We start from the raw sequence: 110,647 nt of genomic DNA on the forward strand, positions 1-110,647 counted from the left end.
AATATACCAATGGGGCGGAATACCGGTGGCGAGATGTTAACTACCTCGCCTGGTATACAGGAGGTCGTGAGTTCGATTCCCCACCGTGACGCCTGCTGCTGTATATTTGGAGTTTGCGTGTTCTCCCCGTGGCCACGTGGATTTTTTCCCGCGTCCTCCGGTTAATTACCTCCACATTTATAATGAACATCACGCGTTAAGAGGATTTGGCTGCGATACATTTCCAGGCAATAAGCCACGTGGTTGAGCTATTATTTGGGGTCAGGTGGCTTCTGAAAAAGAGCCACATAGCTCAGTTGGCTTCACCTGGTTAAAATAAAAGTAGTTTAATAATATTTTACCGCCTTAAAATGATTCTTGAGACTCGGTCAGACTTTCCTTGAAATACAGTTTTACTATGTCCACTTTTCCTTGTTTAGACAAATTGTCCGAGGGAATCCACACAATCCAACACGATGGCCGTGACGTGGCTGTTTACCCGATAACTAAATTGAGTATTGATTCGACGAAATCGAATTGGATATCGGATACAACGCAAATCGTCTCCGAGCATTTCACTGTCTCTGAAAACGAGCTATATAGTTCAGTGGGCCTTACCTGTTCAAATAGAAATAGTTTAGTTTAGACCCCAAGCTGGACTCGTCCTTAAAATAAGCACCAGGTGCGATGTGTAAGGATCAGTATTGGGGAGACAAAGGCGGCCGGGCGTGGTGTTATGGTCACTCAACCAGCTCGTGTGCCGTGCCGGCCTGCATTGGGTGGTCGCTAGCAGCATTTGCCCCAACAGCCTGGATCAGACGACCCGGGGGATCTGTGTTCCTGTGTGTTCCACCGGTCTCGTTTGCGAACGCATTTCTTTGCAGTCAAATTGACAAATTTCATGAGTAACTCTAACCTTGTGAACTCCCATAAGAGTAGGGTACAACACAAACAACCAATTTAGAAAAGCAACAACCCTGTCTACAACAGCAACAACAAGAAACAAGTTGTATAAAACGGAGAGTTATTTGTAGATAAAGCTGCTACTCGACGTAGCACTCAGGAATATTTCAGCAGAGAGATTTCCGCGCTCAACAATGATCACCCGAGGCAATGCTAAAAGTCGAGGGCTCTCACGTTGCTGCCTCAATCGATGTGAAAATGACTTCGGTCATCTTGGGGGAATCGCACAGTTTGAGTTGGCGGTTTGCTGATCGTCAATCGATGTCGGCAGGAAAAACCTCGGTGACCTGGGAACCGAAGTGCGTTTCCCTTACACCGCACGCGGCAAATCCCGCACCTGCTCCACAACACAATCACAACAGCGACAGCAAAGATCGTCCGGTGCTCGACCATACTTCATCCACGGGTGTTGGCCACGCTCAACCCTGCTGCCGATTTCCCTAGATCCGACTTGGCCCGAGGAATGAACCTTGGGTGGAGCGGTGGCACAGCGATAAGCCGTCACTGCACGAGCTGCAATCAACTTTGGTGACCCGAGTTTGTAAACTATGAAACTATATTTTTTATTTTATTTTACCAGGTAAGGTCCATTAAGCTATACATAGCGCTCTTCAGTAGCGACCTGGCCATAAATGATATCCAAATTAAGTGGCTTATCACGTGGACATTAATACCAGCCAAATATTCGAAACGTATTTTTCTAACTTTAGAGGGGAAAACGGGAGGACCCGGAAAAAAAATTCACGCGACCACGGGCAGAGAGAGACACCGCAAACTCCAAATATACAGCAGGCGTCAGGGTCGGGATCGAATCGACGACCTCCTGTACACCAGGCGAGGTAGTGGACATCTCGCTACCTTGGCGTCGAGTTTGATTTTGGGCCACGTCTAACATCAATGGCGAGTGATGTCAGAAGCGGTCTTGTCCTCCCCTCCACCACCCAGTTCCCACCACCCGGCCCCCTTCGCCAACCCGCGCCGACGAGCGTGGTGGAGTATGGTCACGCATTGCCTGCGTGCGACTGACACACAGCTCAGACAGGCAGGCCGTCATCCAGCAGTGGATTAGTAAAATGGCTCGTAGTTTGTAATAACTACTGCCTGTTTACGTTGTTAAACTTCGTTATAGAAGCATTTAAAATTTAAGGTAGGTCACGCCGCAGTGCAACGCGGCACACACGCGACGTCTGTTTTTTTGTATTAACTCTGTCATTAAATAAAAGTCTTTACGCTCGTTTTGGACAACCTGGTGTAACACAGCTCCGGTGTGTAGCGACAAGATCGGAGCCGTTCGCTTTGAAGGAAGCCGCCAGGTGACCTGCTGATATTCCCGGGAGATAGGTACGGCGTGGAAAAAGTTAAACATACGTCGTACACATTACGTACGGATGTATCTGCGTGTCCATCTGCCTGTCCGTGTGTCCTTCCATCTGCGTGTATGTCCTATCCGGTCCATGGTGTGTCCGTCCTCATGTTGGTCCGTCTAAGTGTTGTCGATTCGTCCGCCTACCCGGCCCCTTGTCCCTTCGTCTTAAGACTCTGCTCACGTCCTGACGAAAACTACAAAATCCCTTAAACCAGCTCACCAGCTCACCAACACAATACAAAACTCATCACCCAGCTCACCAACACAATACAAAACTCACCACTCAGCTCACCAACACAATACAAAACTCACCACTCAACTCACCAACACAACACAAAACTCACCGCTCAGCTCACCAACACAATACAAAGCTCACCACTCAGCTCAGCAACACAATACAAAACTTCCCACTCAGCTCACCAACACAATACAAAACTAACCACTCAGCTCACCAACACAATACAAAGCTCACCACTCAGCTCACCAACACAATACAAAGCTCACCACTCAGCTCACCAACACAATACAAAGCTCACCACTCAGCTCAGCAACACAATACAAAGCTCACCACTCAGCTCACCAACACAATACAAAACTCACCACTCAGCTCACCAACACAATACAAAACTGACCACTCAGCTCACCAACACAATACAAAACTCACCACTCAGCTCACCAACACAATACAAAACTAACCGCTCAGCTCACCAACACAATACAAAACTCACCACTCAGCTCACCAACACAATACAAAACTCACCACTCAGCTCACCAACACAATACAAAACTGACCACTCAGCTCACTAACACAATATATAACTCACCGCTCAGCTCACCAACACAATACAAAACTCACCACTCAGCTCACCAACACAATACAAAACTCACCACTCAGCTCACCAACACAATACAAAACTGACCACTCAGCTCACTAACACAATATATAACTCACCGCTCAGCTCACCAACACAATACAAAACTAACCGCTCAGCTCACCAACACAATACAAAACTCACCACTCAGCTCACCAACACAATACAAAACTCACCACTCAGCTCACCAACACAATACAAAACTCACCGCTCAGCTCACCAACCCAATACAAAACTCACCACTCAGCTCACCAACACAATACAAAACTCACCGCTCAGCTCACCAACACTCAAGTCAGCACACGACTCTCGACGCCGGTCGGGTCGTGAAGTGGGGGGGGGGGGTATTATTTGACCATACTTCACCACTCTGACCAGCGCGCGTTGGTGACGGCGCGGAGCATAGACGCGCGAGCATAGAAAACACAGTACAACAAACCACGAGGCTGCGGTCTGCTACCAAACCACGTGGCCCCGAAGTGGCCGATAACAACCCGTTATGCATGGCGGCCTCCCATCAAAACTTGACGCAGGCTCAGCCCCGCTTAGCTTGGCGAGAACTGCCGAGATCGGGCGCGTTCCCCTGCGAGTGCTGCGCACAACTAAAACATCTCCCCGCAAGGTGGGCTCTGCCTGGACATCAACCGGATACCGCTGCCTGGCCACAGCAATGTCGAAAGCAAGCCACCCCCCTGCCCCCCATTCCCTCGCGACAACCCCCCCCCCACGACTCCCCCACGCCCCCCACCGCCACAACCGCACGGCGCTCACTCAATTCAATTACCGGCTCACTGCCACTATCTGCGATGATAAGGGAACGATCCTAATGTATACAGCCGACTTCCGACAGAGATAAGCGAAGCCCGCAGCGACGACGAAGACGAAGATAATTCATAAAGCCGTGGCCACGGGGCACTTTAAACAACGCCGCAGAGAAATCCCCGCGCGCGATCCGAGTGGCGAGGGGTTGGTTGGTTGGTCGGTTGGTTGCGCGGTGTGGGAAGTTGTGAGAACTCCGCCGAGTAACTGCGAGTTGCAGCCGGGTGTGGACCGAGACGCTTCGTCGTTTGGTACTCACAGAGACAGATGCTGCTGCTGCTGCTGCCCGCTGCTGCTGCCCGCTGCTGTGTCAGCTGCTTCCTGCTCGTCCTGCCCGGTCGCTCCCTCCCTCGCTCCCTCGCTTGCTCTCCTGTCGCGCTCACGCCGCGTTCCGATTCTTGAGTCAAATTCATCAGCTCGCTCTCTGGCTTTATAATGTCATCCCTCAACCCTCCCCTGCCAACTCCACCCACGTCCCCCCGCCCCTCCCCTCCCCCCATGCTGCACCTTCACCCTCCCAGCAGTCTCCCTCACCACCCCCCCCCCAATTTTTGCTCACTCTTAATGGACTTTTGCAGCCAATAATAATCGTATTATTCCCACCACCTCGTTGTTCAGCGGAGAATATATGCAATATACAGCCCTTACCCCTCCCACACCACCATCATCATCATCACATCACCCCTCGTCTCTCACCACCAGACCTCTGCCTCAATTCTCTACCTCCGGCATTGGCACGCGAGTTTGTCGAAGGAGACCTATCGATGAGGATTTGTGCAGTGCTGTTCCACCTCTGCCTGTGTGCGTGGTGCGTGGTGCTTGCTTGCGTTGTAAGGGAGTGGAGTTCGCGTGGACAAATCGGCCACGCGTCTCAGCGGCGGCAGAGCGAGCGCCTCGCGATCGGGAGGTCAACTTAGCATCATCATCCTGTCCGGACCGATAAATGGAGAATCAACGTTGTGAAGTCAACAGCGGGGTTTCGCATGGATATACCAATCCTCGCCGAAGGAATGTGGATTGTTCACCCCTGGCTTCCGGCTGTAAAAATTACATGAGCACCACCTCGATGATCTTATGCGCAATAAGTCTCGTGTGTGATGAGCGCGCGTGTGTGTATGCTCATTGTGTATGTGTGTTGACTGTGGTGTGTGTGTAGCGGTTAGCGCGCTGCGAAATGAACCTCGAGACCCGAGTTCGATTCCCGCTCACGGCCAACGCCAGTGACGATTATTTGCACCGGTCCTGGGCCTCCCCCAGGTCGGCTCAACCTCAAATGAGTACCTAGTGCCATTAGGGGACAAAGGCGGCCGGGCGTGGTGCGGGCCACCCACCCCCTCGTGTGCCATGCCGGCCTTCATAGGTGCTCGCTAACAGCACTTGCCCCAACAGTCTCTTAAGGCTACACGGGGGCATCTTTGTACTTGTTTTTTTTATCCGCGTTTAATGGGTATGTGTGTCGTTGTGCGTGGTGGTCACGTGGCGGTGTATGTATGTGTGCGCATCTCACGCGTGCGGGTAATTATCATTGTCATTATAGCCTGCTGATAATATAGTTACGATCCATTGATTGACATCATCGCAATGACCATCATCATCCTCATTGCCATCATCACTGGCGATGAATCATCATCTGTTAATTGAATCGTTATCATTACAAAGTATGAATTCAGTTATCGTCAGCTAATGTTAATTCCGTCATAATCGATTATTAAGTCAAATAGCCCACACAATTGCTCACTTCGCCAATTTGCAATTTTCCAACATCCTGTCCCCGGGTTGTGCTACCGACGTCGCCCCTCCGATTCCCCGCACCTCCGATGGGCACGGTTGGCCACGTACGGCGCGAAGGAAGTTCAACACGCGCACACCCCCCGCGTGAGAGAAGAGTTTCCGCCCTGCGGAAGCGGATGTCACAGAGCTATCTCTTCAATTGCTGGGTGACAGTCAAATCGACATTCAAAACATGTTTTACAGCTGGAAATAAGCGATTAAGTGCAGAGCCAAATGTTCACCTGTGCAGTGATTGGTGACCAAGCTTAATTACGGGGGAGGTGAAAACCGGAATTGATCCCAGGATCTCAGCGTTTAATTCAACCACAATCATCAGCATCATCATCATTATGATCTATTGATCATGTAATCAGCATCCTCCACGTTGGTTCCGGGTCTCAAGTATTGTTCTGGTCAGTGTAAGAGTTATCATGTGGGAAGAGGTTCGTGGGATCTTGGTTGAGTGTCTTCACACACAAAGCACAACAACAAGTGGCGATGACGTCACCACAGCGCTTGTACCAGGGTATGTGCACTTTGATGCCATGTGAAGTGTCCAAGGCTCGCTGACAGGTCACGGGACAAACCCAGGTGGTTTGAGTTGACTGACTGAAATTATTGGCAGATGCATCACCCGTGCCCCCGACTTTGGAAACTTGATGCGTTTTTCTTCCCCGGTGCTCCGCTCGTTGTTGTTGGAGGGCGACTGCCTCCAACTGCCCAGTGGCGTCCTTCACGAGCCTCCTCTGCAGAGGCCGATCTTGACACCGCTGGTACCGGTCATCGGCAAGTCCACTCAGCTACACATCCTCCTGTACCACATCACTCCATCTCTTCTCTAGCCCGTGCCGCGCCCGTTCAGCCCACTCTATCCTCCCAAAGAGAAGCTGCTTGGGCATGCGATGGCTGGGCATGCGGGAGACAACGCAGCCTCCCCTGCCGAAGGAGCTCACTGATGGAGCTGTGTCCCCATCTTTCAAGAATCTGCGAGCACACACGCACTGACACATGCACACAAGAAAATATTCAAACACATACATAAACAACACCTGAGACAAAGCAGATCACCCTTATAGCCTTACCAGACTGTTGGGGCAAGTGCTGATAGCGAGGAACTATGAAGGCCGGAACGGCACACAGGGGGGTGGGGTGGCCAGCAATCTCTCCGGCCGCCTTTGTCTCACTAGTGGCGATGTTTTTACGAACCGCACCAGGTACTCATTTGAGGCTGAGTCGACCTAGGGGAGGCCCAGGACGGGTTCAGATCATCGTCACCGGTATTGGCCGTGAGTGGGAATCAAACTCGTGCCGCTCGGTTCGTAGCGCGGCGCGCAAACCGCTACACTGCCGCTCCCCGCACAGGCACACACAGAGGCAAGCCTACACACACACGCACACACGGGCGATAAACTAACTACTGCTCATGAACATTAAAACAACAATTAAGCGCAATTCTCATTATTGCATTACAGTAATAGCCATGCGCGTTATTTGTTTAGCGATAATTATCCTCTATTGTATAATTCAGTGCCTGTGCGCTCAGCGCACCAACTGTGTGCGCTCAGAGGCCCCGCTCCCCGCGCCGCAGCTTTGTGGGCGAGCGACCGAGCGAGCGCTCTGCCAAAGGACACCCCCTCAATGTTGTCAATGGGAAATTCAAGATGCGAGCTGCAGAGACACATAGAGGCCCGTAGAGATACATAGAGGCCCATAGAGACGCATAGAGACTCATAGAGACACATAGAGGCCCGTAGAGATACATAAAGACACATAGAGACACATAGAGACTCATAGAGATACATAGAGGCCCATAGAGACACATTGAAGACAAGTTACAGTCGTGCCATTGCGGCCATGAAAATCAAACTATGGACCATATAATAGACACATAGAGATATATAGACACATTGAGACTCATAGAGATACATAAAGACACGTAGAGACACGTAGAGATATAGAGCGACATGTAAATACATAGAGACACATAGAGACACATAGAGACTCATAGAGACGCATAGAGATACATACAGACACGTAGAGACACATAGAGATTCATAGACATACATAAAGACACGTGGAGACACATCGAGATATAGAGCGACATGTAAATACATAAAGACGCATAGAGACACATAAAGACGCATAGAGACACATAAAGACTCATAGAGACTCATAGAGATACATAGAGACACGTAGAGACACATAGAGATGCATTAACGACAACCCGTAGTCGTGCAATAGTGGGCATTCAACCTCCTTCAGCGGAGGAGGAGCAGCAGCACCACACGAACTCTCTCTCTCTTTCTGCTGAAACCCTCTCGTCGTGACCAGCAGCAGACCTCGACGCTGACATTTAACTCCTGAACGTATTGACATCCATTCGCCAGAATATAATAGAATATCGAAAACATTCGTGAAGCAACTGTAATGTAATCGAGGACCCAGACCATGAGCTATGTCTCTCTACACTCGAGCGCCCAGTTGAATCGCGCTATCGGTGTCATGGAACGAGGATGAAGAGTCCATTCGGAACTCTCTTGCAGAGCATTGGAACCACCTCTGTGGAAGGGATTCTAAATTTTATATTTATATTTTTTCGTGGTTATTTTTTCGCACGAGCACAAATGCGGCCGCAGCACGTGTGTGCCTTGAACTTCTTTTGCACCGTACGTAGTCAACCGTGATAATCGCCGATTCACTCCGTGCAGTCACTCGGACACTGGAAGTCAATCGCCTTCTCGTCACCCTTCTACCGCTACGACATTTACTACTGCCATGGTTCCCGTTCTCGTGAACTAGCGAAGGTCACGCAGCCGCTAGAGGCCGCTAAATGCACCAGCATGAAAACAAATATTCCATTCTTCAATCTAATCCTCGCAAGCGTTGAAAGAAATCAAACAGATCTAGCGACGCGATAAAACGCATGCACGTGGAAAGGTCTGTTTGTGAGCACCTATTGCGGTCGGCAACCGATGTGGCTGAATTGGCCTTTACCAGGAATTATATCAGCTGAGGAATTGACCAAAGTCTCAGTGCAGCATGATGGTCCGATAGAGGAGTCTTGACCTCATAACGTGAGCCGGGCGCCGAGGCGTTCGTATGTGACTCGGCTCCATGAAGACGGTGTTTGCTGATTGCGCACAGATTTAGAAAGCTCCCTCGCCCCGCTGGGCTACGAGGGTGGTCAGGAGATGGCAGCACGGCAAGTAGGTTCGTGAACTGGTCTGTATAGCAGGCGGGTGAATGTTATAACCCTCGCATGTGTGGCGAGATGTCTCCGGGTACTCTCGTTTGCATCCCGTGGGAAGCCAAACACACAAACGGCTGGCAGTGGTCAATGCCATCGCAATGTAGCAGGACCCTCCTGACAATGAATCTCCAGGCTCGATTATGCTTTCTTGGATGAGTCAATGAATTACACTGTGCCTGACGGTCCTAACAGCGGCATCAAAACGATAACTAAACTATAGTTTATTTTACCAGGTCAGGCTCACTGAGCTATTGAGCTCTTTTTTCAGAAGCGACCTGGCAGAAAAATTATAGTCCAATGAAGTGGCTTATCGTGTGGCAATTTATAGCAGCCAAATACTCGAAACGCGTGTTTCTAAATGTGGAGGGTAAACCGGAGGACCTGGAGAAAAATCCACGCATCCACGGGGAGAGAGACGCAAACTACAAATATACGGCAGGCGTCAGGGCTGGCATCAAACCCACGACCGCCTGTATACCAGTCGAGGTAGTAAAGTGTATTAGGCACTCCTAATACACTTTACTATGCAGGGTGTCCATCCAAATAGCCGAACCCATGAACACTGGACACTTACACACTTACACACACTTACACACACACTTACACACACACTTACACACACTTACACACTTACATACTTACACACTTACACACACTCACACACACTCACACACACTCACACACACTTACACACACTCACACTTACACACTTACACACACTTACACACACTCACACTTACACACACTTACACACACTTACACACACTTACACACACTCACACACACTCACACATCAGCACTGAAACACCAGCAGTGACTGCCATCTGTTGGCCGCTTGTGCAAGGTGCGTCCGGAGGTGGGGGGAAGTGCTGTTAGCGAGCTTCTATTAAGGTCGTCGTGGCTAATCTGTGCGTGGACAGTGGTGGTGGTGGCGGCGGTGGTGGCGGTGGTGGTGGTGGTGTCAGCTTTGGAACTAGAGTATTGGATCAGGGCAGTTTGTTTTCTTGTCTATTATAATTCATTGCACTAATTTGGTCTCCTCGTTTCAGACTGAGCCGACCTAGGCGAGGATAAATGTGACACAAGCTCCCCGGTGAACTAGAATTAAATGCGCTTATTTTAATTAATTATAATCGCTGGTGTGGCCGGGTGGCTCAGAGGTGAGATCTCGCTTCGCCAGGACCCCTGAGAGCCTGGGTTCGTATCCAGGTCGGAGCCGCCAGTGTTTGAAACCAGCCTCTCAAGCGTAGCCAGTTGATGTCCTCAAGCCTCGCTCGCCAAATAACTGCACAATCATTTTGGTTCTGCACCGGATTTGGCAGCAATTCCAGCTCCGATCATTATCGGTTGATTGCCACGAGACGAAAGTTGATCTCGGTGGCAGGATGGATGGGCAGGTGCTGCCTCCTACTGTGGCTTTATCAGACTGACATTTGCCAAATTAGAACTACCTTAAAATGAACAAAATATGTATTAGGCGACGTTTCGGGCAATGTCCCTGCTTCATAGCAGAGGTAACTTGAATTTATCTCAGAAGTAGTTCTGTGAAATCCGCTTCCGTGGGTCGTTCTCACAACACGGGATGACAGTGGCTTCGACGAGAGAAGATTGAGACCAGATGGCACAATCGGCGTGAATTTCGTGGGAACATTTTTTATTTTAGACGAACGAATTGAAACAAACGAACGTCGCCACCAAGAGTCGTGTGGATTCATGGCGTCCGTGGCGAATAATGGCATCGCTGTTAATCTCGAGCGTAATTACTCAGACGCGATATCGACTTTCTCGACTTCGCGAGGGCGCGTCGTTAATGTTTAATATTTGTCCGCCCCTAATTAATGCAATTGCCGTAAGAAGCAATTACGCGGGGAACAATTCACACTGATTGCTTAATTAGGGCGCCCGGGCGAGTTGCGGGCCGCAGTCGATTCGTCAGAGTCGGACCGAGGTTGCGTCAACACAATTGAGTTGTCCGTGTGTCATCGCTGTCAACCCCTTATCAGCTGTGCCCTACTTTATTACAGACCAATTCAGATCTTATTGGTCACCCCGTGCCGCTTATAAATCGTAACGTTCATCCTACAAAATCCCATCACAAGAGAGAAACACAAACAAATAGACGATTATCTGAGTCTCCGCTAGGTCTACTCAGCCTCAAATGAGTACCTGGTGCGGTGTGTAAGCATCGCCACTGGGAAGACAAAGGCGATCGGGCGTTGCGCAGGCCACTCACCCCCTCGTGTGCCGTGCCGGCCTTCATAGGTGCTGCTCGCTAACAGCACTTGCCCCAACAGTTTGTTAAGGCTATACGGGGGATCTTTGTTTGTTTGTAGCGGTTATCACGCTGGTTACGAACCCGGCTACCCGAGTTCGATTCCCGCTCACGGCCAACACCGGTGACGATTATCTGAACCGGTCCTGGGCCTCCCCCTAGGTCGACTCAGCCTCAAATGAGTTACCTGTTCCGGTGTGCTCCACACGAGGCAGCGTTACGGGTGAGGCTCTATCACGGCGGGCGTCTTAGCCGCACTCATCGTGCACTCGAGGGGGGCATCATGTCGACGTGACAACGCGGAGTTTCCAACATTCGTCTCACTCTGCCACTTTTGCCGCTCATACGGGGACCTCTTTGTCACTCGGCCGACACGTACGACGATGTTTCGCGTTGCCAATTGGATGACGCCCAGGCGTTCGTGTTACCGCGTGTGAGTGTTTTTTTTAAAGTCCTATTCGGTCCTCGGCAAGGTAAGGATTCCCCACATTTGCCCCACGTCGACTAAACAAGGCAAGGTGGGGGGGGGGCCCTGGGGGGTTGAAGGGCGGGGAGGGGCGACTGGGCGCCTTGTCCTCAAGAGCAAGGGCCGCCCAGAGGTGTTTACTTGGAGGCTCGAGGCAGAATGTCGCGTGGGTCTCCTTATTCCGCCATCCTCGGGGCCGTTACGGGGACCTCTTGTGTGTGAAGCCCCGGGGCAAGTTGCCACCCTTTGCGCTCCCAACCCCCCACCCACACCTCCTCTGGGCGGCCACGCTCAGAGGCACGCGCAGCTGAGCCCCGTGATGCCCTCGTCTCGTCCGAGCACCGTTCTCCCCGTCCGTCTCGTAGTAGGGGGCGCCCATCGGAGCCAGCGCGTCCGCTACGCAGCACGGCGACTGCACGGGACCCGCGCTCGTCCCGTGGAGTCGCAGGTGGGGACGGCAGCCCGAGCCGCCGCGGAGGGCCGCCGCCTTCGGGGAAACGTGCACGGCGCACGGCACCGGCACCGCGCACGGCACCGGCACCACGCACGGCACCGGCACCGCGCACGGCACCGGCACCGCGCACGGCACCGGCACCGGCACCGTACACGGCCGCGTGGTTGGTGGCGCGGTGCGGCCCCGGCTGGCAGGGGAGAGGCGCAAAGCCCCGTGGCACCGCTAGGCGATGTAGCCGCGGGGAGCGACGATCTCAGTCGCTCCAGCCGAGCTCCTCCAAGTTCACGGAGAACGGCGGAGGGCGAGGACACGGGGGCGATGGAGGAGCTGCTGGTGGTGGATGTGGTGGTGGTAGTGGTGGTGGTGGATGTAGTGGTGGTTGTAGTGGTGGTTGTGGATGTAGTGGTTGTGGTGGATGTGGTGGTGGTTGTGGTTGTAGTGGTGGTGGTGGTGGATGTGGTGGTGGTTGTGGTTGTAGTGGTGGTGGTGGATGTGGTGGATGTAGTGGTGTTTGTAGAGGTGGTTGTAGTGGTAGTGATGGTGGTGGATGTGGTGGTGGTTGTGGTTGTAGTGGTGGTGGTGGATGTAGTGGTGGTTGTAGTAGTGGTTGTAGTGGTAGTGATGGTGGTGGATGTGGTGGTGGTGGTTGTAGTGGTGGTGGTGGATGTGCTGGTTGGAGGGAGCGAGGGTGGCGAGAGGGAGTCACGTTGAGACGAGCCAAGTGGGGTCCTGGGTCGCATCGTCGTGATTGATCATCGACTATTATCGATCCACTGGTGCAGTGGTTCTTCACCTTTACCTGCAGCGTTGCACCCCTTTCGTTCTCAATCGTAAAAACGAAGTATAACGTTAATACACACATAGGTTTAATGAAACAAAGTAGCTGTAATTACGTGTCCGTGCTACATTTGTTGCGACGATTTACCTTCTAAAAACATCTGACCATGTCTCGCATCCCCAGGGGGGTGCGCGCACCCCAGGCGAAGAGCGACTGCACGAGAGGATTCATAAGAACGATGCCAAGTTGTAACGCGTCGCCGCCGCACAGAGTTCGATCTCTCTCTCTCTCATCTCTCTCTCGAGATAAAGACGGACTCAAAAGCGCACAGAAGAGCCGCAGACGATCGGGGAAGGCCGGAGCAGCAGCAGCAGCAGAAGCCACGCGCCGAGCCAGCGCCAAATTTCCCTTAAAGCTCTGCGGCCCTCTATATATGAAGGTGTTATCGGAACATTAATGAGCGTTTAAAACGTGGGTGGTGACTGGGGCACCCGGAGAACACCCGCGCGTGCGGGGAGTGCAACATCACCCATTGCAGACGGAACGGTTGGAAATCCACATTTGCCGTACCGCCTTCTCCTGTGGCAAGCCAGGGTACGTGGCACATCCTCCATGTCCACGGAGCAGGAAGAGAGGAGTCTCGCAACATGAAGTCCTTCACGCGCCGTCGCCACCTATCACCGGTCCAGTTGCTTGCTGCGATCCATCTCACCGCTGCACGCGAGCTCATGGTCTAAGCTCGACTCAGCGCGGGTGATTGTCCGGCAGGCGTTACGTCACCACCAGTTTGTGGGTCCTGCTCCCAAGCCCTTTGACCCGAATGTTGAATAAGCGATTCATTCATTCCTAGATTTATTGTTCAAGCATTGTACTTGCACTGCCTGCTTAAGCGTGCGACCCATTTGTTCGTCGTTTCGGCAAGTTTAATTCATTATTCCATTTATTTATTCGTTGTCAAGCACGTATTGATGAATTCGTTCTTGCATCAGTTCATGGTTCCATTCATTGCCTAAATTCACGTTTCATTCATTTCCTCGTACTTCCAGTAATTCATTTACCCATCGTGTTGTCCATTACTTACTCACACACTGTTGCACTCGTTAATTTCATTTAATAACTCGTTTCATTCATTTTAAGCCATTCGATCACAAACAATTTTTTTACTAATTAATTACGTTTTTCATTCGTGGTTCAATGCATTTATTTATTCAAAACATCATTCATTAATTGTTCGTTTCATTCAATGGAAGGTTCATTCATTTAATCAGTTTTTTTCCAGGGGTGTCTTCAATAATTAACTTTATAATTGATTCATTGCAAGTTTAATAACAGCAATGGCAAGGTCAAAAGGTCATCGCCGCCGATGCTGTTGAGACCATCACACATCTACGCCATTGCTATTCTGCCAGATCTCACTGCTGTTAAAAAGTCGGCACCATCCTTCACAGTCCACTCTTTAACAGACTCATCATCAATCCAGCAGTGGATCGATCACAGCTGGTGATGGACGCGAACAGCGACACCGGGGGGAGCGGGTAGCTTGGGAAGGACACGAGGGAGGGTTGTGTTGTGAATTTGCGCAAATGTGCCGGCGTGGCTGAACGAATGGCACGAGAAGTTTTGCGTCCATTTCGGTTCGTCATCATCGTCGCAGCACCTGTACATTGTTACATACGAGAAGTGACGTAATGCAATGATCCATTATACTTTATTTTTTCTTTAAATACACACAAACCACAACATCCAGAAAACATTTCCGCATTTTTTGGCAAAGCCAATACTGTCAGAGCAAGATAGCCACCGATGGCCGTGTAAAATGTTTACCGCCTCGTATATAAATGTCTCGTATAAAATGACACCCGTAATAAAAAAAAAACTCTCGTAAGACACATCAAGTGTTCGTGACATTTCGCTTCACAATTGGACAAGCACTGAGACCACCAATGATCAATAATGCGATCAAATTCATGTTGACAGATCTTTACGAGTGAAAGGATATCGGGTTAGGATGGAACAACTTCATGAGATTAGCAGATTTACGGCTCCATAATAGCACCAACGGTGGAGCAGTGGCACAGTGGTTGGCGCACTGCACTATGACCTCGGCAGCTTGATTTCAATTCCCAGTCACGGTTAACATCAGCGGCGAGTGACGTCTGAACCAGTCATGGGTCACTCTCTCCCATCCACCACCGTGTACTGTTGAAGTACGGCACGGTTAGACAGCCCGCATGACTGAAAGTTTCCTAGGGAGGCCTTCATCCAGCGGTGGATTGCCAAAGGATTGTGAAATATTATTAGCACCAAGCGCACGCAATGTTTGCTCCAAATTCTACACGCAACCATATTCCCTGCAAATAAATTACCGGAGAGGAAAACTCAAGTAATGCAACGGTTCTATTAGCGACACCTGTGATTAGCAGTCATTGGCCATCAGCTGGCTACAGGTCACAGCAATGGTGACGAACAGACAGATTGATACGATTCATCGTTTAAAAATCGGTTCGTAATGCTCATGATAAAAGGTGATAGGAAAAAGTTCGGCCCTGTGATTGCCTTCTCCCTCCACAGCTGGCAGCACGGCCTCAACCAGAGTGAGCTCTAGAGAGCCCCTCGAGAGGGTGTTTGGCCTACTCTTCCACATTGGCCAGAGGTCTTGGAAGCGATGGAAGTAACCACAATTTAGTCCATCGCACGCGAACTGCGACTAAGTGTGGCGCACCCATTCCTATGATACACCCATCTACTCAGATGTGTAAGAGTATATAAAGTACAATTCATACAAATTGTATGCAACCGGTGCATATTACACACACACAGGATAACTAAGCAAATGAGACATGCAAATAACGGAAGGAGACACGTCAAAAAACGAGACGAGCAAAATAATTGATTCCTCAACCAAACCGCGACCCCCAAATTGCAACGAATCGCAAGGAATCGTGGGAAGCGGAGGAGGGTTGGTGAATGAGAATGTGCCCTTGGTGAGTTAGTGTTACAGTAAACGTGTTCAGGTGAGACAATTAAACTACAAACACACAAACAATGAACTACAAACACACAATGTGTCGTCAGGGCCATTGCTGTTTGACGGCACGATGCAAGATGGCACCATCGGAATTAATTTGGTGAAAAAGACCTTTTAAAAACATTTTATTTTTCTAACAACGGATGCACGCTTCATAATCTTGTCATAATAATATTCCTTAACTCACAACGGCACAGGCCAGCGTCCTCACACAAACTTGAAAACCAACGCGTTCGTTTAACGCGAGCGCGACGTGCAACACGACAGCTGCGCAATCGTGAAGACGGGAAGACGGCGGATTGGTAAACGTAGCGTCCATCCCACGCTCATCCTGATAGTGGGAAACCCGCCCGACGAGTCACGGACAGCATGACGCGGCTGGTGATGCTGATGACGTCATCGAGCCCCAACCTCCATTGCCTCCGGTTCCGTGGCACGCCCTCCGATCAGCACTGTCGGCTAGGTGCGGTGCGTAAGAAGTTCATCGTAGAACTGAGGGTGAGTCGAGTCATGTAACTAAGAATGGAATACTTAAACAGCGTCGCGATGACAACAAAGTCGCCACGGGTTGCCAGTTCGATAACTTGACTAATCGGACGGCACATAAAACACAGTTGGAAAAATAAGCCTCACCACTGTTCCCACATGTGCCGCTGGACAGGAAGTGATGGGCGGGGTTTGGTGACGTCATCGGCATGATCAGCCGCGTCACGCTTGGGCACGGCCGGCCAGTCGGTCGGTTTGCATTTCTGAAAGCGTGCTTTGACCCCCACCACCCCCCCCCCCCCGTGACGAACAGACACATGGACGGACGTGCTAGCGGTAGTCGGCGCGAAGGTGCCACATCCCCAGGCCCGTGGAGTCGCGCTCGAACGTGCACAGGCTGCGCAGGAGCTCGCGGAAGACAGGCGAGTGCTCGGGCGGCACGCGCTGCTCGAACGTGTGCAGCAGCTCCTGGGTGCTCGCCCGGCCGTCCTCGGCGCCGCCAAACGCCACGAACGTGCGCAGGTCCGACAGCAGCTCGGAGAACTCGCTCGGTGGCAGCGAGGAGGAGGGCGCCTGTGGCAGATGAGCGGGGTAAGAGGAAGGGGGAGGGGATCAGGTGATACGGGCGATTGACAATCGTAATTTGTGCAGTGTGCAACGGACTCAATACAACTTAATCCAGTACAGAAATAAAACTGGGGAAACCCGGACTAAGGGTGCTGCGAGCGACATAAACGAGCGGCAAGCATTCGTCACCTGGCTCTGCTCATCCTCTCCGTCCTCCGTGGACTCGAGTGCCCGCGCCAGCAGCAGATGGTTCCGCGTGCGCATGCGAGCCAGCACCGTCGTGGACACGGGGTGCAGGTTGGACTCCAGGTTGCCCAGGCTGCTGGGGGCATCACTCGCGTTGCTCCAGCCAATGATGCCACCGCCACTACTGCTGGTGCCGCCACCGCCACCACTGCTGGTGCCGCCACCGCTACCGCTTGCAGCTCCTTCATCCTTTGTTCGTTCCGGCTTCTTACCGAACCTTGGAGTCTGCGAGCTCGTGGGCACCGGGGAGTCCTTGGCTACAGCTTGCACATCCTGGTAGTTCACGTGCATGATAAAGGAATAACAAGTCATCCGAGCAAACACGCGCAAGATGGTTCTCCCATATAATACTTGCTTTATTGCGACTTCACGAGTCCTGAACTGCGATTCCGCCATCTCAAGATCCGGCTCCGAGGCGTAAGCTGCCCAGCGTGCTAAGGAGAGAGAGCTACGGCTCTGGTAGGCCTCTACGATGATTGTAACCTCTAACCTTCCGATTTGGAAGTTGGGAAACGACGCTTTAACACACCACACAAATGGGCAACCAAAATAAACTTGACTCCCGTGAGACTGCGTGTGGGTAGACGCGACTGTAGATGAAGAAGCAAGTGAGCGGCAATCGTTCGGCCCAGGAAATCAATCTCGCAAGATAGGACTGTGTAAACTATAGGGTTATGTAGCCCAGCAAACAGCCGATGACACCTGTTATTATTCCTGATGATCGCCTACCCAAGCACTACCACAGCTCACCCCTGCTTAGATTCCAGAGAACTGACGGGATTTCAGATTGTTAGCGGGTGGGGGCAGTGCGGCAAAAAGCATTGTTTTACAGTATGACTATGCTCCAACGTCTACGCTTACCACCTTCACCGCGCTGCTCAGTGCGGGTTTGGTGAGGTAAAATAACTGCGTAAAGAGGCGCCCTCATTCTGACAAAAGGGGCAACTTCACGCAAGAGCCACTCACCCTGCACTTCTGCGATTGTGGTTTAGCGGCCTGGGCTGCCACCAACGGCAGGGGCTTCTTCCTCTGCCCAAACCTTGAGATGCGATAACAAAACAAACACCGAGAGACGATGTCAATAACCGGCCGAGCAACATCCGCACGACACAACAATGCGCCGAGCGCCGATATGAAGCTGTTCAACAGTTGTCGAGGTCACCCAGGACTCCGATGACTTCCGCCGATTAAACATCGCGTGGGTCAGGGCAAGTTGGCGCACGAAGCCATCGGGGGCGGCGCGTCATTGACCGACCTCGCTTGGGGCCGCGGCGGCGGCGGCGCCGTGCTTGCCGATCGGTAGTGCCGGCGCGACTGGCGGAGCGCATGCATCGCATCGCGAGCCACCCGCGTCGCCTCCGCTTCCACCAGCGCGAAGTCCGGCCGTGACGAGTTCATGATCGCGTCGTGCTGCATCGCGCTGTGGATTCCTGCGCGGGGGGGCGGGGGTACGACCGAGCACGAGCGTCAAGACTCGACGCTCCCAGGTGGCCGGGCGGCTCGGTGGTCAGGCAGACCGCGCTGGCGTTGCTAAGATCCTGGGGGTTCAAATCCGAGGTTTCAGCTGCCCAACCGCGTTTAAACCGGGTTCTTAAATGAAACGAGTTACGAGGAGCGCATCTTCGACACGCCCAGCGCAAACAGTGTTCGTCGCACGTGCAGTACCTGTGCACATGCGTGGCAACCAAAACCCGTGGAGAAAAGGCGACGGTGCGAGTTCTAACTTCGTGGAGAAGGACACGGGCGTGTGGCGGCCATACCCGACTTCTTGAAGAGCTTCTCCAGAACGTAGTCGTCGGTCTTCCTGCGGTCCTCTCGCTCCTCCTTGTCTCCGCCTGCTGCCGAGGCCCCCTTGAACTCCGCATGCCTCACCAGGTGAGGAATTCGCTCCCCCTCAAAGCGAACGCCCTTCCGCTTCTTCTTCGACCTCCCGTCGCCCTCGTCCCCGTGAGCGTGTCGCCCGCGCCCGCTTTCCGCGCCCTCCACGTGCTTCTGCTTCTCCCTGCGCTTGCGGTGAGCGGTGACGTCACCGCCAGCGCCGCTACCGCCACCGCCGCCAGCCGTGGAGTCGCTACCGCCGGAAGCAAGGCGCGCCGCCAATCGTCGCGCCATTTCCCGCCATGCCTTCATCTTGTCCTCCGACACCACCGAGGAATCTTCTTTGGCATCTCCTCCCGGAGGCGTCTCGCTCGTCGTCGCATCGCCGCGCTCGGCGGATCTCCCTTGCGGCGCTAGCTGCGCCGCACCCGCGGGACCGGCCTCTCCACCCCCGCCGTCTCCGCCTCCGTTCCTAGACGGCAAAGGAGTCTCCCCCAATCCTGGGCTCGGCTTCGCTCGGTCGGCTTTGTCGGAATCTTTGAGGCCAACGCCGTTTGTCGCGTCCGCGTCGATGACGCGGTCTCGGGGAGGGGGCGCCGCCTCGCGAGGGTTCGATCGCCGGGGAGCGGCGGAGGCTGACGAGGAGGAGCCTGGAGGACGCCGCTGGGCGGAGCGGTGCGGTTTGTCCGGTCTGGGCAAGGCGGCGTGCGGGCCGTGACGCTCGCCGGAGGAAGCGTGCGGCGGGCGATGCGGTTTGATCGGGACTCGCACGTCCGAGCCGGTGCCTGCGGCGCAGAAACGGAACATGACGTCGCGGCGCCAGCTCGGCTGCCCACAGCTCGCGCAGCGACGTGCCCAGCGCGCCGGGTCGGTGGCGCGTTGGGCGCATGACCCAATTTGTTTTTGTTATTTTTGTAACTGCGAGTAACATTTAATTTCAACTTGTGATAACGGGCACGGCGACTTTGCCGCACGACTTAAGTTCGCGTCGCAGAACAAACAAGTGAGGCTGAATCTCGGCGGCCTGGTGGCGCAGAGGTCACAGCGCTAAGCTGGTACCGTTGAGAGCCTGGGTTTTAAAGCCAGGCAACTGCCTCGTGATTCAACTGGGTTATCAAGTGTAGTGAGTTGCTGATGGTTTCATCCCGGTTACCAATGACAGCTAAACTATTCAAATAAAAAAACATTGGGTTTACTGCCATACAATAAATGTTATTTTGTAGCAGCAGGGCAGATGTGAAAGTTCTGCCCCCACTGCGGATCAGAGATCACTTGAAGAGAACTTGGACGTAGCTCTGTGATATTTGTTTCCGCAGGCCGTAACATAACATGAGGGGGTTGCACTGTTCTTCGAGAACGACATGACATTGAATTACAAATAGGAAATACAAACAAAAAACACAATTAATTATAATTAACTAATTGAACCACAATCGCAAAAGTCACCACGATGCACTTAATCCCGAGGGAAGCGTTATGCAGCCTAATCACCGCCTCTATCCAAACGCGGAATGACGATCACATTGCTCACGCGGGCGATGACAACAACCCATCGCTAAACGACGTCGTCGTCACGGACACGGACCTGCAAAGAGGGCACTGGTCTCGGTGCTCTGCGACGAGTCGGGGTCGGTGAGAGCGAAGAGCTCGAAGAGGTCATTGGCTTTGAAGAATCGCTGCTGCCTGGGGTCCTTGAGCACGCGGTTCGTCAAGAACTGCTTGAAGATTTGCCTGATGGTCGTCGGGAGCAAAAAAACACAAAGCGTGCGTGTTGAGCGTGGGGGTGTATGTTTGCGTGTGCATCCCGTGTGCGTGTGACCGAGTGTGTGGTGACAACCATTCCCTCGTGCGCTATCCCAGCCTTAATGGGTGCTCGTTAAGAGCACTTGACCCAGCAGTCTGTTGTAGGCTATGCAGGCGACCTTTGTCTTGTTTGCGTATGTTCATGTGTATTTTTTGCCTTCGTATATGCTTTTGCATGTGTATGTGTGTGTTCTCTGCACTCGCACACATTGTGCGCGTCAACAATTGCATTATCATAATACAATCCTCCATAGATTCAACAGTCCACTTGCTGTACTGGCATCTCCTGATCATATTTCAGCCCGGCAAGTGCGGGAGTTTACAAATCCATACGTGATCTACCGACCTTTGCATCCAAAACAATGGATTGCAGGCGTGGGCGACCAACTGAAGGGGGCTTGAGCTCACTAAATCGCAAAGATGAGTTCAATACTGGACCGAGTTAGCGACCAGGAAATGACCACGTAACTGCTATAGCGGCTGCACCTGTGGTAGATCTTTTCCTCGATGGTGCCAGCCGACACGAGGCGGTAGATGGTGACCTGACGCAACTGCCCGATGCGCCAGGCTCTCTCGCGGGCCTGCAGATAAACAACAAAGACAAAGATCCCCCCTTAAGCCTTAACAGTAGGGTAAAAAGCAGCCAATTGTTGCTGCGTAGATTCAAATCGAATGATTCGCAGGGTGATTCTTTCAAATGTGGAAGATTTTCAATTAATGACGCCGGGAAACACAACGGCCCTACTCTTGAGAATGTTAACGTTCCACTGTGAGGCCCATGGGGGGCATGGTGATGGTTATTACACGGCCACAGCAGTAATCGGAGCGGCCACTGGATTCGAAACGTGAGCCTCCCCCACACCATGATAATGTTTTTCCCCTTTTTTCTGGCAAAAAAACAGGTGCTAAGATGTTAAAACACCAAACTGAAACCTTTAACAAGGAATCATGTCAGCAGCATTAACCACAATGTTTGTGGTCAGAATGCAAACAAAAAACACACTCTGATAATATATGCATTGTCCTTGAAACTGATTGGTCCACACCAGAGACAGCTTTCTTTTGAGCCTCGTCTCAAACGGTGTGAGACCAGAGGACGCCAAAAGGCGTGCTCTGGTCTAACACACACACCAGGAGTATAAGTAATACACAAGTTCAAGTATGAATATAATCTTACATGATCTTACAAAATATTAAGTTTTTTGATTTTAAACCTCTAATTGTGGAATGCTTTGATCTCGTCTGCCCGCCGATTTGCCTCTTGTAAACGAGCTTCTTAGCTCAATGGGCTTTACTCGGGAAGTAAACTTGAGAATCCGACCAAGCAGCAGCGTGGCTAAAGAGTGGAGGGGGGGGTTGTGGTGACGAGGGAGCGCACGCACCTGAGTGTCGGTGCTCGGGTTCCAGTCGGGGTCGAAGATGATGACGCGGTTCGCCCCCGTCAGGTTCACGCCGATGCCCCCGACGTGCGTCGTCAGCAGGAACATGAACATTGACTCGTCCTGCAAGATTCAATAAAAAAATATATATGTCACATAAAATGCGTTTTTTTTTTTAACGCTTTCCAAAACAGAACTTTGTTTAAAAAATTATTCAATCTTTTATTTAGCAGCATGGAAGGCGGCAATCAACGTTGCCTGGTTTTCTTTTGGGAATAAGGACTTTATTGTAACGCAACCCCGTATTCAAATTGCGATCGTAAGGGATCATCTTACCAGAGTTAATGTCCCCCCGCTCCCCATTAGCCACAGACAGATAACGTGAATGCATAGACGCCTTAGAACCTGAGAAAACGTTCAAACCCCGTGAAACAAAAGGAACACACATACACGCGTGAGCCAAAAAACGCAAACATGAAGCAAATCGCAAAAGACCAAGCATGGTCCCGAGGCCCAAACACGGGCTTGAGCGTCAAACGCGGGGGCGTGATGCTTCGACGGAAGGCTGGCAGGTGCGACGGTGACGGGCACCTTGTTGAACTTGTCGATGAGCGGCTGGCGAGTGGCGATGCTCGTGGTGCCATCCATTTTCATGTAGGAGTAGCCCTCGCCCTGCACAAACTTCTCCAGTATGTCCAGCATCTGTCAGTCGGGGACGGTGACAACAGTCATCGTTTCACGACGTGTACACGTATGTATGTTGAACTTCTTTCGCGCCGTACGTAGCCAACCGTGATAATCGGAGGTGCGAGGGTAAGGACAACTAAACACAAAACGCAGTTCTGTATGTATGGAGAACTTGACACACAAATGGCTCAATCTACATGGCGCAGGCTAAGTTATTACCCTACCACTGCTGCAACAGAATTTGTAACCTGGGGGTTCCAAATATCACAGAGTATTCTGACACTTGGGTGCAAAAATGCTACGGGGCTCTCACACCGGCTCCAAACCGGCCCACGGCGACGCCGCCGGTACCTGCCGACTCTGCGTGAAGAGCAGCACGCGGTGGCCCTGCCGGCGCCACATCCGCAGCAGAGCCTCCACCACGAGCAGCTTCCCCGAGCGTCGCCAGTAGCCGAATCCAGCGCCGCGCGTGACGGCGGCGGCAAAGGAGGTGGGGTCCGCACCTCCTCCGCCGACGCTGGCGATGGTGGCGACGGAGGGCGCCAGCTCGTCGTCCTCCGCGTTCAGGCCGCCTGTCAGCAGGTCCGGATGGTTGCAGATCTTGCGCAGCGTTATGAGCGCCGAGAAGACCTGGAGAGGGGTGGTGGAGAGGTAAGTGGGGGTCGACGCTCGTGGAAGCCTTTAACAGGTACGCGCGTAGGTATGCACGCACGCACACGCCACGTGTGTGATGATTCGCACACCGAATCCTGGGCGATTTGATGAATTGTGATCGTTCGATGTATGGGCGGTGTGGCGAGGCGAGGGAACGGGTTGACTCAAGTGTAGTATGGTGCCGTGCAGTGCGGTGCAGTGCGGTGCAGTGCGGTGCAGTGCATTGCAGAGTGCCACACCTGTCTCTCCCTGCTAAGGACCTGCTGGACTTCGCGCGAGTCCAGGAATTTCTGGTAAACGGCGCGCTGCTCATCCGTCAGCCGGCAGAATAAAACCTGCAAAACAACAACAGCAGTGGTGAACGATTATGCAACAGCTCGCTCATACACACACAGGCTGCTCTAGATACACATGTGCGCTCTGCTCTTAGGGCCATTCTACATATAAATACAATGACAAAACAAGGGGAGCATGCCCCAGAGGATGTTCACCACGGAGGTAGTGGTGACATCAGCTAAGCATGACATCATTCAGGTTAAAGCTGTTGTGATATTACATTACCATGGGAATGAGCGAAGGCGCACAGAGGCATTTACGTAGCAGTGGACAGTTCATAGCTGTGACCGCTGATAATGATATTTTAAGAGAGCCTTCACCTGCTCGTTCTTATCAGGAAGCGCCAGGTTGACTTTCACGTCGGCCTTCATACGGCGGAGGAGGAAGGGCTTGACGGTGTCTCTCAGCACGCAAGCACACTTGTACGCTGTCTGCACCTGACGGGTGGACGCAGAAAAACCTCGCCGTAAATCGCGACTGCCACGAACACCGACGACAAGAGAGCACTAATAACACATGGGTAAAATCACAACAATAACAACAATTGACAGCACTTTCGTCATTCCACTCCTGCCACTGTGTGCACCAGCCCCATCATCGCCCAGTGCTGAGCTCTGGGTGGGGCAGCCAAACGCCACTGTCTGCCCCCCAGTCTGCCAGGTTGGTGGGGGGGGGGTGTGGAAGGGGGGCAAACGGGTGGGTGACAATTTCCCCTGGCACCCCCCCTCCCCTACAAGGTGGTGAGGAAGCTTCTCCCTACCAAACGGAACTTTCAAACAAGTTTGTTCCGCAGTTTAGACGCACAACCACCTCGCTCGCTTCTGTCACTGCAACAGGCCCTTGCCGAGTGACAGAAGTGACAGAGCGTTGTTGCCGGGTGGAATATATTCCCGTCCAGTACCCGATCGGTGCGGATAAGAAGCATGCAGCGAAGGACACGAATCATCTGCGGGCCGTTTTGAAGAGGTAAACCTTGTGTGGCCACGGGCCGTATGAAATGAAGTCACAGAGCATATGTGGCCCACGGGCCGTAGGCTCCGTACCTCGAAGAAGGTGGGACAAGAGCAGACAATTGTCGATACGCACGCCGTTGGGAGAGGGGTGGGGGAGGTGCGCAACCAGGGGGTAGGGGCGGGGAAGGTGCGTGACCCGGGGCACGTGGGACGAACCTGCACGTCGGAGGCGTTGGAGTAGCCGCCCTGCGTGATGGGCACCGAGAACTGCTCCATGAACACGGGCAGCGTGCCCAGCTTACCCGGGAAGACAAAGTCGAAGAGCGACCACAGCTCCTTCAGGTTGTTCTGCACCGGAGAGCCCGACAGGATGATGCGGTGCGGCGTGCGGAACTGTGCAAGAAATAATAACGCAGTATTATTACATTTTTTAAAGTTAATAATGCTCAAGTTTTTTTTTTCAATCTATCATCGGATGTTTTGGACGCGTGGGTTATTTCCCGATACTTGACCACGTTGGTCAGTGCGGGTTGGTGAATTAAGGCCCCGGATCATTTCAAATTTCACTCGCCACCGAGTTTTTCCACACCGCCGGTTTCTTCGTGCAGTTTGCGAACCTCTGCACTCCCCAACTAAGCAGAAAAAATTCTCCCTCCCAGCTTTGCGGCGAAATATCACAAATCTGGATCGCAAGTCAATAAAAACACGATTCTTTCTTTTCTGGTTTTCATCATCTCATTTTTGTTCCTTCTACGTTTTCGTTGTCGCCTTGTTTGTACGAGCGGGGCAGCCCGACAACGGGGGGTGGGGGGGGGCGGAAAACCCCCACCTGTTTGCACGCGACGGTGACGGCGGCGTCCGGGTTGCGGATCTTGTGCCCCTCGTCGAGGATGACGTAGTGCCACGGGTGAGCGCCCAGCGTGTCCTGCATGAGCCGCACGCACGAGTACGACGTGACGAGGACTCCACCGCCACTCGCGAGGTCGTTCACCAGACGCTCCTGTCACAAACAACGTCACCGGGGGACACGCGTCAAGGCTCGGAGACAGCGGCGGAGCGGTGTATGGCGCGAGGCCCAGAGAAAATAATTAAATCTCTCTTCTTCTTGTCGTATGGCTAACGTAGATGCAGAGCAACGACGACAAATTCTCAGTCAGGTGGTCAGGCCAGATAACCGCGTCAGGAGCAGCGAAGCGTATCGCCGTGATTTCTCCTTCGTATTTGTGGTTCGGGCATTGCGTCGTTAAGTTGTTGTGCTGTCTGTTCTGGATGACCACAAACGCACACTCGTCTTCATAACCTGGTGCCTGGTCCCTCTCTGGCCGGTAGACCGGACGCAGTTGTTTCATTGGCACTCAACGAACAATCTTTGTAGAGCACAGAGAACATTTCGGAACTAGTTACGTATCGACATCTCCTGGGGTCTGTATGTAACACAATGAACTTGCGAAAGCAACTTTCATTGCGGTCTGACCAAGTCAGTCAAGTCAATATGAATCAAGACGAACAAAATCGCAATCGCCACCGAGAAGTGGCGACGCCAATTAATCGTGTCGACCTGCGACACGAGGTAGTCCACCGTAATTCAAGTGCAGATTCTAAGAGCTCGGTGGGCAACTGCGGTCACTCACGTGGAACGTGATGAGTGACGGCACTGGTGAAATGACACTAACAAACCGGCAAAAAATATATATACGGACTCTCGTAGGCACACGCGCATATACGCACGCACCAACTATTATACGCGTTAAACTAATCTCATTCTGCTCACTGGAATTCATTTTATCTGCATTTCTGCACGGGTGCCAAAAAAAACCCCACTTGCGTTTATTGTCATACTAAAGGATCATTACCAGATGTTTAATTACAGGAACTCATTTGCGCTCATTCTGCAGGTTGTTAAAACAAACACGATAACTCTGCGCATATAATAAAATCCAAATTCAAATGCATGTTATGTTTTTTATCCACCCCCCCCCTCACCCCCCACCGCGTAAGTCATTTAACGATGGATTGATACAACAAATGCGGCGGTAATCCTTGTTCTTGTTTATCTACAAACTGCAGGGTCAATGGCGGGTGGCCGTTCGTTTCGCCGCGGAAGACCGACGGAGTTCGTTAAGCCGTGGCGCCGCTCCGCACGCCGGGGCTAATTCGACCGCGCCGCTAACCCGTCAGATAACGGGCATCAATTCCCGACCAAAATTCATTTCTCCTCCGGCAAAATTAGATTCTCCTTAAAAGTAGGAAAAATAATAACGACGACGATGATAATAATAATGGCAATCTAACCGCATTTACATGCCTTCCCATTGTCGGGCGCAGGAAAAGTCTTGCGGCTTATCCTCCAAACGCGGCTTAGCCCGCACTCATTTATAAACTGACGAATGTCATTATTTCCGCTAATAGGGCTGCCAATAAGCCAGCACCTCTGCCCAAAGAATTAATTTTTGTTCCTGCCCGAGCAGATTATTGAGCCATTGTAAAAACAGGATGCAGCCCCAAAATAGGGGGGTGGGGAGCGAGGGGTGGGGGTTATTTAAATAACCTAATAATCTTGGCCGAGTGCCGTTTCCTCCGCACTTGCAGCGGCCGCTGGAAGTTTAACGAGGCCCACGGAGCCCTCGCCCACAATGGGAGCCCCTAATTTGGAATGCGTTTTTACATCCCCGCTCACGTGAGCAGCGCGACATGGACAAGTCCATTAAGAGCACAATGGCGATGATTAGCATTCGCGTGAATTGGCGGCAGCGAAATGTTGTTTGCGAGGCTTGGTAAACAAAATAAAAAATTGCCACCGCGTAGCGCATGAAGTTCAGGTGCGCGTACTGCCATTTTGTCATCGCACTGCTGGATTGAAGTCTCCCTGCACGCCGTGGGGATATCTGACCATACTTCACCACGCCGGTCAGTGAGTGAGTGTTGGTGAAGGCAGGAAACACGGACGTGGAAGCGGCACAACATAATATACATATTATGCATGCCGCGCGCAACACCGGGGGTGGCCGTTTCCAAAGGAGTGCTCGAGTAAGTTGAATAACTAAGGGCGCCACGGTGGCGAGATGTTAACCACCTCGCCTGGTAAACAGGAGGTCGCGAGTTCCATCCCAACCCCGACGCCTGCTGTATATTTGAAAATCTGCATGTCTCTCTCCCCATGGTCGCGTGGATTTTTCTCTGGGTCCTCCGGTTTTCCCCTCCACATTAAGAAACATGCGTTTAGAGTATTTGGCTGCTATACATTTGCACAAGATAAGCCATTTAGTTGAGCTATCATTTGTGGCCGGGTCACTTCTGAAAAAGAGCTACATAGCTCAGTGGGACCTAATTTAGTAAAATAGTTTAAAAACTAACCACGAAAGAAAAGCAGTCACTCCATCGACTAAAAATCCGGCCCTCCTCACCTTCTTCTTCCCCGAATAGGAGCCGGACTCGTGCAACACGGCCACACGGAACTGCGGCCACCACGTGTGGAACTCACGCACCCACTGCTGCATCACCGTGGTGGGACACACCACCAGCGACGGGCCCAGCCCCTCGTACCTACACGCAGGGCAGGGCGGCGGCAGGGGAACACGCGCACGTTGGCACGCACTCACGGCATTAAAGATACGCGAGTTACTTATGACATTTACATTTAATGCAAAATAGTGCACACGGTTTGAAATAAACGCGCACGTTAAGAGCCGTACAATCTGTGCGTGCGCGCATGCTGCTTAGAATCGTCGTGATTAGCACGCTGCGCTACATTTAGGGCCACGGCAGACACCATTGGGGACTGGTATCATAACGGGTACTGGGACTTGGGAGATCGTAGTCTTTGTGTGTGTGCTTGTGTGTGTGCTTGTGTGTGTGCATGTGTGTTCGCATGCACGTTTGAACGTATGTGCGTGTGAGAAAACGCTCCAGGCTGTGCAGGCTAAACCAAACAAACGCTCCAGGCTGTGCAGGCTAAACCAGGAATGGTTGTCGTTGCTCACTGCGGCTCTTGAAACCCCACCCAGGCTGACTCACCGGTATCCAAGACCTCGGGTTCTCAGTTTGCTGTGGCTGAGCCCGGCCAGGAAGGCGATGATCTGCACCGTTTTGCCGAGTCCCATCTCGTCCCCGAGAACACCGCCCGCCTGCTTCACGTGCAGCTCCCACAGCCACTGCACGCCCGTCTGCTGGTACCTGCGAGAGCACACGGGGTCGTGCGTCACTGAGCACCGCTCATGAGGCCCGGGGTCACGTCGGGCGTCGGCAAAGGTTATTGGGACAAGAAGGCCTCCCTTAGATACCTTGCAAAGTGGACATGACGATTATCGTGGGCCTGATCACGTACGGGTATATCAGTATCGCCACAACGTGGCAACCCTACCTCCCCCATGGGTGGGGAATTATGCATTCGCCTGATTGGGAAACGCGGTGAAGTCCAATCGTTACTCTCATCAGCGATCATTGCCCCACACGTGCAATCGGTATCTATCTGGCAACCCCAGACGCCATCAATGGGCCTCTCTAAACTGAACACGCGCAGTTCTAAACATGTATGTTGCTTTTCAAATTCCCTATGGAACAAGCAGAACAAAAAGAACAGCAAGAAAAACAACAACAACAACAAGAATCAAAAGAAGAATGAGAAGAGGTGACCGTACTGTTGACGAGTCCGGAATCGGCTATACAACACTGGGGAGGGTGGCGTCTCCGCATGGCACTCGGTGGCGATGCTCACTTGTACAGCTTCTGCCAGAGGCTGGCGGGCACCTTGAAGCCGCCCTCAAACTCCACGTCACTCTCCTCAGACTCGGTCGCGGAAAGTCCCTCCTCGAGGCGCTTCTTCTTGGCGAGCAAGCGGCCACGGTGCCAGCGTCTGCCGAGAGAACGCACCGCGGACCACCGCAGTGACTGCACCGCATACCACAACGACAAGCCCCACGCGGCAGTTGCTCTCGCCACGTACTCGTCGTGCAAGTCTCTTGAGGCTGTGGTCCTGATTAAAAAAGCGAGTCGTGACGAATTATACAGGCAAGTAGCGCAGTAGGAAAGACGCAAAGTAAAGTGTACGCACAGCCAGGCAAGCCACTCAGTTGTTGTTCTCATCCCATTCTAGCGGAGTGTCCTGCCCCAGCCCCCTAAGGACATCCGCCGTGGAGATGGAACGGCTCGTGTGCAGGATCTGGGTGGATTGTTGTATCACCCCATGTACAGGAGAACGGCCCACGGAAGCAGCTTTTCAGAACCACATCTGTGGTGCCTTCAGGTAACTATGGGGGTCCCTTATCCCAGATGCCCCACCTACACAGAAATGTTTGTGGCAAGGCAATGGATGATTATGACTTTGACGATTCATTGGGTGATGACGACGGTGGATAATAATTGATGCAACAGATCTAAATGATAGATAAATACTGATGATGCAATGGATGACGGATTGATGCAGAGCAAATGAGCGCTACCCCTGCCCGCCTCACCGTACGCGCTGCTTGTACTGTTCTATGTCGCCGTCGTCTGGGTGACGTTGGAAGCGCTTGCTCTGAAGCTTGGGGTACTTCTCGTCGTCGCTCTCGTCTGCCAGTGACCCGTGTCCAACTCGTCCCTTTTTTCCTCTGGGTCGTCTCACCAACACCACCGACGACAGCGCAAACGTAATTTTTTTGTTGTTGCTCAATGACGCATGCATCAACTCACACGTGCAATATTCACAGTTTATGGATGTTGAATGAAAATTCTAAGTTCATGGTACATTTAAGTTAACGTTACTTGCAAGGTAATTGAGAGAAAACTGGACAAATTCCAGCGACAAGAACGAGACAAAAAGTGTATGGAATTTTCGAGTAAAATCTCGACTCCAAATCACGACTCTGAATCATGACAATACTATAAACCGCTTGGGGGGGGGGAGGGGGGTGATTCGTGATGTGCCAGGTTTGTAATTCTAACCGTCACTTATGTGTCAGTGTGCAGCACTGCTGTTACGTCTTCACCTGCTCCTTTTCTTGGCCTTATTTTCAGACTGCAGAGAATCTTCCTCTTCTTCTTCCTCATCGTCATCATCACCGTCATCTTCCTCCCCAGCCAACCAGTCTGGGTCCAACAAAGTGTCCTTGGTTGCAGAGACAGAAGCGTTGCTGTCCGAGTTTGCCCCACTCCCCTCAACACAATCTCCTGCAACCAGACCGACCATTTTCCATTGCTCTTCTGCTAGATCAACGCTTCACAAATGTATATATTCACATTGTTTCAGTTGCACAGTATTGTTACAAGCATTTTCCTTGCAGGACTTTCAAATACCTTTGGTGAGCAACCACGTGTTTATTTAACACATACACACACACCTTACCGTTCCTTATCCATTAATGGTAATGCGCAAAAAAATATGCATGCTGACCGTGTAAAGAGGCCCTTGCAGTGACAAGGTGAATGAGCACGCAACATTTTTTAAGATTAGTGCAGCTGAGTAAGATGCTTGCAGTGATGGCTAAATATAGTTTATGGGCCGTTTCAAAGTGGCAAGACTCAAGTGGTCATGGGCCACATGAAATCAAGCTGCAGGCTGGGCTGTGGATTACCCAACCCTCTATGAAGCACACAATGTACAAAAAAAAACATCATTGTGAACAATTTGATGCTCGTCAATTTTACGTCAAGAATCGCCGTCAACACTCGGGCCTGCTGCATGCCTCACCTGTGCCCAAGGCGCATGCCGCGCCGCCATTCTCCCCGGCCTCGAGCTGTCCCGACATCCTCCTCATCCTCCTCCTGATCCTCCGGCTCCTCCTCTCGTCGTCGTCATCCACACACCCATCTCCGCCTTCGGCCTTTCTCTTCACGCCCGGCTCACCGTCGCCAGCCGCCGTCTGTCCGGCCCTCCCGCCGGCACTCTTCCCGCGCGAGGGACCCGGGTCGTCGAGCGCTCGCGACGCTTTCCGCCGTCGCTTCCGCGCCTCCGCGACACGGCTCTTCCGCGTCTCCCGCAACTGGTCCTGCTCCGCCATGTAGGCCTCGAAGCCCGACATGGCGTCGCCGCTCAGCGCCAGCCTGCGCGGTTTGTCCGGCGCCGGAGGGGGTGCAGCTGCCAATGACGTCACCGCGCTCCCGTCGCTGTTCACCGCAGAGACGCGCGTGCCGAAGGGGGTCATCTGCCCCGTGCGCACCAGCATGTCCCACTCGCTCTCCTGCACGGGCATCAGGTGGCTGCCCAGGGATAATGGTGCCGAGGGTTCGTCTGTGCACGGGAGTGGGTGGATTGTTAAAGAGCGTTGGCGTTCGCTGGCGGTTTACAGGCAGCTTGCGGCGGTGAGAAACTGTAATATATTTGCGTCGATGAAACTAACATGCTCGTATATTTTTTACCACTGAAAGATATCACTGTTAAAGAAAAACTAGACGTGATAAGAGTTGAATTAATAAAAGTGTGTTTGGAAAGGACACGAAAGCAACAGGGATGAGGAAGGCCGATGAATGAGACTGGCATTAAAATAGCCACTAATGGGAAAAATACGCCAAAAAAGATGACCAATGTGGATATGAAAAATACGTGATATGAGGAACACTCTTGAAATTGAACATTAACCCAAGGTACAAGGATTCTGCGCTACACACCGCATCACTTTGTAGTTTTTACACTGGTTGGTAAATTTCAGTGTGCTTCATATATATATAGTTATAGGGGGGGAGGGTGGGCAGTGTCCAGATTAATAAATAAATGAGGGTGGGTTCCCATTTAGTTTCAGTTTCTTTGCTTTGCAACACAGATCATACCCCGTTCAGTCAGTTGCCTGGCTATTTTACAAGGGAGATCTGTGGTGCGGAAGCGCAGAGTAAATAGCCCTTCAGGATTTTACCGCGTGTCATTTTGCCCGTTATCCAGCACAATGGGCGTTAAACATCGGACGGGACGCTGAACGATACGCGGCAAAAACCCCGAAACTACACCGAGGAGTCAACTTGATAACAAGTGTGAATCAATCGCGCGCGAATACGAACCTTCTTCGACCTCCTCCATTCCAAGCTCGGCCTCCACTTGCCGAACGACGTCACTGCCCAGCATGGCCTGGAGCTTCTTCTGCTTGGCATTCAGCTTCTTTATTTGGTTCTCCTGTGAAGAACACCTCATCTCAACAAGTAGCTCCGCGCTGGCACGAGCGAAGCCAGGGGAAGGAACATTTCTATCCGTTGAGATTTTGGGAGGCCGGTATGGAGCCTGGTGTTGTATGCGGAAAGAGACGTTGACTTTGGCGTCAAACAGGGAATATCAGTTGGATGTAGCAAGACAAATTAGGAAGTTCTAGAGCAAGTTCAGGAGAAGTAAAATTTAAACGATGCAGATGTATGTTGGGAAAGAGGCCAAGACACAGAAAAAAAGCTGATGCTTGATGACTTAAAGAAAAGGGGCACGTGCAGCTAAATGATGAAGCTGAAGATCAGACATGGTGAAGGTCGTTTAAGTTAAGGACCCGCCAGTGGGCAGGACTTAAAGAGAGAGCTGAGCTTTGGTAAGGAGTCACGACCTGATGGAGACGGTGCCCTGACCTTGTTTTCCTTCTGCCGTTTGATCGAGTCGAGACGGCGTGTCAAGTCTTTGCTGGCATCACCAGGAAAGCGAGGCTTCACTCGTGCCATCGCCTGGTCGATTTGCTTCAACGTGGAACAGCACGACCTTAAGGAAAAAAAACACGCAGCAACGCTACTACTGACAGCCCAAACTATTAGGGGGAGGTGATGGATTGCACTTTCAAGCAGCCACAAACTGGGCAACTGCTGTGGTTGTCCCACCTGGTGACGGATGCTTGTGTTGCGCCCGAAACGTCGTGATTTATTATTTTATTTCTATAATTTTTATTATTTATTTTTACCTACGTGACTTTACCGAAAAAACCTAAGAGTATGAATCCTTGCAGTCACGAAAGCTTCAAATCTAGAACTGTTTAATTGCCCACTTACGCAGACGGCAGCCGCACTTCTTATGCCTCGTGCCAGTGGACTGACCTGAGGTCGTCGAGCACGGACTTGTATTCGTTGAGGGCGAGGGCCTCCTGCGCTCTCCTCTCGGCGCTCAGCTGCTGGTCCACCTGCTCCAGGACGGCGGCCTCGAGCGCGCGCTGCTCATAGACGCTCACCCCCAGCCCCTGCAGCTCGCTCGGCTGAGACTGCACGGACAGCTTGGGAATGAGCTGCCGGTCGATGTGGATTCCGCGGCTCCGAGCTCCGCCGCTCTTGGGCCTCGTCGACGACTCCTCGGCCGCCTCCGCTACTGCCGCCGCCACTGCCAAAGCCATGTCATCGGATGGCAGGAGTTCTACCGTAGGGTTCCGGGGTGGGTCTTTAAATGAGGCGCCATCGTCTGAAGGGACGAGTTTCCCATCGATGTCAATGTCCGGGCTGCAAATTCCACCGCTCTTAGGCCTCGTCGACGACTGCTCGGCCGCCTCCACTGCCACCGCCAAACTCACTGTATCCGGCGGCCAGAATTCTAGCGAAGGCTCCCCGTGCGGACCTTCGGACGAGACACCATCATCCCATGGCCCGCACGGGAGATGCCAATCGCCGACCAGGGCGGGGCGGTGTCGTGACGCCGCAGATGGGGCCAAGTTTGGAGCGGACGTGGAAACCGCGGGGTGCGGGGATGAGAGACGGCGGTGGAACCCGTCCGAGAAGAAGTGCTCATTGTTTCCATCATCACCAAACTTGGCCACCAGAGCCGAGAGGCCACCGGGAAAAGCGGTGGCGTCGGTGCAGAGCGAGTCTGTCCGCAGCGGGGCGCCATGGCTGACAGGGCTGGAGTTACGCACGGAGCTCTCGATGGGACACGGCTCCGCAGGGGGTGGCGAGCGGGATTCGGTGTCCTGTGGGGATTCTACGTCATCGGTTGGACTCTGGGACAAAGGCTCCAGCATTCTCTTGTCCTAATCGGATGCAGAAATTACTGGGGATGATGGGACCGGGACATCATCATCGCCTGACCACGCACAAGCCAAAGAGCGAGAATGTAGCATATTAATGATCAGTGCAATGAATGCAATTACAGTCGTAGTAATTATTACTTAATACAAAGTCTAAATTCAATAATAAGCGAAACATGCTTCACAGCCATGCGACATGAGTTATAGAACATTAAAAAAAATGGTTATAAAGTGTTTTTACATAGTTGAAATACTTATGAAACATAAATATTTCCAAACATTTTTACATTGACGAATGACGCGCTAATAGTGTGAGGATGTGTGGTTTTTTCACGACGTACTTTGGTTTCTCCAACGTTGCAAACGCTCAACAATGGGTAATGGCCAAACATCCGAATGCAGGATGCTAATGAAAATGAGATTTGAGACCCAATGAGACCCTTGTTAGATAAACAAAAATATGTAATTTAGTGAAAGACATGCGGTTTATAAGTGAGCACTTATTTTTTTTATAAAACATAATTAAGTCTTCAATGTTTGTTTAAATCTTCAAATAAGTATTCAGTATATAGTGTACACTATAGTTACAGTATAGTTAAACGCGCAGGCTTTCACGACCAATATTATTCATAATAAAGGTTTTTTGGGTTTGATCGTGTACGTATAAACGTGTCGTAACCCTCCACCACCCGACACAGCCAGTAAGGTTCGTCACGTAAACAGAACGCGCCAACTAGTTACTGTCTTAATTTGGAGCTTTCGTGACTGCAGGAATTACTCTTTGGTTCTTTCGGTAAAGTCACGTATAAAGAGAAAATAAAAATGTTATTTAATGTATTATTTTATCTTTATACGTGACTTTACCGAAAGAACCAAAGAGTAACTAGTTACTGCTTCAGCTCACCGGCGTGGAGAGTGAATCCACAACATTGACAATTTTATAGTATACTTAGAACATCAGGGAGTTACCATTCACGTTCAATATCTGCTCCAGTAAGTCAACGACCTACTTGCTGTACTTGCCTCGGCGTCTACCCTCGTGGTCCCCGTTAAGAGGGTGTGCCACAAAATCTCTGCGTGATCCACCACCCCCCGCCCGCCCCCAAGTATTCGGTGTGACAGAGAGGGCCACCACCAAGTCCCAATATTCTGTGTTGCACTCCCCTGTACACGAAAAAGTTACGAAATGCGCAACTGCATAAGGGGCCGTCCATAAATGACGTCACGCACCTGGGGGGGGGGGGGTCAGACATTTGTGACGATGTATGACGAGGGGGGAGGGCGGGTTTGAGAAATGTGACGTCACATCAAAATGCGCAACTTTAAATAAATATTAATTCAATAATAATTGTTATAACACTAATTTTTATTAATTTCATTAACTATTTGATTATTTAAATTTACTAAGGTCACCTTTTATTTATTCCATGAAGGAGCATTTTGCTTCTCCATGGGAGAATGGAGAAGGATACATTTTGTAAAAATTTTGAATTATTGTTATTAAACATTTTTATTTTAATGATTCTACCAGGGCTTTTCATTCTGTGGAATGAATATGTGATTGTTATAATTGTACTCTCCATTTTGCTAATGGAGAGTACAAGATAATTTCAATAGAATATTCTGAACATCTGCAGTTTTAGTTAGACGTTGAATATTTTCAAGTGAATTTTATGCTAAATTTCAACTTTCCAACGCCTCCTTTTCAATACGTTTTCTCCTACAACATCAGAGTGCAGCGCCACATTAAATACGCACTACAATGACAATAGTTTAAAGCGATTTGAAGCATGTTTTATTTTCAAAATGGAAATATGGTTTGGGGGGGGGCAGAGCTTTGTGACGTCATATTTGAGGGGGGTCTGACTTTTTGTGACGCCGTGTGACGAGGGGGGGTAAAAAATTGGCCAAAATAGCGTGACGTCATTTATGGACGGCCCCTAACGCTGCCAAGTGGCAGTGTGTCGATTACGTAAATGTGACCGTATGAATCGCAATACAATCGATAGACTTCGACACGGCGGGGTTGGTGGGATCTTGGCGACGTCTCTGCTCCCTCACCAAACCTCGCAGGATGATCCTCGTGGCACAAGTAGCTACACATGTAGCCACGGACTACGCACTTTCAAGGGTCCCTGCGCTAAATGCTTTCAAGCTATCAATTCCGGTTCAGTGATTCTGCACTCGCTCTATTACTATAGTACTATACCGCCTTCAACTTTTATGAACGACTGGGTGTTTAACGTTAGCGATTTGTCTTATTATCTGGCTGTATATAAGATAAAAACAATACAATTACTTTCCTACCTTGCCCTGGTCTACAGGAAGGTCCTGGGTTCGATCCCGAACCCTGACGCTTGTATATGTGGAATGTGCACGTCTCTCTTCCCCGTCGATGTTACTCTGCGGCTGTTTCTCTCTCGACATCGAAGAATCAACGTCAACGCGTTTAGAGTAAACCGGCTGCTGTACATCTCCACGCGACCAGAGACACTTCGTTGAGCTTCTGAAAAGGAAGCTTTAATAGGCCCAGTGGAGCTTACCTGCTAAAGCACAACATAGTTTAGCTTTAAAGGGGCTGTAAATGACAACAGTTACACAATGGGCATTTAATTATCCCAAGCAAGGCCGCTCCTAGCACAGAACCTCACAAAGCGGAATAATTCACCTCCGCTGATGCAACCAAACCGCGACCTACCCACCCACACGGCCAAACTGCTGACGATTCGATCGTGAATCGTGAATGTAATCGATAATAATAGGGAGATAACGTGATGAGTTTAGTACCGGCCGATAACCACAGCAGTCATTACAATACAAAATACCCCCGCATGTTGAGTGCTAGTGCTGTTAGCAGGCAGCGCCTATGAAGGCCGGCACTGTGGCACACGAGGGGATTGGGTGGCCAGCACCACGCCCGGCCGCCTTTGTCTCCCCAGTGGCGATGTTTACTACACACCACACCGGGTACTCATTGGAGACCGAGTCTACCTAGGGGAGGCCTAGAATCGATTCAGATGATCGTCATCGACGTTTGGTGTCTGTGAGCGGGAATCGAACTCGGGTGGCCAGGTTCGTAGCGCAGCGCCCTCGCCGCTAACCCGACAGCTCCCCACAGCAACACAAGCACGTGGCGCCATACACTCACACTGCCGCCCGACTAACACCCCCCCCCCCATAAACCATGGGTCACGTGACACTGCCCCATCTACTTGCCCCCCCCAACCTCCTTGCACCCCCCCAACCTCCTTGCCCCCCCCAACCTCCTTGCCCCCCCCAACCTCCTTGCCCCCCCCAACCTCCTTGCCCCCCCCTAAAACTCCTTGCCCCCCCCCAACCTCCGTGCCCCCCCCAACCTCCGTGCCCCCCCCCAAACCTCCGTGCCCCCCCAACCTCCTTGCCCCCCCCAACCTCCGTGCCCCCCCCAACCTCCTTGCCCCCCCCAACCTCCGTGCCCCCCCCAACCTCCGTGCCCCCCCCAACTTCATTGCCCCCCCCAACCTCCTTGCCCTCCCCCCCACACAGCCCCCCCCCAGCCACGCGACCCCCTGTGAGGGACTCACGGATGCCGCCGACTGACGAACTCGCTCCCGAATCTCTTTCAGTCGCCCCCCCCAACCCTCCCCACCGGAACCACGTGACGCCGGTTACCGGACACACGTGTCGACCTTCGCCGCGCCCGCTCCTTGATTGGTCCACCCGCTGGGCCCCCACCTTCAACGGCACGTGAGGCGCGCGGCTCTGCTCGCTGATTGGTCGAGCGCGTCGGTGGGCAATTCGTGGGCGGGGCGACGACGCGCGACTCGTCAAGGTGACGTCACGCGTCCGTGACGTCATGTAGCGGTGCTTCGTGTATTAGAAAAAAACTCGCGCGTTTGTCAACATCACCGCGTGGTATTAAAGGGAAATACATAGAGGGGCTCCTCGACTTACGAACGAATTAGGTTCCAGAGGTCTGTTCGTAAGTCGATTTGTTCGTAAGTCATACTTTACTCCCGTCGATTCCAGACATGTTGTACGGCGTGTACAATATGTAGATGCCACTGGTTCTTCACGTTCTGCATCTACATATGCCACTGGTTCTTTACGTTCTGCAGATGTAGATGCCACTGGTTCTTTACGTTCTGCAGATGTAGATGCCACTGGTTCTTTACGTTCTGCAGATGTAGATGCCACTGGTTCTTTACGTTCTGCATATGTAGATGCCACTGGTTCTTCACGTTCTGCATCTACATATGCCACTGGTTCTTCACGTTCTGCATCTACATATGCCACTGATTATTTACGTTCTGCAGATGTAGATGCCACTGGTTCTTTACGTTTTGCAGATGTAGATGCCACTGGTTCTTTACGTTCTGCAGATGTAGATGTCACTGGTTCTTTACGTTCTGCAGATGTAGATGTCACTGGTTCTTTACGTTCTGCAGATGTAGATGTCACTGGTTCTTTACGTTTTGCAGATGTAGATGCCACTGGTTCTTTACGTTCTGCAGATGTAGATGTCACTGGTTCTTTACGTTCTGCAGATGTAGATGTCACTGGTTCTTTACGTTCTGCAGATGTAGATGCCACTGGTTCTTTACGTTTTGCAGATGTAGATGTCACTGGTTCTTTACGTTCTGCAGATGTAGATGTCACTGGTTCTTTACGTTCTGCAGATGTAGATGCCACTGGTTCTTCACGTTCTGCATCTAGATGCCACCACCGCCATCTATTGCGCGGCGGTTGAACTTACGACTCTCGGTCCGAACAGGCAACTGGACGTACGGACAGGTTTGTTCATATCTCTGAAAGTTCGTAAGTCGAATATTCGTAAGTAGAGGAGTCCCTGAAAAAGGCGACGTTTCGGGCAATGGCCCTTCTTGAGAGCACGTAACTAGAGAGGCCAGAGAGATGGAGTGGATAATATGGTTTGGAGACTGCTCTTCACACCATGTAACCTGATGATAATTCGTTTTAAATATATTCTGTGAACCAGTTTTTAATTAGGAATATGAATAGTTTATTTGAGTAGCAGACAAATCGTTCGATAATTATCAAAAACATGTTTGCTAAATATTTGTATAACGCAAATTCATAATAGGTTGCTTTGTATTATGAGTAGGGCGCCGTCCATAAATGACGTCACGCACCTAGGGGGCGAGGGGGGTCAGACATTTGTGACGATGTGTGACGAGAGGGGGCGGGGGGGGGTTTGAGAAATGTGACGTCACATCAAAATGCGCAACTTTAAATACATATTAATTGAATAGAATTGTTATAACAGCACTAATTTTTATAAATTTTCATTATTAACTATTTGATTATTTTAATTTATGAAGGTCACCTTTTATTTATTCCATGAAGGAGCATTTTGCTTCTCCATGGGAAAATGGAGAAGCATACATTTGGTAAAAAAAATTATTATTAAACATTTTGATTCGAATGATTCTACCAGGGCTTTTCATTCTGTGAAATGAATATGTGATTGTTATAATTGTACACTCCATTTTGCTTCGTTCTACTACAAAGTTTCAAGTTTTTTTTATAGTTATAATTACTTTTAATATTTTATAATTATTAGAGAATTTCAATATAGTATTCTGAACATCTGCAGTTTTAGTTAGACGTTGAATATTTTCAAGTGAATTTCATGCTAAATTTCATCTTTCAAACGCCTTTTTAATAAATGTTTTCTCCTACAACATCAGAGTGCAGCGCCACATTAAATACGCACTACAATGACAATTGTTTAAAGTGATTTTAAGCATGTTTTATTTTCAAAATGGAAATATGGTTTTTTGGGGGGGGGGCAGAGCTTTGTGACGTCATAGTTGAGGGGGGGGGGGTGACTTTTTGTGACGCCGTGTGACGAGGGGGGTAGGGGGGGTCAAAATCGGCCAAATCGCGTGACGTCATTTATGGACGGCCCCTAGCATTTTTGTAGCCAATAACACGATGGCCTTAAAGGGAAAAATAACATTAGGCAACGTTTCAGGCAATGGCCCCCACGCAGCAGTTTGTAACTGTCATCTGTGAATATTGCGTGTGGTCTGCTGGGCAAAGAGGCTAAAGCAAATAATCGCCATTGCACGGAGTGGCGAAATGTTAATGCCCTCGCCTGGTATACAGGAGGTCGTGGATTCATTCCCGACCCTGATGCCTGTACATTTGGAGCTGCATGTTCTCCCCGTGGTCGCGTGGAATTTTCTGCTGGTCCTCCGGGGTTTCCCTTCACATTTAAAAACATGCGTTTTGCGTACTTGGCTGCTATACATCCCCACATGGTAAGCCACTTCATTAGACTATCATTTGTGGCCATGTAACTTCTGAAAAAATAAATATTTAGTTCAGCGGGCCTTACCTGCTAAAATGAAAGTGAATGCGCTTGGCCTGGACACATCATGGGCGAGACTGGCTATTGAATGGCAGCCGGAAGAGGGAAGACGACCAGAGTTGAGTTGGAGAGCTGAAATCACTTGACGTCCAGTGGCGAGATGGATTTTGACAGCGCATGTTAATGAGGGATGGCGACCAGCATCGGGAAGCCATTATCAGGACGATGTTACGAAATAATATTTTTTTTACTTTTACCATGTAAGGCCCACTGAGCTTCATAGCTTTTTTCAGAAGCGACCTGGCCACAAATGATAGCTAAATTAATTGATGATGATACCAGGCGCCCCCATTGCTTATGGATGATTGTAGAGTTGTAAAATATGATCATGACACATGTATAGGGCTATGTTTTGCTGGTATCAAGCTGATGAGAAATAATAGGTAAAGCCTATTTATTTTCAGCACTATAATGACAATGATTATGATGTTTCAGGTGGTGAAGAATGTGATTTTTTAAAATTGTTCATTCGTATTAACATGATATCATAGCCCACAATTACAGCAGACTGCTAACACACACCATTAAGCATGTAATTGATAAGAGGGGACGCTTACCCATTCATTCACTCAATTCGTTCACCAATTCATTCATCCATCCATTACATTCCAAAAATGTTCGCACTTAAACCACTCCACATCCTCCGCCCCTTCCACCCCCACGCCCCCTCCCCTCCCTCTCCCCACCCCACAAGCCCAAACCGCCCCTCTCATTTCTCCCGGAGCCGCGCTTTACTGAGCGCTGCTATTACATTAGCCCAGATGCTGGGTCATCAATAATTCACGTTGATTAAGACACATTAATTTTGTTACACGTGCTGGCGCGCGACACTTGGAACCAATTACACGCCGCGAGGAAACGGTGGGGGGGGGGGGGGAATGAGTAAAGGTGGTGGATAGAGGGAAGGGGGCAGCGGGGAGGGAAGGGGGCAGCGGGGAGGGTGGGGGGGAGGTTAATTTAAGTCCTAGTCCGGGTCGGCGACCCAGCACACCACATCAATAACAGTTATCGCTATTAGTCAGGTGCCACCTACTCCAGTCTACCAGGGCAAACAGAACAATTTTAGTGAGAAATTAATATCAAAAAAGATTATAACTACGCGGGATTTAGGGTGGGAGTAGTTATCGTGTGGATATTCTTGTCCCCGTCACAGGAATGTGGAACTCCACCGAAAGATTTAGAAGTTGGAGCATCGGTAATAAATCATTATCATAATCACCCTTGCGGAGTATCACTTTTGACAGAGATAATCTCGACTAATTCCAGATTTGAAGTTTTCGTTACTGCAAGGGTCCATACTCTTTGTTTTTTTTTCGGTAAAGTAACGTAGGTAAAAAATAAAATAAAAATAAATTAAATCACGACGTTTCGGAGGCAACACAAGCTTATTTTTTTACCTACATGACTTTACCGAAAAAAACCAAAGAATAGAATTTCGACTGTCAAGAAAAGTAAGTGGGCTTGAGCAGGACACGTCGCTATCGAAGTGATGCTGGCCGTTGGTCGAGACGAGTGACGGAGTAGCAGCCAAGGCAGAGAACGCGGCGCTCCCCAAGAGATCAGACGTGGAGATGGAGCGATGAAATTTCATCGCATCACTTCGATAGCGACGTGTCCTGCTCAAGCCCACTTACTTTTCTTGACAGTCGAAATTCTATTCTTTGGTTTCTGTGTGTGCAGGTTCCAGGCGGATCGTGAAATCGGGGGACCAAGAGACGTGGAGAATTTTTGGGGAGGCATTCATCCAGCAGTGGACAGATAATGTGGCTTATGATGATGATGATGGCGGTAAGCCAGCAAGGTCTAGCTATTGCGGACATGACGTTGTGCCATATTTCTCAGCATCACCCGTTATTACATTATCACGCAAATTGAGTGAAATGATTAAAAAAATGTGCCACATTACATTTTCTAAATGTGCATTATTAAAACAGCAGCTGCTGCTCAGTGTAGATGGATGGTAACAACTGTTTCATCGTTTACACGCCCGTGTCCAATGTTGATCGATTTCAAACAACAACTTACAGCCCGTTGCATAACCTTCCTGAATAGATTTTCGTTTAGTAATTTTCTCTTTCCCTACTTTTTTCCTGCATTGTGCTGTCGGTGTCACGTCCTGCCCGTGAGATTAAGAATCCATGCGAAACTCTCGCAGGGGAGTGCATTCGTTGTCTCGCGCTAACGAGAAGGGCCCGCGGAAAGCAACATCAGAGAACTACATCTGAGATCCATCCGCGTGAACTCTTATCTGCACTAGGGGGTACCGCTGCATGTCCCACCCACCCTGCTACACAGATACGTGTTCTTCGCATGTCAATTCCATATATATATTATTTTCAGAGCTGATATTTAGCAGGCACACTTTGACATCCTTCACCAAAATGCACTGACCAGGATGGTGAAGTATGGTCCAACGATATCCCTACGACCGCCACGGTGTGCGGATGCATTCGTCTAGCAGTGGATTGACAAAGGGCTATAAGTTACTACAAATAAAAATACACATTTAATTAATCCTCCCATCACACAAAACCTTTATCAAGTATCATCATTCCCCTTTAGATTAGGTAACGACACCAAGCTGGTATCGCGTGCAATCGCAAAATTCCACCCGGTCAAAACTGCCGCAGGGCAATAATTGGCACTCGCATTAGTATTACCATTATCAAGTGTGTGTGTGTATACGTCGCACGGGCGCGCGCCGCCGTAGGAGCGCATTTAGTTGGAGCGATGCCCCGAGGCGAGGGTTCCACGCCGCTTACTCGTGGCGCGCGTTCGGGGAGAGCGTGTCGCGCTATCAGACGGCTTGGTGCGCGCGTGTCACGGCAGAACAAACAACTCATGTCGATCGCCCTAATTGTTTTGTGACTAATGGATGGCCGCGAGGCGAGCGGCGCTCTCCGAGTCGCTCTTTAATTGCGCTGCATTTTTAATGATAAGGGCGCGCGCGCGCGTCTGTGTGTGCGCGCGCAAGTGTGTGTGCGCGCACGCTGACTCCCCCCCCCCCCCGCCGATGCCATCGCTCACTCACCACGGCCAGCCAGCCACTTACGAAGCCTGACAGCCGGGCCAGCCTCTCTCTCTCACTCGTAGTAGTTTCATTCAGCGAGTGCGTAATCACCGAGCCATGCGATAGCGTCCTCGATTGAAGGTTGTCTGCGCAGAGACTTTGCCCTGTCCGGAACCTGTTCAGCAAGGCCTCGCTAACGGCGTGGCAGGTCGAAGCCAGTTGGTGCCCTCAATTCCTCCTGCCAGGCAGTCCTCTCACCGCCACCCTTTCTGTGGAGTGTGCACGGACCTGCACACCAAAAAGCTACGCCGATGCATCCATGTGGGAGGAGTAGTGAAGCTTGGTATAAGGTGGCATGAAGTCGTCTTGGCGTGTCTGCATACATCGACCGTAGCACAAAGAGGTCGTGAGCGGTGTCATTGTATGAGCTATGAAACTCTTTTTCACAGATGTTCACGCGGTGACCGGGCGGCTCAGAGGTCAGAGAGCCGAGCTGCCACCGCCAAGATCCATGTATTGAATTCAGCTGTCAGCCGCCTGTGTTTAAAGCAGGGTCTCAAGTGTAGCGAGCTGATGCTCTCATCCTCGGCACCAAAATAAAAATCCTTCACGTACAATTTGGTTTACCCGCTTAATCTGGACAAATTCCACATCTCAGAATTATAAACGTTGCTTTGACTTGTCACGCGACAAATAATGTTACTCTCTGCAGCAGCGTGTGGGGGGTGAAGTGCTGTCTACTACTGCGTGGACCAGAGGTCACTTGAAAGGAGAGAGGTAGAAGGGAAATAATAAAATAATAAAAAATAAAACATAATAAAATACAATTCTCACGACGTGTCGGCCACAACGCAAGCAGCCGTCCTCAGGTGAAGAACAGGTCTGTCGGAAAGACAGCGTCGTTCATTCAGACGCTGTCTTTTCGTCGTTCATTCAGACGCTGTCTTTCCGACAGACCTGTTATTCACCTGAGGACGGCTGCTTGCGTTGTGGCCGAAACGTCGTGAGAATTGTATTTGATTATGTTTTATTCTTATTATTTCCCTTCTACGTGACTTTACCAAAAGAACCAAGAAAATGAATCCCTGCAGTCACGAAAGCTTTAAATCGAAAATGAGAGAGGTAGTTCTCTGATATCCACTTCCGTGGGTCGTTCTCTAACACGAAGGGTCGTACGGCTCTGCGAGAGTTCTGCTTACGCGTGAATGCTCGGTGCAGGCACGAGAGGAGTCATCGCGGGAGATACACCGCTCCCCACCCACCGCGTTCCTGGGGCACAAACGCGGAGCCACGTGACTCGATGGATGCTGCATTCACTGTGGCGCTGCCCCGCAGAGACAAGGCGGCGTGTCGCAGAGTGTCACTCCGCTCGCGCGAGTGCCAGCGAACACGCGTGCGATAGGTGACACGCGTGGGCGCACACGTGCGTTGTCAAATACAAACATGCACGCATGCACACACACAGAAATACAAAGATCCCCCGTATAGCCTTGGCAGACGTTTGTGGTAAGTGCTGTTAGCGAGTAGCAGCACGAGACACATGAGGGGGTGGGTGGCCAGAACCACGCTCGACCACCTTTGTATCTCCAGTGTTAATGTGTACACACTGAAACAGCTACTCGTGTAAGCTTGAGTCGACCTAGGAGAGGCCCATCACCGGTACAGATATTTGTCACGTATATTCGTCGCCAAGTTCGTAGTGCGCTAACCACTGCGCCACCGGCTTGCCATGAAAAAAAACCCTACACACATACACACACAAAAAGACACCAACTCCGTTTCACTCTCTCTCACACACACACACGCATGCACACGTAAACTGACTCAACATCGGCAGCATCCGCGCTCACTGGGGTGTGAGTCTTAAACACGCGGCTCTCATTAAATCTGCCGACAGAAAGATTTATCCTCGACTTGCAGGAGCAGGCGCGCGCGGTGGAACTCCGTGGATAACCGTAACGTTACAAGTCCACAATAACCCGGGGGCTGCTAACTAAAACAACTTGGGTTTAATTTAACGCACCGCTTGTGTCCTGCGGGCAAAATTACACAGCATCGCTGTGCACGCTGTAAATATGTATTTGTGACAAAGACAAAGATCCCCCGTATAGCCTTGACAGACTGCCGGGGCAAGTGCTCTGAGCGAGAAGCTCCTTTGAAGGCCGGGACGGTACGCGAAGGGGGTGGGTGGCCAGTACCACGCCCGACCGCCTTTGTCCCCACCAGTGGCGATGTTTACACACCGCACCGTAGACTCATTTAGGACTGAGTCGACCTAGGGGAGAGAGGCACAGGACCGCTTCAGATGTCCACGTGACAAGCCACTTCGTTGAGCTATCCATGTGTGGCCCACGTCGCTTCTGAAAAAGAGCGATTTCGCTCAGCGGGCATTACCTGTTAAAATTACCCCAAAAAATATTGTAAGTTTTCATAATCATCACTGGTGTTGGCCGTAAACGGAAATTGAACTCGGGTGGCCAGGTTCGTAGCGCAGCTAAACGAGGTAGTCGCATGTCTCGCCTCGATCTGTTCCCCCCACCGATTCTAGCTGTGAAGTGTCGATGTCGTTGGTTGCGCTACCCACGAACTGAATTCGATTCCCGGCCACGGCTGACATCGGTGATTCGGTCCCGGGCTTCCCCGACGTCGATTCAGCCTTACGTGAATGCCTGGTGCGGAGTGCAAACATCAGGACTTTGAAGACAAAGGCGGCCTGGCGTTGTGATTGCTACCCCCCCCCCCCCTCCTCTAGTGCTACTATGCGTCGCTGGTGCGCCTGGCTGACCTTCACAGATGCCTGCTGACACCACTCGTCCCAATAGTCCGTGTCGGCTTATACATGGAGGGTCTTAGCAGTGCAACGTGCCATTGTGCCACCGCCGCACCGCGTATACACTCTCGTGCGTTTACATCGCTGCGTTCCAAGCGCGCCGAGAGCAGTGGCAACAACATACATTGTTGTACTGTACTATGACCCAACGTCTACGTTACCTGCCTTCACCCTCCCCCCCCCACTGACGAGGGGGGAGAAGCACCGTCAAACAACCCCATCGCATCGCACTGCGTGGGAGGCTCTTAATCGGCAGTGGATTGACAAAAGGCTGTAACATATGCATCGCTATCTTTGAGGGTCTCTGTTATTCAACATCCGTTTACGAGCGTAAGCCCGAGGGTACATGTCTTGTCGGCAAATTGTCTTGTGTTTTTCGTAATAAATCTGTTTAAATTGCTTTAATAAGCAAATTTGCTTTACGTTACGCAAATAACACCTTGCCAATGCGTTACTTATTACTGGCAAAGTTGAATCGATCAGAAAACAAACTAGTTTAGCATAAAATTCGTCTCCTTCATATCACCGTCTCTCCACGTGAAAGATAAAAGGGCCGTGTTTCTTACACCAGTTCGTAAATTCAGCAGCATTGATTCAGCACAATCAAAACTCTGTACGGATCGGTAGTTAAGAGTATCATCAAATTATACTGGTAGGAACCTCCGGGTTACACCGGCCCACAGGGGATTATTGTGTCCGTCCGTCGTGCATCCAATAATGGGAGGGGTGGGGCTGGGTAGAGAGGGGAGGGTGGAAAGGGGTTGGGTGGGGAGGGGCTGGTCACCCCGTGGTACCCTTATAAAACTCAACGTTTAACCTACTCACGCTGGCTTGTGCTCGCCCTCACAGTCGGCCATATTTGCGGAATACACCACGCCGTCGTTGACCCTGGCCATTGACCGAGCGACCCAACGTTCCCACCAGCTCCCTCCGCAGGAATGTGTTGTAGAGCCCTCTGTCAGGACACTGCTAGATGAAGGCCTCTCAACGCCGGGCGTCTCGTGGGGACGATTCGATCATACTTCACCACTCTGGTTAGTGCGGGTTGCTGAAGGCGGCGAGCACGGACGTGAGAGCATGGAAGTGCATAAAAACAATGGACATTGTCCCACTCCTCTCTGCTACTCACCGAACGGACAAACGTCAGCTCTTCGTCACATGCACATGTCGTGCATGGGAGGTCGCCCATCCAAGCGTTGTCCAGGCGCAACCCCCGGCTTATCTTCCGATATCTGTTGTCCTGAGTTTGTTTTTCCCCCCGCACCTCCGTTGAGCGCGGTTGGCTACGTACGGTTCGAAAGAAGTTCGAAATGCATACATCTCACGAGATCTGGCGCGCGTATTCCGGGTGATTTGGGCAAAGGCAAATTAAATCAAAGATGTGAAACCCATAATCATCTAAATGAGCTGTTATCTGGAGCATAGACGCGGGAGCGCGGAGGGGCAGCACACAAATGCATGAGCACAACTTGAATATAATTGGGGGGGGGGGGGTATGGGCAAATAATTATACAAAAAATGCAATTCCCCAGAGAGGAAATAGTGGGTCTGTGTTTAATGATTTCATCCAAACACGTGCTGCTTAATATATTGCTTAATTAGATGAACATAAAGAGCAGAAGGTGCTGCTTTCGTGTGAAGGGAGACACAAAATTTAAACCAATAAAGTCAAACTGGGCCTCCTGGATTGTAAAGCTCGGTTATGAGAAAACGGGGAGCCATTTTGACATTGATCCCAGGTTTCTTCCCCAAACCTTTTTACAGCCCTTTCTTAATCCACTGCTGGATTAAGTCCCAGGGTGTGTGTCTGATCTTGTGTGTGTGAACGTACGTCGCCGTGCTGGTCAACGCGCGTTGGTGAACGTCAGGTGGAGTCACCGGCTTGGATCAGAAATCACCCGCGCCACTTTACTCCACCGTGGCCGGGAATTGAACTCAGGGCCACCGACATCATCACAAGCCATGATCAATCCCCTGCTGGATGAAGGACTCCGCACGTCGTGGCCACAGGCCGCGATTCTAGCGATGCGACGATCCACCTGGCACTTGCGAACGAGATTATTTAATCGATCCGTCTCCGCCGTTGACGTTCTTTCGGACGCGCCACCTTCCTTGGCTGCCAATCCCGTCGCTATTCTTGACCATCGGCAAACGATTCCCTCGAGCGACGCGTTCTGCCCATGCCAACTTCACGGTGTGGAACATCTTAAACCGGCGATTTTTTTTCTCTGATCCACGTGCTCCTCTCTCTGTCCGTATTCTCCAGATTATTAATAAAGGCACTTTACATCCCTGGTGGGGTTTTTTTTAAAGAAAAAAGTTGTGCTTATGTTTTATAATCTGGAACGTGTGTGTGTGTGTATGATACCAGGTAACAGCAATTGCCCCAACATTCTATGAAGGCGATATGGGGCATATTTGTCTTTGATACCAGGTCACATTAAATTTCGATTTAAAGCTTTCGTGACTGCAGGTGAAGACCAGGTCTGTCGGGGAGGTGAAGACGAGGTCTGTCGGGGAGACAGACCTGAGGACGGCTGCTTGCGTTGTGGCCGAAACGTCGTGAGAATTATTTTATTATGTTTTATTTTTATTATTTTATTACTTCCCTTCTACGTGACTTTACCGAAAGAACCAAGAAGACCAGGTCACATTCTTGACACCGGAAAATAGGTTTGGGGCGCGTTCTACTTCCCGGACCGTCTTACAATCCTGACAATACGGTACATCCAAGTAAGTGCTGTCCTATACATAGACCCCCCTACCTCGCCATAGCAACGTGGCATTTCCACTACTGACTCAGGGCTGTTAGCAAGATAACCACAGCGATAATGCGTGTTTGAGCAACGAATCACTGACTTTTTTGTATCCAACCGTTACTTAGCACAAGACATCTCTTGATTGCCTTTCCAAATGCAGTAATATCACTGACCGTTCTATTTCAAGAGATAAACTCCAAGAGTTAATTTTATAATTGCACAGGTTGTGGCGCACGCGCCGGATGGGGGCGTCTCGTGTGTGCTGCGTCGAGTTTTCATTTTCGTTATTCTTTCTCTCCCCCTCTCTCTCTTTCTCTTCCGCGAGCTCTCCTGGCTGCAATAATATTTAATTAAGTAGTGCCCTGCCTCTATCGTTTTATTACTTGCTTAATTAGCTCGTGCCGTGATGGGTGCACGCGGGAACCGCCCGATCGTCGTATTCAGCGCGCGGCTCCAGCACGCGCACGAGTGTCGTGCCTGCAGAATCATCCGTAATGTAGCTCGTGTTATAGCCCCCTATGTCATCATCACCACCACCACCTGCCCATCGTGTTTATTAAAACAGCCGTACCAACGGTAACCCCTATTGAAGTATGCTGCCCTTTGTAGGCATGCATTTAAACGATTTGACGATTCGCTTCCACGCAGCACTAAGGCGGTAGCTATCCGAACGGTTAAAGTTATTTTTTATTGATTTCAATTTCGATAGACTATCTAATTAGTCTTGGCCAGTAGTAGCTAGTTTTGCACAGAACATCATTATCAAAATCAATCAAGAAATAAATAAATACTTTAACCGTTTGGATAGCTACCGCCTTTGTGCTGCGTGGAAGCGAATCATCAAATACTACATTATTGAAATGCATGCCTACAAAATACGGAATATCGTTGGTACGGCTATTTTAATATACACAATAGATAGGAAGGACAAGTTCAAAGGGCTCCCATAATGCATCATGCACGTTGCCTCAGTAATCCCCCCCCCCAACGTGGCGCAAGAGCGCGGAAGCGTGGTAACCACATCTACGTCTCGATATAAGGAACTAAAAGGTGGACTTCTCCACAAACCTAGCTGTCGCCTGATGAAGCTTGTTGTAATTACTGGAAAAACATTGTACTCAGTAAATGCTGTGACTTGGCTCTCCAACACACCGGTGTGCTGTACTCGTGACGAATTGGCCACGTTCTGTTAACATGACAACCCTTACTAGTTGGCTGTGTCGGGTGGTGGCGGGTTTTAACAACACATCTATATATTTATGCGATCTAACCCAAAAAAAACCTCTATTATGGATGATATTGGTCGCGAAAGTCCCCTACTACGTGTTAAATCGCCATCATCATTGTCGGTAGCAGCAGCCATTTCCATGATCACACATCATCATCATCGTGATCATCCTTTTCATCATCATGTGGCCCGCGCAGCCATACACAAGGCGAGACGAGAATCCATTCAATTCGTCATCATCATCAGCAGCATCAGCAGGAGACATTATTATTATTATCATCATCATCATCCATTGCATCACCATCAGTCATGGTTTGTCTGCTGCTGGAGCAATGACTCCCCACGATGTCTCCATACCTCGAGGTCCCGCGATCCCACGATCCATCGCACTAATGCACACGATCGTATCTCTTTGATATTTCCATAACTTCATTGTATTATAATAATCAAAACATTTTCTTTCCGAGCCGACTTGAGCTACAGGAAATTAGTTATTTCATAATTTTACATTGATTTGTGTTGGTGCAACATTTTTGATTTCTCAAACGAGCAACTTTATTTTTCGATGAATTGTCTTCATCGGCGCACTTCGTTTAATTTGTTTTCGTTTCGCCAATTTAGTGACGCAGGCCACCTTTGCAAACGAGACTGTCTATGCTGGTCTCTTTTTAGCTCTCAGCTGGTCACACGAAATTAACTCCAAACATGAACAATATTAGCAGGTTCTTTCATCGGCCATCATCATCGTCATCGTCGTCGTCATCATCATCGTCATCGTCGTCATCGTCGTCATCGTCATCATCGTCGTCGTCATCATCATCGTCATCGTCGTCGTCGCTTCTGGTCATGATGTGTCCTGCCCAAACCTCACTGACTTTTCTCAACAGCCAGGCCATGACCAACCCATCAGTGGATTGACATAGGGCTGTACCCATAATGATGCTCACGATAAGACCGAAGGTCTATTCAATTGTATTAAATTGGTCTGATCAGACGCGGTTAACACTGCCACCTGGCGGCTAAAGTGCAGAATAGCAAATTACGAAATCATTGACGCCTCACCTCTCACTTTAATACGTAGTAAGGAGGCTTTCGCGACCAATATCATCCATAATATAGTTTTTTTTGGGTTAGATCGCGTAAAGATATAATCTAATCTGTCATTGTACGTTGAATTTCCTTTGCACCGTACGTCGCCAACCGTGCTATTCGGAGGCGCTAACGTGTTTCAGGAGCGATGCTCGCCACGTGGAGGATGGGTGGGTGGACCACGAAGAGATGGGAGTATACGCGAGACGCACAGCTCTGCAGAACAATGAGTTACAGTGCCTGTGTGGTGCAGTACATCAAATAGGTCGTTGATCTGTTAATGCAGAATTTGAGCGCTGACATATCGGGAGCAGGTCGAAGTCCTTTTAAAAAACTGAACTTAATAATTAAATATTCGTCAATAAAATGTTCTAAAAAACTACAAAACATTTATGTAATAGGTGACGTTTTGGGGAACGATCCTCTTTATCTCTCAGCTATGAAGGGCTGAAGGGCTATTACCTAACACGTCACGCATTTTATGTTTTGTTTGACTTGTAGGGCGGTGTTATTGACAACTGTGTTGTGATTGTGTTATTTCTGCTTGTGTGACTACGGTCAGTGCAGTATCTCAAATATGTTTCTACTGAATAATGAAAAAACAAATACCGATGCGCGTAACGCAAAAGAATATCACATACCATGCATGACACGTGGACCATGAACAAGGACATTAAGAAAGAACATGGAGCCAAGAGCGAAAGATGTGCACATGCGATTGGAGAGGTGTTTGATTGCAGATACAGGGTGCTTCAAAAAAATGTGAACACTTCCGAAAATTTGCAACAAGACCACAATTAATGTGCCGGCTCTGGGCTCTGGAGACCACCTGGAGAAGATTCCAGGCACGCGTTGACAATTATGGCGAACAAGTGGAGATTCTTTGACTTTTTTAAGCTATCAACATCACATTTGTTATGTTACAGTGAAGTATCCGTTCTTTATCAATTAAAAACGATAGTCCCATATTAGTGTAAAACAAATTGAAGCATACTCTTAGGTTTTTTCGGTAAAGTCACGTTATTTTCATTTATTATTATTTTTTTTTATTAGTATTATTCTTTTTTACCTACGTGACTTTACCGAAAAAACCTAAGAGTATGAATCCTTGCAGTCATGAAAGCTTCAAATCAAGAATTGTTTTGAGGCACTCAAGTTAAATACTCGACACATCATTTTGGTGGCTTAGAAAAGTGAATGAGATGGGCAGTAATCCAATGGCCGGTGGTCGAGGCTAACGACGGAGTAGAAGCCGAAGGAGAGAAACGCGCACGAGAATACGTCCAGCGAGGAGACGTAGCGGCTACGGGAGTCCGCTTGCTACACCGCAGGACCACGAGAGAGATGGGCGACTACGTGAGCAAAGGCCGTCGTCCAGCAGTGGACCGATCATGGCTGATGGTGACTCTAAACAGTCAATGGAACTCTGCATCATTGTGAAACAGAAATTGTGTAAACGGGACGTTAAACCCAGATTAGTGATTGCGCTAAAGGCAACATCTTTCAAATACCGTAAGTTAAAATGATTGAACAACACCTTTGTCAATCCATCGCCCGTACTAAGGGCTTCTCATGCCGAGTGGGTCACGGAGATTACTCGAGCATACTTCCCTAGGCGCGTCGGTGCCAGTCGGTGGGCAAGGGGGTGGGGAGGCGAACCACACTTTTAGACACCGCTCGCCACCGACGTTACCCGTAGCCAGGAATGTGACTCGTGTTGCCAGGTTCACAGCGCGGTTGTGTGCTAAGCACCGAGCCACTGCTCACCCACGGTGTCTGGGGCAACCTCTAACCTGTAAACATTTATTTTGCGCCCAATCTAAAGGCCAATGTTTACCCAACGTCAATTAAACAGTAGCGGGCAATGTCGCTAGCTGATGATAATGTAACACGCCGGCGAGATCCTTCGATCATCAGAATCAGCGATGATCTAACCACTGCCGTGTCGCCATCCCTCACTACCGCGCGATGCGACAATCCATCCGGACCTGAACATGAAGGCCGGCGCGGCACCCCTTCCGAGGGGGTGGCGTGGTCAGAACCACGCCCGGACACCTTTGTCTTTCCAGTGCTGATGTTTGCACTCGGCGTCAGGTGCTCATGTCAGGCTGAGTCGACCAAAAGACAAAAATCCCCCGTGTAGCCTGAACAGACTGTTGGAGCAAGTGCTGTTAGCGAGCACCTATGAAGACCCGCATGGCACACGAGCGGGTGGGTGACCAGCATTACGCCCGGCCGCCTTTGTCTCTCTTGTGACGACGTTTCTAAACATCGCACCAGGTACTCATTTAAGGGTGAGTCGACCTAGGGGAGGCCCAGGACCGGTTTTAGATCATCGTCACTGATGACGGCCGTGAGCGCGAATCTAACTCGACCACACACACACTTAACAGCACGCTCCACCAAGAAACTGGCCAAACATCTTTGAGCAACACCTTTCTGAAATCGGGTCTGGAGACTCGCAGATGTGATACCTGTCCACACTGGATAAGTAGACCTCCGTTTGGCCTTGACACGTGAATAAAAATAAGTCCATCATCCTACAAAATTGGCTTTCAAGACAAGTAATATCAAGTAACGTTAGGGCAAACAAACCCTAGACTGGTGTCAACATTCTAAGTCTCACCATTACACAGCCTTGTTAGACACATGCCGTTGGGTGGCAACATGTTATTGGCAAGAGCACTCAATTGAAGCTTTGGGGCCCATTTCAACGCAACAAAGCAGTAGGTCACGAACTTGCACCTGGGCGGTGGAGGTGCACACATGTTGACGGAACTCCTTTATCCGTGGGCGTCAAGAAGGTGCCATACCCTGGCTCAACCAGCTTCGACTAATCTCCATCTGTTCCATCTGGGTGCACGTGATGGTGGTGACCTCCCCTCCCCCACCTCGCACGCGTGAGTTATCCCCTCCGGTTTCCCCTCCCACATTCATTGACGGAGCACAATGCACGCACGTATGGATGCATGTACGTTAAACTTCGTTCGCACCGTACGCAGCCAAGTACGATTTGCACGAGGCAGTACATGTGCGCCTCCGTGTGTCGCGGATTTGTGCAGTGATCGTGTGATGCGGCTGCATCCAGTTGTCGTATGAACACTAAACACGATGCCTGCATGATGCTCTCTCTTGTGTAAATCATTAGAAATCTGCTCCCCCCCCTGAATAGGAGATGCACACTGATCCCATCCTGCAACTTGCTGGCTTCTGGCATTCACGAAATTCACGACGCAAACGTTTAGTCACCAATTATTGAGTTGCCGGCAAATCGTTCGAGTTACTCATTGCCCGTTTATCAACTCGGTGTAACCCCCCCCCCTCCGTTTGCCGCTGATATTGGACGGATTTGTAAGACGGCGAAGATCGCCGATTAATGAGTGATCGAGTGACGCACGCGAATGAGAGGAGCGGGGCTCAAAGGGCGACGTCAAATCGACGATGGAGGGGGGGGGGGTCGCAGATTCCTCTCCGCTCGGGATTTCGAGACAACGACGGGACACGGAGGGAGAGGCGATGGCATCGACGGATCTGCAAGCGAGCAGCAACGGGCTGCCTGACCCGGAGAGAGGGGAAGGAGGGTTGAAGGTAAGGGCCCTTCGCTGTATTCAACATTGCGTGTTTGTCATCGTTATCGTCATCATCATCACCATCATTGGCGTCGTCGTCATCAGTGGCCACGATTATCCGCTGCCGGATGAAGGAATGTTTCCAAAGCCGTCGATATCTCTCACGGTCGCGCGATGCAAAGATCCAATCTCACTTATGCACGCGAGATGATTTCATCGCTCCATCTCTTGCATGAATGTGCGTGTGTTGAGCTTCCTTCGCGCCGTGCGTGGTCAACCGTGATAATCGGAGGTTCTAATTGTGTGGTGAACGTCCTATCGGAGAGAGTTGGTCAAATTTCGACAAAGCGGGACTTGGTGAGAATCTCTTGAAATGCTAACTACCTCGCCTGGTACGCAGGAGGTCGTGGGTTCGATCTCGACCTTGACGCCTGCTGTATATTTGGAGCTTGTTTGTCTCTCTTCTCGTGGTCGCGTGGATTTTTCTCCGATTCCTCGGGGTTTTCCCTCCACATTGAGAATCAACGTCAAGCGTTTAAATTCTTTGGCTGCTATCAATTTCCACGCGATAAGCCACTTCGTTGAGCTATCATTTGTGGCGTGGTCGCTACTGAAAAAGCAGTTACATAGCTCAGTGGGTCTTACCTGGTAAGGTTAAAAAAGAAACAGTTTCGTTTTTAGTTTAGGTGGGTAACTACAATAGACATGCTGCTGCTGCTACTTGTTGTTTTCATTGCATCGCCAATGTCGGCATGGGTCGCAGGAACACTCGTATGTGAATGGAGGACGGCAAGTCGCGGGAGACTTGGGGAGTCAGTTGGAGTTGCCAGCCGAACGGGACGTGAGTCATTGCCCGGCGGTGTTGTTCGTCGTCGTTGTTATTATTCTCATCACGTGCCAGGGACGCCCATCACTGCTTTACTCGTGTGTCCAGGAGAGCAACGCCGAGTCGTATGACTCTTTTTTTTTGCAGAAGGGGCCTGTCGCTACACTGGGGTGTTTTTTATAAATTAATGATGAGTCGTGTTTGTTATGCACGCGGGAGGTGGAAACCCGAGCACCCCGAGAAAATCCACGCATTGTGCGAGGGGACCAACACTCTATCGCCGTATAGATGACACCAGATGGCGATTAGTCCACTAGCTGTACTGCGTTTTCCTGGCGAGTCAGGGTACGGTACTTCCTCAATGCCCACGGGAAGGCGGTTTCACCCCGTTTTGCTGGATTACAGACAGCCACGTGCAACGTAGTTCCCACCCGGAGACGGAATCGAACCGCCAAGCAACTGGATTGCAACTCCAGCGCGATGACCAAACACACCACTGCAGCATCCCTCGAATTAAATGCAAATTCACTATAAATAAATTGGATTTTGATGAATGATGATGATGATGATGATGGAGGTGTGTCGCTCAGCGACCCTGCAGGGTGTGCGAGACCGCAGGACGCAGCCAACAGAGCAGCTTTGACATGATCTACAAGATTGAGGACGTCCCTCCATGGTACCTGTGTCTCCTCCTGGGCTTCCAGGTGAGTGTGTGGCCGGTCTCAGTCCCTCTAGAACACCTGGATTCAACGAGGTAAAGCGTGCGGGTTGATTGACAATCCCAACATTCATCCATTCACTCACCCACCCACTTACCACACTGCAGGTCACATCACCACTCAACCATTCACTCACCCACCCACCCACTCACCACACTGCAGGTCACAACACCACTCACCCATTCACTCACCCACTCACCACACTGCAGGTCACATCACCACTCACCCATTCACTCACTCACCCACTCACTTACCACACTGCAGGTCACACCACCACTCACCCATTCATTCACCCACCCACTTACCACACTGCAGGTCACATCACCACTCACTCACCCACTCACCCACCCACTTACTCACTTACCACACTGCAGGTCACGACACCACTCACCCATTTACTCACTCATCCCTGACGGCAGTTGTCTCTGTGCAGCACCGGCCTGCATGTGAACATCATACCACGAGTAGGGGGCAATGTCATTGTTGATTTTTTTTCTGATTTGGCAAATGGGCATGATGCAAGCACACATACAACCTGCAAGACAGCGGCATTGAATGCAATCAAATGTCAGCGAAAGTTGATTGGTTAAATGATGTCATGCTGGAGTCACTTTTTCGGCTGGGGGTATCCAGGGGTATCAGTCCCACCCGAATGTTTATTTAGACTGAGGGAATCCGATGAGCTATGCAGCTCTTTTTCACAGATGTCCAGTAGGAAGGAAACAAAATAGTAAAGGTGCAGCCTTGCAATTGCTTGCTCATCCCATTGCTGGGAGAAGGTCATCCACTGTAACGAGTTCAAGAGACCCGATCTAGAGGGAATTCGTCCTCCTGTTCCAATGCTGGCCAGAAGTCTTGGAAGAGGTGAGGGTCATCCAGCATGACGATGATGACGACGATCACGACGATAACGACGATGACGACGATGACGACGATCACATGTCTGCACGACAGCACTACCTCACCTGCTTCAGCGGAACCATCGCGGTTCCCTTCCTCCTGGCCGAAGCCATGTGCGTGGGCAAGGACCAAGTGGCCATCAGCCAGCTCATCGGCACCATCTTCACCGTGGTGGGCATCACCACGCTCCTGCAGACCACCTTCGGGTGCAGGTGGGCGCACACGCTTTTTTTCCAGCCAGCACCTTGAGAGAGATCATCCGTTCAGTTCCCGTAAAATTATCGTTGGGGTTTAAATTAATTCTAGATTTGAAGCTTTCGTGACTGCAAGGATTCATACTCTTAGTTCTTTCGGTAAAGTCACGTGACTTTACCGGGGTTTAAATTCACGCGGATCTATCCGGGTCCTTGACCCACAAAATATTCACGCACCCTGCACACCGCATCTCGTGACTGTCATAAAATCCATCATTGTCGCCATCGCCATCATCACTGTTACCATCAACATGGCCATCGCATCCGCATGCACCCGGTAATTCATGCAATTTACCAAACATGTGCCCGTATGTAGTATTCTATGAGATAGGTAACCCATGCCTTCTGAAAGTAACCTTCACCCCAACCCCAACTCTAACCCCGACTCCGTGTTGCTCCAAGGCTGCCCTTGTTTCAGGCGAGCGCCTTTGCCTTCCTGGTGCCAGCCCGTGCCATCCTCGCCCTGGACAAGTGGAAGTGTCCGGACGCATGTGGGTTCCATAGGGTGCACCCACGCACCCACGCCCACTCATTCAGTGCTCAGGCAAAAATCCCCCGTGGGCCAGGTACAGCTCGCGGTTTCACTTCATACAGCCTGCAGCCGCACGTTTGTATGGACGTTGAACTTCTGTTGCACCTCACGTAGCCAACCGCGTGGCTCGCAAACGATATTTACTCATCGATGCAACCATCTAAGGCGGTGGCGAGTTCGCCGCACGTTACAGAGCGTCACGGTTCAAATCCAGCGGCCGCCCCGATTAAAACCGCGGATGAATGAACCATGACGATGCTTCCCCGCCGTCTGCTTCACAGCGGCCGTTAAAGTTCTCCCCCTGACGTCATTCTGCGGCGTCAGGTTTCAAATTTTCCAAATTCGAAAATGTAACCGCAAATGAACTCAATTGGGGTTACGCACACAGCAGCAGCAGATATCATCGCCACCCTACCGGCAGACTGATGCCCCAGGTCCCTCTTGCAAATGAGACTCCCTATCTCTCGTGCATTTTCGCCTGGTTACACAAAATAAACTTGAACTCGGCAGAACTGATTGACCAATGAGCGTGCTTTTCGTTTTCTGAGCGTGCTCCGTGAGCCCTCTGCATCGGGGGTCCTGGTTGGCTCCCAGGGAGGGAGACGGTTCCCCATCGGGAGGAATGAGTCCAGTCGTGCCATTTGAGTGAATTTACCGCATTGCAACATAAACGTGCCGCTCATTTCCCCTTGGAACTCGCTCACCGTGCCCTTTAGGTGTTTATCTGAAAACATATGCAACACATGAACATTGTCATCCTTGTTTTGCTGTTCACCATTAGAAGGGTTTGGTTTTCCTTTTTGGAGGACGCGCATCGATATTCGTATTTTTTGGGGATCTGGTGGAAGGACGGAAGCCGTGGCGAGGGGTGGCGGTATCACCATCACCATTGGTCACGGGGACAGTGTCAGGTGCTGTTAGCGAGCTCCTGTTAGGGCGCCATGGTGGCGAGATGTTAACTACCTCGCTTGGTGTAGGTTCGATCACAAATCTGACGCCTGCTGCTGTATATTTGGAGTCTCTCTCCCTATCTGTGGTGGCCTGGATTTTTCTCCGGGTCCCCCGGTTTTTCCCTCCGTAAATTTGCACGCGAGAAAGCCCCTTCGTGGAGCGATCATTCGTGGCCTGGTCGCTGCTCAAAAAGAGCGACATAGCTCGTCGGGCCTTACCTGGTGAAATTAAAATATATACATAGTTTCGTTTCAGTAGTTTAAGGCCGGTAACCCCAACTTAGCCTTGACAATTCACCCGGGTCTCCTGATGGTAGGCGCGCCGTGCATTGCCGTGTGCCGTCCGCAGCGACGATCTACCCCAACGGGACGAACGGGATTCTGGATACGTCGGAGACGTGGCACCCACGCATGAGAGAGGTGACGAGAGGCGCACAACAACAACATCAACAACAACATCAACAACAACACGTCGCCGTTCGCCACTGAGTGGCGGAGACGTTACCACGGCGCCTGTGCCAAGCTAGGTGCACCTCGAGACCACGTGAAGTGTAGAAGGTTCGCTGACAGGAGGTCACGGAACAGACCTAGGTGTAATGGGTCGACTGAACGAGATGACTGGCAGATGCACGACCTTTTGTCCACACTGCGTCAACCTGCTGTGTTTTAGCCGCCCGGCGCTCCGCTCGTTGTGGTGAGCGTCGCTCCTTGACCCTCAGCTGATATTGGAGGGCGATTGCCACAAACTGCCCAGCCGCGTCCTTCACGAGAGACATATACACACGGGTACAGATATATAAGTAACATGTGTTCTATCTCTTCTCACTCCCCCCCATCCACACAACCACCGCCACCACCGCCACGGCGATCATCGCCACTCAGATCCAGGGCTCCATCATCGTGTCGTGCCTGGTGGAGGTGTTCATCGGGCTCGCTGGGCTGCCCGGGGCCATGCTGAGCTACATCGGTCCGCTCACCGTCACGCCGACCGTCTCGCTCATCGGCCTCTCCGTCTTCCAAGCGGCGGGAGACCGCGCCGGGCGGCACTGGGGCATCTCGGCCATGTGGGCGCAGTGCACGGGACGATGGGGTGGTTGGGTGGTGTGGAGGGGGAGTGGTGGATACACAGAGCAGGAGGGAGAATTCTCAGCACACTCGCCAGTCAGACCGGATCTCTGCCACCTAACTCGATCCAATACGAAGCAAGCAGATGCTCGGCGTACGTTTAATCATGCTCGACCGACAGAAGCTAGCCATAACCGTCAACACAAGAGCCAAGCAGATCCTAACCACAACTCTCACTTTACTCGGCAGCCAGACCATATCCTTTACCACACAAGCAAGCACTACGACTCGATAGGCAGACCCTACCCGGTAACCACCACTACGCTAGACTACCAGTCCCGACCATACTCCGAGCTGTTACCTTGACCACGCTGTCCAGTAACTCTATCCACGGCCCCCCTTTCATTGAATTGACGCTGATAAATATGCATGTTGAACTTCTTGTTTCACGCCATGCGTAGCCCAACCGCGCTAAACGAAGGTGCGCCCATCACTTTCATGTTTTACCTTCGGCCACAGCTGCGGCAGCAGCGGCTTAGCGCACTCGCCGGGACTTAACATGGGCTGTGGCTCCAAGTCACGTGCCACCTACTGGATAAGTCAACCAATATCTGTGTATGTTTCGTCTGTGCTCTCCGATTGCCTTCGTAAGAAGTAGTGGGGCGATAACCTTGCCCAAGTCTGGCACAGGCTGAAACGCAATTGAGAATCAGAATCTGTATTTATTCTGGAGGAATCCGATGAGCTATGAAGCTCCTTTTCACAGGTGTCCAGTACCAACACCAGTTTATACATCGATGTCTGAGATATCTGTCCCCACACCCCCCCCGCTACACCTGTGCCGTCGTCCCACCTGCAGGGCCATCGTGCTCATCATCCTCTTCTCGCAGTACCTGCGCAACACCTCCGTGCCCGTGCCTGTGTATCGCCGCGGACAGGGATGTTCCACCAACCGCTTCCAAATCTTCAAGATGTTTCCCGTGAGTTGTGGAGCTGCTGCTGCTGGATTACGGGGGATTTGTTGACCATACTTCACCATGCTGGTCAGTGTAAGGGGGGGGGGTGAGATTCAGGAGCGATTTGAAAATCACTTGCAAGTGCTCGATTTCAGCCGGCACACATCCATCTCGCTATGTTGTGCCTTCATGACAGTGGTTTTGTCCTCGTGAGACTATTATAGACAGGTTTACCTTGTAATCAAGTGGTAGTGCCTTACCCCAATAATTCCCATTTCAAGCCAGCCGCGCAGTGATGCTTGGTCGTGGCAGGGGATTGAACTCGCGTGGCTTGGCTCATTGCGCAGTGCACTGACCACTGTGCCACCAGTGCTCAACTGGTGGCACGGTGGTTAACTGGCTGTACATAAATGAAATCCATTCCCTCCACAATCACCCTTCCCCCCACCCAAGTGATTCATTGAATTGCTGCTAGCCAGGGTCATGACTCAAATTAAATTTTGTTTTTATTGTATTCAGAATCGTGGTGAATATATATGGGACTATTATAAAAGCATGTTTATATGCACGTTTTACCAGAAGCATGTGTGGTTATTGCAGACTTGATGCATTTGCAATAGGTGTCTTATGTGGCGTTTGAACATCTTAACGCCTCCTGGATGATTGCCGGAAAGGGCAAAGTCAAATTCTGTTTGCACCACCAACCGTGGTGAATGCAATCGTCCTCTTGCGGCTGCAGGGAATCGCCACCACGTGCAGAGATGTCCCCCCCCTCGCCCCGTGTGTAGATCATCATGGCCATCGTGCTGTCCTGGCTCATCTGCTACGTGCTCACGCTCAGCGGAGTCTTCCCGGAGCGGGAAGAGGAGTACGGATTCCACGCACGCACGGACGCGCGCGGAGACATCATGAGCAGGGCTCCCTGGTTCAGGATCGCCTACCCATGTGCGTCCACACACACACACGCAACAAAGACAAAGATCTCCCATATAGCCTCTTAGCAGACTGCTGGGCCAAGTGCTGTGCATGGGAGGATGGTGTGGTAAGCGCGGCACAACCGGCTGCATTTTGTCTCCCAAGTGCCGACGTTTACACACACCACACCAGGTACACGTCTAAGGCTGAGTCGACCTAGGGGGGAAGCCCGGGGGAGGGGGGGTGTGATGTTAGCCGCGAAGGGGGATGGAATGTGTGGATCAAAGAAGATTCGTAGCGCAGTGCAAAATCTACTGCGCTACCGCTCACCGATTAACCCCCACCTCCCCGAACGCGCACACGCACACACACGCACACACGCACACACGCACACGCACACACACACGCGCACACACACGCACACACACGCACGCACGCACACACACACGCGCACACACGCACACACATACGCACACACACACACGCACACACACACGGACACACACACGCGCACACACGGACACACATACGCACACACACACACACACGGACACACACGCGCACACACACACGCGCACACACACGCACACACACGCGCGCGCGCACACGCACACACGCACACACACGCACACACGCACGCGCGCATACACACACGCACGCACACACACGCATCTCCCGCGGTGCGCGCAGGCCAGTGGGGCTTGCCCGTGGTGACGGTGGCCGGCGTGGTGGGGATGTTCAGCGCGGTGCTGGCGGGCATCATCGAGTCCATCGGCGACTACTACGCGTGCGCCCGTCTCTGCGGGGCTCCGGCCCCACCGGTGCACGCGATCAACAGGTACGGCGAGCACGGGAACCACGTGGGTGGCTCCGCTGCGGAATACTACAGGGTGCTTCAAACAAAATGTTGAACGCTTCTGAGAAATTTGCAACAATGCCACGAAGAAATGTGTCTCCTCCGAGCTCTGGGGACCCCTTGGAGAAGATTCCAGGCACGCGTTGACAATGATGGCGAACAAGTGGAGAGACTCTTTGAATTTTTGACGCTATTAACATTTACATTTGTTATCAAGTTACAATGCATTCGTTCTTTTTTAATTAAAAACAATAGTCGCATGTCGTTTTACATGCGACTATTGTTTTTAACAATTTTTTGAAGCTCCCTGAAAGAGACGGCTGTCGTGTTGTAGATGCTGTTGTCACGATCCTCCTCTCATCGGAGAACTAAAGTTAATCTATAAAAAATATATATAAACAAATATTTTTTATTTGACCAGGTAAGACCCACTTGAGCTATGTAGCTGTTTTTTCCAGAAGCAACCTGGCCATCAAATGAAAGCTTAACCAAGTGGTTTAACGTCACGTGGAAATTGAGAGCTGCAGCCAAATTAAAATCCTCTAAACGCGGGGTGATGTTGATTCTAAACGTGGAGAGAAAAACCGGAGAACCCGGATAAAAGTCCACGTGATCACGGGGAGAGGCGTTTGGGTCGGGGTATGGAACCCACTGCCTCCTGCATACCAGGCGAGGTCGTTGACCTTTCGCCACCATTATGTTGGTCGTGCCCTTGTCTCAATCCTCCTGTAAAAAGATCGCGTAGTCCAACCCCCCCCCCCCCCCCCCGTATTATGGATGATATTGGTCGCGAAAGCCTACGTGTTAAATCCTCCTGTACTTGGAGTACTGAAGGTAATCTGCTTTTCGTGTAGTAATGATATTCCAAGATGATACGTATTCTGATGTTTTTTTGCTATATTCGCTAGGATTTAAAGGATATTCTGGGGGAATAATTGCACTTACTAATAGAGCAGTTGTAGATGAACCCGGCAGTCTGGTCTCTCTGTAGTTGTTCCTCACACCTCTTGGGCGTTGATATCCATCAAATGTCTCCCAACTTCTTCGTCCACAGTTTCAACTCCATTCAATGCTCATTTGTTACACGCATAATCCCATGTTGCCAGTTACCCAGCTAGTTTTGGTGGCGACGGTCCGAAGCCACTAACAATCGGGTTTACGATTGGGGTGGAGAGAAGCCCAGCCAGCAGTCAGCCAGGAAGCTCCAGGCACACATTATTTTAAATAAGATATTAATACTATTTTAAAACAATCTCTCTTCCCAGTTTTGTGCTCTCAGCATCATGGCATGGAATCCAGATTGATTTCAGAAGCCACGCGTGGCATCTTCCGCCACTGCCAGGCAGTGATGTGCACACCACACGGCACCTAGCCTGGCACAACGGCTTGTCGTGTCTTGCTGCTGTGAGTGGACATCTGACAAAGCGACGTGTGTGTGTGTGTGTGGGCAGAGGGATCTTCATGGAAGGATTGTCGTGCATCATCGCCGGATTATTCGGTACTGGGAACGGATCCACGTCTTCTAGTCCAAATATCGGCGTCCTGGGAATCACCAAGGTAGGACCAGGGTCCACCATAGACCCTCAACCTGAACTCTAACCCAAAACCCTGAACTCAAGCCCACAATACAAGCCCCGACTCACACCATAAACCCTAACCTTGAATCAATCCATCAACTCTAACCGTTAACCTAAACCCTGAACTCAATCTCTGAGCTCTATCCCTGAACTATAATCTTTAATCATAACCCTGAACTCAAAACACTCAGCTTAAATCCTAACTCTCAATCCTAATCCTAAACTCTACCTCTAACCCCTAAGCGTAGCCAAACCCAAGCTCTTACCCTAATCCCACTCAGCCTCACTTAATCCTAACCCAAGCCTCTAACTCGAGCCCTAACTCTCTACCCGAGCCTCCCTCCCAGCTCCGAACATCAACTCCGATCTTAACTCTGCCCGTCAGAGGGCGTGAGCGGCCCGTGCGTGAATTCACCACATTCAAGAGCGGTCTGGTCCATGCGACATCGCAAAACTAGGAGGTCATTTGAGGAGGTTGGCCCGGACACAAAAAAAAGCTTGATGATAGCCCACAGATCTCAACGTCGAGAAAGTGGGAAAACAAGTATTTGGTGTTCTTGGTTCTTTCGGTAAAGTCACGTAGAAGGGAAGTAATAAAATAATAAAAATAAAACATAATAAAATAATTCTCACGACGTTTCGGCCACAAGGCAAGCAGCCTCGACAGACAAAATAATACAAATAAAACATAATAAAAAAAAATAATTCGTGAGAATTATTTTATTTTATTATGTTTTAAAATTCGTGAGAATTATTTTATTTTATTATGTTTTATTTTTATTATTTTATTACTTCCCTTCTACGTGACTTTACCGAAATAACCAAGAAGATGAATCCCTGCAGTCACGAAAGCTTTATATCGAAATTTAAGTATTTGGTGGTGATGCTGCTGCGTTGGCAGTGGTGCACAAGCACACGTTAACAATGCAAACACACATTCGTCGATAACACTGTGGCCTTTAAAGATATAACAGATGGCGTTTCAGACGATATATCTTCACGTGCTATGGAGAAGGGCCATTGCCCGAAACGTTTCCTATTTTATGCGTTTCCTTTGAAGGCAGCAGCGTTACTGGCGAACGTGTGGGAGTTTCCCCCCCCTCCATAATGTAGACGTTTGTTCAAAGTAGGCAGATTTAAGTGGAGGAAAAAAGAGTGAATGTTTCGTGAATGTTTCGTGAATGTGTTGTCTTCATTGTGCAGCTGTCCGTGGGGAGACGACGGAATGAAACAAAGACCGTGTGCAATCAAACGTGGACTGCAAAGTGTTCAAACGAAATCCATCGTAGTCGGTCGTGGTCAATCCACTGCTGGATTAAGACCTTCCCCAAGCCACCACCACCTTTGATGACCTTACAATGGAATGATCCAATGGAGCTGGCATGGGTTATTATATATATAAACAATTCTAAGTGAGTTATCAAGTATTCCCAGGTCACATCTCATGCGTTGACGCAGTTCATTTAAACATCCAATAAATTGCCTTGACTGCTGGGCATCACTTAAAAAGTACACTCATTTGTCACATTCGCTCAGTGGGGGGGGGGGGGGGTACAAACGAGGGGTGGAACATGTCACCATGAATATCGTTTTGTAAAAGCCAACTTATTTCAACGTTCTTCAAAGCCTGTCCTTGTGTGCACATCATCACAAACAGTCAGGCGACAATGCACGTGATGCTTGCTCCCCGCCCCCATCCCCCTCTAAGGATCGGTCTGAGACAGCTAGACTCGAACATTCCAACGAGACGGGAATCTTCCGCTGGCATTTTAGAGACGTGGTCCATGCGGAGGATGTTGAGAATGTAACGGCAGAATCGGGTGAATGACCTGAAAGTTCAGAACATAACAAACAGGACAGTGGCCTTTTGTGCAGCCCCTGACAATACACAAATGGGATAAAAAGAAACCCATCATCATCATCGTGCTGCTGTCAAACCCCCAACGGTTTCAAATGTGTGTCGGCCCTCTGATGATGTTTTTTCGGGGAAAAGTGCCTCCACCCCCCCTCCTCCCCCTCCCCTCTAAAAATGAGTGAAGAACCACGGCCAGTTCACCGTACTCTGCGCCCGTGGCCACGAGAAAGCGAACGGAGTGGACGGCGTTGTCTCACTCCGCGCTGCTCCGCCGTGGCCGTGTCGCTGTCCGCAGGTCGGCAGCCGACGCGTCGTTCAGTACGGGGCGGGCATCATGCTGCTGCTGGGCACCGTGGGCAAGTTCACGGCGCTCTTCGCCTCGCTGCCCGACCCCATCCTCGGCGCGCTCTTCTGCACCCTCTTCGGTAAGGGGCGAGCGGCTCGGGGAGGGGGGGTGGGAAGGTAGGGGGTTCATGATGGCAGCATCTGGGACGCTGAGCCGGTGTCGTTGAGAGTCCGAGGTTCGAATTCGCATTCCCGCATTCTCTGCAGCAGAGATGTGCGTCACGTGACAGCCACACGGTGACACTTGTTCAAGCTCAAGAGCTGGAATTTGTTTGCCCAATTCAGCCAAACAGTGAATTCGTTCTAACAGGTTAGTCTGGGTCCATTCATCGTTCAATGGGCTGACACCAACAACTCACGACACTTGAGAGCCCGGTTTAACCAATGGCAGCAGAAACCAAGATTTACAACCCTCAGCGGGTGCCGGCTCCGACTCTCTGACCCCTGAGAACACTCGAGGCATCTCGAGTCGGCCCCTGAACCCTCAATGTTTATCAATGACTCAGACAAGAACACGGTTCTGCTTTTTGTTCAGCGTAGACCAGACGCATTCATTCTCACGTGGCAATCACAACAGTGCACCACCACCACGTTGACCCGGTGCACGGTCGGTTGCGCAAGGCCTGGATTGACTTGGCTCCCGTCCTTAATTGACCGGGCCGCCTGGACACAGTATCCGCACTCGGGGCATGATCGTCTCGTTTGATCTCGCGTGCAACGACCGATAATTGTTGCAAAGAAGCATGGCGAGGTGTCCGCTGGTAATGGCACGAAAACAAAACTGTAAACTACGCTTTATTTCACCAGGTAAGCTATATCGCTCTTTTTCAGAAGTGACCTGACCACAAATGATAGCTCAACGAAGTGGCTTGTCACGTCCAGCGGGTTAGCGAGTTACAACAACAAGCTCAGATCATCAGGCCCGTAGCGCATTGAACTAACAACTCGTTGACCTTCCACCCCAATTACACACACCTTGCACCAACACCAATTACACACACCTTGCACCAACACCAATTACACACAGCTTGCACCCACACCAATTACACACACCTTGCACCCCAATTACACACACCTTGCACCAACACCAATTACACACACCTGGCACCAACACCAATTACACACCTTGCACCGACACCAATTACACACACCTTGCACAACACCAATTACACACACCTTGCACCAACACCAATTACACACACCTTGCACCAACACCAATTACACACACCTTGCACCAACACCAATTACACACACCTTGCACCAACACCAATTACACACACCTTGCACCAACACCAATTACACACACCTTGCACCCACACCAATTACAACAACAATAACCGCCATTCGCCACTAAGTGTCGGTGACGTCACCACGACGCTTGTGTAAGGCCATGTGCACCTCGAGGCCACGTGAAGTGTCGAACGCCTGCTGGCAGGAGGTCACGGGGCAGACCCAGGTGCCACGGGTCGACTAACTGAGATGACCGAGATAACTGGCTGATGCACCACCTGTGCCCCCTACTGTGACAACTTGCTGTGCTTTAGCCACCCGGCACTCCGCACGTTGTTGTGAGCGTCGCTCCTCCGGCCTCTGTTGTTGTTGGAGGGCGACTGCCTCCAACTGCCCTGTAGCGTCCTTCACGAGCCTCCTCCACAGAGGCCGATCTTGACACCGCTGGTACCAGTCATCGGCAAGTCCACTCAGCTCCACATCCTCCTGTACCACGTCACTCCATCTCTTCTCTAGCCCGTGCCGCGCCCGTTTAGCGCCCTCGATCCGGCCGAACAAAAGCTGTTTGGGCATGCGGGCTACATGGCCCAGCCAACGCAGCCTTGCCTGCCGGAGGTGCTCACCGATGGGACTTTGTCCAGATTTTTCGAGGATTTGTGAGCTCCTCATACTATCCAGCCTGGTTAAACCCAGGATTGATCGTAGGCATGCCAGCCAAAATGTTTCTAACCAGCGAAGATGTTCCATTAGGGGGGTCCACGTTTTGCAAGCGTAGAGAAGGGAGGGAATGACTGTGGCCGAGAAGACACGAAGCTTCGTGCGGAGCGACAGACCAGGTAGCTTCCACACAGCGTTTCGCAACCGACAAAAAGATAATGCCGCTCGACTGATTCGGAGTGAGACCTCTGCTGTTAGACCGGAGCCGGTCATAAGCACACTGCCCAGGTTTGGAAAACTCTCCAATCTCTCCACAACTGCCCCATCACCGTTTAGCGATGGAGTGCCCGATGGTACAAAAATACCCAGGCAGGTGCTTCGTTTTGGTGGGGCTGATGGTAAGGCCCCACCTCCTAGTGGCATACTCTAGTTTCAGCAGCAGCACCTCCAACTCCTCCTCTGAGTGAGCTGCAATTACCAGGTCGTCGGCATACATAACATGGTTGACCAATAGGGAGCCATTCCCTGACAGCACCCTGGCATCGATCAGCCTCCCATTGTATCTGTACCAGATGGACACCAATTAAACACACCTTAACACCAACACACGGCCCACAGTCCATCATCACCATCATCATCGTCGTCGTCCATGACCTCATCCTCAGTGACGATTTTAGCGGCTGGGCACCTGCGTGACTGGCGCGCGCCTGCGGCTTTTGTTGAGAGCCGGGCGCGTCGTGGGAGAACCGCACGTCCGCGCCTCCCTCCTGGATCCCTACGAGAAAAGGGGAGCCCCCCCCCATTTCCGCTGCCCCCCTCTCCTCTCCTCTCCGTGTACCTGCGCAGGTGTGGAGATTTACACACGCATATCAGGGGTCACCTGCTTGACCCCTTGCCATGGCATCCTCGCTGATCCACCACGGCACAAAGATTACCTATTACACAATGCGCGTGTGAGTAGTGTGGGGGGAGGGTGGGAAAGTAATGGGAAGCGGTAGTGTAGTGGTTAGCGCACCGCACGACGAACCAGTAGAACCGAGTTTGATGCCCGCCCGTGGCCAGCGTCAGTGGCGAATATCTGAATAGTGCCTGGACCTCCCCTAGGTCGACCCAACCTCAAATCAATACCTTGCACAGTGCGTAAAACATCAGCATTGGCGAAATGACGGCGGCCGGACGTGGTGCCGGCCGCTCACCACCTCGTGCGCCTCACGCGGCCTTCGTAGGTGCTCACCAACAGCACGTGCCCCACGATCGGAGTCATAGCCGTATCACCATTCTCTGACCATCAAACATCAACGCCGTTGTCATCACCACAATCATCATCGGTATTATGATCGCGCCAAGTGGACACATTCGGCCGATCACCAGTAACTCCTACAGCGGGAGAAACACGCAGGGCAGGCGGCCTGTGAGGCTGCTTTGTTTCACAACAACAAACCACCACCACCACCACTCATCACGTTAAGGCATACATTCAGCAGCGACTGTTCAAAGGCGAAAACGCGAAAAAAATCACTCGCTCGTGCGCTGCATAGGTCTGCGCTAACTCAGATTCGGTGATGTATTGGTTGCACTTGTGGCTTGGAGGGGGGGGGTATTTTGTCGGGGCTGTGATGCCACTTGGCTGGATTTGTTTGAGTGAGCACGGAAACTGGCCCTTGGGGCCCTTAAGAGGTGACTGAGTGACCCAAAGCAGCCCCAACGTTGGGCGCGCAGCACGGGCTCTATAGGAATGCGTGGAGGGCAACAGAGATGCCATTGTGAAGTTGTGCCATGTGTATACGGGCCTCAACACGTTGCGTGCTCTCCGTCGTGTGTATATGTGTGTACGCAGCCGTGTGTGGGTGCAATGTGTGTTGTTGATGGGGAGCGGTGGCGTAGTGGTTAGCGCACTGCGCTACGAACCCGGTGACCCGATTCACATTCCCTCTCATGGGCCAACATCGGTGACGAATATCTGAACCGGACCTGGCCGACCCTAGGTCGACTCAGCCTTAAATGAGTACCCGGTACGCTGTGTAAATATCAGCCCTGGGGAGACAAAAGCGGTCGGGCGTCGTTCTGGCCAACCAACCCGTGTGCCGAGCCAGCTTTCACAAGTGCTACTCGCTAACAGCACTTGCCCCAACACTCTGTTAAGCCTATACGGATCATCTTCATCTCTGTGTATATGTGGGAGCAGTAGTGCAGTGGTGGTGGACTTAGCCGTGGGGTTGGTGGTGGTGGACTTAGTTGTGGGGTTGGTGGTGGTGGACTTCGCCGTTGGGTTGGTGGTGGTGGACTTAGCCGTGGGGTTGGTGGTGGTGGACTTAGCGATGGGCTTGGTGGTGGTGGACTTAGCCGTGGGGTTAGTGGTGGTGGACTTCGCCGTGGTGGTGGTGGTGGATTTAGCCGTGGGGTTGGTAGTGGTGGACTTAGTTGTGGGGTTGGTGGTGGTGGACTTCGCCGTTGGGTTGGTGGTGGTGGACTTAGCCGTGATGGTGGTGTTGATGGACTTAGTTGTGGGGTTGGTGGTGGTGGACTTAGCCGTGGGGTTGGTGGTTGTGGACTTAGCGATGGGCTTGGTGGTGGTGGACTTAGCCGTGGGGTTAGTGGTGGTGGACTTCGCCGTGGTGGTGGTGGTGGGTTTAGCCGTGGGGTTGGTGGTGGTGGACTTAGCCGTGGTGGTGGACTTAGCCGTGGTGGTGGTGGTGGACGTAGCCGTGGGGTTGCTTTGTTGCGTGCTCACCGCGGCGCCCGGTAGAAGCGGCGAGCGAATCGCGCCCCCACCCCCTCGCACTCGCACGGCGAGAGAGGCCGAGGCCATCCATCATGCGAGTGACATTTCTCACGGCTTACGCAATACCCGGGACGTGTTTTGAGGATGGCCGTAGAACTTGACAGTTTGTTTCCTTTAATTGCGTCCGCGCTCGTTTTGTTCTTCGTTCTTTATTTTTTTATTTGAAACATTTCAGCTGCTGGCACAACTGCAGGCGTTCCATTCATTGGGACAAAGACGCACGCGCACCCGTGCCCCGGCTCCTGTGTTTGACACCCGCGCATTGATGTTTTGCTGATTTGACATCCAAACCTGGCCAGGCACGCAGTCTCCCGAAATGCGCCCCCCCCGCTCCCCAGCCACCGCCTTCATGTCGTCACCCCCAGATCCCTCTGAGACTCCAGGGTTTCAAGTCACCCGAAAGTTGTGGTTATCATTATAATTATTAAAGTGTAAATCGCTTTAATACAACGGAGCTGATAGGTCAAACAAAAATGGACACGTTCGTTAAAACAAAAACAAAACGTATCCCCGTTCTATCCCTGCGCGTGGCAATATGCCTCAGGAGCTAAGTGGCAATGTCGCGGTGTGCTAGACACGACGAGAGGGCTTCATGAGAGAGCTGTATGTATGTTGAACTTCTTTCGCACCGTACGCACTGTAGCTAACCGTGCTCATCGGAGGTGCGGGGAGTTCATGCACTTTTGCTCGTCCTCCATTAAAATGAGCGCAGACTACGGTACAGTGGTTTACTACGATGTCGATAGTTTTGGTTTTATGGCCACGAGCACACGACTGCGGCGCTTGTCGTTCGGGGACACAAAAGTTTGCGCCCTTCATCTTTAGAAAAATAAACTAATTTAGGATATAGTGAACGAATTTGAATTCGCTCTGAGGCGCACAGACCAACCAGCGAATGGGCTTGACTAAGACGTAAGAGATTGGTGCCAGAAAGATGCGGGCAACTGCTTGCGAACATTGGCACAAGACAGGGCAAAGTGGAGATAAATAACGAAATGTGCAGTGGACACCTTCAGATGATTCTGCCCCATGCACTATCGTAATGACATTGGTGATAAAGTCACACACCTCACGTGACCCCGTGACCCCGTGCCCCCCCCCCCCACCAGGCATGATCACAGCCGTGGGGCTGTCCAACCTGCAGTTCGTGGACATGAACTCTTCGCGCAATCTCTTCGTGCTGGGCTTCTCCATGTTCTTCGGGCTCACGCTGCCCAGCTACGTGGAGCAGCACCCGGTGCAGAGCGGTGAGTCCACATCCCAGCCGTGACGCACGCTCGCCCACAAAGACAAAGACTCCCCGTAAAGCCTTAGCAGACTGTTGGGGCAAGTGCTGCTAGCGGGTAGCACCTGTGAAGGTCGGCACGGCACACGAGGGGGGGGGGGGGGTGGGTGGCCAACACCACTCCCGACCGCCTTTGTCTCCCCAGTGGCGATATATACACACCACACTAGGTACTCGTTTGGGCATGAGTCGACCTCGGGGAGACCCAGGACCGCTTCAGATAATCGTCAATGGTATTGGCCGTGAGCGGGTGTGTGTTGCTTGCGCCAACAGTCTGTTAAGGCTTTACGGGGGATCTTTGTCTTTGTGTGCGTGCGTGGCCAGATGTTGTTGGACACATGCGGCATCCCGTGGCATTTAACTATGAGACCGCGCCTCACCGATGAGCCTCAGTGAAATTGAAACCAGGCCGAGGACCACCTTCCTTTAAACACGCTACGGTTACACTGAAGTCACGACCCATTCGTCCGAACCTGGCCACCCACCCACCTGCTCGAGACGGCGAGAACACGCGTGCAGCAAAGACGAACGCCGATGTTTACCTACGTGGGGCCCCTACCCTACCCCCTACCCCACCCGCACAGGTGTGGTGGAGCTGGACCAGGTGCTCACGGTGCTGCTCACCACGGAGATGTTCGTGGGCGGCTGCGTCGCATTCGTTCTGGACAACACGATCCCAGGTGCGCGGTCAGGTGTGTTGGATGCACGCGCGCGTGCATTCTCCGTGGCGTGCGTCTATCCGTGTGCGTATACAACGGCAAAGGTCAACGATCCCCCGTCTAGCATTCACTCATTTGTTGTGTGAATATACAAACGAATCAAATAATACGTGAACAAAAGTAATCAATGAATGAACAACGTTTGCATGCTAATTGGAGGTGCGGGGAAGGACAACAAACGAAACATAAAACGCAGTTCTAGAGAAATGAGTTCTCAATCTAGATGATTTAACGGTGCATATCTCCAGTGGTTTCCTAATATCAGACGGAAGAGTGTTCCAGACGGCCGTAGTTAGTGCATCTGAAAGCGCGTGACGCGGTGACCGTCTTCGTTCAAAGGCCAGCCAAAAGCCACCACTGCAGCTGCGAGGATGACCGGAGATCACGTGACGGCTTATGCGAACGAACGAGCGAACGAGCGAGCCAGCGAACGAACACGACGAATGGGACGGTAACCTCGGAAATGAATGAATCTCTCCTGCCGCCCCTCCCAAGGCACGCAGGAGGAGCGTGGCCTGTTGCAGTGGAAGGCCGGGGCTCACGCGGCGAGCGGCTCCAGCGCCGAGATCGACGCCTACGACTTCCCCGTGGGCATGGCCGCAGTGCGCCGCGTGCGCGCGCTGCGCTACCTCCCCGTGTGTCCCACCTTTGTGGGCTTCTCCGCGATGTGCGCATCGCGAGCCCGGCCCGGCGCCACGGACGACGCTACGGACCACGCTCAGCCTGAGATGCAGCAGCAGCAGCAGCAGCCACAGCAGCCGCAGCAACAGCAGCAGACAGCCAGATCCTCAGCGCAGGGCTCTTTCGCGTTGTCTCGCGCCGCTGTCAGATCTTCTCTCGCCAGCACAAAGGTGTAGCGAGGGGCAGCGGGTAGCCTCATGCGATGAAGACATGGATGAGTAACTTAACGAATGAACAGGCATACGAGGATCCGGTGCATTACTAATAAAAAAAATATTAAAATCATAATGATGTGACACTTTCGATCCAGCAGTCCCAGATGCCCGCTGAGTGAATAACACTGGTCAACACACTTTTTCTGGCATAAGGTATTCCAACGGTTTTAATGTACTATGGGAACCTCATTTGCCAGTAAAAATATGATAATAGTTTTTTTTACCCTTCTATCTGGCAACAAAACTGACACCTTTTTACAAGGAGTCATGTTTGCATAGACCGCAATACCTGCAGTCATAATACAAACAAAAGAACATAACTCTGATAATGTGCACTGTCCTTGAAGTTGATTGGTCCACACCCGAGACAGCTTTCCTTGAGCCTAGTCTCACATGGGTTGGACCAGATGACACCAAAAGGCGCACAACTCAAAGACAATGCACCATCAGAGTATGAGAGCTCGGGGCAAGCATCTACACTATGGGAACCTCATTTGCCAGTAAAAATATGATAATTGGTTCTTTACCCTTCTATCTGGCAACAAAACTGACACCTTTTTACAAGGAGTCATGTTTGCATAGACCGCAATACCTGCAGTCATAATACAAACAAAAGAACATAACTCTGATAATGTGCACTGTCCTTGAAGTAATTTTGGGATGCTGATTCCAAATCTGGCATCAGTTTTTGTCTATCATGTCAGGTTTTTGAGATAATAAATATTGCATTTTCAATAGAAACTGGAGAAGGAAAATAGTAAATAAATGTGGATATCTACATAAAATGATATTATAAACACACTATCCTAAAAATACAGCACCATATTTTAACACTAAAGCAGTCACTGACTCGCAACAACTTAAGTGACAGAGTTAATTTCTGGTAAAATCAATGAAAATGGGATATGCCGATAGCATAAAAATGAGATGTGATAGAGCAAATCTGAGATCAAATTTGGAATCAGCACCTTGAAATTAGTCTAAAACAGCTGCAAAAGTCCAGGTCAAAAAAAAAAGTTTTTTTGTTGACCAGTGTAATTTCCAGCAGCAGTTGAGGAGTGTTCGGTGAAAAATTGGCAAGCCACTCAAGGCTCAGTGTCTAGTGAGCAGCAGACCGTTGATGAAAGTTTGCAGATTAAGTGATTTAAAAAGGGGAATGATTCAGTTCATTGTGCGGTCCTCCATGGGGAGATGGTGCGCTAAAAGGCTGTCTAAAGCAATGATGCGAGCATTGCTGTCTTCGAATATATAATATTTATAATTGGGTGATGCTGCATTAGCAGTGGTGCAACAATTGGATTCACAACGGGCTATTTGCGCTCATGGTGCGATTCTGCCTCTCATGCTCTCACAATCAACTGGCAATATGAATTTTATCAATAATACAATTTGTGTAATTTAGAAGTTGTTGCGAAATAATAATGTTTCTGCGTATTGAATGCCGAAGACCGGACTGTTTGCTTGGCAGGACTGGGAGATGCGTTAAATTCTGTTTCGAAATTGGAAACAGCAGTAGGGTGTAACGTTTCACTTGTCTTTGTGTGCCCATCGATACGGTAGTATTATTATTATTGTTGTGTGTGTGTGTGTCTATAATATGTCACGAATAAACATTATACCTCGAGCCATTTGTAATGTAATTCATACGGGCAAAGCTTACAGAATTCGATTAGATACGTGACTTATAATGTTCAGCATGCACTCCTTATACTGGTAGGAACCACCTGGTTCCACCAGCCCACAGGGGGTTATTGTGTCCGTCCGTCCGTCGTGCATCCAACAATGGGAGGGGTCGGGCTGGGTGGAGAGGGGAGGGTGGGGAGGGGCTGGGTGGGGAGGGTGGGGAGGGGCTGGGTGGGGAGGGTGGGGCTGGGTGGGGGTGGGAGGGGTGGGAGGGGTGGGGCTGGGTGGGGAGGGGCTGGTCACTCCGTGGTGCCCTTATAAAACTCAACGTTTAACCTACTCACGCCGGCTTGTGCCCGCCCTCACAGTCTGCCATATTTGCGGAATACACCACGCCGCCGTTGACCCTGGCCATTGACCGAGCAACCCAACGTGTTTTGGTTGTTCAGCAAACCGAAGGAGAAGGATGAAAGTTGAAAATCGAGCACACTTTTCACAACGTTTGACTCGACGATTCACTGGAGATCACATCGAGCGTCACCGGGCGTTGACACGAAAGCAGAGCTTCTGTGAACAGTGGTCGATGCTGGATGTAATCTCCAGCGAAACGTCGAGTTTAAAATTGTCAAAATTCTTGCTTGCTTTTGAACAATCCTACGAGTTCCCCCAAAACAACTCAATTGGCGCATTTGCACGTGACGTGGCATCTTGATTTGATTGGCTCTGCTGGCCGTTGGCGGGTTTATCGATGCACATTGGCATTATACCTACACGATCCAACACAAAAATAATTAATTATGAAAATGTAATTGACGTTTGCTGGCTTTATTACGTGTTTTATGAAATTCACAGCCCTTTGCCAAATGGGGTCTGGGGGTTGTTTTGACCATACTTCACCATTGTGGGTTGTTGAGGGGTGCAGGGGAGAGGTGGCTACGTACAGTGCGAAAGAAGTTCAACAAACATACATACGCACGACACCACCACTCACTCGCCTTCACAAGATAAGATGGCGTCACAAGGGGCGAGATGTGTGACGTCGCGATGACGTCACATTGTAAGTCGAGCACGGGGGTGTGGTGTGACGTCATCGCCTCGGCGGAAAAGACTCTCCCCTTTCAACACTTTTCCTTTTATCGCCGTCTTTCGAGCAACCCTTTGATCACGTTACCTGATTTCCAATAGGGTGGAGTCCCTAAAACTACGCACGTTATTTATATCGGCTAATCTTCACGAGAATTGCCGTGACCCCCCATGTTCAGGACAGACCAAAAAAAAGACGCGGAGGGACAGAGGTGACGCGGCTCCTTGCCATTCAACCCGAGTTGAAGCGCATTACAACAACAAAAAAAAAGACGGCGTGGCTTATCACCGGAGCCTGAAAACACAATTGTTAATCTCTTCAGCAAAGAGTTCAGCACAGGCTGTGGCGATGGCATGCGAGTGGCATTGTCCTCTTCGCATGAGACTCGGTGGACAAATTTGGCCCCATCCTGTCCACGCGAGCGACAGAAGCGAGGATTGTGAGCCCTGCCCCCCCCCCCGGGTGTGCCAGGCAAACACGGGGCCTGGTGCCATAACCCGAATGGCAGGAGCGGTGTTTATTCGCACGCAGAGGACATCAGCAGCTGCTTTTTTTGCCAGGCATTGACTCCTAGTGAACCCGGCAAAGATGAGGTGGAGGAGGAGGTGAGATGGTGGTGGTTGCTGGCTTTCAAGAGGGGCCCTTGTGAAAACTGCCTTCCCTCTGCGTTGATGTCTAAACTGCAGGCGTGGTATTTCCAACTGTCTCTCAATGTGGCCTTTAGAGCGCCATGGAGTGATATACTATTTACACGTATTAAGAGTATACTGCATTGCACGATGGCTGTTTCATCGAAACGATGCAGACTTCAGAACAAGCCCCATCGTGGATATAGTGCGGTCTCTAACGATTATTCAACCAGTCTCAGTCTGGCTTCTCTCCAAGCTGCAGAGAAGGCAATTGGTCAAACTATCAACTAATTATTGACGAATGTGTTGACTTTTTGTTCGGTTTTTTTGTTGCAAAATGATGAAAGAAAACTAAATTCCGTCGACTTGGGAGCAGCGTGGGATGGAGGGGTCTGGGTACGGGCTGCGGTGTCTCTGTCGAATCGGTCCTGAGTTGTTGTTGAGTTGTTATTGAGGAATATTTCACCGACGCCAAACTGCCAACGAGGATAATTTTTTTTCAATTCTGGCTCTTGCAAGAAGAGGCCTGAATCCTCCCAGTACAATGGCGGGGTAGGGATGCATTTCAGATGTCAACATTCATTGGAATTTATAAGGACAAAGTCAAGTGTTTTTAGGATTTCTGGCTCGTATCCAAATGAGTAGGAAATTCACATCAATGTCTTAACGCTGCTGCTGATGCCACGTGTCACTGCGAGACCATTGCCACAGTGACGTCCAAATTGTCATATCTCGGCCCGACTTTTAGATTTTTCATTTCATTTGAAAATCGAGAGGACCCTCTTCCTATCTATGCTGCCCGCCTTCGCCAACATGTACAGATCAGCGTGGAGAAGTATCGACAAATATCTTCCACAAGTGGATTGACAAAAGGGCTGTGTGTATGCAAGCTGTAGGCAGGCCACTTGAGCAGGAAGCTGGCTTGGTGGCGCTGTGAGCATTCGTAGTGAAACGCAACGACCATGCTTTATGATGTCAGTGTGTGTTTTGTGAGCGTGTTTGTTATTTTGCGTGGGGAGCGGTGGCGCAGTGGTTAGCATGCTGTGCTGCGAATCTGGCGACCCGAGTTCCGATTAACCGCTCACGGCCAACACAAGTCATAACGATTATCTAAATCGGTCGTGGGCCCTCCCCTCGGTCGACTCAGTGTCAAATGAGTACCTGGTGCGGTGTGTAAACTTTGCCACGAGGGATACAAATGAGTCCGGGCGTGGTACGTGTGTATGTTGAACTTCTTTCTCAACAAAATAGTTTCATATTCCTGTATTGTTTTCCTGTGATTTATGACATTTTCATAAACCCAGCAAGTGCCAAAGTAAATAGGCAGCCCTACAAGACCTGGAAAAACCCAGGGTGTAGCGTCAGAGGGATTAAAGTATTTAATAATGCGCAGCCATTTGTCAAATCCACTGCCACATGAAGGCCTTTCCATGTAGTTTGGTTATGGGGAGTTGTTGAACCATACTTCACCACGCTGGTCACTGTGGATTGGCGTAGGACTGGTTCACGTATCACTCACCACTGACATTAGACGTGGGTTGGAATCGTACTCCGGTCGCTGTATTCCTAACACACGTCGCTAACCACCACGCCACCGCTCTCCCAAAAAAGGTAATACAATTCCGTCACGAAACGAAACATGAAAAAAAATCGCCTGTTGTATGTAAGTTGACCTTCTTTCGCACCGTACGTAACCAACCGTGCTAATTGGAGTTGCGGAGAGTAGGACAACAAATTAAACACAAAAAGCAGTTCTAAAGAAATTCGTTTTAATTGAGGTAATTTGAAAGTGCATAGCTCCAGTGGCTTCCGAATATATTAGAAGGAAGAGCGTTCCAGACGGCCACAGAAGCTCTGCTGAAAGCTCCCGATGCAGTGGTCATCTTAGATGGCGAGCCAAAATCCGCTGCGAGGATGATCGGAGTTTGCGTGCTTTATGTTCTTGGACGAGATCAGGAAATTTGACCACTCAGCCCAAAAGCGCACAAGCAGTAAATGTCCTGAATTGTGTCGTGGGCGGGAAGGCGATAATTTATTTTGTTTGTTATACACATCACCTTTCGTGCTGTCACTTAACTAACTGTCGAGACGAATGGGTTGTGTGTATTGCGCGCGTTGTTTGTGTAAGAATGTTTAAACTCGCTCCGGCTTGCGGCGGCTCTGGCACCGACACTCACCACATGCGCAGCTCCTAGGAGGTGCAACCGACACGAACCCGAACCTACCACGTCACACCTACGATTAGAGTGGTTTGCTACGTACGGTGCGAAAGAAGTTTAACATACAGTACATACATCACCCTAACCCTCACTGTTGACTCAACCCTGCCACTGATTCAAACTCTACATTAACCAGAACCCTCACACGAGCACTCATTATAATAACCTGAATGGAAATCTCACTTTACCACTAATTATAACTCAAACCCTAACCTTTAACCTCACCTAATCCTAACTCTAACCTTCAACACCACACTACCACCAATAATACGCCCTAATATTAACCTTTTTCCTTACAGAACCCTAATCACAACCTTTAGTTTCACACAACCCTAGACCTAACTTTCAACCCCACTCAACCACTAATCACAAGCGTAAGAATCAACCTCCCCCTCCCCCAACTCTAACACCACGATATCCTTACCCCTAACAATAACTGTCACCCTACCCAGAACCCCAGGTCCAGTGGCGTAGCCATCAAGTGGACAGGCCGTACAAATGCACCGAATACCACAGGTCTGAATTGGGCCCCAATTAATTCATTGTACCAGGGTCCATTACATTCACACTACACCAGTGCCTAACCCCCAGTCCTACCCCAAGTCCCAGTCCTAACTCTAACCCAGACTCGCCCCTTTAATCCTCATCCTTGCCATGAAACGCAAACCTTGGGTTTGCCAAATTTTCCGCCGTAGACCAAACCCACATATACGTCTCAATAAGCCTAGATCTGTCGAAACTGTGCAGAAAATTGTGATAAAGTTCAGCAAAATGCCACCACATCTCGGCACGAATCAGTTACTATGACCCGATCACAGGCGTCAATTTCCCAGGTTGTCTGGGCCAAACCCAGACACGTGGTAACCCCGACATTAACGCCGACGAAAAGCTAAATGTTGCAATGAATGCAGTTTAACGGGTAGGCTTTCGCGACCAATATTATCCATTCTAAAGTTGTTTTGGGTTAGAGCGGATAAATATAAATGTGTCGTTAAACCTGCCTCCACCTGACACAGCCAATTAGTAAGGTTTGTCACGTTAACCAAACGTGCCAATTAATGAGTCCAACACCGGAGTGTTGGAAAGTAAACTCCTAGTACTCGAATTGTAAATGTTGTAGTGGGTTTACTCTCCACCACACTGCTGTACCTGTAACGAATTGGCATGTTTTGTTTACGTTAAAAACCTTACTGGTTAGCTGATGTCGGGTGGAGGTGGGTTTAACGACGCATTTATATTTACGCGATCTAACCAACAAAAATTACTTTAAGTTTGAATGCAGTTCTTGTCTAACGATTGTGTACGGTCCAGTGCCGATACCATCCAGTGAATATGGCTCGTGGAACTTCCCTTTGCAATTTCATTAAACTTTACAGTGATATTGCAACAATAATGATGACGACAAATAATACAATTGCCGTTGTATTTATCCAGGAGAGTCTCAGTGAGTCTCTGCACTGTTATTCAGGAGGGTCCTGCGTTGTGATGATTGGCCAATTTCATTTTGCGGAGTGTCTCGCTTCTTGTGGTAGGCAGCCAGAGGGCTTGGACAAACCCCACCACACACACGAGGAGATAACTCTGGAAGGGTAGGTGCACGGATGCAATTTCTGTGCTGCCATCTTCATGAACACATTTCAGTGTGAGCCACCAACCCTTGTCTTCAACATGCTGGATCACACGTGTGGCCCACCGCACCCAGATTAATCAGCGACATGCAAGAATTACAGCACCCAGATTACACGGTGCACATGTTCGCGGTTGCGCTGTGTAGCTCTCTGATGGGGTTTCGGGTTGTTACCGCATGTTGTTTTTCGGAACGATGTCCGACGTTTTGCTGCACGTGCTGGGAGCTTATTCAGGAACGGAACTAATGCAGTTCCTGAAGAAGCTCCCAGCACGTGGAACAAAACGTCAGACATCACGCCGAACAACACGACACGGTAACAACCCTAAACCCATCGGAGCACCCAGGTGCTTTTCATCATCAATGGTGACGTCTAACGCAAACATTAAAAATGACCTTTATTATTTTTCATACAGAAATGATACCGTGTTTACATGTATACTGCATTTCAAAGATAATGACCTTAATATAACTTACCAATACATTCATTCGGAATATATTCATATGGCTCAGATAATACAAAACAGTGACGTGTTTAGAAGTATAACTGTGTCGACAATTACAATTATGACTGTGATGGATGCGGTAATCTACATCCGAATATGCACAGGGGATCTGCCAGAGTTTTTCTTTTTTAGTAACAGTGTAAAAACAGCTTCGGGCCATGAGCCCCAGACCAGATGCTTTACTTTGTCGGTACCATCTGGGTGAGGTGGCATGACACGGTGAATTGCGCGATAACTATTTAAAACGAGTGCATGGGGTTATCGAGTAATTCACTCTGTATCGGCCGTAGTCATGAATCGGTGTGACTAACGATGTGATTGCGACCTTAGGAGGTACCGATTTCTGCTCCAGCCCATCGACTGCTTAGCTCCGAATTCAATTAAATAAAAGGCTTGCAACCGGACGTACATGCGGAACTTGTGAAAGTGTTTGCATCTCAAAATCAACGCTTTGTCAACATCGGAAAAATGTGTGCGTTTTTTGTTATTTAAAAAATAACTGTCTCAGCCTTGCTCATATGAACGTAGCTCAGCCAGGAGGATAAAGGGACAGTTTCACCTGCGACTGTGGAGCAAACCGAACCGTGGATCGCAAGGTCACCCTTCTGATCGCCCATCGAGGCCATTGAGTGGTGACACCAGGTCAGTGTTCTTTACACATTTGCAGACGAGGGCCACGTTTGCCAATAAGACATCGCCGGTGTGAACCCATTGGGGGGTTTGACAGCAGCACGGTGATATTGGGAGGAGGGGGGGGCGTTGTCACGTGTTGTGTATTTGTCGGGGGGCCGCACGTCAGGGGCCGCACGAAAGGCCACCAGTGGCCTTCAGTCGCCCAGGGGCCCTGGCAATGAAGGACGCTCCACCAAAGGCATTCACAGGCCGTGGATTGATACATTTTGTTGCCTTTCGAAAATTCAGTGGATGTATCTCTGCGGTACCCCACGAAAGTGGAGGAGAAGGTTTGATGCCGATTTGCAGTTGACGACGCTCTCTTTAATGGTACGTGAGAATGCCTTCAAATCGCGGTCGATTTCTTCAGCGAAGAATCATTCCAAATTTGACACGTGTGGATTTTCATTACGGTTTAAGTCGCGCCTTTCATAGCTAATTTCATGAGTTTGTTTTTGCATAGCGACGCAATGGCAAATGTGTCGTAGCGTAGTAGACCAGTACTGTCGACAACGACTTTGAGTATATATCGACACACAAACACACATTTCTCTAAACGAGCTTGAAAACTTCCTTCCAAGAACAATTAAAATGTGTCAATGTAATGATGTGTTCAAGTTGCTTTGGTTAACTGTACTTTATTTTGTCCGTACATTGTTGACAAAGTGTCAGTGAATCGTAGCTTAGTGTGTATCGTAGAGTATTTAAATTTTCATTTTAAAATATGAAATATATATTTTCCAATATATATAGGTGACAAAAATATATATTTGAGGAACGTGTTAAAAGAGTGATTTGATATAAGCACATTGCTAAAGACATTATCCAGCAAACATTCCAACGTTGGGTCGACGTTGGCATGTGATTGGAACCATTCGGCCCAGCGTTGACTCAGCGTTCCATGTTCACTCCGTATCTGTTCCATTGCAAAAGCTAGTATTTTTTTATAATCACACCATGAGCAGCAGCACCAGCATCACCAGTTCAGTGGAATCATATTTACGAATGATATTGGTCAGCTGCAAGTACATTCAACTATAGGGACGTTCACACGGCACGGAGCAGATCGCCAGAGGTTGGGGCTTGCACATTTTGCCCGAAGGCAACAATGTCTTAAAATATATCTGGCCATTTCTGCTGACATTTTATTTTCGCCGATGACTGCGTCGTGGCCGGTATGGGACCCGAGAATGTTTTTTGTCTTTCCTTCTGATATTCGGAAGCCACTGGAGCAATGCACTTTTAAACCATCTACATTGAAAACTAATTTGTTGACAACTGCTTGTTGTGTTTATTTCTAGATTTGAAGCTTTCGTGACTGCAAGTTTTTTCGGTAAAGTCACTTTGTTGTGTTTAGTTTGTTGTCTCTCCGCCACACCACCGATTAGCACGGTTGGCTACATACGGTGCGAAAGAAATTCAACACACATACGAATACACGTGCGTGTGTATATATGTGAAGCGCTGGTGCAATGGTTCGCGTACTGCGATCTAAAACCGGCATGCAGAGTTCAACTCCCGGCCGTGGCTAACCTCAGTCGTGAGTGAACCGCTCCTTCACCAACCCGGACTGGCCAGAGTGGTGATGTCTGGCCAGAAACATCTTCATAACCAGCACAGCATGGTAGGGGGGGCTTAATTTATCAGTAGATTGATTGAGGAATTTACGTGATTTAATTTATTGCCAGTGGCGGAGAAGTTAGAAAAGTTAAATACACACGAATGCTGCTGCTTCAGCTTCGTTTGACCTTATTGATTGCCCCCATCGTGATGTATGGCATATGGTTAATAAGCAACCGAAAATAACAACGTTATTGTGACTTTTATAATGACCGGAAAAGTGCATCAGCCTTTATTTTTACTTAGACGTATCCTTCATAATCCATTTTCCCGTTGGGCTGCGCTGATGTTGTAAAGGTCAAAGGTTGCAGCCCTGGAATTGCTCGCCAATGCTGGATGGGTTTTGTGTAGCCTATACTCCCCGAACGCCGGCGAGACGTCTCGGCCGAGGTCGGGAGCACCCCACAACTTTACCCCGCCACACGTGATGATATGCCTATCATCGTGGACTAACGAATATACAATTGGCCCATATAAATCTCAAATGAAAGTACAGCGTTTTGGAATGCAATTGGCATAAATGAAACTACATATAAAAAATATAATTATTAACTGTGATTCGGCCATTGATTGCTGCTGGGTGGACAGTAGCGGTAAGAAACCTTCCCCAACATTTTGATGTAAAGTTTTCGTGACTGCAGGGATTCATCTTCTTGGTTCTTTCGGTAAAGTCACGTAGAATGGAAATAATAAAATAATACAAATAAAACATAATAAAATAATTCTCACGACGTTTCGGCCACAACGCAAGCAGCCGTCCTCAGGTGAAGAACAGGTCTATCGAGAAGACAGAGTCTGAATGACTCTGTCTTCTGGATAGACCTGTTCTTCTACGTGACTTTACCGAAAGAACCAAGAAGAAGATTTCCCCAACAGTTCCGCTGCCGCGCTGGGAGTTGGAATCGTTACGAGGGGAAGCGCCGTGCAGCCTCGCTGGACGTGACGAACGCCAGCAGCTCCGCTTGGCCACCGCCGGCGTGTGCAGGTCGCACCCCGCGGCGGTTGCAAACACAAACATCGTCCGCCTCTTCTTTTCGCCGCCTTCGTAAATCTTCATGTTGTTTTTCTGACAAGAGGTCCACGTTCTGCATCCGCCCACCCCACCCACCCACCACCCCTCTCTGAACCCCCCGCCGCCACCCCACCACACGCCCCCCCCCCCCCAATGCCCTGCCCCCTGCCACACGCCAAGATGCATCTTTTACTTTCATCCCCAATGAAAACAACGAGGATGGATGGGGAAGTTGAGGCACTGCAGAGCGGACGCGGTGTCCATCTGTCAAAGCCAACCGACGGGAACCGACGACAACAGAGCCACGTCCTGATCTCGATGAACCGCATGAACCGCACCGAACATCGGTTTCGCGTTCGTGCTGGGTTGCGCCCGCGTGTTGGCCGACGCCACGCTGCACGCGCCGGGAGCCCATTTCAGGACGCGGTGCCGACCGAACAGCACGCGGCACAGCGCGATCGGGCAGCCGTACGGCACAGCGGCGAAAACCTTCCCAAGGACGTCACGAGAACGTTCGGCAAAATGCGAACCTGGATGATGAAGCTGATCGGCTTTACTCCTAGGTGATACGCGGCTAAGCTCGCTGCAAGTGATGTTAATTTGCGCTGAACACCGCGCAGGATAGTGACACAAATAGAAAGCGTCGAGGTGGTCGGGTGTCGAACCCAGGTTCTCAGCAGTGCCGGCTCAGAGCACGAAGCGCTGAGTCGGCACTGTTGAGACCCTGGGTTCGAATACAGATTTCGGCTGCCCGTGTTTAAACCAAGTTAGCAAGGATCATCGCGGTTCCTAATAACCGCACAAACAAAAAAGCCCTACTATATTTTATCCGTGTGTTTTGTCCACTTACTTCAGCTAAATTCCACCTCTAGCAATTAACACAAAGACGGGGTCTAACTGTCAAGAAACCAACATTCCACTGCAGTGGTGAGTGCGGCAAGGCGAATCACCCCGTGGGTGGAGAAGAAGCCACTTGAACGGATCGCAGGAGGAGTTCTGCGTTATCTCCTTGAACGGGACGTTCTCTTGACACGCACGGGGTGATATGCACTGCTCCCCGTGAGAGTCCCCAACAGATACTCCCTGCCGCGGCACTGACAAGGGGAAGGAATTAGCAACTAAAAAATAAGCACGCAAGACGTGGAGTTGGGAGAAATGTACACGAGTGCGGCACCGAGTGTGCCACGCGGGTGAGTGAAGCCACGGGGAATCCGCGAAGACCTTCGAGGAATCTGTCAGAATTTAATTCCATTGGCTCATGTCAGACACAGAGCTCGCCTCTCGTGAAAGAAATCACGCGGCAGCAACCACGCAGCGCCGATATAATCGGGGGATCGTGTGTAGGGGGGGGGTGATCGAACGAGGCAAACGCCATCAAAGGCCACCCCTGCAGCAGTCTGGGCCGCCACGCGCTATGTGGAGCCTTTCAACGGCGCGCAGAGGCGAGCTGAAGGATGGAGGGGGGGTCGTCGTTCAGGCAGCCTCTGAGCGCCTTCGATTTGTGCGGTTGGCTACGGACGTTTCGAAAGACGTTCGCCGTACACACGTGGGTGTTACGGGAGAAGCGATTGTGCGTTGAGCTATTGTGGCAAAGAACACTGCCTGCACGGCTATTGGAGGATATCTGTCGTTGCTTGCCGTGCGGTGGAGAGGGAAAGATTGCTCTTAGCATCGAGAGAGAGAGATCATTACAAATACAATGATGATGATAATAACAATGCTATTTATTTACCTATCAACGAAAGTATCACCGAGTTTCAAGGCTCCGTTTTTAAGAGGGTCCTACACTGGGATGGTTGGCCATTTCCATGGACAGCTGTTTTGGCTTTGTGTGGGAGGGAACTGGAGTTCTGCGAGAAAAGCCAACCTTGCACATGAAAGGGTTAACACTCACAGCTCTGCAACAGGAAGTGGATTGACAAACCCGCTCGTTGTACTGCCACCTCCTGACAAACTGACAGCCCAATGGGTTTGGGGGTTTCACGAATCTGTGCGATCCTCCAGCCCTTGCCTCTGACCCCGCCGGTTCACAGGCACGAGGCGGAGAATGTCTGGGAGCACGGAAGAACGCGAGGTGCAAGAGGACCCCGGTTTAGTGGCTGCAAGGGCGGTCGTGTAGTAGCACCGTGGGCATGGGCCCCGGTCAAGGGGATGAAATGGGGGCCCCTTCTAAAGTACCCCCCCCACACACACACAGCCCCCCTTTGTAACCCAGTGCCTGGGCCCCACCCGGCTCAGTTGCTCCACCTGCACACTCCGTAGCCGCGCCACCGCGTACGAGAGAGCACGCGGACATTTTTTTGTGGCGAGCCCGAGGGTAAGCGGACGCAAGTGGTTGGGGAGAAGCAATCCGGGAAGTTTTGAAAGCTCAGAGAGGTGGGGGGAGGAGGGGGTGGGCGGGGGGTTGGGGGGTACTCCGACGGGTTCAGACTCAGGAGCGAGATCCCGCGCTCTGCCCGCCCCTAGCGTCGCATCTGTTGAGTGACTTGTCGCAGCCAGCGCATCTTGGGGTTCACGCACACGCGCTCCCCCGTCTTCTTCAGCACGGCGCTGCAGGCGGGCGGGCGGGCGGGCGGTCGGGGGGAGGAGAGCAGCAGGGTGAAGTTGGTGGGGGGGGGGCGGGGGGGGGAACAAAACAAGGAGGCAGCAGGGAGTGAGTGAACGCGACGTCGTCACACGTAGCGCACGCGCAGCGCGTTGGCAACTTGGACCGCGTCCTTCACCGCCCTGGCGCCCTCGACGTGCACTGCATGAGAGGCGTCGTCTGGACAACGGATGGTCGGTGCGCGTTGGTGAACGCTTGCGGCATGGACGGGGGGAGCACAACAACAGTGCGTCGTTCTGCACAGGCCTGCCACGTGGCCCCGCAACAGCCTCTATGACACCCTGTATGCACGATGGTCGAACATCCAAGCAGTGGACGTCTGTGACAAATGAGCTTTATAGCTCATCGGATTCCTCCAGTATGAATACAGATTCTGATTCTGAATGTCCTGGGGCCCGTCACGAGCGGACGCTTTAGTTTCGTGTCATTTACACGTTAACAGCAGTAAATCTGCAATGAGTGACCGGTGTGTGCTTGGGCTGGAGATTCACTGGCACAGGATGACGTGGAAGCAGCCAAGCGGCCGACCGGGACAGAGAGAGGAGGCGGGAGGGCCTTGAGCTGCGGTGCCCTGCCACGAACTCACGGGCGGCTCGGCGTGACCCCGTGACCTATGACCTCGAGAGCAAGCGACCCGACCGTTCCTTTTGTGGCAAGGGTCAGCGTGAAACTGCACCGGGGGTTACACATTTGTTCGTGAGATATTTGTCCTGTCTGTCTGCTCTACAGCTTTAAGGAAGTGTTTATTTATTTAGGGGGATAAGGGGGGGGGGGACACTTTCCTCCTGAGGTTGAAAGTGAATAATTAAAGAAATAATTTTTACCGTTTCTGCCGTGAATACAGGAGGTGTTACGGTGTACAAACACCAAATAGACACCTACAGTATTACAAGGCATCAAGTCTGCATTAACCACACAGATTTGTGGTAAAACATGCAGACAAATATGCTTTGGCCGTGTAAGCATTGTCCTTGAAGCTGATTAGCCTGCACCAGAGACAGCCTCTTTCATTGCTTTGTCTCACCCCCACCAGTGCGAGATCAAAGGCTTCCAAAAGGCAAACAGTACAAGGGCAATGCAAACACCAACTAATTAATAGCTCTGGTTAAATAGTTACATCTTAATTCTAGATTTGAAGCTTTCGTGACTGCAAGGATTCATACTCCTAGGTTTTTTCGGTAAAGTGACGTAGGTAAAAAAATAAAATTTAAATTAATAAAAGTAATAATAGAAATAAAATAAAGTAAATGTTTTATTTTATTATTTTATTTCTATTATTACTTTTATTAATTTAAATTTTATTTTTTTTACCTACGTGACTTTACCGAAAAAAACTAAGAGTAGTTACATCTTAATATCTTGATACTGGCAAAAGAGTCACGTGTATATAAGGTTGCAAGTGTTTATACATTAGCGGTGCCCGTCTGTCTGTCTGTAATGGTACGATAGCTCATAAACAGAATACAATGCGAATGGAACCATGATGAACCTGCAATGCAGAAATTGGCTGAATTGATCAAAGGATCAAAGGATCAATTCAGACACGAACCAGAGAAAAAAACACCATTACTTGCAAATATGTCAATGGTTTTGCTCTCATAGCTGCCCATCAGCTGTTAACCTCCAAAGGCTCCTCACGGAGTCCACGCACGTCCGTGGCTTTTCCTGAAATTATTTTAATTGTGACTACACAGAGGAATATTGGGAATGTCAAGAGTTGAACACCGTTAACTCTACACACGAGCACACATTGGATTTCCATTCGGAGTTGGGAGACAATGCAATATACTCAAATTAAAGTCTTCCTGTATTAAACACGTATGATTTCGCGACCAATATTCATGGTAACGTATTCTTTTTTGCATTAAATCGCGTAAATGTGTGATAAAACCTACCTCTACCCGACACAGCCAATCAGCACGGTCGCGTGACAATCAGTTACCATTTCGATTTAAAGCTTTCGTGACTGCAGGGATTCATCTTCTTGGTTCTTTCGGTAAAGTCACCTGAGGACGGCTGCTTACGTTGTGGCCGAAACGTCGTGAGAATGATTTTATTAGGTTTTATTTTTATGATTTTATTATTTCCCTTCTACGTGACTTTACCGAAAGAACCAAGAAGATGAATCAGTTACCACTTAAGCACGGCGATTGTGAGTTTGTCTCTCTCTCACAACATTGCCCCGGAGAACCCGGAGTTGCCCGTCAACTGCGACGTGTCGCCTCGTTTGCACCAAACCGACCGAGTCGTCACCTCACGAGTGGAAACGTGAAGGCACGAGGCACAGACCGTGCGGCTCTGGGACTGCAACCCGAACGATGGACCACGCAGCAAACCGACTGCAGTCTGCGCTCCTGCGATGGCGGAGCCACAGCAAAACTACACGAGATCACTCCTGAAGCCCTCTCGTTCGTGGCCAGCAGACCTCGACACTGGCGTTTAGGCAACGTGTAGCTGCTGCCATCGTGCGCATGCGTAGAAGAGGATCGTCGTCGCTTACATGACTTGGATGGGGCAGTTGACCTGCTTGAAGATGTCAAGCTTCTTGATGGTGCTGGGCTGCACGTTGCGCGAGTGGCGACACGGGCAGCGCGACTGCATGGCGATGGTGATTCCTGCAGGAGAGAGCGAGAGAGAGAGCGGTGCATGCAGGGAGGAGAAACGGTCAGAAAAACGAGACAGGGTCGTGGGTAGAATCTCACGATCACTATTCCTACGATATACCAACATTCCTCCCTGGGCTCATAATGAGCAAGTGTCCTCATTCCAAGCTAAGAATGAGGGACACGTGGACTATAGAATGTACGCAAGTCGGACACACATCATTGTGACCGTGAAGAACGGTAAGCGAGCCTGGGCAGGACGCGTCGCTGGACGGGACGATGACCGAGTGGCCGAGATGATCGGCCGAGTGACAGATCGAGGCAAGAAGACACGCAGGGAATGTGAAACTGCAGACTTTTTTTATTTTACCAGGTAAGGCCCACGGAGTTATATAGCTATTTTCAGACGCGACCTGGCCACAAATGATGGCTCAACGAAGTGGCTTATCGTGTGGAAATTTAAAGCAGCCAAATGCTCTAAACACATCATTCTAAAAGCGGAGGACACGGGGAAAAATCCACGCGACCGCGGGCAGAGAGCCACACAAACTCCAACTATGAAGATGTCAGGGTTGGGATCTAACCCACGACCTCCTGTATACCAGGCGTAGTAGCTAACATCTCGCCACCTTATGTAGCGAAACCGTGCTAATCGGAGGGAAATGTCTACCATGGACGAGATGGAACGAATTAGTCCGCTCACGTGCAGGAGCGAGATTGATCGTAAAGTCACAGAACCTGACGGCCATAGGAGGCCTTCATCCTGCAATGGATCAACCATGGCCGATTAAGCTTTTACATTGTTTCAAGTTGGTTCTGTATTGTTATCTATTTTTGTTCAGAAAGAAAAGAAAAAAGAGTCCAGTGTAGATTTACGGTCAGGGTTTTGGTTGTAAACGCAACGATTGCGGACCACCGAAATCATCCAGATGCCACCACACATCAATGTCTGAGAGCGCCATCTCTGATATTTACCCATGGATCGTGATGTTCTTTCGTACGGCTGATGATGTTGATGCAGAGCGACAGCTACAATTTCACATTCAAGTGGTCAAGCCAGACGACCGGGTTAGGGGCAGTAGTGGAGTGTACTATCGCTCTGACGATGTCTCCTTCGTATTTGTGGATCGGGGCATTGCGTCGTTACACGTTGTAACGTCTGTTTTGGATGACCACAGTCGCACACTGCTGGATATTTTTTTATTTTTCATGTGTGCATCAGGTATCCGCATCTGCCACGGTTTGTGCAGTGGATGCGGCTTCGGGTGGACCATCAGCTTCGTGGAATGATCGTGATGCTGCACACGGACTGACCTGTATGACCCCACAACTAGGACAATGTCCCTAAACAGAACGATAGTCTGCTGACTTAGACCGAGTACTCCCTCTTCAACGTAGCGTTCATCACCGTTGTCGTCGTCATTATCGACATCATCAACAATTCCTCCTCTTTATCATCAATATATTTATCCTGCTGTTCATCATATTCATCATTAATCACTCCTCCTCCTCCAACACCACCACCACCACCACAGCTGCAACTCACTCACGTGCAAGATGCACAGCTAACGGCACCACAGCAGCCTCCTGAGAAATATCCATTTGTCTCAGAGGGCTCTCAAGTGATTTTAAACTTAGGTCTTTCACTTAGAGACAGAGAGGTAGGATGTATTCGCCGCTGTGAGCTGAGAGTCTGCAATCTTGACCCCCACTTCGCACTGAGAGTCTCTTATCTGAGCTCAAATTGAAACCGGGCTAAATGTTGATGGGTCGGTCAACTATCAACCTTAATCTATACTCGTGCGGGATCTCACTGATACGATTGTCTCTTGCGGTGTGGAGGGGGGGGGGTTACTTGGGTAAGTACAGTACCAGGAGCTCCATCTATAGATGCACAACTGATTGCTAATGCCTCACTCACTTTATTTTCAAAATGCGATTGAATCTTGTGAAAGCAATGGCCCCATATTTTACAGAGGACCAGAGAATGAAGGTGGTAGATTCACTGTGACAAAAGACAAAGGTTCTTCGCACAGCCTCAACAGACTTTTGGGGCAAGTGCTGTTGTCAGCACCACGCCAGACCGGCTTTATCCCTTCCGTGGCGATGTTTACACACTGCACCAGGTACTCATTTTAGGTTGAGTCAGCCTAGGGGAGGTCCAGGACCGGTTCAAATCATCGTCACTGGTGTTTCTGGCCGTGAGCGTGAATCGAACTCGGGTCTCTGGGTTCATAGCGCAGCACGCCAACAGCTACGCTACCGCTCCCCACGCAAACACACATACACACCGCGCCTATTCCAATGATATTAGACATGAGCGTGCACCACAGCAACGGGAAGAAAAAAGACACGATTTACAAACAGTATCGCAAATGCTGTGCCCCGGGTTCGATTGCAGATGCAATAACTGTGAGAACGGAGTGTGGTTGCGACTACACGAGGCCCTGCTTAACAGTCGGTCAAACGTAATCGAAGAGCGTAGAATCTGTCCCACTTATTCTGGTTTGGTGGTTGTAATCGGATCATCCTGCGTACCGATTAAATCCACACCACGCCAAGGGCGGCAGTAGAACCTTCACCAACAACACCACAAAGCCAGGAATACACAAACCAGTGCCGCTAGACTCAGCACATCACCACGCGCATCATCGTCATCATTTGATGGATTAGTTAACCAGTTGAGAACTCAATGAGACAGAGACTATTTCTCAAAGGGGACTTGAGTTACAGAGCCAGACACGCAGAGCAGTGGCGTCGATGTCGAGTGTGCAGGCGGTGCAACTGCGTGAGCCCCACGGACTGGAGGGGCCCAGGCATCTTACTAAGACGGTTGGACAAAGGGCCCCCATGTCATGTCTTGCACCAGGGCCCATGCCATACACCTGCGATTATCACGGTTAGCTACGTACGATGCGAAAGACGTTCACCATTCGTACATGCATACAAAGAAAATATGGCAATGAAATATAGGCATTGTAAAAAAACAATAAAGTGCACACATCAAATGTACATATCACGAATGTTTGTTTTTTAAATATGTCAAATAATTCATGTAATTATTTACTAAATACAAACATCGCAAAATCAGTGAGTCCTGTGAGGAACAGAGATGAATGATTGCATTCAAATTTTACAACAATCCGGTTTCTAACGGGAAAGTATTTGGATCACATTTTTAATTATTCAAATACTTTGATCAATTCACCTCTGGATGAATGCCTCCCTTATGCTATACATGTATCACGTGTCCCATATAACACATGTCTCACATGTATCATATGTCATATGCCCCTTGATGCTGACCGTGGCCAGAAATCGAACTCGGGTAGCCAGGTTCACAGTGCAGTGCGCTAAACTTCTGCACCACCGCTCCGAACAGAAGACTTCGTAACATTTTCACATGAATAAATTATTAAACGCTCGAGTCTGTATGGGTACCTTGGGAAAGGTCAAATGCTGCCAGGCAGCAGACAAGGAAGCCGATGAAAAGTAGCGCTCTCATCTTGATTCCAAATCCTCGGGCAGCACGGACTTAGCTCACGGTGAAAAGTGGTGGTTGTCTGCAGGAGAGGGCGCTTCGATTCACGGTCGCGCGGTGTCTGCTGTGTGAAGAACGCTGCCTCCTTGCTGGCTTTTATAACCAAACGGTTGAGTGCGGAAATGTCCACTTCTCTGGCAGGAGAGACGGGAGGCAGTAAATTATTTGCCTGGCGTTCAAACGCCTCGGTTGGTTCTAGATCACCCCCATCCATCCCCCAACCCCAGACCACCTCCCACTGCCCCCCCACACCTCGCCCCCACGCTGAGACAGATTTAGCCTCCCATCCCCTGGGGTTCAGCAATCCCAGCGGGATGAATAATACAGCCAAAGTAACTGGCACTGGGACACGTACTTCTAAGCCAACATAATAAAGCCCAGAAGTTTGGTTCCAACTTCAAACATGAGAACGGAGCAATAACACTCAGCATTTTTAATCAAATTAATCAATTTATTTATTGCGTGTGAATATTTTATCGTGCGCACTTATGTGCAATTGAAAACAGGTTCAGAAACTAAGCACTGGCAAACTGCACATGGTCTGCGTGCACCCGTGACCAAACCAGCCGGAACGAGCATGATCTTGTCAGACCTCAAAGGCTAAGCAGGGGGCGAGCCTGGATGTTGTTCGGATGGGCAACAACCGCGCGTGTCAGGTTGTCACACGTGTATCCACCTGTGACACACACTGTGACACACACTATGACGCACACTGTGACGCACAAGTGTAGCTACCTGTGACACACACTGTGACACACACTGTGACACACACAGTGACACACACTGTGACACACACTGTGACACACACTCTCACACACACCGTGACACACACTCTCACACACACTCTCACACATACTGTGACACACACTCTCACACACACTCTCTCACACACTGTGACACACACTGTGACACACACTGTGACACACACTGTGACACACACTCTCACACACAATGTGACTCACACTGTGACACACACTCTCACACACACTCTCCCACACACTCTCACACACACTGTGACACACACACTGTGACACACACTGTGACGCACACTGTGACGCACACTGTGACGCACAGGCGTAGCCACCTGTGACACGCTCGACCCTCCACGAGCCCGCTCGTCATCGAGACATCACCGCGCGTGTTGCGTGTGGAGCAACTTGCCACAACTCGGACTCGACAGCGGTACCAGCGTGTGAGTGAGGAACGGTCTCGAGCCCAGACATCGAGAACCAGTTGCCCGTCGCCGAACCTCTACCGATCGTCTTGCCGGCTTCGAGCTGCCCGCACCTCCGATTAGCGCGGTTCGCTACGTACGGCGTGAAAAAAGTTCCACATACCTACGTACGCACTGCCACGCCAACATTGTGAAAGACCCAACGCAGAAGATCTCTGGGTTTGATCTTCCACGAAGCGCATGGTCCGCCCTAATCCGCATGCGCACAAACCGTGGCAGATGCGGATACCTGATACACAAATAGATAACGAAAACTCTCCCGTGCGCGACTGTGGTCATCCAGAACAGGCCGTGTAACGTATAACGACGCAATGTCCGATCCACAAATAATAAGAAGGGGACATCACGGCGATGCACGACCCTGCTGTTCCTGACGCGGCTATTCGGCTTGATCACCTCCACGTGAGATTTACGTTGTTGCTGTGCGTCGACATCTCGATGTTGTTTCCAAACGGACGTCATCCAAGTCTCCTGTTGGAAACCGGGGTGAGACATTTTTCTTTCTGAATCCTCGCAGAACGGCGTTTGCCTGTTGCAGAACGGCCCGCAGAAGCAGACATGACAGAACAGCTTTCTGAGATATGTTTGGGTGGCCTTTTCCCCAAACATTAGCAGGGGGGGGGGGGTGGTTGGGAGGTAAGTTTTAACAAACCGGACTACAGATAAATGCTCAATGCATAGCGATCAATTTATAAATGGAGACAAATCGAATTAAAATTTATTTAACGTTACGTTTGTTTTTTTTGTGCAGTCATTCGTATCCGGGCCGAGTCCATCAGCTCACTGCAGTAGAGCATCCAGCGTAAATCAGAGGCGGCTGAAACTTAAGGTCGCAACCACAATTCTGTTTCTGACGCCTGAGTCACTCCGCCACCGACTCTCGCAAACATTTGGACAAGTTGCTAATCTGTCATTCATTTGAGCTGTGTTGAGATGATTTCTCAATAACCGTTCGACCTTCTCGGAATGCGTAAGATAAGCATAATTCAGTACAATTCCAGCAATCTCTGCATAACTTAAGGCTTTGTTCATATTTATTGACGGTAAATATTTTGAATGGATCCATCCTCTCAAAGGAGCAATGATGAAGTGTAAATACATATTTACATATCATTTTTTATCTGGAGGGACTGATATATAAAGGCGAGCTATCGTCTGCTGATTTATATTGCTACTCATATTCCTCTCCGCAATGGGACAAATATTGAAGGCGTGCGTACCATCGGGGAGGTTTTCGCGATGCACAGGGACCTCGGACTGGCGATTGTTCTGTTAGAAGCAGCAGCAGCACAGCAATAATAATAATAACTCTAGCAGCAGCAGCAGCAGCACAACAACAACAATAACTCTAGCGTGTCCCGCGCGTTCGCATGGCCTCGGTCCAACTTCACGGCATGAAAACAAGACAAAGGCGACGACTGCAGAGAGTCTGCTGTTACTCACTCCTTCCTGCGAATCTCAAAATCTGCACAGTCGTTCACATTTCTCTCGGTTTACGGGAAAGAGGGTTTCTTTATTTATTTCAGATATTTATTTAACGAAAATTTCCAACCCTCTCCCAACTTTCTGAGATGTATCCCTTTGCCAAAGTTCCCGGTGTCACCCGACGGGCACGAAAACCCGTAACGCTCGCGAACGCGGGAAACACAGCCCCGTGCTCGTGTCGGCTTGATTTTTAAACGTCGAACACGGTCGCAAGCCCCCTGTCATACCACTGCTGGATTGAAGCCCCCGCCCACCTCCCCTCTCTCTCACAGTGTGCCCGTCATGCGAGTTGTTTTTCTTGTTGTTTAAATCTAGATTGAAAACGCATTTCTTTAGCGTTGCTTTTGGTGTTTAATTTATTTGTCCTTCCCCCACACCTCCGATTATTTATCACGGTTGGCAACGTACGGTGCGAAAGAAGTTCAACGTAGTACACACATCTGCTTCAGAAAAAAATAGATAGCAATGCAGAACCAGCTTGAAAACAATGTAAAAGCTTCATCCTCCATGGTTAATCCACTGCTCGATGAAGGCCTCACAAAGCTGTCAGGTTCTGTGACTTAACGCTCCAACAGGCTACACGGGGGACCTTTGTCTTGTGCGTGAAATAGCTGTGGTTGTGAATGCAAGGCATCGGCTCCCTCGTCCACACACACCAGGGCGAGTTTGCGAGTCGCGCTCTGGGATCCGCAGGACGCTGTCTGCGTAGTTCGACATCGACAGCAATACATCATCGTCCGGAAATGGACGATAAACACCCAAAGACAAATATCCCCCGGAGAGCCTTTACAGACTGTTGGGGCAAGTGCTGTTAGCGAGCGGCTGTGAAGGCCGGCACGGCACACGGGGAGAGTGGCCAGCCACACGCGTGGCCGCCTTTGTCTCCCTAGTGGCAATGTCTACACACCCCACCAGGTGCTTCTTTGCGACTGAATCGACCTAGGGGAAACCCAAGACCGATTCAGATAATCGTCACTGGTGTTGGCCGCGATCGGGAATTGAACTCTTGTCTCCAGATTTGTAGCGCAGCGCTAACCACTGCGCCACCGCTCCCCACACACACACACTCACGAAACGCACACAGAACACACACACCTTGGCTTCCAAAATCTTACACATTCCCACTACCACAGCGAAAATGTGAAATGAAACCACACTGGGACGTTAATTGTTAACACGTGCGCCACAGTAGGAAGGCTGGGTGTGCACATTTCACTAAAATTGTATCTTTCATGTCTTCTTAAATCGTTAATTTTCACGACACAAGCATATGGACATGTGTTTGTTGTTACATAATGGACACATTTGTTTCTTATACTTTCACCATTGAACGTCGCGTACATATTCGCAGTCGCGTTAATACGGGGGAAAAAACTGATTTTAATTTAATGTCATGACGAACAAGATAATACACTTCATGAGTGTTGTGGTCTTGCGCATAGAAGCCCATATACTCACACGAGGCAATGAACGCAAAGGTTGGGGTCACGTGGCACTCACACCTCGCCGTGCAATCCCAATCCGGCCTGAATGTATTCCGATTTAAACAAAAAAATCACGAATTCTTTTGCAACACGCGTTTTTAATTTGCATGATTGCAAATCGTATAGAATTGTATTGCTCTGTTTAAGCCAGCCGAGCTTTTTCGCAACAGTTTGATCAATTTGATAGCAGTTTTAAGATCGTAGGTTTTTAATGGCAACAAAAGTTCACGCGAAAGTTTCGTTCACATTTGGAACATCTTCCCATGATTTCTCGTGCCTCCTCTTGTAATGGGTAGACCGTGGAACGCATGGACACAGCGAATACATAAACGCTCTCCACCTTAGCTCTAAGGCGTTAACAACACGAAACAGGCTAAAACTATTTCTATCTCAGCTCTGCAGACATGTTAATTCCCACGGCAAACTAACACACACACACCCCGTCGAACAAATTAGCAAATGATCACGAAATACAAAATGCATGCACATGCATTGTTAGCATCAGAATCAGACGCTTATCCGCGTCCTCGGAGTGAACTTTGGTCTTAAAACATTTCGGGTTTCAGGATCTGTAAGGCCAATTTCAGATTTTATATTTAAACATTCAGACGTTTAGATGTTTCCATCATTCACATCGTGTGAGAACGCAACGTGATGGCCACGCGACACCAGTGTTGGCATGAAATAAAAACACGCAAAAAAACAAAGACAAAGATCTCCCGTATAGCCTCGGCAGACTGTTGGGGCAAGTGCGTTCACGAGCACCTATGAAGGCCGCCACGGGACACCAGAGGGTGGGTGGCCAACACTACGCTCGGCCGCCGTTGTCTCTCTATTGGCGATGTTTACACACCACACCAAGTATTCATTTGAGGCTGAGTAGACATAGGGGAGGCGCGGGACCGGATCAAACGATCGTCACTGGTGTTGGCCGTGAGCGGGAATCAAAGGTGGCCATAAGTTTCGACGACGTCATACTTTTTTTTTATCAATTATTGTGTTTCATTCTTTCGTGCAATCACTTCGATAAAGTGTTTGTGCTTAGTCCACATATATGTTTCAACCACAGAGTTTGCGTCGTGCTTTGGATGTCTTCGCGCGAACCTCTGAGTGGCATTCCCCTCGAATTTTGCGGCTGGGGTTTCTCTAGGATCTTCGGTTTCCTCCCAGTATGAAGCCAAACTTTAATTTCTGATGAAGCTGGACAAAACGATCCGAATGTTGGATCCTTCTGGAATGAAAAATAGTCTTGAGCCTCAGTAAGATTGATCATCATCAGCCATGATGAATCGACTGCTGACTGAAAGACTTTGCAGGATAAATATATTCCATTATTATGATTATTATTGACTCATTTACGATCGTTATTGTGGTCACGAGTATCGCGTGTGCTCGTCTTGCACAGCCAGGCGACATCCGCTCCATCAGCAGCGTCCAACCCGGCCAGGAGGAGCCGTGACCACACACAGCCTGCTGTGATCGCGACCCCTGGCCCCCCAGTTGTGGAGAGGGGGGGGGGTTGCCCCCCACACGGAGACCAGGCGCGCGCTACGGAAACTCGCCGGGCAGGGCCCCCCCCTGCCCCCCCCCCCCCCTTCGGCGTGGCAGCTCGAAGGTGAGTCGGCGATCAGAGCAGGTGACTCACGAGGTCTTCATTTCATTCACTCACTCGCTCTCGTTCATTCTCGACCCGTCGGTGCGATCGATGGCGTTCTCTACGACGGCGACGTGTCGCACAGCCGCAGAGCGAACGCAGATGCCGCGCGTCGGCTGTTTTATACTCGCAATGTGGAGATCACTGTAATGGGATTTTTGCACAGCGTTGGTGTACGGTGTTTTTTTCTGCAATATTTTGCTGTCTTTTCTTGGATTTGCTGTTTGCACTTAGTCACATATTCACTTAAAGATGTTTTTTTGTTTATGTTTTTGTTTTTTGTTTGTTGCGGTTGCACCCGATTCAAGAGCCGAATGGCTCACAGGGCTATACCTAATAAATGAACTTGAACTAGAACTATTCAGGCTGCGATCGCGAATATTAAACGGTGACCTCTCCGTGTTCTACGGGTCTTTCGGTAAAGTCACGTAGATCGAACAAGAAGGCACCGATTGCCCAGCCTCTTCGCGATACATTGTGCGTTCGCAAGTCACATATGGTTGTGATTTGACAACACGATTACAGGCTTTCAACAAGACATGCATCTCTTTGTAAACACAGACCATCGCTATATAAACACACACTATGCGTACGTAAATACAAATAATAATGTGCAGCCATTTGTCAATTCAACGCTGAATGAAAGCCTCCGCACACTGTGTTGGTCATGGGGGGTTGTTTGACCATACTTCACCATTCCAGGGCGATACTTTTGTGGCTGTGAATCGATCTCGGGTCGCGGGGTCACAGTGCATTGTGCACTTCTCCAACATTCTCACATCACTCCAGCGTGAGAATTATATTATATTAGTATATTATATTAGTATTTTATTTTATTATTATATTATTTTATTATATAATATTATTTTATTATTTTATGTTATTATTTTATTATTTTATTTTATTATGTTTTATTTTTATTATTTCTATTCTACGTGACTTTACCGAAAGAACCAAGAAGACACTCCAGTCTGTCGTTCACGTGCAGTCAGTCGCCTCCCTGGCACTCTTCTGTCGCTACTGCCACGGTTACTGCTCCCACGGACGTTGGACATTGATTCTTCCACACGCTGCAAGTCGTCACCCACCACGTCTCTGTCTGCGTCTTCCCTCGCACTCCTGCACTTCGGAATTCCCTACAAACGCTTCCTTTAAACCCCACGCGCCTACAATAATAACCTTGCTCAATTCAATGAACGTGTTTAACTCTTGACTTAAAGCTTTCGTGACTGCAGGAATTCATTTTCTCTGGGTCTTTCGGTAAAGTCACGTAAATTGGTTCAAAGAAAATAACCAAAAACTAGATTTCGATTTAAAGCTTTCGTGACTGCAGGGATTCATCTTCTTGGTTCTTTCGGTAAAGTCACGTAGAAGGGAAGTAATAAAATAATAAAAATTAAACATAATAAAACAATTTTAAAACAATTTTCACGACGTTTCGGCCACAACGCAAGCAGCCTGAGGACGGCTGCTTGCGTTGTGGCCGAAACGTCGTGAAAATTGTTTTATTATGTTTTATTTTTATTATTTTATTACTTCCCTTCTACGTGACTTTACCGAAAGAACCAAGAAGATGAACCAAAAACTATTTGATTGTTTCCCTTCTACGTGACTTTACCGAAAGAACCAAGAATATAAAAAAAAAACTACGACGTTTCGATCACAACACAAGCGGTCGTCATCAGGAAAAAGGGCGCTAGCTTCTAAAGGCAACTGCTTATCAAGGTTTGAAATGGGCGGAGCCCAACTGTCAGCAGCCAATGCAGGTGGTGGGAAGCGACCGCGGCGGCGGTGTTGGGCTTTCCACCAATCACAGGGCTGCAGGCAAACATTAGCATGTCAATGCAAGATCGCTGAGCATCCTCCACGGCTAGTGCGCCAAGGTGGCTATGTTAATGTGAGAGAGTAACATGTTAATGTGAGAAATTTGCGTGTTAATGTGAGAGATTAGCATGTTAATGTGAGAAATTAGCGTGTTAATGTGAGAGATTAGCATGTTAATGTGAGAAATTAGCGTGTTAATGTGAGAAATTAGCATGTTAATGTGAGAGATTAGCATGTTAATGTGAGAGATTAGCATGTTAATGTGAGAAATTAGCGTGTTAATGTGAGAAATTAGCGTGTTAATGTGAGAAATTAGCGTGTTAATGTGAGAGATTAGCATGTTAATGCGAGAGATGAGCGTGTTAATGCGAGAGATGAGTGTGTTAATGCGAGAGATGAGCGTGTTAATGTGAGAGATGAGCGTGTTAATGTGAGAGATGAGCGTGTTAATGTGAGAGATGAGCGTTTTAATGTGAGAGATGAGCGTGTTAATGCGTGAAGAGCGTGTTAATGCGAGAGATGAGCATGTTAATGCGAGAGATGAGCGTGTTAATGCGAGAGATGAGCGTGTTAATGCGAGAGATGAGCGTGTTAATGCGAGAGATGAGCGTGTTAATGTGAGAGATGAGCATGTTAATGGAAGATCGTGAGGCAGCAGCCTCGAGGATGGCGCGCGAGGTAGCTGTGTTTAACTCGTGCCCATCGGAACATTGACGGTGCTGTTGTTGCTGACTATACCTGGTGAATGAATGAATGACAACATCCATGGTGTGATGTTGTTGCTGACTATACCTGGTGAATGAATGAATGACAACATCCATGGTGGTGCTGTTGTTGTTGGCCGCTTTGCGTGTTAGGTCGTTGGGCCTGGGCTCAGTAAATGTAAACAAACAAATGTCTATCACCAATGCACTATGTTTATGCTTTGTGTTTCGGAACATTACTGTGTGGAGGATAATAAATGTGCACATGATTTTAATCCAGATAATAAGATGTTTTTGTTGCAATGCTGGCAAGCGCAGTGTGGTCACACAAAATACAATCTGAATAAGATTTGTTATTTTTTTACATTAAGGGAAAACGGGTGTTTTTTCAAATCTGTTTTCATTGGGTGGGAAAACAAAAGATCTCCTTTGAGATTATTCTCAATTGCCGAGCATTTGATTTGTTACGCGAGATTTGAAATTGTTTTAGTTAAAAAAGCAAACAACTGTGATGGGCGACGCGTCATTGCTCCAAAACATTTCATCTGAACCCCAACTTGGCAGACCGGTGAAAAAAAAAACTGTGGATAGGGTAACAGCTAATTGCCCTAACTGGAACAGTAACAAGTTTACAAGAGTATGAATGGAACGCGTCTAAGGAGACGTCTGCCAAGGATCGTGAGAAATCGTGACGGCTCGAGGGGGGCCTTCATCCAGCAGTAGACAGATCATGGCTGATGACGTTTATCACTAACCCCTCCTGGTTACTGATAAAGTGTAATCTATCACATGTAAATAAAACAGCATTGCTCAGCGAAAACGCTGTAGGCAAGGAGTGGTGGATTAAACAAAAACCTCTGTGTAATCTGAAAACCGGCGTGTTATCAAACGTACATCCCTCGCTTATCATACAAGGCAGTCGGCCACAGCACCTACACGTAGCAGGCAACGATTGTTTTCAGAGTTCTCTCAGCTTCGGCCGAGGCTGGATTGTCAATCCAGTGTGCTGTCCGTCACACCACGCAAGCATCCATCACCTGGCGCGCCAGCTGAAACAATGGAGGGCAAGTTTGTGAAACCTCCCACCCCTCACTGCCTCTTTCCACCCAGCAGTTTAAATGGATACAGCAGAGTTAGTAGACCAGCAGGTCCCGAGTGGTGAAGTGTGGGTACTAAGCCAAAACCATTTTTTTTTATTTCACCAGGTAAGGCCCACTGAGCTGCGTAGCTCTTTTTCAGAAGCCAGCAGGCCGCAAATGACAGTTCAACAAAGTGGCTTATCATGTGGAAATGTATAGCAGCCAAATACTCTAAGTGCATGTTTCTAAATGTGAAGGATGTGAAGGAGGACCCGGAGAAAAATCCACGTGACCACGGGGAGAGAGAGAGAGAAAGAGAACACGCGAACTCCAAATATACAGCAGGCGTCAGGGTCGGGTTCGTACCCACGACCTCCTGTATACCAGGCGAGGGAGTTACCATCTCGCCACCACCTGCATAGCACGCGAGGTGGGTACACCAACATCTTCAGACGCGTCTGGCCAGCATGGAAGGGCAGGCCGATATCACCTCGAGCCACCACAGGCCCTCCGGCCCTCCAGCCTGCGGTGGCTCGCGGAAGCAATTGCAGGGCCGCATCTCCATCTCACGTCAGATCCCAGTCTACAAGACATCAAAGTGAGCCCCCCCCTCACCCACCACCCGCCCCCCCCCCCCGACTCAAACAGTGGCGCCACCCATCGCTGAACCCGAGACCTTTTTTGACCTGTGCCGTGACCTGTAGCGGTGGTTTGGGAGTCATCTATAAACACAAATGCTTAAGAATCTATATGAATCCTGGAGGAATCCGATGAGCTATGGAGCACATTTTCACAGACGTTCAGTCGGGGTATGGGGTCAGCGAGCAACAAAAACAAACAAGACAAAAAAAACCGAGAGGAGTTGCTAAATAAAGAAATAGGTATGCAAGCCACTAAAATAGGTAAATATAGATAAAGTAATTCAGCACAGATTGCATAAGTAAGTGCATTCCTCCCGATTTTTTTGAACGTTAAATGCAAGCTTGGGCAAGGCAGCAAAACACCAACAGTCCAGCACCACAACAAGGCATAAAGGGTCAGGATAGCAGTCACAAGTCACATTTGTCAACACGGCTTGTGACTTTAAGCCTTGTCAACGCGCTCCCGCTGCATGGTATGGACAGACACGGAAGGGGGTGAAGGTACCGGACACGGCAGTTGCAATCGTGTTTCCTGTTTTGCAGGTTGCGTTCCAAATTATCAGCGGCGTTCCACGACGTGAAGACATTTTCACTTGGAACTCTCGCAGGGAGAAAGGTCCGGGTTAAATGATGTTTGAGTACTACTGTACGACGGAAAGTCCCTTCAATTAATCCTCTTGATCCATGCTAGCAGCACACTTTTCACAGGCCATGCGAACAGTGTTGGTCGCCTGTCAATCAAACTCACATTTCTAACTATCAGATCTGGAACACATCAACGTGAGCGAAAACTAAAATGTAATATGATGGGTTTTTTTTTGCGTGTGCAGTCATTGGTGATGATGCTAATATCATCAACTCGAGGGTATCAGGGTGGCACAGTGGTAACACGTGTGCCTCGCGTTAAGAAGTTTAGAGTTCGATTTCTGACCCGAGTGCCAATCTGTGTGCGGAGTTTGTACTTTCTCCCCCTGTTCTGCATTGGTTCCCTCTGGGCTCTCGGGTTTTCTCCCATCGCTACGTATGTCTTTCTGTTGAACCTCTTTCGCACAAGAGGTAGCCTAGCGTGCTCGTCGGTGGTATAACTGGTATTGACCAAATAGCATCCCAATGGTGAAAAGTACTCTACCTATAAACAACTCCACCGGAATCACAGCAGCAGCAGCAATATCGCCCCCTCCTGCGAAAACGTGGCAGGAACCTCCTGAAAAGGTGTCTTGAGACTCAGTGAGGCTTTGCTCTGTAACAAGTGCAATGATAATAACTACACTACATGTGTAGCCACTACATGTGTAGTAGCTACACGTGTAGTAGCTACAACATGTGTAGCTACTACATGTGTAGTAGCTACACAGATGCCAGATGCTACAGTAGTAGTAGCTACTACATGTGTAGCCACTACATGTGTAGCTACTCTTGCTACGAGGAAAATCCGGCACCGCCTGGCGATCTGGCATCTGAACCTGTGAGCCACCCGGCCACCTTTGATTTGATTTATTTCGCAAGCCAAAGCGAAGATGGAAAACAAAACTCTTCGTCACTCGCCAACTCGTCCCGAGAGTCGAAACCCCAAGCAGAGAGAGAGAGGGTGACAACGCCGATGAATCTTCACGCACACAATCGAGGTGACCAAGGATATCCGCACTTTATTATTTTTTCTACAAAATAGGAGACAGCCAAGTTTACAATTCAATTCCCTTTTCTCTCTCAAACACAAATACGGGAAAGACGTGGGGGGGGGGGTTGGCCGCTCACACCTGGACGGGCTGGCTTTCCGATCTGGCACCCTGACCAATTCCTTCGGCACTCCCATCGCTCCCCTCCCCCTCCGCTCCCTGCGTAGGGCGCCAAAGGAAATGGAGAGTGTGTGTGGGAGGAGGAGGAGGGAGCGAGAGAGAGAGATGTCGGGGTTTTTTGAGGTCCCCAGTTGACGGCTTGTGATGTTGTTGCCCTCCTAACATCGAACGTAATTTTTCAATCTTTGCCCCGCGCGCCTTGTTTACAACCCCGAGCACACACACGAGTCGGGTCCGAGTGAACACAGCAACTGGCTGCTGTAGATTAAGTCAGACACCGCGCACGTGACTCATAGATGCCGACACATGTGACAGCGCTCTCCCTTTCGTCTTTTCCGTGAATTATTTTGCATTTATGCTCTTGCAATCGTGTTGTCGTTGGACGAAAAAAAAATCATTCTCCCGGTTCGGTGATTTAGATTTACCGCTCCTGGTATGTTCTGGACTTGCACGCGGTCAATTTTGTACGCTGAGAAATATAACAACAAAACGTGGCTTTTTATTATTATTACACGCTTTTATTTAACTCACTCTGTCTGTTGTTGTTGTCATATCCTCAAATCTTGTAACTCAATTTTAACCCATTTCCCAATGTGGTATCGACTGCAAACTTGGTATACGTATGTCATACTGCTGACAATACTATATTCTATCAAACATTTTTTTTTAAACAATCTTTTTTACATGTTATGTTTCGGCTTGGGTCTAATTGTCCACGCTCAACTCACGTTGGCTGTAAATCACCACGGTCCCTTATGTTATGGCAAGCTTCGGGGTCACTTCCTGGAGTCGTGTAATTATCTCTTTGCTTTTCAATTATTGAATGTATTTCACACGCACCATAATACCTTTATTTTGCCATCCGTTGGGCGCTGTTGCGATTGACTCTTCTCAGTTTGAGTTCGTCGCTGAGAGGTCGTGACGGGCTTCTGTTTTACATTCCCTGTTTACTCCGTGTCCCCTGTACCGATCCCTTTCCGTTGTAAATGTGCACCAGGCCAAGGCGACATTGCAACGTAAAATCAAGATCCATAATAAAGATCCACAAATCTGGCTGCCCGCCTGATGCAGCTAGCTGTAATTATTGGCCACACGTCGTACTCAGATTGTACATGTTGTGGGTTTGCTCTCCAACACACAACCGGTGTGCTGTACTAGTGACGAATTGGCCACGTCCTGTTTAGGTGACAAACCTTACCAATTGGCTGTGTCGGGTGGTGGCGGGTTTAACGACACATTTATATTTACGCGATCTAACCCACAAAAACATATTATGAAGATCCATTGAATGGTTACAACCTGGCTGCTATCCCGTGGCACGTTGTAGAGAGCAGTTTCAACTTCATCACATTTCCGGGAACCGGTCCGGCGGAGGGGGCCTGAGCCCTGATGTCACCCAGAACTACGTCTGAGGGCCCCTTTAGAAGCCTCATGCGGGCGGCGTAAATCTGCTCACGCGGCCAAATGTTGAGGTTCGCAGTCCACGCACACGCGTCACAGCTGTTGCGTCCTCGCAGTGGCTCTGTCCGCCCGGCGCTCTGCCCATCGTGGCAAGAGCGCAGAGGTCGCAACCGGGTACCTGATACCCGTACCCTACCCGATACCCGGCTACCCGTACCCGTGGCACGTTGTACGGGTACCCGTTTGCGATCCTGGTGCGGCCGGGTACGGGTAGACCGTGAGTCACTGGTGAGTAACCGTTTGTCACTCATTTCCCAACGTCTTGTCTCTTCTCACAATTCAAGTTCCTAGAATCAACCCACCCGCGCCTGCAACATGGCTTCATCCCAGAGGTCGCAATCGGGTACCTGATACCCTTCCCCTACCCGTACCCGGCCGGGTACGGGTAGCCGGGTATCGGGTAGGGTACGGGTACCCGTTTTTGACCCTGGTGCGGCCGGGTACGGGTAAGGAATCAAAACCCGTTTGCGACCTCTGCAAGAGTCGCTCCCCTCTCCGCAGTCCATGCAGTGTCTAAACTTACCCCCCCACACCACTCCCGCCACCCCTCACTGCCTCTTTCCGCCCAGAAGTTTAAATGGGTACAGCACAATCTTGACTTAAAGCTTTCGTGGCTGCAGTAATTCATATTCTTGACGTAGTATCTACGTGACTTTACCGAAAGACCCACAGGATATGGGTCCAGCACAGTCATTGGATCAGCAGACCCCGTGTGGCGAAGTGTGGCTACTAAACTAAAACTCAGCTTTTTATTTTAATTTGACCAGCAAAGGCGCACTGAGCTATACGTAGCTCTTTTTCAGAAGAGACAGCCACATGCATGGATGTGAGACAACATCCATGCATGTGGCTGGCGGAAGCAAGCGCTCAGCATTGACACAAACAGCTTGCAAAATAGTCGAGTGGACCGAATGAACTCTGATGCTGTTGTTTTAAAAATGTCGCAATTGGACCATTAAATCTACAACGTACACTCTTTGGTCGGCGCTTATGGATGACGCTGTTCAGATTTCATTTTTGCGGATGATTCTCAGCTGTTGTTTCGCCCGCTTTCCGTAGTTGCCTTGAGATGCTGCATAAACGATAATTGTATCATATTAGGGGAGCACAGCAGGGGATTATTAAATCTGTCTGTGTAGAGCTCGAGGGTGTAAGCCTCTAGGATGCGTGGTGGGGTTTGTCTTCGTTTGCAAAATATAATTTAAGTAATTGGCGGAAAAACTCATAACAATGTCGCAGAACCGTCTGTAAATAATTATCTCGTGAGACTCAAGCTTTCCTGCATATATGAAATGACATTGTTATTATTTGACAAATGTGTTCTAGAAATGACGTTTTTATTATTATTATTATTTACCATTTCGTATGCCAGTCCACCGGCTAGCAGTAGAATTATCTGCACGCATATGCAGAACATCAACTTGATTTTAACATTGTTACAAATCTCTAAACAATATTTAGTGAAACAGATTGGGAATCCTTACCAGTGCATACACACAAGACAGCCTTGCTTACAAATGTGCCTGATTTAAGGGGGAATCATCTTTTTGAACCTACCCATATACTGCAGACACACATAATATGATTCTATAAAACATATTTTTACAGTTTTTTTTATCTTAGGTTTGTATAAACTATTATTGTGACCTCCCAGATTGCGAGAACATATGTTTACATACACATATTAGCAGCCTTCGTGTATTCCACGATTATTTTCTAAATGTTGTCACGTATACGGAACGGGCGTACGAAATCGTGTAAATTAATGAACCGATATCAGATGGCCTATAAGTTAGTTTACTGATATAGACAAACAATGTTACAATTTACGTTGTGTTTGCATTAACAATACATCATAATCGCATAGACATCAAATGTATCAACACGCACGAGTGAAAATGTCAACGGATATTTCTTTATTAATGACATGGATGGAAAGTTGGCGAATTTATGTGTGGAGATTTGTTTAAATGTATTCTACCCAAACGCAGAATAATCCATCATTGTTCGATAGCAAAATAAATAATCTGGCTGTAGTCAATTCGCTCTCCATCTCTGTACGCATGTATGTTGAACGTTCTTTCGCACCGTACATAGCCACCCGTACAATTCGGAGGTGCTGTGGAAGGACGACGAACTAAACACAAAAAGCAGTTCTAAAATATTTTTTTTGCTGAAATGAAAACAAAATAAGAATAAAAATTATGACAACTATTAAGAATTCTAGATTTGAAGTTTTTGTGACTGCAAGGATTCATACTCTTAGTTCTTTCGGTAAAGTCACGTAGGTAAAAAATTAAATTAAAATTAATAAATAAATAAAACAATAAAAATCACGACGTTTCGGGGGCAACACAAGCTTCATTTTCACCTCAAGACGGAAGCTTGTGTTGCCTCCGAAACGTCGTGATTTTTATTGTTTATTTTTTATTAATTTCATTTTTTACCTACGTGACTTTACCGAAAGAACTAAGAGTATGAACTATTAAGAACACAATTGCCAATAGATCCCTCGTAATTGTTCGCTCAAAGGA

At 49.8% G+C, this 110,647-nt stretch overlaps 3 protein-coding genes across 9 annotated transcripts; 1 reads left to right on the top strand and 2 right to left on the bottom strand.

The window, feature by feature from the left end:
• Positions 1–14,681: 14,681 nt before the first annotated feature.
• Positions 14,682–38,446, bottom strand: ERCC6 (ERCC excision repair 6, chromatin remodeling factor). Of its 7 annotated transcripts, none has more exons than XM_078859509.1 (24): positions 38,394–38,446; positions 33,917–34,886; positions 33,461–33,587; positions 32,915–33,026; positions 31,614–32,153; positions 30,913–31,126; positions 30,400–30,543; positions 29,661–29,798; positions 28,961–29,119; positions 28,351–28,489; positions 25,776–25,946; positions 25,163–25,339; positions 24,314–24,430; positions 23,897–23,992; positions 23,355–23,633; positions 22,908–23,018; positions 22,320–22,439; positions 21,424–21,518; positions 20,720–20,865; positions 19,077–19,919; positions 18,572–18,746; positions 18,283–18,355; positions 17,260–17,589; positions 14,682–17,076 (listed from the first exon to the last, which is right to left on the bottom strand). In XM_078859509.1, the coding sequence occupies exons 2-24, from the start codon at positions 34,822–34,824 to the stop codon at positions 16,834–16,836; spliced, it is 5,457 nt and encodes a 1,818-aa protein (XP_078715635.1). In that variant the 5' UTR covers positions 34,825–34,886; positions 38,394–38,446; the 3' UTR covers positions 14,682–16,833. The 7 variants fall into 7 exon arrangements, with proteins under 7 accessions (XP_078715635.1, XP_078715632.1, XP_078715631.1 ...); XM_078859506.1 differs by lacking the exon at positions 38,394–38,446 and adding an exon at positions 37,138–37,983 and having other exon boundaries at positions 30,913–31,093; positions 33,917–34,833; XM_078859505.1 differs by lacking the exon at positions 38,394–38,446 and adding an exon at positions 37,138–37,983 and having other exon boundaries at positions 30,400–30,534; positions 33,917–34,833.
• Positions 38,447–55,630: 17,184 nt separating this feature from the next.
• On the top strand, positions 55,631–75,051 carry LOC144934041 (solute carrier family 23 member 1-like). Its single transcript, XM_078859404.1, has 15 exons — positions 55,631–55,710; positions 56,455–56,532; positions 57,108–57,221; positions 58,191–58,348; positions 58,793–58,881; positions 60,222–60,292; positions 60,755–60,936; positions 61,797–61,917; positions 62,682–62,838; positions 63,499–63,646; positions 65,116–65,221; positions 67,392–67,521; positions 73,220–73,357; positions 73,980–74,075; positions 74,610–75,051. Exons 1-15 carry the CDS (start codon positions 55,639–55,641, stop codon positions 74,969–74,971), a joined length of 2,022 nt encoding a protein of 673 aa, XP_078715530.1. The 5' UTR covers positions 55,631–55,638; the 3' UTR covers positions 74,972–75,051.
• An 11,112-nt stretch (positions 75,052–86,163) lies between these two features.
• Positions 86,164–94,874, bottom strand: LOC144934108 (stromal cell-derived factor 1-like). Its single transcript, XM_078859512.1, has 3 exons — positions 94,652–94,874; positions 91,108–91,222; positions 86,164–88,552 (listed from the first exon to the last, which is right to left on the bottom strand). Exons 1-3 carry the CDS (start codon positions 94,713–94,715, stop codon positions 88,465–88,467), a joined length of 267 nt encoding a protein of 88 aa, XP_078715638.1. The 5' UTR covers positions 94,716–94,874; the 3' UTR covers positions 86,164–88,464.
• Between the last annotated feature and the right edge of the window lie 15,773 nt (positions 94,875–110,647).

This window comes from Lampetra fluviatilis, chromosome 9 (assembly GCF_964198595.1).
Source record: "Lampetra fluviatilis chromosome 9, kcLamFluv1.1, whole genome shotgun sequence".
NCBI classification, from domain to species: domain Eukaryota; kingdom Metazoa; phylum Chordata; class Hyperoartia; order Petromyzontiformes; family Petromyzontidae; genus Lampetra; species Lampetra fluviatilis.

Excerpts from the sequence above, each read along its gene's own strand:
- LOC144934108 (XM_078859512.1), bottom strand. The coding sequence starts at position 94,715 with ATGAGAGCGCTACTTTTCATCGGCTTCCTTGTCTGCTGCCTGGCAGCA. Across the intron at positions 91,223-94,651 it reads AGCATTTGACCTTTCCCAAG|GAATCACCATCGCCATGCAG; the intron begins GTACCCATACAG and ends TCTCTCCTGCAG. Across the intron at positions 88,553-91,107 it reads AACTGCCCCATCCAAGTCAT|CGCCGTGCTGAAGAAGACGG; the intron begins GTAAGCGACGAC and ends GCCCGCCTGCAG.
- ERCC6 (XM_078859504.1), bottom strand. The coding sequence starts at position 37,257 with ATGTCGAGAGAGAAACAGCCGCAGAGTAACATCGACGGGGAAGAGAGA. Across the intron at positions 23,993-24,313 it reads TTCCTGATAAGAACGAGCAG|GTTTTATTCTGCCGGCTGAC; the intron begins GTGAAGGCTCTC and ends GTTGTTTTGCAG. Across the intron at positions 21,519-22,319 it reads ACCCGAGCACCGACACTCAG|GCCCGCGAGAGAGCCTGGCG; the intron begins GTGCGTGCGCTC and ends GTTTATCTGCAG.
- LOC144934041 (XM_078859404.1), top strand. The coding sequence starts at position 55,639 with ATGGCATCGACGGATCTGCAAGCGAGCAGCAACGGGCTGCCTGACCCG. Across the intron at positions 57,222-58,190 it reads GTCTCCTCCTGGGCTTCCAG|CACTACCTCACCTGCTTCAG; the intron begins GTGAGTGTGTGG and ends TCTGCACGACAG. Across the intron at positions 60,937-61,796 it reads CACTGGGGCATCTCGGCCAT|GGCCATCGTGCTCATCATCC; the intron begins GTGGGCGCAGTG and ends TCCCACCTGCAG.